We start from the raw sequence: 144,179 nt of genomic DNA on the forward strand, positions 1-144,179 counted from the left end.
GAGAATCCAGTTACCTCTGACTTTGTACAGTTGTAAGCGAAGATGAGTTTGTTTAAGGATTCTTTCCAATTTGTCTTCTCTTTATCAGTCAGTGTCTTTAACATTTGTAGTAATGTCCTGTTAAATCGCTCAACTTGCCCATTTCCTTGTGGGTGGTAAGGAGTTGTTCGTGATCCCAACACACCACAATTCTTTTTCAACTGAGAGAAAAGCCGGTTCTGAAATTCACCACCTTGATCATGATGAATTCTTGCGGGCAGCCCAAACTTCAGAGCAAAGTCATTAAATATTCGATCTGCAACTACTTTGGCAGACTTGGAGGTAGTTGGATATGCCTGGGCAAAACGAGTGAAATGGTCCACAACAACCAATATATATTCATACCCACCACTGCATTTGTCCAGATGCAGGAAATCGATTGACACTAGTTCAAATGGCTGTGTGGTAATGATATTGGTTAGAGGTGCACGCGTTTCTTTATGTGGCTTCTTCTGTTTAAGGCAGGTGCAAGTCCGTGCAACATAATGTTCAATCTCACGCTGCATATAAGGCCAATAGAATCTTTCCCGGATCAGTGTAGTTGTCCGATCAGTGCCTTGATGGCCCATCTCATCATGCAACTCTTTTAGCACTGTAGCTTTGTACACTTCAGGCAATACTAATTGCTTTTTGCTTGTTGTCTTTCTGGTAAGGACCCCATGTTCATCAATATGTAGCCTTTCCCACTCGCGCAACAAGCATTTGCTCTGAACACTTAGTGTTGACATGTCCTGCAATGATGGTTTAAGATCGTTTGCCTTGTACTGCATAATGGGACCAATGTCTTTGTCGTTTTTCTGTGCCTGGGATATTTCACCAGCTGACAGTTTTTTTTTCATCAATTCAGTTTCTGAATCCCATCCAGGAGATGTTAGCGCTGCACATAAGTGATATGAGATGGGATACTTGGCCTCAGTTTGTGTCACAGCAGCCACACTGTCAGATGTCAGTTCTTCTGTACATTGCTTCATCACTTCCTCAATGTTCACTGGCATTCTTGAAAGGCTATCTGCATCCACATTCTCTTTACCCGGACGATAGCGAATGGTGAAATGAAAATCTGCCAGTTCAGCCACCCATCTGGATCCAGTTGCATTTAATTTGGCACTCGTCAGGATGTAGGTCAGTGGGTTATTATCTGTAAACACAGTAAATGTTGGGGCATAATACAGATAATCTCTGAATTTCTCAGTTATGGCCCACTTCAGTGCCAGAAACTCTAATTTTCCTGAGTGAAGATGGTAATTCCTTTCAGAAGTAGTCAGAGTTCTGGAACCATAGGCTATTACACGCAGCTTACCATCTTGGTGTTGATATAAGACTGCGCCAAGGCCTTTATCAGATGCATCTGTGTGGAGAATGAATGGCTTTGCAAAATCTGGAAAACCAAGGACTGGGGGTTCAGCCAAACAGTCTATTAACCTCTCCAGTGTGCATTGATGTTCATCACTCCACTCAATTGGTTTGTGTGATGGGGCTCCTCTCTTTGTTACTTGTCTTTTATCTCCCCTACTCTGTGGCTGATTTACAGTTGAGTCCTTCAGCAGGTTGTATAATGGCACTGCTATCCGTGAGAAATCCTGTATGTACTGTCTGTAATAGCTTAGCAGTCCCATAATTGCACGTAACTCACCAACAGTTTTGGGTTTCTTGTCTTTCAATGTCCTCACAGCGATGGTGTCTGCTGGATCAATTTTGCTGCCCTCAACAGAAACTATCCTCCCCAAGTAGCGGACCTCCTGTTTGAAGAGTTCACATTTGGCAGGTTTTAATTTAATCCCATATCCTCTTAATAGCTGCAGTACTTTCCGCACATGAGCAAGGTGGTCATCAAATGACTGACTGAAGACCAACGTGTCATCCAAATAGGGAACACAAATGCTGTCTCTGACCTCCTGCAGACACTCTTCCATGCAGCGTTGGAAGGCGGCGGGAGCGTTCATGAGCCCGAAGGGAATCCTTATCCACTCATAAAGACCCCATGGAGTCACAAATGCAGTTAATGGCTGACTATTCTCATCCATGAATCCCTGGTGGTAAGCCTTCCCTTGGTCTAACAGGGAGAACCAAGAGTTACCACCAAGACTGTCAAGGATATCCTGCACTCGTGGAATGGGTTGTCTGTCTGGATTAGTTTTTTTATTCAGTTCTCTGTAGTCTATGCATAGTCGAAGACTCCCATCTTTCTTTCTTACACGGACAACTGGTGATGAATAAGTGAGTTGGACTTCTTCACCCATCCTTGTGCAATGAGGTTGTGAAGATAATCCTTCATCTCTTTATACAGAGGTTTTGGCACAGACAGATATGTGCGTGCAACCGGGGTCAGGTCCTTCAGTGAAATGCCTAACTTCAGTCTTTCAATACAGCCAATATCATCATCCGATTTAGAAAAAGATGCACATTCTTCTAGAAGCATTTTCTGTACTCTCTCTTTCTCAGATTTACTTAGATGGCTAAGGTCAACAGGTGGATCCCATGGACTTTCTTCTTTAACACTTTCTGTACACACCTGACTAGTCAAAGCTGTTGGAGCTTGATCCTTCTCCCCCAGAATGGTTTCTGGATACACAGCCTCAATCTGTTGTAAAGTACCTACTACAGTTCTTCCTGACAGTTCAATGTCATGCTCAGTGGGATTTTGGACACTGAGAGTGATATAAGGTGGCACATTTGCTCAAGGCCATCTGCCCACTGTGGGTTGATCTCTGGCTCAAACAATAGTATGATGTCCATGTTAACAGGTCTTATTTTCACTTTACAGTCAACCAGCACAGATGTGTGTTTTGGCACAATGACTTTTTCCCTGGCTGTTTCCACAATATAATCACATGACTTTTCAGCAGTTACTAAATCAACAAACGTGGTAACATTTTCTTCTTTTAAACTTGGAAAAGCTGTCATTAATGTCTCCTGCAACTTTTTATTTGTGTGTGTCCCACTCACTGGTTCTGTTGTGGTAGTTTTAACCATGTGTTCAATGACATTAAAGCCAAGGATGGGCTGTGGAAGTCCATTGCCTGTCATCACCAACATTGGTACTTTCATTTCACTGCCCCCTGCTGGCAGAGCAACAGTAACTTCAATGAAACCTTTGTAAGGCATGTTTTGCCCATTAGCAGCAGTGATTTTCAAGTCGTCAGGTGCATCAAGTAGCTCAGATATATTTTTAAGTGTCTCATCAGGCATATATTTCACTTTCCATTGTTCATCAATGATACTTACTTGAGAGCCTGTATCCCACAATGCTTGAACCTTCTTTCCTTGAATATAACACTCAACCATGCATCTCTTACCCACCAGAGAAACAAGTTGAGTTTGATTACTTCTTTTCTTTGTGTGGGTGCTCTTTGTTCTTTTCTCTGAATGTTGTTTACACAGTCTTTTATGTTTTGGCCAATGTCCACTTTGACAAACTTTAGAACAATAAGTATCTCTCCTGCAGGATTTACATATCCGAAGACTGTGCTCCATTCCAGAAACACCGCAAAAGGAGCAATGCTGATGGGACAAGTCTGTGTTAAAGGTTACTCCCTGTCCCTTGGGGGTAACCCTGTTCCATTTAAAGGATTGTCATTGCTATCTCCAATCTTCCTTCTGCAGCCGGCAATAAAGTGCTCAGTACTGCCACAGCGGTAACAGTGGTTGCAGTACTCACAACCATTTTGCTGACAAGGAAAACATTTCCTTGCACGAGCACGGTTCAGGTGTGGATATGACTGTTGAGATGGGAAGGGCTGCTGGTATGGTCGTGCATCTCCCCTCCACTCCTGTCCTCGGTGTTGCCATGTGTTTTGAGTAGGAAATTTGGATTGAGGAGTAATGCATTCCTGTATTGCATGTGGTGGATGGTACTGCGGTGCGTTTGGGCCCCGGATGGACTCTCTTATTTGTGCAACTTCAGCTCCCAGATGCCTCAATGCAGCGATATCAGAGCGCATCTCCTTTAGTTCATTCAGAACATCAGGCTGATTTTGGCAGGAATGCTCATGTTTTATGTTTTTGGTCTTCTTGTCTGTTGCTTTTTCCTCTGATTGGACAGTGTGAATCATGGCTGGTCTTTGTTGGGTAAGTAATTTCCTTTTATTTTGTCTCTCTGTCTCGTTTGCACAAGCTTTGTTGAGTTTCTCAAGTAGCAGTTCATCGCTTGGATTTGTCTGCTGCAGGTATGGCTGTAGGTCACTTCTTATGCTGTCATTTTGTAGCCCTGTCAAAACAGTGTGGAGAAACATACTTTGCACAAGGTTGGGATCATACCTCAGCCCAGATTCATCTTCCTGTGATGCAAAAAGTATTTTCTGTCTCAAATCAAGCGCACGGATAAGAAAGTTTTGTGGGGTTTCTCTGCTGCTCTGGACTTCTGATGTGAGTTGTTTATAAAGTTCTGTTGCTCCCTTCTCCTGGTAATGAGATCGTAAAATTCTCCTCAAAGTAGGCAGAGTCAGGTTTGTTTTGCCTTACAAATAACTCCGTAGTTGCAATCCAGGTGAGATTGCTCTTATTACTGCATCAATTATTTCTATTTCAGGGAAGCCTTTATTAATAGCTTGCTCGATCTGGTGTGCCAAGCTAGAAAAATAGAGTTTGTCCTTTTGGCCTGGTTCTCCAATCTGGCCAGAGATTTTGAACTCTTTGCTCCACTGTAGGGAAAGACGGGGTTGTTCATTGATATTATGGTCAAATTTTCTTGCTCCATCACTTTTGTTTTTATTCTCTTGTAATGATCGCTCTAATGCTAGCTGTAATGTAGCAATTTCTCTCCTCAGTTGCTCCTCCTCTGATTGCTGAACTGTCACCTCTGGTACACAGCTTGTCTGTTTGGCTGCTGTTATTTGTTTTGTTTCCTCAACAGGCTGTTGTAACTCTGTTACTTTGTCTTTCAAAGCTAACAGTTCAGCCATTCCTTGATCCTCAAGCTCACACAGTTCTTTTCTTTCAAGATGTTGTTGGATAAGTGTAATTAGAGTGAGACGACTTTTTCCAGACACATGTTCAAATTTGGGTCCAGCAATTGTTAGGAAATCGCAAACATCAATCAAAGCATCTTTTGTCAAAGTGTATAGTGCACCTCCCACCATTAGCTTTAAATCCTCCAGCTCTGATGAATCCATTCCAGTATCTGTCATGTTGATGTTATGATGCTCGATACTCTGTAGAGTAGATGATGTACCTCTCCAGGCTCCAGCGGATTACCTCAGATGATATAAAGATCACTCTGCACAGATGTTGGACGAGCACCCTTTACCATCTGCCTTGACAGCAACTGTGATGAGTTAAAAGATGAGTGATGATCCGGACGTCTATTCCAAATAGCCCATCCAGGACTCAATCATCTCGGTGGGACCTCCAAAATGTTGCGGCCTGCACACTGAAAACAGTTTGAAAGAATGAAAGAAGCTCAGACACGATGCTTCCATTCAGGCAGACACAGCAGGAATTTATTTACAACCCAAAAGTATTTTTCAAAACTTAAATTCAGCTTAAATTCTCTGTCAAAATAAATGTACAATAAAATAAACAAATATGAATGTCGGTATAAAACAGTTCCTTTTTTGCATTTCCATATTTCTTTGCTGTTTCTTATTTATTTCCATCACAACAACTGAAAATATAAAAGCCCAAATGCTAATTTTCAGTGGAATTTACTTTTACAATCAACTGTAGCAGACTCACAAAGTTTTTAACCTCTTCTTAACTTAGATAAATGTTCTGAATACACAAATAAAGGTTTTTTAACCTCTTCTTAACTTAAATGAATGCTCTGAACACACACACACACAGACTGTAAAGTGTCAACACTAATCTCTTAGTGCTACGTCATCACAGGCTAATCTAACTAGCTTAAAACAGTCCTAACTAGCTTAAAACAGTATCTCAAGTCACGTTCATCAATAGTAAATTATTTACTCAAAACCATTTAACTTCAAGATGGAAAACTGACCAAACACAACAGCAAACATTTTTAAAGGTAAACAAATAAGAATATTCAGTTATTACCTGAAAACAGTTTGAAAGAATGAAAGAAGCTCAGACACGATACTTCCATTCAGGCAGACACAGCAGGAATGAGACATCGTGGCTAATAGCTCCCCCTTCAGTTCTAAGAAGGCATGACTAATCAATCACAGGATCATCTCTCAGCGAGATTTAGCCCATAGAACACAGATCAGAAAAACATATTTATCAGATTCAATTGTTCAATGTGTCACATGAGCAAGGGGTGAGGATCTATGCAGAGATCCTCATGGATCAGGTCCAGATTGTTTCTCTCAAGCCAGTGGGGAGAGTGTGTCCAATGTTACCTTAGTGTTTCTGATTTCCTAGCCTTGTTCCTAGCCCCACACGATGCGGTGAGCTTAATGTTGGCATCCTACCTCGTTCTCTGGGCATTGACTGAACTGTTAAACCAGGTTAGTGACTCACGTTCATGTCAGATTATCGTGGTCACTAACCTGTGTTTCCTTTGTACAGATGTTCCTGCAGTAGGCGCCCTAGATGCTGCCACTGCAGATCTACTGTTCATTTTTCTAAAACTTGACGGTTGTGCAACTTTAATATATTATTGTCGACCCCAGTAGAGGTGGTAAATACGTTATTTAATGAGATATTATGTATGAACATATGCCCCACTGGCTCTCTGTTAGAAAAACAAATGTGTGAATTTAGCTCATATCATGGTCAAACAGACTTTTTCACGTATATGGAATAAATTCACCACAACTTCCATTCAAAATATGATAGTTTATTAAAACTATTTCAGGTCAAAGTCAAAAATATTTCAGTTGAAAACTCGTGAAACTCAACTTAAGTAAACTTCTATGTACATGGAGGAAAGGAACCCCAATCAATGAGATGATGCAATGAAATAACAGTTTAACACGGATTTTATCTTTTGGAATCAAAGTCTATCCTGAAGAATTTGGAATGTGATCAAATTAGTTTTGAACTAATTAAGAGGGAAGGGAATGTTTTCAAACGAATTAACAAAGTAAATCTGTGATGAGAATAAAACATTATTTAGCCATATAATTTGTCAAATGATTTACTTAAACTTAAATCATTTTTAGTTAATTGATTTTTCTTCTAGTGAGCTAGTAGTGAGCAGACATGAGGATTCCACTGAATGATTTTTGGTCATAGTTTAATAATGAAAATGTAATGAGCATATGTTCTTAAGGCTCCCACCTCAATTCATTATCTGAACATTCTGAAAACTAAGCGAAAAATGATGCAAAAGATCGAATTTGCAGAAAGTTGGTTTTGAAATGTCAACCGTCATGACTTAACCTTGAGCCTTGGCTTTCGAAGCCCTGGGCAGCTTCATGGAAAGAGAAAGATATCCTGTGGGTTGTGGGGTTGAGGCTCACCGCTGTCCTTTAGAGTGAGTTGGGGTGTGTGTGTGTTGGGGGGGGCGGCTAGCAGAGGCTATGAGAGAAGAGCAGCACTCTGCACCCTCTACTCCAGAGAACATTGAAATGAAGCATGAGCATTGGCCCTCAATGTCCCCGGAAAACATATTTTGATCAGGAAATAGCGATGCACTTCTCAGTTTTCAGATCAACACATAGCTCTATAAAGCCAGGAGATCTTGGGGGGTGAAGAGTCCGGTTCCTCTGGGCGAAAGAAAGTTCAGAGTTCCTCTTTTCTTAAGTTGTTGTCCATGGAAGACTTCAGGGAGGTCTGGCAGAATCTGATCCTAATCTATCTATAAAGAAGGTCATTTTCTCCAGAGGTTTGTGTCGTTGAGGCATATCTGGCAGGAAAGACTGACCCCGATGTACAAATATATGCATTACAAAATAAAATTTCTAATGATAATGATAGTGAGATGAAGCCTCATGAGGCATTGAACCATTTAGCTCCCCCATATCAAGACTCAATACTGAGGCTGTTTAAATGCCTGTCGAAGGTTTGCGGCGAGCTGAACCACTTCCTGAAGCAGCCATGTGGTATGGCAGTGGTGAAGCTTCAGATGTCATTGATTTTTGCCGCTCCACTAAATAAAGCAAGCCTCAATACGTGCTTCTTGGAAATGCCCCCTCCACCACTATTATATCCTACTATTATTTCTAAAAAAAAAATGAAAGTATAAAACAGATTTAAGTATAATAGAAATGATCTGTAATTATTATACTTTGGGATATGATAAGTCTTACTATAACCTTGGACTTTTAGTACTTTGACAGAGAAGCCAGTAACACAGTGTTAACTGATATGAAACTTGTTCTCATTTTCTTCTGTGATTATTTATTTGGATTGTTCTTCCCCTTCGGTTTTGCATTATCGTAAGATTTGAGAAGTTTTTCTGGAGTTTCTGGTTTCAAGTGTTTAATTGTTTTATCTTAGAGAAACACTGGGGAACTGAATCTGCATTTCTTTTCTGACCCGTTCTCTGTCCTGCAATGCAATGTTACATTATATTGTACACTTTCATGTAGATTTCATATTGTCAGGTTGAGTGGAGGTTTGTTTTTTCAAAAATAAAAATGCTTCAAGCATTGCTAACTCCTAACGTCTGTGAACCAAATATTCTTCTCTAAAGGTTTGATAAAGTGCTAAATAATTTTCCCTTATTTCACGGGAAGGAATTTAGGAAAACATGGAGGCTTTTAGCTGTTTTTTTGTTTTTTCAAATTAGCTTCAATTTCTCACAAGAAGTAGAAAATGGCAAATCAAGACAGTGCTCAACTTCTTGCAGATTGTCTGTTATTTTGGAGCATTTACTTACTGAGTCAGAGATTCTGTCTTTGGCCAAGAATTCATTTTGCTGATTCTATTCTCGTTTGATTGACCTGCCCAATCAGGATGTTAGTTTTACTTATGAAATGGTGGGGAACTTTGTGCCTTCCTTTTATGATCAACAGAGGACATCCGTCTCTCACAACTGCAATCATCCCACTGACTGAGTCCCACTGAAAGAACGAAGGAAACAGTAACATATTTTCTCTGACTCCTCCCCCCAGTGCTGGGCTCAGCCAATGAGATGGTTTGTGTTTGCTGCACTAAAAGCAGCTTGATGTTGAGGAGAAGGTCTGTGCACCAGAGAAGCTTCTTAGTCTTTATTCTGCTGCAGTGGAACAACTTTGTTCCTCTGCTGTCTGACTCTACCTGAAAACATGTTACTTTACTTCTTGCTGCTTTTCTCTCTCTGCATAGGTGAGTGTTAGAGCACAGAGAAAAGCTTTGCTCTGATTTTCTCTATGAACCTTATTGTGATCACATGTGGAACACAGAGTGAAGAACCTCTGCTGAGTCTCTTCATGTTTGAATCTCCTGCAGACTAACTGACATTAATGACTCCTTTTACAGCCATGGGCTCCATGAACACCATCAAACAGGAACAGAGGGAACAAGCTGTTTCAGAGGGAAGAAGCACCAGTTTGAGCTGTGAATATACTGGTTCTATCTACAATATCCAGTGGTACCGACAGCAGCAGGGATCCAGACCAGAGTTCCTGCTCTACATCACAGAAGCTGGAGGGATTCATCCAGTTAGGTCTGATTTATCTGCTAAAATCAACAAAATGTCGAAACAAGTGGACCTGCTGATCTCCTCTGCTGCAGTGACAGACTCTGCTGTGTACTACTGTGCTGTGAGGCCCACAGTGACAGGAAACACCAGAACTCTGTACAAGAACCTGCAATACTCCACAACATCCACTAGAGGGCCTCACACACTGTTCCTCCTCTATGGTTTGTTAGGATTCAGTCTGATTGTTTGTGCAGCTGAGAATAAAGCAGACTTCAGAGTGTTTGCTGCATCATTGAACTCTTTATGATGAGAAGGTTTGGATCATAAAGGAGGGATGATGGAGGCTCCAGGATGGATGTGCAGCCTCTGCAGGACATCAGCACAACGGACAGAGTTCCACCATCTAGATATGTTTCAATATAGTTCTGTCCTGATTTTCTACAAAGAGTTTTTTCTAATAGACTTTTCGACAGATAGCTCTAATTTGAAACTATTTTCTAAAAACTTTATCAAAATAATATTTTCATCTTTTTGATTCCTTTCCTTTGATTACTTTCCTGAAAATGTATGCTTTTTCTTTCTGTTATGTTCTTTAACTATGAGAGACAAAATGAGAAAAAAAAAATAAATAACATTATAGGATTTTAAAGATTTTATATGTAAATTATGGTGGAAAATAAGTGTTTGGTCAATAACTAAAGATTAACTCAATACGTTATGCCTGTGAAGATTCTCAGTCATCCATGTTCGAAAAAGTAAAAAAAAAAAAGAACAATCGACTGGACTTTGTTTCCAAGGTTTGAAGACGTTTTGCTTCCCCTCCAGGAAGCTTTCTCAATTCAAAATGTCTGCATTCGCATTGAGTTTGAGCCTTTATATAGTGGACCAAAAACAAGGCCTTGTTTTGCTTGGAAACGTGCAAATTGAACCTGACGAGCAGGTCGTTTACTTCAGTTGTTAGCTTGCAATACCTGAAACCTGTCTATGATTGTGAAAGGTCGGTCATTAAAGGGGGGATTGTTCACCTGGCTAAAGAGAGGAGGTACTCTGGTCCCCTGTAGTGGGGTGGGAGTTGTGGTGATATCTTGAAGGAATCAACACAATAACTGAATTGTACGTTTTCGGAGTCCACCGCCTCTATTTAAGGTTGGTTTTTCTTTCTTAACATAGATGGCTTTCTTCACACCCCTCTCAAACCAACTATTTTCATTATCCAAAATGTCCTTTGTCCATACGGTGTAGCTGTACTACAGAGTCTTGTCCAGAGGAGGGCGCTCTTCTGTGTTGGGCCATGCGCCTTTGGAGAGGTTGTTTGGTTTCTCCAATATAAAGATCAGAGCGTTCCTCGCTGCAGTAAACAGCATACAACACTCCGCTCATATTCGGTCTGGGGGTTTTATCTTTAGGATGCACTAGTCTCTATTTAAGGGTCTTGTTTGGTTTGAAATGTACTGGGATTCTGTGTTAGGAAAAAAATGCTCTTGAGTTTTTCAGAGACTCCAGCAACATATGGGATTGTGATGATTTTGCATTCAATTTTTTCACCACAATCTTCTGCTGCGTGTCTTTTGAATTCCCTTGCTGATTTGACAATCATCCAGTTTGGGTATCCACAGGTTTGGAGAGCAACTTTGATTTGTTTCTGTTCTTTGCGCTTCCCTTCTGTTTTAGTAGGGACATGTTCTGCCCGGTGTTGTAAGGTTCTGATGACTGAGAGTTTGTGTTCCAGTGGGTGGTGTGAGTCAAAAAGAAGATACTGGTCTGTGTGAGTAGGTTTCCTTTACACTTCAATGTTTAGGCTTCCATCTCCTTCCATGCTCACGAAACAGTCCAGAAGAGGTAGTTTGTTGTCCTCGGCATCCAACATCAAATTCACCAGAGAGGAGCATGGAAAGAGATGGAAACCAAAACATTGAAGTGCATAGGAAACTCTCCAGCCTTTAAACCTTGTTGGACAGATGGAACATTGGCTGTGGATTATTCTAGCTGCTCTTTTCTTTGGTAAGATAGAAAGCTCAACATGTTTCCTCTTCAAACACTTGAACACATTACTGAGCTCTACATGAAGAGCTTTAATGTTCATTCTACAGAAAATCAGAGCAGATCATTTCTGCTGCCATTTGTTACCATGTAGAAACACCTGATATGGTTCAAAGTGACAATGATCAGAGAAAATGACATCTATTCTACATGGAATAGAAGTCTTTAAAGCTGCTGATTGTTCTCCTTTAATCAATCATCTTTATTGATTCATCTCTTCCTCTGCATGTTCTGTTCTTCCTCAGAGTGTAAAGGAGACTCAGTGACGCAGACAGAAGGACATGTTGCTGCTGCTAAAGGAGAATCTGTGATGTACCTTTAAAGGCAGTGGTACACCAACATTGTTCTGGTATACTGTAAGCACGAAAGAAACAGCTTCCCAAAGTACATGCTGAAATGAGTTTCAGCAGAGGGAGATAACGATCCTGAATTTAATAAAAACAGATTTCTTGCAGTGAACGTTCCAGCAGGCTGTGGTTGGACCGGCCAACAGGGACCATCTGGTAGCTTCATGAGGAGATGGAGAACAGCTATGCTGAACCAGGGGCCCGGTTCTCTGAGCTAGAACCCATCCATCCAGAACCACCACAGATATCCTAGACCAACCAAATCCTCAACATGCCTGGACTTGGTTGGTTTAATGAGCGCTAAGCCAGGCTGAAAACAAGCAGGTCAATGAGGTCATGTTTAAAGACCGACTTCCCCCAAAATCAACAGTTTATTGCAGATAAACTGAAAAACTATGAAAATTTTCAAATCCCCGTTTGAATAATTTCAGAGAGAAAGAACAGCAGAAATCCAGGCCCCTGAGGCTGGTTCTGGTTCTTCATCATGTTATAAACTGATGAAGTTCCACATGTGAGAACATGAGGTCTGATTTCAGGACGCTGACGATGGATCAGGTTCTGAAGAGGTTCCTGATCCTCATCCTGAACCCACCTCCTATCTCTGAGCTTCATTTCTCTCCTCCCATTGGTCCATGACTCAGTCTGTGGAGCCCTCTAGTGGACGCTGCAGGTTTCTGTACAGAGTTCTGCTGCTTCCTGCCACTGTGGGCCTCTCAGCAGCTCTGGGTGGGACCAGAACCGGTCTGGTAGAACTCCTCCTCCTCTCTGTGGTGTTGATCCTTCAGACTGCTGGAGAACACTCTGAGCCTCGTTGGTTCTGATGAACCCTGAAACAACCTTCATCAGACGAGGTTCTCCCTCTGTGATGAAGAGGAGGGATGAGGAAGGCTCAGATGTTAGCTTTGAGCTGTTTACTATAAACAGGTCAGAACCTCCTTTAAATATTGAAACATCTCACTCTGTTCTCAGTCATGCAGAAGCTGGAATCAGTCTCATCCAAGTTCCTAAAATAAAGTCCATGTGATCTTTAGCCTCGGAGGAAGGAACGACTTTTCGTTTGTGTTCAAGCAGATAGGTATAGCAGCAGCAGAGAGTCCAAGAAGAACATCAGAATCTAAGGCTGCTGATATTCAGTGTGCAGCAAGTCTATAGATGAGTTGCTTTAACTGACAAACAATGATGTGTTTGACATAAGAATGAAAGCAGCAGACCTCATCAAATGTTCAGTTTAATTCAGTTCCTGTCCTCTTGAACCTGTCAGGAACCATTTAGAAGAGTGAAGAGGTGCAGGCGGTTCTAATGTTCTCTTATATGTCTGCTTCTGTCTCTTTAAAATGCACTCAGCCACAGTGGAGAGAAAAAGAGTGTTTTCTCTCCACTGTGGCTGTGTGCATTTTAGGCGTGAGGGATTGCTGAAGAGTCAATGTCAATATGCAGACAAATATTGATCATTGCCACATGCTTATGCATGAGGGGCCAATCATGCAAAGTCAGTGATTGGATGAAGTCAGCATGTTTTCCTCAGGGTGAACATTGTAACCAATCTGTAGGGATTATTTGATTAAATTATCTCTTAAAAGCGCCTTGAGATGAAATGTGTTGTGAATTAGTGCTATATAAATAAACTAAAATAAATTATTCAATCTTGTTCTGGTCTTTAAGAACATGAAAAACTTTATTTGGAAAATATATCTCACCTTTTTCTCTGTATTAATGAAAATAAAACCATTTATATAACAATCTCAAAGGACAAGAAGCTGATAGTCTGTTAAAAAAAAGCTTATAAAAAGTTTCTATATTGACATTCCAGACACGCTCCTCCTGCATTAGCATGTAGCATTGAACTATATTTTATTCTCTTTATAACCTGCTTTGCAATTTGTCTTTTTTGTCTCATTATTATATTATTATGATATCATTATTATAATCTCCTATATGGCAAAAATTGCATTTTCCAATATATAATGGAGTCTGGATTTTAATTGTTCATGTTTCAAGAATGGAAACTGTTTTTGCTGAGTTTTCTTGCAACAATATCACATTAAGGTCTGACATCCCTGAATCCAACTTGTAGCTTTGATTTATTTATTCAGATATATTAGTAAAAAGGCAGATCTTTGATCAGTGTGACCTGAAATTAAAGAGAAACAAACTCTAAAAAAGATATGACTCATTTGCTCTTGCCCTCACATAAACACTGAGAGGAACCATGGAGGTTCTGTCTGCAGAACAATAATCATGTCTGTTGTGACATGGACTCAACATTTGATTTGCTTTGACCAATGGCAGATTAATACCAGAACATTTCTTATCCAAGCTCAGAAAACTGAAAGGAAACCCAACAGAAAATCCATGTTCCAGACATGCAGCTACACCTGAAACATCTGGTTGTTCTTCTGATGAGTTGGAAGTTAAAAGTTGAGTCAGATTAAGGCAGCACCTCCTTTTCTATTTGCCAGATAATTTAATCATGGTTTCATTTAAAATGCATTATGAAGGTGAAGCAATGTAGGTGGAAATTCTTCAACCAGAAGAAGCTGTGAGTCTGTTAATCAGGAGGAAGAGGAGCTGAGAGCTTCAGGGAGGAGCTGAGCTGTTACTGAACTATAGAAGAGACACAAACTTCCACATTCAACACAGTTCAAACATTAACTCTGATCATCATGCTGTCTTTGCTCACATCTGGATTTACTCTGCTGGTTCTGCTAATAGGAACAGGTTAGTTGGAGTCTTTCAGAGAACTATTTGATCCTTGTTGCTCTTCACTTATGACTCTTTGTTTTTACCTTCAGGTGTAAACTGTCAAAAACTCACTGCAGCAAAGACTGAGGAGTACACTTTAGAGGGCGGCTCTGTTACTCTGTCCTGCAGTTATACCCAAAATTCAGCGACTTTTTTGTTTTGGTATCGACAATATCCTGGAAAACCTCCAGAGTTCCTGAAGTCCCACTTAACTTCAGGTGAAGTAGAACATCTGGACAGAATGAAATTTGAAGGAACCAAAGAAGAAATGAAGATGACCATCTCCTCTGCTGCAATGGCAGACTCTGCTGTTTACTACTGTGCTCTGCAGCCCACAGTGACAGGAAACACCAGAACTCTGTACAAGAACCTGCAATACTCCACAACTTCCACTAGAGGGCATCACATACTGCATTTTATCTATGAATACCATTAACCTGTTGTCTTCTGTGTTAAAATCTTTAACAAAAAAAATAAAGATAAACAGAAATAACAAACTCAAATACAGTAGTGAGGCAGGATTAAATAGAGAATGGTAATAATTATAAGCAATTTACCAAGTTGACTTTAAAGATCTTCACTCTACATTCACCTGATTATATCCTGATGGTGCTAAACTATATTTCAGCCAAAGACTAACAGAAGTGAGGCTGCCATGCTATCAGCTCCACCAGCCCTTCATTGATGTTCCTCAGGTTGCATTCCATCAGTCATGATGATGCACTGAAGTATGCCTAATGATGCATTCCAGAAGATCTAGATCTTTTGGAATACACCTAAAGATATTATAATGATAATATTTAATCCTACTTCAAACTCTCTGGGTTTCACTTGAAAAGTTCAGTTTAGGTAACAAGAGAATAAAAACCAGAGTAAGCTCTGATCCCTCCTACTGGATTAATCATGGAGTTCACCTGGGGGGTGTTAATGGTCATGAAGGGGTTCTGAGGGTCATTAACTTCCTTGTCAGAGTGGTTTTGATCACATGCCTCTTTGTGGCAGTGTGAGATGGTCAGAGCAGGTGAGAGGTGACTGGGTGTCATGTTTTTGCTGTATATCACTGTTTTTATTGAATAAAAAATCTTTAGTCACTTCTATTCTTTTCATAGTGGTGGAAGAAATCTTTTTACTCTCACATTCCTTCTCATGATAATTATGATTGCTGATCTTTATGACTTATATTTAAAAGTAGTCATTCGCACCTCATAGGTGGATGCAGGTCTCATCTTACTGATGCCTCAGTTTTATATGTTTTGGTAAGAGGCCAGAATACCTTAAAGTTATTTAAACAAACGGTTCTGTTTTTGAGAAACTATGTGTTTGTCTGTGAGAATCTCTCTGTGCTTCTAAAGTAGTTTGGCGAAACCTGTTTGATCAGAACATGCAGGATTATTGGTATCACTGCTCATGTCCTCCCTCACAAGGCACTTAATATAATGCTGACTCTATGAAAAGCAATGGATTTCACTTTCCTGGTTAATAAGACTTATTAATATTTTTTTTCCTGTCAACACAATTTTAAAAAATGCTGTAAAATATTAAGCATATAAGAAAGAATAATTTCAACATGTTTTGCTTAAAATACAAACTTAGTTTTACATTTATTTTTCTTACTGCACCGATGTCCAGGTTGAAGTTTGGGCTGAAAGGCTGCCTCTGTTCACTGTGTGTAGAAGGTCTTTATATGCTGAGGCACATTTACCCCGAAATAATGCGGCCTCCGTAAACACCCGCTCCCCTCTGCCCTGCTCCGCTCCAGACCACCTGCTCAAAGCAAAGCCTACAAACTCTGCTGTTCCTCCTGTCTTGCTCCGCCCTGACTTCCTCGGAGCTCGGGGAGAGCATGCAAAATATTATTATTAAATACATAGGAGCAAAACATGTGGAAATAAATGCTTAATTTAATATAACATATTATGAAAATTCCCACCAGCATCCCTCATAGGTGCAGTTTCTGGCCAAATATTTTTTTTAGTTGTGGATTTTTTTAACAGGGATAACTAGGATCATACATGGTTCATATGAACAATGTTCTCTACTTCCAAACTCAGTATCTCTCCATCCAGGCCTATGTTAAGAAGTTTATTTTGAAGTTGTCAGATTCGCTCTTGGGAATTATTATGAATGGATTTGTTTAAACATTTGAGCCTCTTGGTATAAAATACATATTTTGATTGAGATTAGAAAGCTAGTTCCTGGTATATTGAAATACCAATAGTATGCATCCAATAATTAATTAAACAGTCTTTGTATTTGGGAATATATAAGAATTATCCTCTAATGTTTAGTAACCGATCCATTGTTATTATATTTAATTTTGAGAAACTGGATCTTCTCAACATTTTTTTTCCTGTTTTGTTTGATTGCAGTTGCGGATCTTGACCTGGCCGGAGCAGAGCAGAAAATAGCTCGGGTCCATATTTTGATGGTTGAGGAAGGAGAAGATGTACGTGGACAGTGATGTGCGAAGGAGTAGCGGTGGACGTAGAACAGTTCTCACTGATTTACCTGACAGACAAGTACTCCACACAATATAAGTGAGCGGAGCACTGACGGAGTATGTGGAATCTGGGGTTAGTCTTTTTGGCAAATGAAGTCACCATTGAAAGATTAAAATTCCACACAGGAAATTATGTGATGCCCAACATAAAAAAACACCATATGTTCTTTCTGATTTAGTTTCTCTTCTTTCTTCCCACACAACCAACTAGTGAAGGGAGATGTTAATGACTCCTTAACAGATGATAAGCAGCAGTGAAGCTAAATGGCTTCCAAGTCTTGGGAAACAAAGGCCAACTCCGATTATCAATTCCATGTGACTGGTTAGTAAATCTGTCACTATAGCGCATCCCAGACCTTTCTAAATACAGGCTCTAGAAACTCCCAGCCTCTTTGTTGCTGCAGATATTCCGGATACATGCCTCCTCCTCCCCAGGAAGGCCTATGCCAGAGTTCTAGAGAGGAGAGTCATGCTTCAGGAGGAGCAGTCTGGTTTTTGTTTCAGCCATGGAACACTGGACCAGATCTAAAGACACTGCATGGTACTCTAGGGTTCATGGAGGTTTGTTCAAACAGTCCTTTGGTGTTTTGTGGATGGGTTGGAGGATTAGTTATTAGACCATGTCTCTCATGGTGTCCTATGGGGTCCTCCAGCAGTACGAGGTTGGTGACCTTTTCTTGGGGCCATTTGATCACTGTACAAGAAAAGTGGGAGTCTTATTTTCATTGCCAGCATTAAGTCAGACCTATTCTCAGTGCATGGTGGACTCCTGCAGGAATGCCCTCTATCAACGGTCCTGTTTTTGTCAGGAACCCACCTGGTGGTGCCCCATTCTCGTTGGCCTTCCTGCACACCTGTGGCTCGTTGGTTCATTACTGAAAAGTATTTGAGCGGCAGACTGTCCCTGCCAGAGTCTTTGCCAGTTTTGGGTACTCTAGCAAAGCTGAGTTTAGCAGAGTCTAATCTGAGGCTTTGTTTCTCTGAGTCTAACTTTGTTTTTGTCTTTGCTTTTCGGCAGGAAGCCTTCCTGTTTAACTGGATGTCTGGCCTTCTCCCCCTGGAAGGATTAACCAAGTTCACACTGAGCAGGGGAAAACATCCACATGTTCCGTTCAAGTCCCTTTCGGAAATCCAAGTGATAGTCCGCTCCATTGCTCCTCAGGGTCCAACGAACGTCTACCTGTCCACTCTCCAATGAGTTCACTCTTCTCTGGATAAACCCACACCAACTGGATCAAGGAAAAACAAAAACCCCCTTAAACCTGAGTCCCGCTGCTACTGAACTAAAGACTTAGTCTTTTTTTCCGATGGCCCATGAACTGATCACTGTGATCTCCTTTCCAGACTTTCCAGTTCTGGTTCACCAGTTCTGGTGGTGGTTCTAATGGCTTACTTCTGCCAAGATCTACAGTTTTCACTATGGGTCAGAACCACCTGTGAAACAGCTGGGATGATAATCAGCCAACAGAATAAGATGGCTTGAACTCCTAAGATCAGAGGAGAGTTCCTACCTCAAATGGAAGAATTTCATTGTCTTGTTCATGAATGAGCGAAGAATGGAACGATACATCAAGATATAAGCTGCATGAGGTGATCAATACCATGTTACCATGGCGGCACTCCAAGGCAGCGGCCAAGAACAGCTCCTATCAACAATTTCACAAAATATGCGCTTAAAACGATTCAAACTAGACATCAAACCCGCATCTATAATCGCCAAAGCCTGCTGGGGCTATGGTCACCAAATGTTTTCAATACTGACATTTTGACTATTTAAAAGCTGCAGAGACCTACGGACAGATATATATATAACAACAGCAGAAAAATAACAGAGGGAAGAAGAGATGTGCAAGACAGAGAAAGCGGTGCTGAAGAGGGGGGCTCACTACGAAGTTAAAGAGAGATCCCCACAGACCACTGCTTCCATCAATCCTGCTCTCCAACGTCCGCTCATTGGAAAACAAAATGGATAATCTCCGATTCAAACTTTCTTCAAAAAAGGAGATATGTAACTGCTGCACCACCAGTCCGAAGGAGTCTTGGTTGCATCCAGCAATACCAGACAATGCTATTAACCTGGGGGGCTAATGCTATACCACACCGGTAGAAACAAAGAGCTCTGTGTGAATGGAAACTCCTCTGAGACTGTTCCCAGGCTAACTTCAGCATCTAGAGGGGAAGCACGGCCCTCTGCAGGTGAAAATAAAGAGAGCACTCTAGATGCTTCCCGGCCAAATGCTGAAACATCCCCAACCCGCCCCGCCCGGCACCCTCCAGCTTCCACACCTTCTCCAGCAGCGTCTGTTGCTGCTAAACCTGCAGATGGCACCACTGCTGCTTCAATCATGTCAGCCTCTTCAACCCAGGGGGGGCTACCACTCTCACATCTTCCTCCCCTGAGCCAGGAGAAGCGAGTGCTTCAGGAGCTGGAGGCAGTAGTAGCAGCTAAACAACAACTGATGGTTGAAGCCCAGGCAACAGGCCCCTAATGCTCCAGCATCAGTTCCTCTTCCACAGGAGTAAAAATCCAATTAGGATGCTAAGATTCTATCCAGATCCATCTAACATCACTGCTGCCAAGCAAACATGAATGATGTGCATTCCATAACTAGATATAGAGACTTAATATCACAGTGTTTTGTTTTTTTAAATCACTGCTGCTTGCCTTGTCAAGGCTGCACTATGAAGAATGATACTGCCTAGAGAGCTGTTATGAACAATTTTTTTTTTTAAACTTAATGTATACAAAATGACAAGATAAATCTGTCTAAGTCTAAGTCAATATAATGACAACAAACTAAATAGAAAGTAAGTGATCTTGGTTGGTTCCTGGGAGGTTAAAACATATGTTGGTGGTGGATACCCACTCTCTGCCATGGTGTTGTTTGCTTATGACCTGATAAGCTTAGCAGAACAAAAACATTTAACCAACAGAGCCTTCCCAGTGCTGTTAGAATGGTATCACGTCTTACCGTGAACACAATTACTTCAAAACATCCACCATAAACATATTTTATGAAAACTGTTTGCCTATTAAAATATCATAAATGTCTCAAGAGACATGGTTGAGACAAGGCTGATCTTTATTTCATTACTAAAGGAATCCATTAAGATTACTTATCTCTTTAACAAGACTGTCCTGTCTAAGAACTACGTGGAATGTGCAGACAAGTCATTACATTTGCTAACACCAACAATATTTAAAAAAAGACGAAACAATAAAACACAGAAAAAAAGCTATGAGATCGTTTTGTCACTGTCTACACTTAAGTATCAGTGCAGGATGTATCTGTCATGGTTTGGTGAAGGTTTTTGAGAACCCAAATGCAGTGGTCAGGATGTCGAGGTGGGTCTTGAAGATGTAATAAGGCAACTGAGGCAACAATCCAAAATCCACAGTACAAAAATACAAGAACCAGAAGACATCAGGAGATAATTCATGTAGGGAGCCAGAGATGAGGAAGCAGCACAGCAACAACAAGGAACCAGCACTGAGCGACTGCAGAGGTGGAGTATATAAGGGGAACAGAACAAAGGATGGGCTAATGAGCTGGATATGGAGCCGGTGTGAGTGGAACTAACTAGAAGGAAGCCAAGGGGAAACAAGCACAAGGGGGCAACAGAGAGTAACTAAAGACTGCTGGAATATAGTGAAAATAAACTATAGAACAACAAAACAGAATAACTGATAGCTGAAGACTAAAAACTATGAGTCTGAAAGGGGGAAAACCGTAACAGTATCTAAAACCTCTGGATATTTTTGTTTAAAATGGGCTCATAGAGTTAACGATAATAACCCTGTATTGTCCTAGAAATAAACAAACACGAGTTACTGTTCTGCAGAAGAGGAGAGTGGAAACAGACAGAGAATGACACTCCCTGAATGTCTGTGTTCAACTCTGCTGGTGTTGGGATCCTCAGGCTTGCCCTCCAGAGGGCGCCGAGGATCCTCTTCTGCTCTGTGTTTTTCCCTTAGGGTTGAGTTACTGTGGGGATCTGGAGATTACCCTCTGCCTCCAGCAGAGTGCGCCGTGGGTCTTCTGGAGCTGGAACCTTCCTGCACACCTGTTGCTAATCCTCTCATCAGAAGACCTCTCCTATATAAGCTGACTTCAGATCTTGCCTCAACGCTGCAGTGTTGATCTTAGTTGGTTAGCTTCCTGAGCCTCTTTGATAGAAGAATCTTGGTTATCTCTAGTGTGAGATCAGCTTCTAACTCTTCCTTGTTTCTGCCTCACAGGAATCCTGTCTCCTCGTGAAGCTCTGGATGAGCTTAACCTCCTGTCTCCTCGTGAAGCTCTGGATGAGCTTAACCTCCCGTCTCTTCGTGAAACTCTGGATGAGCTTAACCTCCCGTCTCTTCGTGAAACTCTGGATGAGCTTAACCTCCCGTCTCTTCGTGAAACTCTGGATGAGCTTAACCTCCCGTCTCTTCGTGAAACTCTGGAAGAACTGTCTCTCTGGCAACCTGTCTCTGGCCTGCAGCTCTGGGAGAGCTGCACCACAGGAAACCAGTCACAAGCCTGAAGCTCAAGGAGAGCTAAACCTGCTAAACTGCCCTGGTGAGCCAACCTGAAGATTCCTACGTGGTTGTAACCTGACGACTTCTATGTGGAGTTTCCCTAGAGGTTCCCATGTGGATTTTCCCCTGATGTTCCCTGCTGATAGCTGGATGCTCAGCCTGAAGAATCCTCTGAGTTAATCCCCTGTTGTTCCCTGCTAGAGCTGGAAGCTCAGCCTGAGAAATCCTTCGTGTTTCCCCTGATGTTCTCTGCTGTGAGCTGGAAGCTCAAACCCAGGACTGCCAGGCTAAGCCTGAAGCTAAATGCTTAGCTTCACATGGACTCTGCTGCCAGCCATCTCTCTTTCCCTGCACAGACCCCAGTGAACAAGCCCCCTGCCTGTATTGTTCCAGTATTATCCATGTGCTTTTGTCTTTAAATAAACTCTTTGGACTTTTACCAGTGCCTCCGTGTGTGTTCTGCATCTTGGGCTTGACTCTATGAAACCCCATCATGACAGCTGGGACCTCTCTTTCTGCTGCCTTTATTATCGGACTTCTAAAGCGTAACAGGAGGGGTCAGAAGTTTACACACAGAAAAAGGGGTGTGTAGGTTTATTGCCGGTGGTGATCAGACACCTGCAACAGCATCGCTGGATAAGACCAAGCCTTTCCTGGGAGAAACATTTGCTCTTCCTGTTTGAATTAAAAATATACAACATTACTAGCAGGGCAAATGCCTGTAACTTAGTATAAATAAAATGATAACATTTACATTTTTCTAACTCTAATCTAACACTAAGAAATTAGAGACAATAACCTGAGCTGCAGACCATTCCATTCCATAGGTCAAAATAAGACAGATTACTCTTTCCTAACTCTGCGCACAAAAGACACCTTAAAGGGGTCATAGAATGCAAAACCGAGTTTCCATTATCATAGATGGATAATGATCCTTCAGTGGGTGAAATGGACATGGACAAGTTGAAATCCCATCAACACCTCCTTTCTCTGCAAACTTCCACCATAAAACGATTCGGTGCCTTCATTCATTTCATTCACCGAACTTTCCAAACTACTTGTTATTAATTTCTTTTTTATGGTAAAGTGAACAAAGACTACACTCATAAGAATCCAGAGTGGAATAAAGGTTCCAACCACAGGGAGCAGGAACAAATCAAAGCAAATGTAATGATAGAAACCTTAGTCAGTTAAATAACCTGCTGCTGTCATTCTGCACATCTCTGATGTTGCTGCTATTTTCAAATATCCATTACTGGGAAAATGTCCATAGCTGCATATTGGTTATTTATTCTCCAATTTGATATTGTTAAACAACTTTACAGTATTTTATTATTTATTTTTTAACTCTTCACTATTATGTTATTATTAGACATTTTTTCTAAGGTCCACATTTGTGTGACCTTATTTTTCTTTAATCTTTTTTGCTGCTGTAAACACCAGAATTTCCCCATTTTTGGACAATAAAGGGATTTTCTATTCTATTCTATTCTATTCTATTCTATTCTATTCTATTCTATTCTATTCTATTCTATTCTATTCTATTCTATTCTATTCTATTCTATAAAATGAGTAGAAAGATCTAAGTAATTTTAAACAATGTATGTATAAAAAATATATGCAAATTAATCTCAGATGGAACTATTCACAGACTGGATTATATTAAACTGAACTTCCAATATTCACCACTGTTCGGCACCAAGTACCATTTTCCTCTGACCACGGAGCAGCCGGCTTGCTTGGTCTCTCAATGAATCCTGGGTAAACCAGGGATAGAGAGGATACATCGGACCCGTCCTTCAAATCACGCAAAAAGAAGGAAGCATTTGTAGGCTGCATAACGAGGAGTGAATCCGACCAGACCTCGGCGCCGCGCTATGACGTCTTTAAATCTGGCCTTCTGAGGACGCAGCCCATAAATTGGAACACAGTGTATGTCGTTCAGTGTTTGGTTTTATTATTTCATTAGAGATCAACTTAATTTATTTTATTTGTACAAGAGTTTAACAACTGTTATCTAGAGACACTTAACAAAAACATCTCATTAATATTAAAGAAATCAAGACAGATTTAATGTCCATTAATAAAAATTCTGCTTGATCCATGCAGCATTTATCTATAGTTTATTCTCTTTATGACCTGCTTTGCAATTTTTCTTTCTCCTGAAACTGTTTATAGTCATTATAAATTGTGCCATACAGGAGATAAAAGAATATTTCACTAATCTGCTGTTGAGGCAGCAGTTCCCTTGCTATGTGGAGTTAAACCATGTTAGTTTAAACATTATTGCAGTAAAAAGGTAAAGAAAATGAAAATTTTAGAGTCAGTTAAATCCTTTAGATGATCTTTTCTTAAACCAGAAGACGCTGTGAGTCTGTTAATCAGGAGGAAGAGGAGCTGAGAGCTTCAGGGAGGAGCTGAGCTGTTACTGAACTATAGAAGAGACACAAACTTCCACATTCAACACAGTTCAAACATTAACTCTGATCATCATGCTGTCTTTGCTCACATCTGGATTTACTCTGCTGGTTCTGCTTATAGGAACAGGTTAGTTGGAGTCTTTCAGAGAACTATTCGATACTTGTTATTCTTCATTTATTTTATTTTCCTCCTTCAGGTGTAAACTGTCAGCAACTCACTGCAGCAAAGACTGAAGAGTTCAGTCTAGAAGGCAGCTCTGTTACTCTGTCCTACAGTTACTCCAATAAGATAGCTAGTGATGATTATTTCTTCTGGTATCGACAATATCCAGGAAAACCTCCAGAGTTCATCATGTACATCTCAGGGCTCAACAATCCAAGATCAGCAGATAATCTGAAATCAGCATCAAGATTCTCCACTAAACTGAGAGAAGAGAAACACCTGGACCTGCTGATCTCCTCTGCTGCAGTGACTGACTCTGCTGTGTACTACTGTGCTGTGAGGCCCACAGTGACAGGAAACACCAGAACTCTGTACAAGAACCTGCAATACTCACTACATCCACTAGAGGGCCTCACACACTGTTCCTCCTCTATGGTTTGTTAGGATTCAGTCTGATTGTTTGTGCAGCTGAGAATAAAGCAGACATCAGAGTGTTTGCTGCATCATTGAACTCTTTATGATGAGAAGGTTTGAATCATAAAGGAGGGATGATGGAGGCTCCAGGATGGAAGTGCAGCCTCTGCAGGACATCAGCACCATGGACAGAGTTCTGTTCCACCATCTAGATTAAGGGTGTGCAAAATAATCATCAAATCGATGAATCGTGATTCTAATTTTTGTGATCTACTGAATCGATTCTTGAAGGCAAGAATCGATTATAAAAAAAAAAAAAAATGAACAAATAAAATACATTAATGGTTGGCGCACATCAATCAAACCAAGTGGAATACAACTTCCAGTCCAGCAGATGTCGCTGCGGATGTGTTGACGCCTGCTGCTTTGTGTCATAAGCATGTCCGGACTGATTATCCTCATTTTGTTATTTTAAGTTTGATGAATCCTAAGATCTTTTTGTTGGTGTGTCCATGCCAGTAATAGTAATATTTCTGTCCAGTATTTGTTTTCATTGCAACACCTCCAAAAGTAATTTCAATAAATACAGCTATGTATGAATTCAGTTGCTTTCAGTTATGTATCAATTGAAGACACTATCCAGATCACACCCAGCCAGTCAGCCACTGGTAAGGGCTGTATCTTTTTCTTACAGTGTTCAGTGAAAATATCACAATGCATCGCAATATTTCAAGTATCGTGATGCATCGTGATAGAATCGCATCGTGGCATGTGAATCGTGATTCGAATCGAATCGTGACTTCTTTGCCAATACCCACCCCTAATCTAGATGCGTTTCAGGACAGAACTAAACTTCAACTCTTTTTATTCTAAGCCAAGCAGAGAAAAAGTTACAGAAATCAGCACAGAGGTTACTTCCAGATAACAACACATTAGCATCATGAACAAATAACATTGAATCATGAACATTTATCTTACAGTATTATAGTATGAGCAGAAGAAAATTATTATAAACTGAAAAGTATCTGATATATTTAACAAACTAGATATTGTCATTTAAAAAAGTTATTTTTTCATTATAAATAATAAGAATGATCCCTCATAGATCTGAGATCAGAGCAGAGAAAGACCCCCACTGTCAGAGGAATTCAAGAACCAAAGCAGACAGAACAGATGTTGTGAGGAAGATGATGTCACTGCATCTCTGTGACACGTTTCCTCTGTTTGTCATCACTCTAAAATGGAGCTGAAAGCAGGAAGAAGGAAGGACTTTGAAAAATGTGTTTGATCCACTAACAAGCTGCTGGAAGCCTTTTGCTCTATTGTTCATTGGCACCTTTTAGCTCCACCAGAGGGCGCCATCATCCAGTAGGCGGAGCTCTCCTTGTGCTCTGTGTTCCAGCATTGTGTCAATAATAAGTGTTGCTGTGAAGAGAACAATAGTCAGACTGAATGTTGAACATCAGCTAGTTTCTCCTGCTGATTTAAACCTTGTTGGACAGATGGAACATTGGCTGTGGATTATTCTAGCTGCTCTTTTCTTTGGTAAGATAGAAAGCTCAACATGTTTCCTCTTCAAACACTTGAACACATTACTGAGCTCTACATGAAGAGCTTTAATGTTCATTCTACAGAAAATCAGAGCAGATCATTTCTGCTGCCATTTGTTACCTTGTAGAAACACCTGATATGGTTCAAAGTGACAATGATCAGAGAAAATGACATCTATTCTACATGGAATAGAAGTCTTTAAAGCTGCTGATTGTTCTCCTTTAATCAATCATCTTTATTGATTCATCTCTTCCTCTGCATGTTCTGTTCTTCCTCAGAGTGTAAAGGAGACTCACAGAAGGACATGTCGCAGAACTTTGCACGAGAACATGCAGACGAATAATGACAATACTCCACAACATCCACCAGAGGGCCTCAGACACGAACCTTAAATAAAGTTACGCTCTAAGGGAGAATTTAGTGACTTGTAAACAATAAAATCAATCAATCAATGAGATAAAAGGAATAGAATATCCCCCTCTAATATCCTTTTATTTTAAACCAATATTTGCACAATCCACAGTAGGTACAATTATTTATTATAAAATGGAGCAGTTATGTTTATTTAAAGAGTTTATATAAAAACATTAATAATTAGAGATATGCCTGAAATGAATAACAATACTGAAGGTGTATTCTGGATTTACCCTCAGAGTCTTACATTGATGTTCCAGTGACCTAAAAAGTCTTGTATGATTTATTCAGCATGTTTGTTAAAGCGTCTGATTGCAGAGGGAAACAAGAAACTTTGAAAAATGCAAAGTCCTGTAATGTGGGAGTTATAGCCCGCTGGTAAAGGAGCTTCTCAGAGCTCCAGCAGTGTCATGGAAGGGATGGGAAATGTTCTCCATCAAGAATGTCAATTTTACCAACATCCTCTTTAATGAGGTCCATAGGAAGGTCCAGAATAGAGCATGATGTCCTTATCAGCTTATTCGGTCTCTTTCCTTTCCCACTTGGTGTTTCCACACCCCAGCAGACCACTGCATGCAACCCCACAGAAACCAGCAGAGTGTCACAGAAGCTGAGTCCTGCAAACTCCAAAGAACTTCATTTTCCTCAGTGGATGAAGTCGACTTTGACCCTATTTTTGTAGAGTGTTGCTGATTTGTCCGTACAAAGTCATCATTTAAAGGTGCTTAGAAGAAATACAGAATAAAAACTGAATTTCTGTAAAACTAATGAAAAGACAGTAACTGGTCAGTGGACTGCCAAAGGTCTGACAGTAAACCTGAAGCAGCCGCAGGAACATCCAACAGGTTCTGGTTGGGTTCTAGTTGACATCAGTCTGCTGTCTCCTCCTCATGTCTGGACTAAGGTGTAGAGTTGGAAGATAGAAGTGTTTCCAATAAAATAAACATCAAGGTCTGCCTAAAGTCTCTCAGAATATTGGAGCAGAATCGTTTCTGGTTGGAAAGAACCAAACTAGATCTGTTGGACAAAATTCTAAAAATGTGTTTTTGACAGAAAGAACAGCAAAGTAAGAGTTAAACATGGTGGTGACAGCATGATGCTAAGAGCATTCTTTGGATTGGGCTAGATTTTGTTTTAAAAAATCATGAATGGCTCCAAGGTCCTGCCAATTTGGACCCCTGAAGGGGATTGAAGGGGATACATCAAATTCACTTTGATGAATTTTTGACTTTAAGGGAAAACAAACAACATTTTAGTCAAAGGTTGAGTCAGAATCCAAGACATTATTAGACAGAAAGACTGTGGGCTCACAATAATGGCTGTCGACACTTTTGGAGATTATTTTTCAGGCAAAGTTAACAAGTCAACCTATGAGGTGTTGATGGACTTGAACCAAAGAGACCTGAAAGCAGGAGATCAATAAAACGTTCTCAAATAAAGTATTTTATTATATTACATCCATTTTTACTTTTTAGGACAATATCTAACCCTACAGACAGACTCATTGGAACAAACATTAATTTGTTATTTCCAGGTATATCAGTCTCACTGACTTCTCTTTTTGTACTAAATTTCCAACTTAAATAAAGTTCCACTTTGTTCTTTATTTACCAGAGAAGAAGAAAGATGCAGAATGACTGAGGGAGGAGCTGAGCTGTTGCTGAACTAGAAGAAACACAGACTTCCACATCCAGCACATTTCAGCACAAACATTAACTGATTAACATAGAATATTATGGACTTCCTCTCCTCATTGCCTCCTTTCTAACAGGTCAGATTTATCTTTCTGTGTAGAAAATATTAATCACAAACATTTCAAGTGGTGATTACCTTCTAACGTTTTGTAAGTAAATAATTTCCCATTTTCTCTTCCTTCAGGAATCAGCTGTCAAAAAGTTAATCCGGTCAAAAATAGAGAGTCCAGTTCAGAAGGCAGCTCTGTTACTCTGTCCTGCAATTACACAGCAGCAGATTATTTCTTCTGGTATCGACAATATCCAGGAAAACATCCGGAGTTCCTCACCTTCAATACGGGTTTAGAAGAAATGCAGAAGGATCCTGTTCCTAGACTCTCTGGTAGAGTAAGAAAAACTGAAGCCCACATGGACCTGCTGATCTCCTCTGCTGCAGTGACAGACTCTGCTGTGTACTACTGTGCTGTGAGGCCCACAGTGACAGGAAACACCAGAACTCTGTACAAGAACCTGCAATACTCCATACATCCACTAGAGGGCCTCACACACTGTTCCTCCTCTATGGTTTGTTAGGATTCAGTCTGATTGTTTGTGCAGCTGAGAATAAAGCAGACATCAGAGTGTTTGCTGCATCACTGAACTCTTTATGATGAGAAGGTTTGGATCATAAAGGAGGGATGATGGAGGCTCCAGGATGGAAGTTCAGCCTCTGCAGGACATCAGCACCATGGACAGAGTTCTGTTCAGGGGCGTTGCTAGGCACAAAGCTTTACTGGGGCACTGCCCCCCTACCGCATATGCCCCTCCTGCCATACACAAATACAGACAAGCACACTGCCACACCCTGATAAATTCCTACCAAAATTACCAGTTGAGATATTAATGAGTGTAAGAGCATGTTTGTTTTAACAGACATGAACATTTTCAACATTGCAGCTATAAAAAATAAGACATCAACAACTTTAAAAAATCAAAAGTTTCCTTATACACATTCTGAAGTAATCATTAATTCCTAGGTTTCAGAGTTTTAGTTCAGGGGAAAGTTTAACTCAACCCGAACTAAGTTTTTCTCTTATTTATTGAGCATTAAAGTGTACCTCCTATTTTTCATTTTTGCAAAGCGGTCAATCACTAGACTGTGACTCAGCTTAGAAAGTTCTTCCTTCTCAACACACTGAATGACCTTTCACACCTCCAGCTGTAGACTGGGATGGTGAGGAGATCTGGATGACCTGCGTTAGTGTGGGGAATATGATGTTATCAAGCAAGTTGAAAACACACTGCATATCCTTGATGACAAGGCTTTATTTTTCAATCATAAAAAGCTTTCAAACTATTTTGAATTAAATGAACGTTTTTTTACTCCAAATTTGTGCTGTGGATGGTGGGACAACTTCACCTGTCTAGGACCATCATGTTTTCCCCCTAAGTCACTAATGTCCCCTTCTTGTTTGTGGACGCTGGTTGTTGCTCCCTCATAACTTTAATGGTCCTGTCTCTCCTGTCTCTCACCTGTCTCTCCTGTCTCTCTCCTGTCTCTCTCCTGTCTCTCACCTGTCTCTCCTGTCTCTCCTGTCAGTCTCGCCTCCTCCTCCCTTTCCTACTCCAGCACCTTCATTCTCATTCTCTACAGCAAACATTAAAAAACGCAAATTTATAATTATGTAAATATCTATCATATTACTTATAACGTTCCTAATGTAACTGGTTACATTAAATCACTAATTCATCACAGGACCTTACCTCCCTCTCTCTCATCTTGTTTTACTGCTTCCCTGTCTCTGCTTCATGTGAGGAATTTCCTGATATCCATCTACAAACCAATGCAGTCATTTTCAGTTAGTAGCCTATAAATCATGTGGTTTCACTGGGAAAATAATAAAATTGACAGGTAAGAAACGTTACCAGAACTAAAAATGTGTCGTGGCCGCACAGTGTCCCATCCAACTCAGTTGAGAGCAGCGTGTTAATTTACCTGCAGTTCATGCAGTGACCTGCGCTGATGTGGGGGCGCTAATACATCCTCAATTTGGAGTTACCAACACACTTGCTGCGCATTTGAGTAGAAATATATGTCTCCTTCCGTTGGAATTATCTAAATTGATGCATTAAAAAATGTATCACTGTTGCAAATATTCATGAGATTTATACTGGGGCACAGCTCATTTATACTGGGGCACAGCTCATTTATACTGGGGCACGTGCCCCAGTAAATGGGGTCTGGCGACGCCGATGGTTCTGTTCCACCATCTAGATGTGTTTCAGTCCAGTTCTGTGCTGCTGTCAGACCACTGATCTTCTACACCAGTGGTCTCCAACTCTGGTCCTCAAGATCTACTGTCCTGCATGTTTTAGATGCATACCTGCTCCAACACAGCTTAACCAAATGAATGGTTTGTTAGCAGGTCTTTACAAACTTGATGACATTCTGAAAAGTTAATTCAGTCATTTGATTCAGCTGTGTTGGAAAAGGGATGCATCTAAAAGCTACAGTCAAAGCTGGGTTGAGTTAGCTAGTTTATAACCAGCTTGGTGGTACCGCTGATCCTGCCATTGATGTGGATTGGTTAAACTGGATAGGATGGGAGTAATCCAGCTATGTTCTCTCAATTCATTGTAACGTTTTCATTAATGTGCAGGTGAGTTAAGTCAGGTGACCAGACCTTAGGGAAGAAGCTGTGAAACAGAATTATAAAAAATGGAACAATTTACCACAGATGTTGACATCTGGTATGAAAGACATTCCATATATGGTCATGGTTTTACACAATGAGCAGTAATGGAGGTACTAACAATATTTCTCACAAATAATGACTTCGAAAAAAAATAATAGAAATTAGAATCACTGCAGGGGAAAAATATTTTTCTTATTTGAAAACTTATGATGTTTTGGATTTTGACAACACTGCAATGATTTATAAGCAGGAATCTATAACTGACTTTAGATGTAAGAAACTATAACTGAAGAGTGAATTCGAAGTAGAAATTTGTATTAAATATCTAACATTTAATCTAAATCATATTTTAAAGCAGAGGTTACAGATTAGCGAACCGTGGTCCAGATCTGGACCCAGCTGCTGACAAATTGGTACCAACCGGATTTAAAACATTTATTAATTATTGCATGTTGTTCCTACAACAGTGTCTAACTTCACTTGCTCCTCTTCTCCTGTTAATACGGTAAAGCCCTGGGGAGCGTCCGGCTCCAGGCTGCACGTGATCCAAATGAGCCAATGAGCTGTCAGTCTGGGTTGCTGCTGCTGCTGCTACTTTTAGACACCTGTGGCAAGCCGGGCGATGGGAAAGAAGGAGAAGACCATGAGAAAAAGAGAGCAGAGAAAGTGTGGACTGCTGGAAGAACTGCGGTGAACTGGTGAAAGAAAAGTGAAATGGCGTGCTCAAAGATGACCCTGCACATTTAGAGGATGTTTGGCTCAACCTGCTGCTGTGAAGCAGGATTCTCCACCATGAACAGAATCAACAATAAATCTGGATCCAGGCTCAAAATGAGCTCCTTGATATGTGCTTGAGAATGGCTTAGTCTCCGGTTAAACCCAGGTTTAAAGCCTTGCAGGGCAGCCTAAAGCTCACTGCTCTCAGTTCAGGTGTTTATAAAACATGTGAACCAGGAAATCGTCTACATACCAAACTAAAAGAATGTTGTTCTCTACTTCAAAAAACACTTTAGCTTTTAAAATGGAAAAAAAAATCTATTTGGTTTTTAAACTTTTTTCATTAAAAAATTCTATGTATAACATGTATGCTTAAAAACCTCATTTTATTTCAGCGTTAAATTCTCTTTAAAGTAACAGATCATTAAAAATGTCTCCAGACCTTTACTGGTTGATGATATTCTTTATTCAGATCCCTCTGATTTTTAATTGGTTCCCCTGGTTTAATGTTTCTAAATGTTTATTTCCCGTCATGTGCTCCATTCAATGCAGATCATTGGCTCCACCCACATCTAGTGAAAACTAGTGTGATTGGATGAGTCATAGAACGCAAACACTCATTGGTTAGCTAAAGGAAATCATCAGAAGCAAGCAGGTGTTCTTCAAACTGCTAACGTGAATTGTCTATGCCATGCTACAATGTGGGATTCAGAAAAAGATGCTGAAATGTCTGAAAGGTCGGACACAGGCGAGAGCGTATCGGGAGACGGAGACCAACAAGACCTCCCTCATCCTTGGCCCTATCTCAGAGAATTTATAGAAATAGTCTAAATTTGAGCTTTCAATTCATATAGTGGCATCTGGCTGCTTTTTTTTAGGTTTCTTTATACAAACACATACTTTTTCACTGTTACTTAAGTAAAGAGGTCAAGTTGATACTTTAACTTTTACCAGAGTGTTTTTAAGCTGCAGTATCTACATGTAACCGGCCTCTGCGTTGTGTAATAATGCTCCGTTCAATCACTCCAAGTCAGCCAATAAATGGCGTGTTTATTCTGAAAAGAGTGAAACAAAACTGTTTAGCAGCAAATAAAAACATCCAGCCGACATCAAGCCGCCTTCCTCCATTGCAGTAATGAACAGAGTGGGCATCATTACATATTTAACGTCAGATATTATTAGAAATAACCTCATTAAATACTTTAAATTAGGACCAAAGAGATCAAAAAAATTACAAAACACATTCTGAACAAACCTCCACAATGAACATCTAACATGGATAAAAATGTGTTCATTGTGAAAACAAAAATAAATATATATATAAAATCTCCAGAACAGACCAAGAAAGTTAAGTCAATAATAATAAAAAAAGAAATAAGAAAATACCAGAAAAGAGTGAAACAAAACAGTTTAGCAGCAAATAAAAACATCCAGCCGACATCAAGCCAGCTGCCCATGACAAAGGGAGCACATAAAAAAATAGCATTGCGTGAGGAAAACAGTAAAAACCCTTTCACTGGATAAAAATCATTCCATGTTTAACTAAACAACTCACCAACATGTTAGCTTAAACACAGCTAAACATTTTTCCTTTTACATCAATTAAAAAAAATAAATAAATAAAAAATAAAAACTCCCCTTCCTCCATTGCAGTAATGAACAGTGTGGGGAAGGAGGAAGTGATGTCACAGGTTACGCCCCGAAAAGTAAACACTGCATGAAAAGTGAGATTTTCGTCCCCGTAAACCCCCGTAAACTCCCGCAGATCTGCCTGATTTTCGTCAGTTTCCGACAATTTGCAACCCGTGCTTGTCCGCGTTTGTCGTGCCACAAATTGTCGGAAACGTACCATGACGTATGTGGAGAGCGATCAGCTGTACTAATGGCCTAATTAGCATATGAATGCAGCAAACCCGCGCGGCTGGCCAGGTCTGGCTTGAATAACCTTCTCAGTATTGGCTGAAACCACTATTCTCAAACAAATGAAATCGCTCGTGATTGGCAGCAAAACCACACGTGGCCACGCCAGGCTTTAATTTTCTTACTGAGTATTGGACGGAACCACTTCTTTTTAAACAAGTAAAGTTGCTCGTGGTTGGTTGGCATATATATATATTTACATATAAATTTACATATATATATTTATTCATATATATATATATATTTATTCATTCATATATTTATTCATTCATATGGTGTGTATTTATGTTATCCTACACTACTACACAATTATTATGCTACCATCAAGGACATGAATGAATTTATACAGGAAATGAACATTTGCCAGGAAGCTGTTTATGCAAAGAAAGAGCTTTATTAAAACACACACAACTATATACAACGCGTATCCAAACACATGCGTTTCTAAAAATTAAAAGTCTGTGAACGGTCCGTTTGCTTCCTCGGGGTTGGAGGTAACAGGCAGCATTCCCTCCGAGGCAGCTCCGATGTGCAGACGCCTACTGTGCGTGGCCCTGTACTTCGGCATCGCTTCTAACCGGGACTGCAGTTATTTCTGATAGCAAGAAGTAGCTAGCCTAGGCTAGCGCTAGCTTAGCATTGCTATGGCTTCTCTCTCTCCCTCCCTTGACTCTTTTCCAACTCTTCCTTCTTCCTCTCCTCTCTCCTGCTCTCTGTGTCAGATGTTCAGTTATTCCTCTGCCTCCTTTAGTGATAATGGGATGTGTAATAAGTGTAGTATTTTTGTAGCTTTGGAGGCGAGGGTGTCAGAGTTAGAATCCAGGCTTCAGGCTGTTGAAGTAGGCCCCCCACGTAGCTGTCCTCCAAAAGTGCCTGAGCAGCCAGGCGATTGGGTAACTGTACGCAGAAAGCGTAGTCGTGGATCTCTGCCCACTGGTCACCACCAACCCGTTCACGTTTCTAACCGGTTTTCCCCACTCAGTGACACACCCACTGAGAAGCCCACTCTGGTGATTGGCAGCTCCATAGTCAGAAACGTGGCATTAGAGACACCAGGGACCATAGTCAAATGTTTGCCGGGGGCCAGAACGGGCGACATCAAATCCTACCTGAAACTACTGGCTAAGGATAAGGTTAAATACAGTAAGATTGTTATTCACGCTGGTGGTAATGACACCCGGTTACGCCGATCGGAGGTCACTAAAATTAGTGTTGCTTCGGTGTGTAAGTTTGCCAAAAAAATGTCGGACTCCGTAATTTTCTCTGGTCCCCTCCCTGATCTGACCAGTGATGACATGTTTAGCCGCATGTCGTCATTCAACCGCTGGTTGTCTAGGTGGTGCCCTGAAAACAACGTGGGCTACATTAATAATTGGCAATCCTTTTGGGGAAAGCCTGGTCTGATTCGGAGAGACGGCATCCATCCCACTTTGGATGGTGCAGCTCTTCTTTCTAGGAATCTGGCCACATTTATTAGTCCTCCAAAACCCTGACCACCCAGGGTGCAGACCAGGAAGCAGAGTTGTAGTTTAACACACATCTCTGCAGCTTCTCTACTGTTACCCACTCTTTACTCCATCCAGACAGTGTCTTGCCCACGACCAAAATCTAATAAATTAGCAAAGATTCCCAAAGGAGTAAATCATGATAATCTAATTAAAATCAAAATAACTCCAATTGGGGAAAAAGTTAAAACAATTAAATGCGGTCTGTTTAACATAAGATCGCTTTCCTCTAAAAGTCTACTAGTTAATGACTTGATTTGTGATAATCACATTGTATTGTTTTGCCTTACAGAAACCTGGCTGCAGCAAGAGGATTATGTGAGCATAAATGAGGCAACTCCTTCAAGCTATTTAAATTTTCACATCCCCAGAAGTTCTGGGCGAGGAGGAGGAGTAGCAACAATCTTCCAGTCTGACTTACTGATTACTCCCAAAACAATTAATACCTACAACTCTTTTGAACATTTAACCCTTAATTTCCCTGATCCAAATTTCAAGGCAAGAAAACCTCTTCTTTTTGTAACTTTGTATCGTCCACCAGGTCCTTACTCTGAATTTTTAGATGAGTTTTCAGAGTTCCTTTCTGATTTGGTATTAAATACTGACAGGGTCATCATAGTGGGAGATTTTAACATCCATGCTGACATTGAAGGCGATAGCTTAAGAGCAGCCTTTAATGCTATCTTAGACACTATTGGCTTTGTTCAAAATGTGAATAGTCCCACGCATTCTCATCTTCATACTTTGGATCTTGTGCTGACATACGGCATAGAATGTGAAGAAATAACAGTATTTCCTCACAACCCTGTCCTCTCTGACCACTTTCTAATAACCTTCAGGATTACTTTAACAGAGTTCTCCTCCCCCAAAAGAAGGTTCAATTTTAGTAGATCTTTATCAGATAGTGCAGTTATAAATTTTAAAGAATCTGCTTCACTTTCTCTCTGCTCTGTGTCACTGAGCAGTGCTGCAGAGTGCAAAAGCTTAGCTTATTCCCCTTCACAGGTTGATGATTTTGTTGATGGGGTTGCTAGTTCTCTGCGTATTGCCTTAGACAACGCAGCTCCTTTGAAAATGAAAACCGTTAAAAATAGAAAGCTTGCTCCTTGGTTTAATGCAGAGCTGCGTACTTTGAAGCAAAATGCTAGGAAACTGGAGAGAAAATATCGCTCCACAGGCCTGCGAGAGTCCTTCCTAGTCTGGAAAAATGGTTTACTGCTGTATAAGAGGACCCTTTGTAAAGCAAGAGCAGCATACTTCTCCTCATTAATAGAGGAGAATAAGAATAATCCTAGATTTCTTTTTAATACAGTTGCCAAACTCACCCAGAGCCATAGCTCTGTTGAACCGTCCATTCCACCTGCTCTTAGCAGCAATGATTTTATGGGATTCTTTATAAATAAGATTGATCTTATTAAAAATAAGATCATAAGCACTCCTCTATCCGCGATTGTACCTGAGGTAGTCATGGAATCTGAACCGGGTTTAGACTGCTTTGATCCAGTTGAACTCTCTGAATTAGCAAAATTATTGTCTTCATCTAAGCCTTCAACTTGTATGTTAGATCCAGTTCCAACCAGGTTATTTAAGGAGGTATTCCCTTTGATCTCCTCCTCCATTTTAGATGTGATTAATCTATCTCTGTTACAGGGATATGTACCTAAAGCTTTTAAGATTGCTGTAATTAAACCTCTGCTTAAGAAACCGTCTCTTGACCCAGATGACTTGGTCAATTATAGACCTATATCCAATCTTCCTTTCTTATCCAAAATTCTTGAGAAAGTAGTTGCCAAACAAGTTTGCGATCACTTCCACCATAATGAACTTTTTGAAGAGTTTCAGTCTGGCTTTAGAGCTCATCATAGCACTGAAACAGCTCTGGTGAAAGTCACTAATGATATTCTCATGGCCTCAGATAATGGACTTGTATCTGTGCTCGTCCTGTTGGATCTTAGTGCTGCATTTGATACAGTTGACCATAATATTCTTTTAGAAAGACTTGAATATTTTGTTGGAATTAAAGGAACAGCACTAGACTGGTTTAAATCTTATCTATCTGATCGAATTCAGTTTGTTCATGTTAATGATAGATCTTCAACACGCTCAAAGGTTACCTGTGGAGTACCACAGGGATCAGTGCTAGGACCAATTCTCTTTACTTTATACATGCTCCCAATTGGTAGAATTATTAGACAGCATGGGATTAATTTCCACTGTTATGCTGATGATACCCAGCTATATCTGTCTATAAATCCAGATGAAGCTAACCCATTACATAGATTACAGGCATGTCTTGAAGACATAAAAACCTGGATGACTCTTAACTTTCTGCTTCTGAATGCAGACAAAACAGAAGTTATAGTCTTTGGACCAGAGTCTCTGAAAAAGAAACTGATTAGCCAGTCACTTCATTTGGATGGGATTAAACTGATTTCAGATAATAAAGTAAAAAATCTTGGTGTTATTTTTGATCAGGACCTGTCATTTAAATCCCATATCAAAGAGGTTTCTAGAATTTCCTTCTTTCATCTGAGGAACATTGCAAAAATTAGAAATATCCTGTCCAGGGGTGATGCTGAGAAACTAGTCCATGCATTTGTTACTTCAAGGCTGGACTATTGTAATTCTTTACTATCAGGAAGTCCACAAACTGTAGTTAAAAGCCTTCAGCTGATCCAAAATGCTGCAGCCAGAGTTCTAATGAAAATAAAAAAGAGAGATCATATCTCTCCTATCCTGGCTTCTCTTCATTGGCTTCCTGTTAAATCAAGAATAGAATTTAAAATCCTTCTTCTCACATATAAAGCCTTAAATGGCCAAGCTCCATCTTATATCAGAGATCTGATTGTTCCTTATGTTCCTAACAGAGCACTTCGCTCTCAATCTGCAGGTTTACTAGTGGTTCCTAGAATTTCTAAAAGTAGAATGGGAGGCAGATCTTTTAGTTATCAGGCTCCTCTCCTGTGGAACCAACTACCAGTTTTAGTCCGTGAGGCAGACACCCTGTCTACTTTTAAGGCTAGGCTTAAAACTTTCATTTTTGATAAAGCTTATAGTTAGGGTGGCTCAGGTTATCCTGAGCTATCTCTATAGTTATGCTGCTATAGGCTTAGACTTTTGGAGGACATAGGGACCCCCATTTCATCATTCTGCTTCATTCTCTCTCTGTTCTCCTATTCTGCAGAATCTGTTAGTTCAATCTCTAACCTTCTGCTCTCTCTGCTTTTCCTCAGAGTAGCTTTGCCTCGTCTGTTCCTGTTTGGCTGTGACGTCATCCTGGAAAAAAAACATCAGCTGTGCTGCTTCTATCAACACCCTTGTTAATAGATGTTGGAGATCGGCCTGTTTTCCAGTGTGGTCCTGTTTCTCTGACCGTGACTGAGTGGATGTGCTCTCTTTGTCCTCTGGCATGGGAGCTGCCTTGGAGCTCGTCTGCCTGGCTGTGTGTTTCCTGGACGGGGCCGCCTTTTACAGCTGCTTTTTGTATCTCTGCTTCTGTCTCCTTGAACCCCAGTCGGCCTCAGCAGATGGCCGCTCACACTGAGCCTGGTTCTGCTGGAGGTTTCTTCCTGTTAAAAGGGAGTTTTTCCTCTCCACTGTCGCTACAAGCATGCTTAGTGTGGGGGATTGTATTTGAGTCAATGAGTCAATGCAATCAACTGGTTTTCCTTAGATAGAAAACTTTGTATCAATTTGACTGTATGATCTGGTTGAACTGTAAAGTGCCTTGAGATGACATGTGTTGTGAATTTGGCGCTATATAAATAAACTGAATTGAATTGAACACAGAGTTCAGTGAGATCCGGCCTACGAAATGACGGCAACCGTACAATCCATCCAGAGACACCGCCGAGGAAGGCGGACTTCCAGAGTTCCACTTCCTCATCTGCTAGCACACTCTGCCTCGCTTTCAGCAGCTGAAAAAAAAAAAACAATGAATCAGCGCACTGCGTATGGACACAACACATCTATTAATGCACCTGAGAAATAGTCACCAAATAAAGTCTTACCCTCTTTCTTCTGGCCCGACTCCGAGCAGATAGCCTCCGCACGCAGCGTGTTGGCTGGCTGCGTATATCTGAAGCTCCTGCGTACCGTCTGAAAATACGTCTTACAGGCAGCTGGAAAACAATTAAATGAGAGTGGCATGAATAAAAAACAAACGCAAGTCACAGTAACAAGGAAGGAGAAAACATTAAAACAAGTCACTTACACACAATGTCGTCTTTATCAACATCGTGCAAATCTGGACTTGCCGAGATGGGAGGTCTGTGAAAACAAAATGTAAAAGCTATGATCGGTATCTATCCGTATCCATTGCCTTTTACCGCAGAATGAAAGCATATTCTTTAAATCTTACCCTTGCTCCGGTTCATAGCGCCTGCGATTAGTCTCCGAGTTGTGAAGACGGCGTACTGCTTCCTGTTAATCACAAAAAATACACTTTAATAAAGCTTGTTCTTGCAAGGCTACTATTAGCCGCTATTAGCCGTAGCTTAGGCTAGGCTGCTTTTAGCTTAGCAGGCAGTAATCGAACATATATTTACCGCTAGCATCTCTTCTTTGAGTTCGTCTTGTTCGATGCAGAGTCGCCATCGCGTCGAAGAGGAGTTTTACCCCGAAATCCCCCATTCTCCGCTCCAGACCGCCTGCACAAAGCAAAGCATCCATCCTCCACTGTGGCTGCACACCGCGCCGCTCTGAGTTTCTTGGAGATCGTACAGAGCATGCGCGAGATGAACCAGAGTTTCCGCGGATCAATAAAAATAATTAAAAAATCATTCTTTTTTTTTTTTTTTTAAATCAAGGCCTTAATTGGCACTAAAATTATTTAAATATGTTTATCGAAGTATTTATAATTCTTTAATAAAAAATGCTTATAAAAACAATTTCGTCAGATATATTACCGTATTTTCACGACCATAAGGCGCACCGGACTAAAAGGCGCACTCTCAGTTATGTGTCCCATTTCTGTATTTAACACACACATAAGGCGCACCGGACTATAAGGCGCGTTTTTTATATACAGGTACAAGTCCTCTACTACCTTTAAATACCTCTACTGCGTATTTAAAAATACAGCGGGGGCAAAACTGAGTATGACTGTGCTTTATTCATGTATTTATTACAAAGTATTAATCAAACCTGGCAGCTGGCCGTGAGACAGATGACACAGCGCTGTGATCACTCCTAAATTAACTTAAAATCCTGAAACCTGCTGACGGAATATGGTCGCTTTTATTGCCGGTATCCTGGTGCCTGCAGCTAAAATTATTTAGATGAAAAACACCTGCCAGCAGCCGCGGTGAACCCCAGGCTGCCCAGCCTAGAGGCTGCTGATGAAGAGATTTCTGCTGTCAGCGCACCGCTGGTATGTGGGGGTCTGAGCGCCTCCGACAGAAATAGATAATCTGGATGAACTGACTGCAATTATGAAGTTTTCAGGTGGACTTTCTCACTTAAAAACATATTAAAACTACTTTATTCCCACTGATCACAGCAAATATAGCTGCAAGATTTAGATTATTTAGATGAAAAACACCTGCCAGCAGCCGCGGTGAACGAAAGGATTTCTCCTGTCGGCGCACCGCTGGTATGTGGGGGTCTGAGCGCCTCCGACAGAAATAGATAATCTGGATGAACTGACTGCAATTATTAAGTTTTCAGGTGGCCTTTCTCACTTAAAAACATATTTATACTTATTTATTCCCACTGATCACAGCAAATATAGCTGCAAGATTTAGATTATTTAGATGAAAAAACACCTGCCAGCCACCGCGCTGAAGAGGAGGAGACGCGCCCAGAGGCTGCCATTGAATTAAGCTTTCAGGGAGAAAAATAGAGCGGGAGCAAACCTGAGTATGATTGTGCTTTATTCATGTATTTATTACAAAGTATTAATCAAACCCATCAAAGTCATCATCCTCTGTTATCCTCAGCATTCCTCTGAATAAAACAGCTGCGCTATATCAGACATGCCAGTTTCCCCTTCTTCGCTGTCAGAGTCACTTTCCGTGCAGCGCAGCTCCTCAGAAATAATGCCGGCTTTTGCGAAAGCTTGAACAACAGAGCCAGCAGACACAGTCCATCTACAATCCATCCGCAATCGGTGGCGTAACTTGCCCGGCGCTGCCTTCCATTTATCCTGAAACTGTGGTCTCAGTCTGTCATCCATCGCTCCCACGCAGCCTTACTGTGAACGGCCGCTTCAAACCGATGTCGAGCGGTGGAAGTTCCTTTGTCAGACCCCCGGGATAACGGCGAGCACAGCGTTCACCCAGCCTTTTCATTTGCGTTAATATCATATGTCATCAGAGCGCTGTCTGTCTCGCTGTCAGCTCCCAGATCAGCTTCTCTGATTGGTTGATGCGGCGCGTCCAGCAGCAAAACTTCAATTTTTCCATCTGAGCAGCAGCAGCGCGTTGGCGGTGCATCAGATGCTTAAACGCTCCCGACGTGCTGCACCAAAACGCGCTGCGGGACCTTTTGCTGCACCTATACGCGCGTCAACCATTGACTTTGCATGTAAACTCGCTGCTTCTGCTGCACCTGCTGGGTCCGGTTCACACCGATGTCGAGCGGTTGAACAGCGAGCACAGCGTTAATTTGTTTCCCCATGTTTTTCACATCAGCTGTGAGATGGGCACGCATGGAGTTACAGATTAATGGTGATGAGTGGAAAAAAACACCTGGTCTCCTTACATTCAGCCACTCTTTCATCATCTCCTCAATGAGGTGGTCTCAAAAGTCGCAGTTACAACACACATAGGGCGCACCGCACCATAGGGCGCACCGCACATTTTGAGGGAAAAAAAAGACGTTTAAGTGCGCCTTATAGTCGTGAAAATACGGTATATCGCTGCTGGCGGAGAAAAAGCTAGAGGATATATATATACGTATATATGTGTGTGTGTGTGTTTACATACATACAGGAGTCATGGAACTCTGCTTGCAGCTCCTTCATATTTCATGTACACTAATAACTTGTGTACATGGTTCTTGTTGATGGCATTAAAATAATTTCTAATTGCATTAAAATAGCATTAAATTAGAGTCACTCATTCCTGTATGAACCCTGTGAGCGCTTAATTTAATATGACATATTAAAAAAATCCCACCATCATCCAGCATATGTTCAGTTTCTGCCCAAATATATATATATATTTTTGTAGATTTTTGTAACGGGGATAAGGATAATTCAAAACTGCTTTTTTTTTAATGAACTTGTTCACTACTTCCAAACTCAGCATCTCTTTTCATTCCTGTAATAAGAAGTTTCTTTTGAATGGATTTGATTAAAGTTTAAGTCCCTCGGTATAAAATAAATATTTTGATGGAGATGAGAAATCTGCTTCCTCGTTGGTGAATAACCAATAGTTTGGATCCAATCATTTAAATAAACGGTGTTAGTTTTTTTTTTTTTTATATATATATATAAGAATTGTGCTATAATTTCTAGTCACCGATCTGTTGCTGCTATATTTTAATTTGACAAACCGGAATTTGTCGATGTTCTTTTTCCTGTTTGGTGCGATTGCAATCGCGGATCTTGACCTGGCTGGACCTTATGACCACAGTGTACCAATCTTCTGATGGCTACTTCCAACAGGATAATGCGCCATGTTATAAAGTGAATCATCTCAGACTCATTTCTTGAATCTTTTCCACTTAAGTAATTGTGAATTTAGAATATTGACAGAAAACATTTTATTTTTCATCTTAAATGCAATTTTTTTTTTTTTTATAATTACTGCTCTAAATGTATTGCTCTGTCAGCTAAAGATCTGTTTTGGTCTCTATACTTTAAATAAATAAATCAATTCAAGCTAAAATGTAAGAGGCTATACTAAGCCTGATCTCTTTGTATCAGAGATTTTCTTACCCAGATGTCACTTGGGGTAAAACCCCCCCCTGCAACCCTGGTTTGCATTTGTATAGCTCACAGCATGTTCATTTACATGTTAAAGCCTCCCCTAGAATTCCATGGGGGGGAGGCATGGGGGGAACACTGCCTAAGAGAGTCCACGTCAATTTCTGACAATTTACGGGAGTTTTCGGCGAAGCCTGCAAATTGTCGTAAACTGCCGCTAACCTGAAGTTCCACGACAATCTACAGTGCCGCATATTGACGAAAATCCAACTTTTCATGCAGTGAAAACTAAACTTTCCCAAAACTATTTTTGATTACAGATTATTGTTCTTTAAAGTAATAATTTCAAGGTAAAACTAAAAGAGAATACATTAATAAAAATATAAGATGAAGGAATTTTGGTGGAATAAATTGTTTTCTTCCATGTTACATATACTTCTACTTAAGTAACAAATGTATGTACTTTTGATAACACTGGCAAAAAGTCTTCAGATGCTGAAGCACATTTAGCCTTTTTGGTACATTAAGTAACTTCCATATCCTAACAAAATAATCCTGTGCCCAAAATAAAAAGAAAGCACCACATAACATCAGATATTGTGTTTGATTCAGTTTTTTCTTCTGTGAATTCACAGGTTCTTTCTGGGACAGGTAATGTCAACTTATGCCTTCAATCTGTGCAGGTTCCCTACTTGAAAGGAGTGGGAGCGATTATGCAGTTTTAAACAGCTGGATTCCACTCAAAGACCAACAAGATTCCTACTTTTCTTCTCTTTATTTTCAAATATTTTTGTGAAGACAGGTGACCATAATTGTCTCACTGCAGGTAAAAACATTAAAGAAAACCAAAAAATAATGTACTAAACTAAACAAAGAATTTCTCATAGTTCAATAATATTTACACACAGAAACAACCGATAATCAACTAAACTCAAAATCCCCAAATTAGAGTGAATATCAGTTTCTCTACCACCAACCACTTTAAAGTGCATCATCAAAAATGATTGAATACCATACACCATAACATCCACTAGAGGGCCTCGTACATGAACCACAAATAAAGTTCAGCTTTTGAAGGAGAATCTGTGACTCTGGGATGTAAACCAGTAATTCATATGCATATCTTTGCTGGTACCAGCAAAAGGAAGAGAGTTCTCCAACCTACATGCTGAAGCGTTACCAAGGATCTATAGAGAATAATCCAAAGTTCAGCACAGACAGATTTAATGCTGATATCAACACAGAGACACAAAAGAATTCAGTAAATCTGATGATCCAGGATCTCCGTCTGTCAGACTCAGCTGTGTAATATTGTGCTCTGCAGCCCATAGTGACAGGAAACACCAGAACTCTGCACAACAATATACAGAGAAATAATGACAATATTCCACAACTTCCACTAGAAGGCCTCACGCACTGTTCCTCCTCTGTGGCACTCTTTGAGTTTTTGGGCTGCATCTTCCAAGGAGCGGTCTACCTGGACTGCATCCTTTGAAATCTGTGAAAATAAGGAGACCAGAAGAGTTTGGGCTGTGGATTCAAACAGGTTCAGCCATCAGCGGCTTTCAATGCCGTACGCTCTGTCGCTTAGCAAATGTGACAGTTGACATAGAAAGCAGGAAAAGAATGAATACCGAACTTTCCAAACTATTTGTTATTCATTTATTTTTTATTGTAAAGTGAACAAAGACTACACTCACAAGAATCCAGAATGGAATAAAGGTTCCAACCACCGGGAGCAGGAACAAATCAAATCAAATGTAATGATAGAAACCTTAGTCAGTTAAATAACCTGCTGCTGTCATTCTGCACATCTCTGATGTTGCTGCTATTTTCAAATATCCATTACTGTAAAAATGTCCATAGCTGCATATTGGTTATTTATTCTCCAGTTTGATATTGTTAAAACACTTTACAGTATTTTATTCTTTATCTTTTAACTCTTCACTATTATGTTATTATTAGACATATTTTCTAAGGTCCACATTTGTGTGACCTTATTCTTCTTTAATCTTTTTTGCTGCTGTAAACACCAGAATTTCCCCATTTTTGGACAATAAAGGGATTTTCTATTCTATTCTATTCTATTCTATTCTATTCTATTCTATTCTATTCTATTCTATTCTATTCTATTCTATTCTATTCTATTCTATTCTATTCTATTCTATTCTATTCTATTCTATTCTATAAAATGAGTAGAAAGATATAAGTAATTTTTAACAATGTGTGTATAAGAAATATCTGCAAAATCTCTGATATTCAACAGCAAAAAATATTGAAACAGATTTAGCAAAATAACAATTGAAAAAATTAAATCCTATCAGATTTATAGTCCCCACCCTGCAGATCTATTAGAATCTGTCCTTAAATTCCAGCCAAACCCATTTACACAGTAACAGATAAAAACCTTTAGATAAACCAAACATTACCGCCACATATCTGACTCTATAACCATTAAAACAACTATTTTCATTTATTTCAGACGGAACTATTCACAGACTGGATTATAATAAACTGAACTTCCAATATTCACCACTGTTCGGCACCAAGTACCATTTTCCTCTGACCACGGAGCAGCCGGCTTGCTTGGTCTCTCAATGAATCCTGGGTAAACCAGGGATAGAGAGGATACATCGGACCCGTCCTTCAAATCACGCAAAAAGAAGGAAGCATTTGTAGGCTGCATAACGAGGAGTCTTTGAATCCGACCAGACCTCGGCGCCGCGCTATGACGTCTTTAAATCTGGCCTTCTGAGGACGCAGCCCATAAATTGGAACACAGTGTATGTCGTTCAGTGTTTGGTTTTATTATTTCATTATCGATCAACTTAATGTATTTTATTTGTACAAGAGTTCAACAACTGTTATCTAGAGCCACTTAACAAAAACATCTCATTAATATTAAAGAAATCAAGACAGATTTAATGTCCATTATTAAAAATTCTGCTATGATCCATGCAGCATTTAACTATAGTTTATTCTCTTTATGACCTGCTTTGCAATTTTTCTTTCTCCTGAAACTGTTTATAGTCACTATAAATTGTGCCATACAGGAGATAAAAGAATATTTCACTAATCTGCTGTTGAGGCAGCAGTTCCCTTGCTATTTGGAGTTAAACCAAGTTAGTTGAAACATTCTTTCATATAGAAATGCAGTAAAAAGGTAAAGAAAATGAGGCTGAACACATTTTAGAGTCAGTAAAATCCTTTAGATGATCTTTTCTTAAACCAGAAGAAGCTGTGAGTCTGTTCAGCAGGAGGAAGAGGAGCTGAGAGCTTCAGGGAGGAGCTGAGCTGTTACTGAACTATAGAAGAGACACAAACTTCCACATTCAACACAGTTCAAACATTAACTCTGATCATCATGCTGTCTTTGCTCACATCTGGATTTACTCTGCTGGTTCTGCTTATAGGAACAGGTTAGTTGGAGTCTTTCAGAGAACTATTTGATCCTTGTTGTTCTTCATTTATTTTATTTTCTTCCTTCAGGTGTAAACTGTCAGCAACTCACTGCAGCAAAGACTGAAGAGTTCAGTCTAGAAGGCAGCTCTGTTACTCTGTCCTACACTTACTCCAAGAAAGCAGATGGGGGTGATTATTTCTTCTGGTATCGACAATATCCTGGACAACCTCCAGAGTTCCTGATCTCTCACTTAGGAACAGGACAAGAAACCTCTCAGAAGGTTCCTGGTTTTTCCTTCAAAGTGAGTGATGATAAAACCCAGATGGACCTGCTGATCTCCTCTGCTGAGCTGACAGACTCTGCTGTGTACTACTGTGCTGTGAAGCCCACAGTGACAGGAAACACCAGAACTCTGTACAAGAACCTGCAATACTCCACAGCATCCACTAGAGGGCCTCACACACTTCATTATACTGAATTATGTCTCCACTTGAGCCTTAGAGCTTTTCTAAGAGCAGAAATGATGTCATTGTGAGGATCTAAACTAGATTGGATCCATGGAGAAACTCATGATTGGACTTTAAAGCAGTGGTCCTCAGCCTGAGACATCAGGACATTGTTTCCCCCAAGTTTAGAGGAAACCCTTTGTCCAACAGGTTTCAGTGTAAAGAATGATTTCCTTCAGCAATTTGTTTTGACTCTGACAACTTTCCATCATTGTAAGTAAGGGGGATGAACAGTGCCCAGGAAGAACAGGGCTGATTACCATGCAATATGAGCCGTTTACTGTGAACTGCTGTGAAAGTGCTGACTGAGTGAAATCCATCAGTCTCTCTTTATTTAACTGGGGTGAAGTTCAGGTTGAATACTTTTTCCCACTAAAAGCTCCAACATCTGCAGAGCTTCCTGCAGATGTTGGACTGAAATTCTGTCCTTCTCAGAGCCTCTGAGTTTGGACAAGTTCTGCTGGGACAATCGGTCCTGCATCGGCTCCCAGGAATTATAGCAGAGAACATTTTTAGAGGTTTTTCCTCAAAAATGCCTGAGAACATTTGAAAGCTGTGAAATTATATTTATTATATAAAATTGAGATGATATAATTAAAATGTGAAGTAGATACAGCTGAAAATTAGACTATTTAACTAAAACATTTGTTCCATTTAGCTAATTAATGTTTTTTTTCATGTACTTCATAGTGGACTATTAAATATCAGGATAAATTTGTTATATTTTATTATTTCTATAATCTGTTTTGCCACAGACCATTAAGAATAAGTTTCAGTGGAATTGTCTAATGGTCTGTAGGGACGCCGCCATGATTATGGCTGTTTGAATTAATTCTGGTTATAAGTTTACAGACATCCCAAGTTCAAAAAACTCATTTCAGGGAGATGCTCATACAATAATTAATTAAATTCAAATCCCAGCAACACAGATTTACTTCCATACTCCATCCTCAGAGTGTCTGTAGGTAAAGTCCTGCTGGTGGAGAGGTGAGCTTGGAAAGGTCCGTAGCAGGAAGTTGCCAGTTCAGTTTATTCTATTGCTTCTGTGGTTCTTAAAGGGTTGGTGGTATTCAGACTGGTCTCTACTGGTCTGATTTTGCTGTGATATGATTAATCTGGTTAATTCTGGTTCCACCAATCAGAGAAATATTTAACTTCCTTTGATCTTCACCTGCAGACAAACATCCCAAAAACAACAAACTGAAAAAAAAAACTCAAAAGCAAAAGAAGTGAGGAAAACTGCATGAAGGCATCTAACAAAAACAATGTTATTGTTGCTGAATCTAATCTTTTGAAATATTTAAAATGTTTAAAAAATATACATACATTTTTGACATCTATTTTAGCATCTTTTACATCTCTGTTGGATATATAAACCTATATAATAGAGGCTGTAATGCTCCCTTCCATGCTGTCAATCACTGTAATAAACAAACCTGAAAAATGCTGTTTTATTTGTTTCAAGAAATAAAGATTAAAAGATTGATAATGAAAAATATATTTCTCTCTAATCTCCTTCTGATCCCCCATGTATCTTTTTACCCTTAATGGAGAGAAAGTCTTGTTGTCTTAGAAAGTAATTTAAGATAATTTAATGAGCATTTAGTTAGTTACTGGGTTGAGTTTATGTTTTAAGGGGCACAATTTTAGATTAAAACTACTGACATGGAGAATATATCTGTGATAAATCAACATTTTAAAAAATCTGAAAAGAAGTTTTATCAACAAAATACCAAAACATCTGATTTTAGACTCAACTTTCATATTTGATATGTAACTTGGTCATCATGAGGGAGGATTGAAAACTAAGAGTTTTTTTTTAGTGGGGGTCAAGATCTATTCCTAATATCTTCTAAATTACCAAATAGATCTTGAGCCTCCATGTGCGTCATTATATACAGTAAACGTTCCTGTTAGTAACAAAAAATGTCCCCAGTCCTTGACATGGTGCTTAACCAGACTCTTAAGGAAGCGACAACTGCGGAAACAGAGGCCGATTTAACGGTTTATTTTCTGGTAAAATTAAGAAGAGCTCAGTCAACTTAGACAGTAACAGGGAGAGAGAGAGTCCGAGTTTGGATGCTGTTGGATGGTTGTTGGATTGAGAGTGGACAGGCAGGCTGATTGTTCCTGTAAGGAGTCACCAGAGAGGAGACAGTTCCAGAGCAGCGAGGAGATGAAGGAAACGGACCTGATCCTGGTGAGTGTTGTGCCATATGCCATGAACATACTTTTTTGACATTGGGAAGCAGTGTCCATATTTCATCCTGATAGGATGACCAGAGAAGAAAACACAGCTTTGGTGAATAACAGCTGGGGGACTTCAGCAGCCCCCCCTTTTTCAGCCAAAGCAGCCACATGGAAGTCACAGAGGTGTGACCAACCACCACCCCCCCTCTGTGAGGGCAGAACAAAACCACAGAGCATACAGGACTCTGTCTCTCTCTTCTTCACTTTTTCTCCCTCGTCTGATCCAGCCTGCTTCTGCTCCTGCGCTCAAAGCTGGGGCCCACTGTGGCCCACAGTGGAGATGCGGGCCCCAGGGGAACCAGATCCCCAGAACCATCAAGGATGAGTCAGAAATCTTCAGAACCTAACTGCTGCAAACAGAACTTTTGCAACACATTTCTCTTGAGTTTCAGAACTTACAGAGCCAAACTGGATGAAGACCATGCCCTGGGTTTGAGACTGAGGGGACCCCTGCTGTGAGACTGAGACAAAGAACCCCTGACTGCAGAGCTGCAAAACTGGATGAAACTCAAGCTTTCCAAACGGACATGCAAAAAGGTTTGCAGGTCTGGCATGATTAGGGACAGAACAAGCAATATGTCTTTTGATGATGCTAATCATATCGTGTGTTTACTGCTGAGTAAAGACAACGTTAATTGATGCTAAAGAATGGACTGCATGCTACGCTATGCTACAGGAATATGTGTTGAGCTGTTGCTAAAGCTTAGACAAGCTTTATTCACTAAGGATTTAAACACTGATATAACATTAGTGTTCATGTGTTCCTCAAATGCTCTTTACATTTCCATTACCAAGTATGACCAAGAGTCATTTAGTGGAAGCCTGATGTCTATTCGCTGCTAGCTATTTCAAGGAGGTAAAAGAATCATTTAACTAAAGGTTTTTGGTTCTTGATTAAGCAAATCCTTTAATAAAACATTATTTGGCCAAATAATGTTTTATTCACCTCATGGATTTGCATTGTGAATTGGTCTGAAAACATTCCAATTTCTTTAAAATTAGTTAAAAGCTAATTTGATCATATCCCAAATTCTTCCAGATAAACTTTGGTTTCAAACACAGAATCCATCTTAAACTGTAATATGTTTTTCAACCGTTTTCCCCTTCCTCTTTTTACATAGTAGTTAGTTTAGTTTAGTTGGGTTTCACTAGTCTTAGTTGAGAGTGTTAAACTGAAATATGTTTGACGTGGAGCTGAATGAATTTTGTTAATAAAATCTTATATTTTGAACAGAAGTTGTGGTGAATTTATTCCATGTATGTGCAGAAATAACTGTTTGACCATGATTAGTGCTCGAATCACTCTTTCATCTATTGTTCTAACACACAGTTAGTAGGACTGTGTGTCATAAACAGTATATAACAGCTGAAATAATATCTGATTAAATAAGATATTTTACCACCCCTACAGGGGAGGTCAATAAACATCTTAAAGTATCAGAAACATAAATTCCCAGCGGGCTGGGAATAGAATTTAACTATAGAATCACAACATAAATATGGCGTCCCTGGGTGGGCCCATTAATTGTAACATTTATTTAGCGTCCCATGCGACTGGACTCATTGAATGTAACATTTAATTGGTGTCTCAGTTTGGTGGTCATCGAATATAACAGTCATTTTGCACATATATGAGAATAAACCATTATTGAAAACCGTGTGAAAGCATTAACATCAGCTCTCACCACTCAATAATGAAATCTTAAACTCACAACTTAACAATCCAATACTAAATGTCTTAGCTTATATGAGAAGAAAATATAACCTTTGACATTCTTGGAGAATCAAAATATAGAAATTTAACTAAATCTAATAACTCCAAAATATCTCTTCAGCTAGTGATAACCAACTTTACTTCAAAGCAAAACTCAGATGATTCAAATGAATCTGATCACTTTGGTCCAACTAAAACTAAAAGATTTAACTCCCAAGTTAGTCTTATCGTTCGACCAAAATTTAAGCACATCTATACCTTGATGCTGCCATTTGTGGTTTCTATAACCACATCCCAAAAATGAAAACTCCCAAGTTATGCTATTTCAAAGTCACCTCCAGTCCAAAATAGGTTAGATGCCTCGAAATTTAACCTTAATCCCTTTGTCTATTAGTCTAATAAGACTCCTAAACACTTATTTTATATTGTGTAGAACAAGATTTGTTGCCAGATTTAACGTAAGTTAATCTGTGATCCTACCCAACCAAAAGGGGGTGGATTCAAATTAAATTGCTTAAAATCCCTTAAAGAAAGGTGAATCATAAGCTAATTTGCTAGTAAATCCTTAAAAAGGTAAGCTTTGCGCCAAACTGCTTATAAATCCTCCAAGACAGGTAAAGCATGCGCTAAAATAGCTAATAAATCCTAAAACAAGGTGTAGCATTTTTAACACTGAAAGAAAAGTGTTTCTTTGATATCACAGAAAAGGGTGAAGCATAAGCAAAATTGCTTGTAAGTCCTTAAAAGGTAAGCTTTGCCCCAAACTGCTTATAAATCCTCAGAGACAGGTAAAGCATGCGCTAAAATAGCTGGTAAATCCTAAACAAGGTGTAGCATTTTTAACACTGAAAGAAAAGTGTTTCTTTGATATCACAGGTTTAAAGATAACCCGTGACCCGTTTCTACACACATAAAAATAAGTCCTTACAATATGTATATGTAAATATACAAATATAGTGGGTACTGACTGGATTGTGTTCTTTTGAAATTTCTTCATAACTTGTGTTTTTGTGCCATCAGCTGAAAATGGATCCAAGCATCCTCTATTCTGGGCACACCATTGACTCCATAGGCATAGAGAAACAGAAACAAATTGTTGCAAAGCTTATCCACTTATCTTCAGAAAAGCAGGATAACCTAAACAATTTTAACCTCAGCCTATGTGAAGAAAGATTCAAGAATTAATTAACTTAATTCAAAACCCAAATGGAAACTTTCTGATAACAGATGTACTCTGTGAGCTCACGCTTCTTTATCAGCTTAAATCCCAAATAAAAGCTAAACAGTACTCTGAGTTAGAAGCCAAATATCAGATGATCTGCCACAGAGTAAGTGCTGCAAACATTTTATTGTCAGGAGCTGACGAGATCAAAGACCCATGTGGCCAGACTGACCATGCCTCAGAACAAATGGTGACCCCCTCTCTGAGGACCTATGCAATAAACAAAGCAAGCAGACTTTGAATCAGCAGGAGGTCACCCCAGTCAAAAGGAGAACAGTTCCTGAAGCAGATACAAAGTCTCTAAACTCTGAGTTAACACTAAATAGATCTGAAGGTGTTCAAAGTGAAAGTAGTGTCGCAGACAGAGAGAAACAAGTAGATCACTTGGTAAACTCAAGCAGTTTAAAATTTTGCAAAGGACAGCCATGCAAACCAATCTCTGTCTCACACTCCGCTGACCGAGCATCAAGTGCCACAGTTCACAGCTTGAAAACTCTGAGGAGAACCAGTCTCCCTTGTGTCATCAAAGGTTAGCTCAAAACCCCCCACCACTTAATGAGCAGAACCAGCTTCCTGACGGGCCAGGTCCACCGAGCGACCATAGAATTCAACAAATTGAATCCTTGGCCAAAGACATTGATATTTTTGACCCAGAAAGTCAACACTCAAACATAATGGATTATCTGCAAGAAGTTGAGCACTGTCTAAAAGACTTGCCATTTCCTTCTTCTCGTGAGAAATTGAAGCTGATTTGGAAAACAACAGCTAGAAGCGTCCATGTTTTCATAAAATCTCTTCCTCCAAAAATCAGAGAAAGTTATTCAGCTCTTTGTCAAACCTTAAGAGAAGAATATTCTGGTTACAGAGATCCGGCGTTAGCAACGCTTGAGGCATCTTTAGTTCTCCAAGGAGAACATGAAACACCCAGAGAATATTACTTTCGCTTGAAACAGGCTTAGTTTGAGGGCTGCAGTTCTCCAGATATTGACGAAGAAGATCACACCTTTAAAGCATTGTTCATCCAAAATCTACATGAAAGTGTACGATATGACATAGCAATGCATTGCAGGATAGAAAACCTTTCTATGCAGGAAACTCGCAGATATGCTCAGCTTGTTTGGGAAATACGTCTCAAATCAGATAGATTTCAAAGCAAGCTTAGAGTCTTTAACCTTCAAACAAAGAACAGGACCAGAAACAGACACAGATTCAGTTCCCAAGTGGTTCACCAAGATGAAGGAATTAATTACTTGAGAGAACGAAAACCAGAACCCCCAGATAAAGGTCATAAGCCTTCAGATCACAACGCAAAACCAAACGTTTACACTGGTAAAGGGGGGCATCAACAAGCTACAGAAACAACCACAAAAGAAAACTTAGAACAGATCTACAAAACAGTTCTTACAGAGCTACTGGCTTCTCTGACCAATCACAAAGTACTACAATTCCAAGCTAATGGTAAAACTTATCATATCCAAGAATATGATAGTTCCTGATCATTTCTAACATACTTTAACCTGTTTTATCCTTTCTTTCTTTTGTTTCACAACTTGAGAAATGATGAAGGTTGAACAACAGCATCATGAGTGTGTTAGGAAATTTTGTTTGGAATGTATATATTTGTGTATCAGGGTCAGACTTTCCTGCCAGACCTGCTTCAACCAGACGCAAAACCTCTGGAGAAAATGAGCTGTTTTATGATAAGATAGGTTCAGCTTCTGTCAGACCTGCAACAAATCCTCCAGGGACAAAAACTTGAGAAGATATGAACCCTAAATGAACTTTCTTCCTGCCAACAGGAACCTGACTCATCACCGCTCCAGATATCATGGCTTTATGGACCTATTTGTGATCTGAAAACAAAGAACTGCATCTTTTATTTCCAGATCAAAAGGGGGATATGTTGTGCCATATGCCATGAACATACTTTTTGGACATTGGGAAGCAGTGTCCATATTTCATCCTGATAGGATGACCAGAGAAGAAAACACAGCTTTGGTGAATAACAGCTGGGGGACTTCAGCAGCCCCCCCTTTTTCAGCCAAAGCAGCCACATGGAAGTCACAGAGGTGTGACCAACCACCACCCCCCCTCTGTGAGGGCAGAACAAAACCACAGAGCATACAGGACTCTGTCTCTCTCTTCTTCACTTTTTCTCCCTCGTCTGATCCAGCCTGCTTCTGCTCCTGCGCTCAAAGCTGGGGCCCACTGTGGCCCACAGTGGAGATGCGGGCCCCAGGGGAACCAGATCCCCAGAACCATCAAGGATGAGTCAGAAATCTTCAGAACCTAACTGCTGCAAACAGAACTTTTGCAACACATTTCTCTTGAGTTTCAGAACTTACAGAGCCAAACTGGATGAAGACCATGCCCTGGGTTTGAGACTGAGGGGACCCCTGCTGTGAGACTGAGACAAAGAACCCCTGACTGCAGAGCTGCAAAACTGGATGAAACTCAAGCTTTCCAAACGGACATGCAAAAAGGTTTGCAGGTCTGGTATGATTAGGGACAGAACAAGCAATATGTCTTTTGATGATGCTAATCATATCGTGTGTTTACTGCTGAGTAAAGACAACGCTAATTGATGCTAAAGAATGGACTGCATGCTACGCTATGCTACAGGAATATGTGTTGAGCTGTTGCTAAAGCTTAGACAAGCTTTATTCACTAAGGATTTAAACACTGATATAACATTAGTGTTCATGTGTTCCTCAAATGCTCTTTACATTTCCATTACCAAGTATGACCAAGAGTCATTTAGTGGAAGCCTGATGTCTATTCGCTGCTAGCTATTTCAAGGAGGTAAAAGAATAATTTAACTAAAGGTTTTTGGTTCTTGATTAAGCAAATCCTTTAATAAAACATTATTTGGCCAAATAATGTTTTATTCACCTCATGGATTTGCATTGTGAATTGGTCTGAAAACATTCCAATTTCTTTAAAATTAGTTAAAAGCTAATTTGATCATATCCCAAATTCTTCCAGATAAACTTTGGTTTCAAACACAGAATCCATCTTAAACAGTAATATGTTTTTCAACCGTTTTCCCCTTCCTCTTTGTACATAGTAGTTAGTTTAGTTTAGTTGGGTTTCACTAGTCTTAGTTGAGAGTGTTAAACTGAAATATGTTTGACGTGGAGCTGAATGAATTTTGTTAATAAAATCTTATATTTTGAACAGAAGTTGTGGTGAATTTATTCCATGTATGTGCAGAAATAACTGTTTGACCATGATTAGTGCTCGAATCACTCTTTCATCTATTGTTCTAACACACAGTTAGTAGGACTGTGTGTCATAAACAGTATATAACAGCTGAAATAATATCTGATTAAATAAGATATTTTACCACCCCTATAGGGGAGGGCAATAAACATCTTAAAGTATCAGAAACATAAATTCCCAGCGGGCTGGGAATAGAATTTAACTATAGAATCACAACATGAGCGTCTGGTCTGGTTCTGTGGAGGACAAGAGCAAGGAGAGGTTAGAGGAGACTCTGAGAGCTTTGATCACCAACAGAGCTTGACCTGTTTTACCACTGAGAGAGCGGAACCAACTGGCAGCTTGCTCCAGGAAACTGCTCCAATATAAAGTCCCCCACAGATTGTCATCAAGGAGTAACAACTGGAACCCATCAAGCCTGCCACCCTGTAAGTCAACAGAAACACAAAGACCTAACAGTCCTTAAATGACCCCAATACTGATAACGGGATAAATGATGAATGTCCATTAAAGGTCCAGGAGGAAGATGGTGGGAATTTCTTCTCTAAATCATTGGTGCTCAGCAGATGATGTCCAGCAGGGCAAACCTTTCAGAGGCCCTGAAGGGGGTGAGGGAAATTTACAGCAGGAACTTTTCACATTAAAGTACTTTCAGGATTAGTAAAGGCTTTATTTTCTACACAAGCTTTGCTGTTTTAATGTTTCTTCTGTCTGCTGAGCTTTTGATGACACATGGAGGTCTGTGTTGAACCGAGGAAAGTTTGCAATGGAGCCTGTTGAGTGTCAAGCAGTGATTCGCTTTTTCTTTTGGAAAGGACTCACACCACAGGAGACCTTTGATGAAATTAAAGTTACTTATGATAATGATGCCCATTATATGACCTTGCAAAATGCTTTACAAGGTAACATTATGGGACATTATCACTATAAGCTACTTTTATTTGATCAAAGTGTCCCCTTGTATGCTTCCCTTCAAATGCGAGAGAGACTTGACTCAGTTTGATCATATGTAAATCAGAAACCACAGTTAGTTCAGAGCTGTAACTTGCTATTTAATCTATAAAGATTTAAATAATTTCACATGCAAAATTTCAGGTCGATCAAACATCTGGAAGTGGGTCAGGAGCATTATTTATTGAACACCCCTCATAAAAGGTTAAAGGTCGACATCACTACTGCAGGTAATCACCCTGTTATTGTTACATTATCGAACGTAAAGGTTGGTTTGAAACATTTGAAACTTTTAGTCTTTGAAATCGTAGGGAATATGCTGGTGAAGATCCTCATTCATCCAGGTCATAGTCATCCCATACAAGTTTAAAGAACAATCCACTGGACTTGGTTTCCAAAGTTTAAAGACGTTTCACTTCCCCTCCAGGAAGCTTTCTCAGTTCAAAATGTCTGGATTGCATTGAGTTTGAGGCTTTATATAGACAAGGCCTTGTATTGCTTGGGAACATGCAAACCGAAACTGTCGTTTGGTTCCATTGTTAGCCTGTAATATCTGACAGCTATCTATGATTGTGAAAGATCGGTCATAAAACGACAATCCCCCCTTGAATAGTTCCAGTGAGAAAGAACAGCAGAAATCCAGGCCCCTGAGGCTGGTTCTGGTTCTTCATCATGTTATAAACTGATGAAGTTCCACATGTGAGAACATGAGGTCTGATTTCAGGACGCTGATGATGGATCAGGTTCTGAAGAGGTTCCTGATCCTCATCCTGAACCCACCTCCTATCTCTGAGCTTCATTTCTCTCCTCCCATTGGTCCAGGACTCAGTCTGTGGAGCCCTCTAGTGGACGCTGCAGGTTCCTGTATAGAGTTCTGCTGCTTCCTGCCACTGTGGGCCTCTTAGCAGCTCTGGGTGGGACCAGAACCGGTCTGGTAGAACTCCTCCTCCTCTCTGTGGTGTTGATCCTTCAGACTGCTGGAGAACACTCTGAGCCTCGTTGGTTCTGATGAACCCTGAAACAACCTTCATCAGACGAGGTTCTCCCTCTGTGATGAAGAGGAGGGATGAGGAAGTCTCCTGTAGGTCAGAACCTCCTTCAAACATGGAAACTTCTCACTCTGTTCTCAGTCATGCAGAAGCTGGAATCAGTCCCATCCAAGTTCTAAAATAAAGTCCATGTGATCTTCAGCCTCTGAGGAAGGAACAACTTTTTGTTTGTGGTCCAGCAGATTGAAGAGCAGCAGCAGCATCCAGGTGGACATCAGAATCTAAGGCTGCTGATATTCAGTGTGCATCCAATCTATAGATGAGTCCATTTAACTGAGACATTATGTGTAATTTAACAGAAGAATAAAAGAAGCAGACCTCATCAAATTCAGTTTAATTTAGTTCCTCTCCTCTGGACCCTGTCAGGAACCATTTAGAAGAGTGAAGAGGTGCAGACAGTTCTAATGTTCTGTTATATGTCTGCTTCTGTCTCTTTAAAGCCACACAGTGCCTGTTCGTGCTGGAAGGTTTCCTCAAACAGGAAAAGGCTCAGTTAAAAGAGTGTTTTCTCTCCAATGTTGCTGCATGCATTTTAGGTGTGAGGAATTGCTAAAGAATCAATGTCAATATGCAGACAAATATTGATCATTGCGACATGCTTATGCACGAGGGGCTAATCATGCAAAGTCAGTGATTGGATGAAATCAGCTGGTTTTCCGTAATTGACATTTATTCATTCTTTGCTATATATATATATATATATATATATATATATATATATATATATATATATATATATATATATATATATATATATATATATATATATATATATATATATATATATATATATATATATATATATATATATGTTTGTATACCTGGAGCTTGTAACAAACTACAATAAATTATTCAATCTGGTTTTGGTCTTTTAGAACATGAAATACGGAAAATATATCGCAACTTTTTCTCTGTAATAAAGGAAATTAAAACAGTTTATATGTCGACCTCGAAGGACAAAAAGTTTTGAGTCTTTTCAGCAGGAGGAAGAGGAGCTGAGAGCTTCAGGGAGGAGCTGAGCTGTTACTGAACTATAGAAGAGACACAAACTTCCACATTCAACACAGTTCAAACATTAACTCTGATCATCATGGACTATTATGGACTTTCTCTGCTGGTTGCCTCACTGCTAACAGGTCAGATTCTAGATGTTTCAAATGTTTTTGTTCTGAAATATCAGAAATGTTTCTGAATCAAAAACTAAAACTCATTTTTCTTCAGGAATCCGCTGTGAAGGACTGACTGCGGTTAAAACAGAGATCTCCAGCTTAGAGGGCAGCTCTGTCACTCTGTCCTATAATTATCCCAACCTGAAAACAATGGATTTTTTCTTCTGGTACCGTCAGTATCCAGGAGAACCTCCAGAGCTTCTGATCTCTCACTCTGCTTCAGGAGTTGAAAGTATTATAAATGTTCCTGAAATGAAGATTATAGTGAACAAAACTCAGATGGACCTGCTGATCTCCTCTGCTGCAGTGACAGACTCTGCTGTGTACTACTGTGCTGTGAGGCCCACAGTGACAGGAAACACCAGAACTCTGTACTAGAACCTGCAATACTCCACAACATCCACTAGAGGGCCTCACGCACTGTTCCTCCTCTATGGTTTGTTAGGATTCAGTCTGATTGTTTGTGCAGCTGAGAATAAAGCAGACATCAGAGTGTTTGCTGCATCATTGAACTCTTTATGATGAGAAGGTTTGGATCATAAAGGAGGGATGATGGAGGCTCCAGGATGGAGGTGCAGCCTCTGCAGGATATCAGCACCATGGACAGAGTGCTGTTCTATCAACAGGATGTGTTTCAATATAGTTCTGTCCTGATGTTTATTGTTTCTGTTATCTGATAAAATCTTCAGTCTTTTCCAGTGTTGAGAATTTAACTATAATAATAGCTACTTCCATGTTATTTTTAAATGTATCTTTAAGTTAGTTTAAAAATATTACATATTTACTAACGGATATATGATAACTTATTTAAATGGAATGAATATTTGAAGGAATTTTCCAGTAATTAAATCCAAAAACTATTGTACAGTATGTGGTCAGTTGTGATGTATTTCACTCACCATTTCAGTCAACAGCAGGTAGAATGTATTTACAGTATTTCCATGTTTAGAGCAATGCTCAATAACAGCAAACTGTGGTAGGGATTTCAGTCCAGCACTGAAGAACTAAAGTGTGCAATAGGGAAAAAGTATTCAACTATTTAATCCAGTTAAACAAAGGAGATTGATTGTAATTCACTCAGTCGGCACTTTATTATCTTTGCAAAAATTAGAGCAAAGACAGGTTTTAACATACAGCTTGATGTTCTGCCCTGCCCTGACTAGCCAAAGGTTCTTTAGCTAACTTAATACCTGCAGAAAAACCTAAAGGTCGCCACATACAGTTAATCAAAACAATTACAGACAGTAGGTTAAAACAGTAAAATGTTCTGAATAAACCCTGAGAAGGAGTCCAGCTTTATATGAAAGGATTATTTTCAATGTCAAAACACCCCCTAATAGATAAACACCACCTCCTCTCAGCCAGACACAGTGTAGTCTTGCAGCTGTGAGGCCTGAGTGAATACTTTTAAAGAACTGTTAAACATAACAAACCTTGTATTTAAAAAGTGATCAAGTCTCAATGTAAAAGGTTAAAACCATAACATAAAGATGTGTTGAAATCTGCCAAATCTGTGTGGCGTTTGGCTCAGATCTACTGCTAGGCTCTCCAAATAAATGGCAGAGAGTGCACCAGAACAGTTAGCATAATCCGCCCTGGTGCACTCCGCCCATAATCCAATCTCCCAAGTACACCTTTGGAGCTCAGTCAGGAGCAGATCAAAGTGGAAACGCCTGGCAGGGAGATAGCTAAGTCAGGGCAGAGTTGGCAGACCATACCCCCTCTGGAGCAAACAGAGCTAAAATTAACAGACTGGAGTACTTGATCATTTTCTCCCTAACTGATGCATTGTTTGACAGTTCATATTTATTGGTTGTCCTGCAATTTGATTGGATGGCTGGTGTTACATCAAAACAATGCAGATCTAATTTAATTGGATGTTGTGGCAAAAGCACTTCTTATATAAACAAAAGGTTTACTTTCTGCTCTTAATACTGTGATATTTGAAGGAGATAAAATAAAATATTAAAACTTATATCTTATAGCATTATGGTAGGAAAAACTATCTATAACTAATGAAGAAGTGTTTATGTCTATTATACAGTGGGGCCGAAAAGTATTCAGTCAGCCACTGATTGGGCCAGTTCTTCTACTTGAAATAATGAGAGACGTCTGTAATTTTCATCATAGGTACACTTTAACTATCAGAGACGAAATAAGAAAAAAAGAAGCTAATCACATTGTAGGACTTTTACAGAATTTTGGCCCATTCCTCCGTGCACTCCTCTAGTCCAGTGATGTTTTGGGGCGTTGCTGGGCAACACAGACACGGATTGAGGTCTGGAGACTGGCAAGGCCACTCCAGGACCTTGAAATGCTTTTCACAGAGCCACCCCTTTATTTCCACGTTTCCAGCCACATTTCCATCTTCAAGGCTTACACTGATGGAAGGAGGTTTTGACTTAAAATCTCACAAAACATGGCTCCATTCATTCTTCCCTCAACACAGATGAGTTTTCCTGTCCCCTTTGCAGAAAAAAAGCCCCAAAGCATGATGTTTCCTCCCCCATGTTTCACAGTAGGTATGGTGTTCTGGGGATGCAACTCTGCATTCTTCTTCCTCCAAACATGACCAGTTGTTTTTTACCAAAATGTTATATATCTTGGTGTCATCTGACCGCGTGGTATTCTCCCAATCCCCTTCTGGATCATCCATCTGCTCTCTGGGAAACTTAAGGCGGGTCTGGACATGTACTAGCTTGAGCAGGGGGACACGTCCAGTACTGCAGGAAATGAGTCCCTCTTGGTGTAGGGTGATACTAATGGTAGCCTTTGTTACTTTGTTGCCAGCTCTCTGCACCATTAATCAGGTCCCTCCATGTAGTTCTGGGATTGTTGCTCACCGTCAACATTTGATCATTTCGACCCCACAGGATGAGATCTTACTTGGAGCCTCAGATCGAGGGAGATTATCACTGGTCTTGTATGTCTTCCAGTTGATTTTGTCACACCAAGCCGTTTGCGTATTGTAGACTAATTCTTCCCAGCCTGGTGCAGGTCTACAATTTTCTTCATGTGTCCTTTGACAGCTCTTTGGTTATGGTCATGGTTAAATTTGTACTGTGTCAGATTGAGGCTGTGGACATGTGTCTTTTATACAGATAACAGGTTCAAACAGGTGCCAATAATAAAGGTAATGAGTGGAGAACAGAAGAACGGTGTGTAAGAACCAGAAATCTTGCTGGTTTGTGGGTAACCAAATACTTATTTTTCTACCATAATCTGTGAACTCAAACTGGTCTAGCCTTCGGCGGCTTTTACCTCCATAGGCTCTGTCGCTTAGCAACTGTGACAGTTGACACAGAAAGAAGGAAAAAAATGAATACTGAACTTTTCAAAATTTTTTTATTTTATTTTATTATATTTTTTTATTGTAAAGTGAACAAAGACTACACTCATGACAATATAGAGGCGAATAAGGGTGAAAATGTAATGATAGAAACCTTAGTCAGTTAAATAACCTGCTGCTGTCATTCTGCACATCTCTGATGTTGCTGCTATTTTCAAATATCCATTACTGTAAAAATGTCCATAGTCGTATATTGGTTATTTATTCTCCAGGTGAACAATTTTATATTGTTAGAACACTTTACAGTACAGTATTTTATCTTTTATCTTTTTACTCTTCACTATTATGTCACTCTAATATATTTCTCTAAGGTACACATTTGTGTGACCATTTTTTTCTAACATTTTTTGCTGTTGTAAACAACAGAATTTCCCTATTGTGGAACAATAAAGGGATTTTCTATTCTATTTTATTCTATTCTATAAAATGGATAGAAAGGTATAGGTAAATCTAAACAACATATATCTGCAAAATCACTTATATTGAAAAAATAAAAAATACTTAGTTAAGCAAATTTTGCAAAATAATAATTAAAATCCTTTCAGATTTATAGTCCCCACACTGCGGATATATTAGAATCTGTCCTTAAATTCCAGCCAAACCCATTTACACAGTAACAGATAAAAACCTTTAGATAAACCAAACATTACCGTCACAAATTATTATTTTTGGAAAATTTGCTTAACTAAGTATTTTGTGTTGTTGAATAAAATAGATTTTCCACATATATTTTGTTTAGAGTTACGTACACCTTTCTATCCATTTTATAGAATAGAATAGAATAGAATAGAATAGAATAGAATAGAATAGAATAGAAAATCCCTTTATTGTTCCACAACAGGGAAGTGATGGTGTTTACAAAAGCAAAAAAAAATGTAGAAAAAGAATGGTCAAACAAATGTGTTGTGCCATATGCCATGATCATGGTTTTTGGACATTGGGAACCAGTGTCCATATTTCTTCTTGACATGATGAACAGAGAAGAGGACGCAGCTTTGGTGAATAACAGCTGGACGACCTCAGGTACATCACATGGCAAGTTAAATAGTGGGACCAACCACCCCCCTCTGCGTGAGGACAGAAAAAACTACAGAGGACAAAAGATCTTTTTCTCTTTGCCTCCTCTCCCTTGCCCATGAAGCTGGGGTCCATCTCTGGCAAGAGGGAGATCCTGCCGGGGCGGAAAGACCCAGATCTCCAGAATCCTCAAGGATAAGTCAGAACCTTTCAGAACCAAAGTGCTGAAAAACAGACCTTTTGCAACTCATTTTTCTTGAGTGTCAAAACTTATAGAGCCAGACTGGATGAGAATCCTACCCTGGGTGTGAGCCTGAGACAAAGAGGACCCCTGCTGTGAGCCACTGGGACAGAGAGTGAGCCTGCCTTGCTGTGGCCTGCCTGTTAAACTCCAGCAGGATGGAAGCTCAACCTTTCCACATGGACATGGAAAAACGGTTTGCAGGTCTGGCATGAATAGAGACAGAAGAAACAATATTTTTTGATGATGATGAGTAGGAACAAGGCTAACTGGATGGACTGCATGCTATTCTATGCTATACAGAAACTTGTGTTGAGCTGTTGTTGTTGAAGCTTGGACAAGCTTTATTTCAAAAAGGGTCTAAACACTGATATAACATTAGTGTTCATGTTTTCCTCATATGCTCATTACATTTCAATTACCAAGAATGAACAAGAGTCCTTTAGTGGAATCCTGATTTCTATTCGCTGCTAGCTATTTCGAATAGGCTAAAGAATCATTAACTCCAATTTCTCTAAATTAGTGAAAGCTACTTTGATCATATCCTAAATTCTCCAAGATATATTACTTTGGTTTTCAAACTCAAAATCCATCTTAAACTGTAATATGGCTTTCAACCATGTTCCCCCTTCCTCTTTGTACATAGTAGTTTAGTTTAGTTTAGTTGAGTTTCACTAGTTTTAGTTAAAAGTGTTAAACCAAATTACCTAACCAAATTACCTAACCACGCTACACTGCTCATTACCAGCTCAGCTGTAGAGGTGGTCAATAGCACCAATTTCCTGGGGGTGCACATCATAGACACCCTCACCTGGACTGGAAACACCACCTCACTGGTAAAAAGGGCACAAAAGCGCATGGACTTCCTGCGGAGGATGAGGAGAGCCCTCCAGCCCCCACCCATCCTCCCCACCTTCTCCAGAAGCACCATAGAGAGCGTTCTGAGCAGCTGTCTCACTGTGTGATGTGGAGGCTGCAGCGCCTCAGACTGGAAGAAGGTGAGAACAGCAGAGAGGATCATGGGGGCTCCTCTTCCCTCCATTAAAGAAATTTCATCCCAGCGCTGTGTGTCCTGAGCCCGTGACATCATCAATGACCGCCCACCCCCCCACCATGGACTGTTCTCCCTGCTGCCCTCTGGGAAGAGGCTTCACAGCATTCAATGCAGGACCAGCAGATTCCACAACAGTTTCTTCCCTACTCCCATTAGACTGCTGAATGTTTTGTAAAATGGGTTATTGTATTGTATTTTATTATATTTATTGTATTTTGTCATTATATATCTATAAACTTAGAACTGTAAATTTACAGTCATATGTTTATATTACTGTTTTTATATATGTATATATTTTTTTACTATTTTTCAAGAATGTACTTTTAAAAAGATGAAATTGTCCAGAGAGCTGTTCCAAATGAAATTTATTTTTGTTTTACACTTGTGTAAACAAAATTACAAATAAATCTAAGTCTAAGTCTCCAGAGCAAGTAGTAAGGAAGTAAATCTGTGTGATTTGAATTAAAAATGCCAATGAAATGTAAATGTTGTATGTTTGTTCTTACTGTTTCAGTGTTAAAATATATTCAGAACACATTTTTGACCTAAAAAAAATTAATTGTCATTATTTCTACACAGTTGAAATGTCATTTTTTATTTTCTCTTCAAGCTAAAAATTCACATTACTATTTCAAAGTGATTACATTTTCAATACTTATTTTTCAGTTTAATTTTTCAGTGTTAAAAAAATCTGCATAAAAAAATTTCAAACTTAATATTTTCAGCCTCCTGAGATTCAACTGGCTCTATTTCACCGTCTTAAATTTGGCGTCTAAATTCAGTGTAAAAAGGGAAGGGTTACTTCAGGTCACAGACATTAGCAATGGATTGTGGCGTCCAACACCCAGCCAATCCCGTTATGGTTTCACGTGACGTGACGCTTATGGCGCTCATACTGAAGTAAAACCAGCATCACGGAGCCGGTCATGCAAGCTAACGCTAACTCAACTACAGAATGATGAAAGTAATAAACTCAACGTTGAGTGAGCGTTAGCTAACTCGTGACCGGCTATCACTGTTAAATTCACTAGTTTTCACCGTGTGTTGCAGTGATTCCTCTATTCTCTGACCAAAAGCTTGATTTTTAGTTTCTCCTCTAAGCTCAGAGTTTAGAACCGATCCTCTTTGTCCATCTTTTATCTTCCAGGATCCAGTTAAGGAAAAAAAGAAAAGCAGCCACTTCTCTCTGTTGATCTTTCTTATTCAATCTGGAATCATTTTAAAATATGAATACATAAAAAGTATTTTAATTAGAATTATTAAAAGACTTTTTCTCTTTCTTCTCCATGTTAAACAAAAATCCACCAGAAGCAGAGAAGCTGTGAGTCTGTTCAGCAGGAGGAAGAGGAGCTGAGAGCTTCAGGGAGGAGCTGAGCTGTTACTGAACTATAGAAGAGACACAAACTTCCACATTCAACACAGTTCAAACATTAACTCTGATCATCATGGACTATTATGGACTTTCTCTGCTGGTCGCCTCTCTGCTAACAGGTCAGATTCTACATGTTTCAATGGTGAATATTCTGAAATGTCAGATATATTTTTGAATCAAAAACTAAAACTCCTTTTTCTTCAGGAATCCGCTGTGAAGGACTGACTGCGGTAAAAACAGAGATCTCCAGCTTAGAGGGCAGCTCTGTCACTCTGTCCTATAATTATCCCAACCTGCAAACTGGAGATTATTTCTTCTGGTACCGTCAGTATCCAGGAGAACCTCCAGAGTTTCTGATCTCTCACTCTGCTTCAGGAGTTGAAGGAGTTAAAAATGTTCCTGAACTGAAGATTGAAGTGAACAAACCCCAGATCGACCTGCTGATCTCCTCTGCTGCAGTGACAGACTCTGCTGTGTACTACTGTGCTGTGAAGCCCACAGTGACAGGAAACATCAGAACTCTGTACAAGAACCTGCAATACTCCACAACATCCACTAGAGGGCCTCACACACTATTCCTCCTCTATGGTTTGTTAGGATTCAGTCTGATTGTTTGTGCAGCTGAGAATAAAGCAGACATCAGAGTGTTTGCTGCATCATTGAACTCTATGATGAGAAGGTTTGGATCATAAAGGAGGGATGATGGAGGCTCCAGGATGGAAGTGCAGCCTCTGCAGGACATCAGCACCATGGACAGAGTTCTGTTCCACCATCTAGATGTGTTTCAGTATAGTTCTGCTCTGATTTTCTTCATAGAGTTTTATGTACATCTTGTGGACACATAGCTCTACTTTGAAACTATTTTCTAAAAACTTTATAAAAATAATTTAATCTTTTTAACCCCTTTCCTTAAAACTTATGTTTATTGTTTCTGTTACTGGATCAAATCTTCAGTCTTTTCCAGTGTTGAGAATGTAATTATAATAATAACTACTTTCCTGTTATTTCTAAGTTTATCTTTGAGTCAATTTTCAAATATTAAATGTTTACTAACAGATATATGAAAAGTATTTATTCAGCCACTGATTGTGCCAGCTCTCCTACTTGAAATAATGAGAGACGTCTGTAATTTCCTTCACAGGTACACTTTAACTACGAGAGACGAAATGAAAGAAAAAAAGAAATAACATTGTAGGATTTTTAAATAATTTATTAGTAAATTATGGTGGAAAATAAGTGTTTGATCAATAACTAAAGTTCAACTCAATACTTTGTAACATAACCTTTGTTGGCAATGACAGGTCAAACTTTCCCTGTACGTCTTTACCAGGATTGCGCTCACTGTAACTGGTATTTTGGCCCATTCCTCCATGCACTCCTCTAGTCCAGTGATGTTTTGGGGCTGTTGCTGGGCAACACAGACACTCATTGAGGTCTGGAGACTGGCTAGGCCACTCCAGGACCTGGAAATGGTTTTAAAGGAGCCACCCCTTTGTTGCCACGTTTCCATCTTCAAGGCTGATGGAAGGAGGTTTTGACTTAAAAATCTTACGAAACATGGCCTTGTCCATTCTTCCCTCAAAACGAATTGGTTTTCCTGTCCCCTTTTCAGAAATACAGCCCCAAAGCATGATGTTTCCTCCCCCATGCTTCACAGTAGGTCAAAGCAAAAATCAGCCCCACTGTCAGACGAATTCAAGAAGACAGAACAGACGTTGTAAGGATGATAATGACTATTATCTCTCTGAAATTGAACTTAAAGGTGGAAAAACAGATGCCTTTGAAGAATCAGTTGTGTGACCCATTAACAAGCTGCTGGACGCCTTTTCTTGCACTGCTCAACTCCACCTTCTAGCTCCACCAGAGGGCGCCATCATCCAGTGGGCGGAGCTCTCCTTGTGCTCTGTGTTTCAGCATTGTGTCAATAATAAGTGTTGCTGTGAAGAGAACAATAGTCAGACTGAATGTTGAACATCAGCTAGTTTCTCCTGCTGATTTAAACCTTGTTGGACAGATGGAACATTGGCTGTGGATTATTCTAGCTGCTCTTTTCTTTGGTAAGATAGAAAGCTCAACATGTTTCCTCTTCAAACACTTGAACACATTACTGAGCTCTACATGAAGAGCTTTAATGTTCATTCTACAGAAAATCAGAGCAGATCATTTCTGCTGCCATTTGTTACCTTGTAGAAACACCTGATATGGTTCAAAGTGACAATGATCAGAGAAAATGACATCTATTCTACATGGAATAGAAGTCTTTAAAGCTGCTGATTGTTCTCCTTTAATCAATCATCTTTATTGATTCATCTCTTCCTCTGCATGTTCTGTTCTTCCTCAGAGTGTAAAGGAGACTCAGTGACGCAGACAGAAGGACATGTTGCTGCTGCTGAAGGAGAATCTGTGACTCTGGGATGTTCTTTCAAAGCCAGTGGTTCAGATGATACTGTGTTCTGGTACAAACAAGAACAAAACAGCTTCCCAAAGTACATGCTGAAAGAATACTATCAGAATATTGAAAAAGCTCCAGAGTTCAATAAAGACAGATTTAGAGCAAAGGTGGAGGACTCAACATTCAATCTGACGATCCAGGATCTCCGTCTGTCAGACTCTGCTGTGTACTACTGTGCTCTGAGGCCCACAGTGACAGGAAACACCAGAACTCTGCACAAGAACCTGCAGAGTACATTAAAACATTTTGATGCTGTGTGAAAATTTTATGCTGCTAAATTTAATCATCGTGACACAGGTTTCTTAATCCTGTTTCAATTTAAGATCATTGAATTTCCCTGTATTTGTTTCAGGAAGGGGATTTTTCTTTTTTTTGTATGTAACTCTTAGAAGACCTATGAGGTTAAAGACGCCTCCTAAGATCAATTTTTCTGTCTCCTTCCTCCTCAGAATTTCTTTTAGCAGCATAATTACTTAAAACTCCTAAAAGGCAGCCTTAGGCTAAAGCTTGTTATATACTCCATGAAAAAAAAAAAAAAAAAAAAAAAAAAAAAAAAAACATATATATATATATATATATATATATATATATATATATATATATATATATATATATATATATATTTTTTTTTTTTTGGGCAGCATGTCTGAGAACAGTGGTCCGATTGATCCGTATTTTAGCAGACGGGATTTTTTTCCCTATTGGAAATTCCCCTCAATATAAAATAGAAACCTGTGCAACATGTAAAAACATCCCACAGTCACGGTTAGAACCAAGCAAAAAACAGTTTATCCAGACCAGAGGCCTGTACAATGATGCAGGATTACTGGGTTAGCGAGGCAACTTCAGGTGTAACCCTGACTTTCCTGGTAGCAGGAAGCTGGATCCATACTTAGCGAGGCTAGTCACCATGGTAGTGTCCTCTGACAGGTTAACCTGCTCTGGGTCAGGCTAGCTTTCTGGATTCATCTGAATCCTTTAAAAAATGTCCACCCATCATCCACTAAGCTGCTGAAGAAACAATGACTTGACTTTTATTGAAGACCTGATTTAATTCAGAGGAAAAAAATACCTTTAAACTAAAATGGATCAAGAACTCTTTTAAAAACCCCAAACTCAATCAGGACCTTTAATTTACATGGTTTGTCTCACCTTGGCAGCCTAGAGTTTCTTCTTCTCTGTAACTATAGTAATCCAAATATACCCACTAAACTCTCCAACTTCCACCAACAGCTACTTTTATCATGGTCCCTTTTTTAAAAACAGAACTTTTCTCTGCAAAGGGAATTTGGAACAATTCCAAAACATATTGTTCAACAACAGGTCAATATTCTTTCACAAATGGTTTGACTATGGTACTGTCCAGTTAATTAACTATTTATTTAAAAATGCCTTGAGATGACATATGTTGTGAATTGGTGCTATATAAATAAAGTGAATTGAATTATTAAATAACAGATGTCATCCTTGTAGTTGTAATAACTGAAGATGTCCCGTGCTACTGTGAGTTATAAAATTAACCCCCTTCCAAATCGCCTCTTAATATTGCATCGGATTGATCCTCTCTTTGAGTTGCTGTTAGACCAATTGACTGGACTGAAGACGGGTCTGTAGAAACCAGACCGAGCTGAAGGCCTCCACTCCACTGAACCAAAACAGTAACCTCCTCTTCACCCCTCCTTTCCATCTGATGCTTAATAAGTGCTCTGCTTGGGAAAACTAGGTAGAATAGATAGTCGTTTGGTTGGTTCAGTTGGACCTGACTGGAACCAGAACCCCTGGGGGTCAGCTAAGCTAACGGGTCTTTCAGTCTCATCATAGTTTAATGCATTCCTGAGTCATTATTAATTTTTCACCATAAACTGAATAAAACTTTACTGTTTTGACCGCAGTTAACATTTCTAGGTTGGGTTTTTCCACATTTATCTGCTGCTATTATAATGGACACTTTTAAAAGCATTAAGCCTTAAACTTCCAACATCCCTCAGACTTTGAACAGACGTTTAAACCCCTCTTCTCCTTTTATTTCTTTAATTTTGCTTATTTTCAGTAGTGTTCATTGTTTTGCTTGGTTATTAGATATAATACGGTGTGATTATTTGTTAATAAAGGTACTGTGGTCTTTTGTGTTTGTTTTACACAGTGAACGATTTATCTCTCAGGCTGGATTCTGTCATGATGGGTACTCTGAAAGTGACCCAATTATGCAGAACACCACTGATGGACACAGGAATAAAAGTTCAACAAGTTTATTTTGACATAAGCACACAGAATGTACTGGTTCTGGCTCGGGCCTGGACACTGGTTCACCGGAGTCTGCGTGAGAGACAGTTCAGTTAGCGTTGCACGTTGGAGCTTGATTTCCAGATTAGAACAGATTGTACCTTGAGGGTTCTTGAGGTTAGCTTTGGGAGAGTCACTGTTGGATCTGGAGAGGAGTTGATCAGCAGAGTCCGCTTGCTGCTTTAGCGTCTCACGTCTACTAAAGAACAGACCTTGGCTTTGGTTTTCCCAGCTCTTAGTCCTGAGCTGCATGGAGGTTCTCTATGGTTCTTCGGGTTTGGCTCTGAGGGTCGGCTCGGCAGGTTAGCTCTTCCAGAGCTTCACAGAGGAGACACTGGTTTCCTGGAAGATAGAGACAACGGTTAGAATCCTGGCTGGATTCAAAGTCACAAAGATACACTGAGAGTCTAGGCTTAGGCGCTGACCAACTGGATCAACACTGCAGCGTTGAGGCAAGGTCTGAAGACAGCTTATATAGTGGATCCTCTGATGATCTTGATGGGCTGCAGCTGTGCAGGAGGCTCACTCAGAAGGATCCACGGCGGACTCTGCTGGAGAAAGGTGGAACTTCTCCAGCTCCCAACAGTACCCCCCCCTCAACGACCGCCCCTTGGCGGTCCGGAAGAGGTCGAAGGGAAGGAACGCTCGTACTCCTCGATTAGGGCAGGGTCGAGGATGTACGAGCCCGGAACCCACTGGCGATCCTCCGGTCCGTAGCCCTCCCAGTCGACGAGGAACTGCCAGCCGCGACCTCGTCGACGGGAGTCCACGATGCGTCGAACGGTGAAGGCAGGATGACCATCGACCTCCAGGGCGGGTGGTGGGGAGTCGGAAGGCGGGCACAGAGAACTCGAGACGTCAGGTTTGACTTGGGACACGTGGAAGGTTGGGTGAATCCGGAGAGACTGAGGCAGTTGGAGACGGACCACCGATGGACTGATGACTCGGGAGATCTTGTAGGGACCTATGAATCTGGGCGAGAGTTTTCGAGACATCCCCTTGAGGGGAATGTCTCGAGTGGACAGCCATACCTCTTGGCCTTCAGTGTACTCGGGGGCGGGACGTCTCCTGGAGTCAGCGAAGCGTTTGTTGGATTCTGAAGATCGGTTGAGGGTGGTGATGGTTTCTCTCCAGATCTTCTGACAATGTCGGATGTGTTGGTTCACTGACTGGACCGAAATCTCTCTCTCGTCTGCGGGGAAAAGCGGAGGTTGATAACCGAGACTAACCTGAAAGGGAGATTGTCCAGTGGAAGCAGATTTGAGGGAGTTGTGTGCGTATTCGATCCATGTAAGATATTGACTCCAGTCAACGGGGTTGTTGGAGGTGAGGCAACAAAGGGTTGATTCAAGCTGTTGATTCATCCTCTCTGTTTGTCCGTTGGATTGAGGATGGTAACCAGAGGTCAGAGAGGGTTTACAGCCGAGTGCAGAACAGAATGCCTTCCAAACCTGGGATATGAATTGAGGGCCCCGGTCCGAGAGGATCTCCTGGGGGATGCTGTGTAAGCGGAAGACGTGTTTAACGAGGAGCTGGGCTGTGTGGAAGGCCGTGGGGAGTTTCCTAAGGGGAATGAGATGGCAGGCCTTCGAAAAACGGTCAACAATGGTGAAAATGGTGGACATACCTCGAGAAACGGGGATGCCGGTGACAAAGTCAATGGCAATATGAGACCAAGGGCGCGAGGGAACCGGAAGTGGCTGAAGCAGGCCTGAAGGAGGTTGATGTGAGGCTTTATTACGGGCACATGTGGAGCAAGCCAACACATACTCCTTAACATCACGATGGAGGGTCGGCCACCAGAAGCGTCTAGAGATCAAAGCAATGGTTCTACTGACTCCCGGATGAGCAGAAAACTTGGCGGCATGCATCCACTGGATGAGACGGGACCTGACAGAAGATGGCACATAGGTTCGGTTAGTGGGACCGTTACCTGGGTCAGGTTCAGTAGCCAGGGCGGAGTTGATTAGGTCAGTGATTTCCCAGTTAACCACTCCAACAGTGCAGGAAGCCGGAAGGACTGGTTCAGGTGTCTCGGGATGATCGGTGGAGTAAAGACGAGAGAGAGAATCGGGTTTGACATTCTTGGATCCGGGTCTGTAGGAAATGATGAGATTAAACCGTGAGAAGAAGATGGACCACCTGGATTGACGAGGATTGGCTTGCTTGGTTGACTGGATGTAAGCCAGGTTCTTGTGGTCAGTCCATACTAGAACCGGATGCTCAGCTCCCTCCACCAAATGTCTCCATTCCTCCAGCGCCAGTTTGATGGCCAACAGCTCACGGTCTCCCACATCGTAGTTCTGCTCTGCGGAAGAAAGTTTACGGGAGAAGAATGCACACGGATGGATCTTTTGATCCGTGTCAAGTCTCTGGGATAGGACCGCTCCAACTCCAGAGTCAGAAGCGTCCACCTCGAGAATAAACTGTTTAGCAGGGTCAGGCTGTATTAACACTGGTGCTCTGGAAAATAAGGATTTCAATTTATCAAACGCAGCTTGCGCCTCAGGAGTCCACTGAAAGGTGCGTTTGATAGAAGTCAGAGAAGTTAATGGCAGGGCGGTCTGGCTATACAGTACTTCCTGATGAACCGACGATAAAAGTTTGCAAAGCCCAGGAATCTCTGTAGTTGTTTGCGGTTCTCTGGAACTGGCCAATCTAACACGGCCTTAATTTTATCCTCAGATGGTTTTACCTGGCCGCCCTCGAGCACAAACCCCAAAAAGGTGACTGAAGACTGATGAAATTCGCACTTCTCTGCTTTAACGAACAGCTTGTTCTCCAGTAGTCTCTGTAACACAAGGCGGACATGTCTTTTATGTTCAGAAAGGTTCCTTGAGTAAATGAGTATGTCATCAATATAGACGAAGACAAACACATTTAAAAAGTCTCTGAGAACATCGTTCACGAGGGCTTGGAAGCAGGCTGGAGCGTTAGTTAGACCAAAAGGCATTACCAAGTATTCAAATTGGCCCAAGGGAGTTTTGAAGGCTGTTTTCCATTCATCACCTTCTCGGATCCTAAGAAGATGATAAGCGTTCCTTAAATCCAGTTTAGTGAAAACTGTAGCTCCTTGTACAGGTTCGAATGCTGAGGCGAGTAGAGGAAGTGGGTATTTGTTCTTTATAGTGATTTGATTTAAACCTCGGTAATCAATACATGGTCTCAGGGAGCCGTCTTTCTTTCCAACGAAGAAGAACCCGGCGCCCAAAGGAGAGGAAGATGGGCGGATAATTCCTGCAGCTAAAGATTCATTAATGTATTTTTCCATGGTCTCTCTTTCAGGCTTAGAAATATTATACAACCTGCTGCTCGGTAGTGGTGCTCCAGGTAAAAGTTCAATGGTGCAGTCATATGGTCTGTGTGGAGGTAGGGACGTCGCACTGACCTTACTGAAGACAGGAGCTAGGTCATGGTACTCGGAAGGAACGGAAGAAAGGTCAGGAGCGTCCATCTCCCCCCCACCTCTAGGAGACCCCACCAAGGGGGCAGCCGAACGGAGGCATGTTCCATGGCATGAAGTGGACCATGATTCCAGGTGACGATCAGTCCAATTTATGTGAGGATTATGCTTCTCCAACCATTCGAAACCAAGCACCAGGGGAGAGCATGCAGAAGGAAAAACAAAAAATGTTATTGTCTCTTGGTGGTTACCTGACAGAAGTAGCTCGAGGGGTTGAGTTTGATGGGTAACTTGGTGGAGTCTTTTTCCGTCAATAGCAGAGACACTAAGAGGTTGAGTCAGAGGAATGGTTTCAATTTGGAGTTGTTGGACGAGATTCGAATCAATTAAGTTCCGTTCACAGCCTGAATCGATGAATGCAGAAAAGGAGAGGCTTTGATTAGAACAAAACAACGTGGCAGGAAGCAACAGTCGAGGAGATTTCTTAGTGTTAATTTGGCCCGCCAGACTCCTCAGATCCTCTGGCGGGCCCAGGCTTTTGATTTAGCCGGGCAGGAAGCGATGAAATGTCCACTCTCACCACAGTAAATGCATAATTTGCTTAGAAAACGTCTTTGTCTCTCCTCAGGAGTGAGCCTGGTGTGTCCCACCTGCATGGGTTCGACATCTCTTTCACCAGAATGAGAGGCCTGAATAGGCAGAGGGAGAGACTGGGCCTTAGGTCTCTGTATGGGCAGCTGCTCTGTGGGGGAAGAACAAACAGTCACGTTATGTGAGGCAGAAGAAAGTGTCCCCTGCTTCTTAGAACTGTTTCTGGCACGGATTCTATTATCCAATCTGATCGTAAGACGAATTAAGTCTTCGAGGGTAGCTGGTTCGTCAAGAGTTGCGAGCTCATCCTTAATATGCTCATTTAAAGCCATGAAATAGGCTCCCTTCAGAGCGCTTTGGTTCCATCCGGAAGCTGCCGCTTTAACCCGGAAAATTCGGCCACAGAAGAATTTCCCGAGAGTCAATTGTTTGATCAGTTTCTTGGTTGAAAACTTGAGTAAATTCAGAGATGAAATCAGAGTAATAGCAGTTGAGGCTATCGTCGGTGGCAAATCTTGCCTGAGCCCACTCCAAAGCTCTTCCTGTTAGCTGAGAAAGGATGAAGGTTATCTTTTTGTAATCCGTGGAAAAACTGCCTGGAGAGTTCTGGAAAATCAAACGGCACTGAAATAAAAATCCTTTGCAATCTTTCATGTTACCAGAAAATCTCTCTGGAAGACTTGGGCGGAACTCGGATGACGTCACTGCTGGTGACCTCGGAGGTGGAACTGGACCCGGAAATGGTTGAGGCGTCGGTGTAGCATTAGCGCTGTTCAAGTAGTTAGCATAGCTTTGAAGCATATGATTATGAGTGTCAACCAGGCGATATAACTCACGGAGCGTTTGGGTTTGTCCTTGAATTTGGGCATCCTGCTCCTCCAATCGACGGGTGAGGTGATCTGCTGGGCCTTGAGTTTGGCCGCAGTGTTCTGTCATGATGGGTACTCTGAAAGTGACCCAATTATGCAGAACACCACTGATGGACACAGGAATAAAAGTTCAACAAGTTTATTTTGACATAAGCGCACAGAATGTACTGGTTCTGGCTCGGGCCTGGACACTGGTTCACCGGAGTCTGCGTGAGAGACAGTTCAGTTAGCGTTGCACGTTGGAGCTTGCTTTCCAGATTAGAACAGATTGTACCTTGAGGGTTCTTGAGGTTAGCTTTGGGAGAGTCACTGTTGGATCTGGAGAGGAGTTGATCAGCAGAGTCCGCTTGCTGCTTCAGCGTCTCACGTCTACTAAAGAACAGACCTTGGCTTTGGGTTTCCCAGCTCTTAGTCCTGAGCTGCATGGAGGTTCTCTATGGTTCTTCGGGTTTGGCTCTGCGGGTCGGCTCGGCAGGTTAGCTCTTCCAGAGCTTCACAGAGGAGACACTGGTTTCCTGGAAGATAGAGACAACGGTTAGAATCCTGGCTGGATTCAAAGTCACAAAGATACACTGAGAGTCTAGGCTTAGGCGCTGACCAACTGGATCAACACTGCAGCGTTGAGGCAAGGTCTGAAGACAGCTTATATAGTGGATCCTCTGATGATCTTGATGGGCTGCAGCTGTGCAGGAGGCTCACTCAGAAGGATCCACGGCAGACTCTGCTGGAGAAAGGTGGAACTTCTCCAGCTCCCAACAGATTCACTCTTCTTTCAGTAGCAACCGAATGAATAGAGACACATTTATTTGTTTGGTGATTAATAATGTTGTTGACAGCCATAGTCTAAATTACTAAATTGGTGAAAGACAACTACATTTTTTACAGCCAGATTCAGGAGTCCAACCTTTCAGATAAGAGGCTAAAACCCTGGTCAGTAGGAAAATATAGTTATAATCATTCAACTGATTATAAATAACTAGTTTTCCCCTTGATTTGAATTACCAATTAACTATAACTATGCCTATTAACTATAACTTCCAGTTCTAGTTATTTAATATATTCATAATTGTTAGGTTTATTCAACGATGATTATAAAATTAATGTGTGTTTATATGAAACATTGTAGAAATAAGATGCTCCACTCTGTCTTGTGATTCAGTCAAGAGGAGAGCATTCTGTCTTATAACCTGATCAACTTTCCTGTCAGAACAATACTCTCTTTTGCAACCATGTGTTATGTTCTGTTAATAAATAAGGCATTGCAATGAGGGGGGGTCAGAGAGAGAGTGTTGGAGTGTTGGGTGCTGCTCCTTCTCCCCTCCTGCAGGAAGCTGTTGGTGTAAATCCCTTACTGTGTACTCAGTCCTTCTTGTACGAACCTACAATAATCTTCTGGTAAACTCACAACAACGGCTATGTTATATCATGCAATGAGCTAATTCATGTCCATTGTCGGGGATGCTGAGTGGCTCAGGAATTGTGCAGTCTGTTGAGATGTCCATCCAGTTAATTGATGTAGTTGATGCTGTGAATGAGTTCATAATCTTCAGGTCATTTTCCTGTATACAGTATAATAGAAGGATTTTATGCCATTGCAGAGGAGTCAGTAGCTGGATATCTGTGAAATGTTCTTTTCATCACTTTATGAAAGTTTTTTGCTTTATTTTGATCTTTTCCCAAGTCCTCTTCACTCCAATGGGTTACATCTGGGGGATGATGTTGGGATCTGGAGGTCTGTCCACCTTTCTCCAGCAGAGGGCGCCCTAGGTCTCCTGGAGCCGAAGCTGACTACCACACCTGCGGCTCGTTTGCTCATCAGGAGACCAGCATTTAAGGAGGGGCAGAGCTACACTCCAGCGCCAAAGTGTTAAGCCAGTTACGGTTAGCAAGCCTGAGCCAACCAACCTGTCTGATTCTCTGACTCCCCTGAAACCTGAATCCGAATCTAACCTGTTTTTGTCCTCTCTGCTTTCTAGGAAGAACCTGACTGAACCCTGGAACTCTGGAAGAGTTTCTCAGCTGAGACCAGCAGTCTGATCTCAGAGGAACCTTGGAAAGTCCAACTGCCTGAACCTGCCTGCCCGCTCTCAGGAAGAGAACTGGAAAGTAACTCGGATCTGAACACTGCAAAGTCTGAATTCAAGCCCTGACTCTGCCTAGCCCTCTGCCTACCTTCTGCCTTTGGACCCTCCTGGTTCCCTCCCTCTGCCGCTCAGCCTAACTCACTGAACAGGTACAGACCTGCATTACTCAACAAGCAACAGTATTTGGATCTCACCTAACCGAACTGTCCCTCTCTGCAGAGAACCCAGTTGTGACCAGTCCTGGATCTGTTTCCCAAGAATCAGTTCTTTAATATCATTGTGTTTCAATAAACTGTTGAACTTTTCCCTCTGAGTCCATGTGTGGGTTAGAAACCTTGGTCCCAACATGACAGATGAGATGTGTTAATATGCAGTACAGTGATATATATATTTATATATATATGTATATATATATATATATATATATATATATATATATATATATATATATATATATATACACTATATTGCCAAAAGTATTTGCTCACCCATCCAAATTATTGGAATCAGGTGTTCCAATCACTTCCATGGCCACAGGTGTATAAATTCAAGCACCTAGGCATGCAGACTGTTTTTACAAACATTTGTGAAAGAATGGGTCGCTCTCAGGAGCTCAGTGAATTCCAGCGTGGAACTGTGATAGGATGCCACCTGTGCAACAAATCCAGTCGTGAAATTTCCTCGCTCCTAAATATTCCACAGTCAACTGTCAGCTGTATTATAAGAAAATGGAAGTGTTTGGGAACGACAGCAACTCAGCCACGAAGTGGTAGGCCACGTAAACTGACGGAGCGGGGTCAGCGGATGCTGACGCGCATAGTGCGAAGAGGTCGCCAACTTTCTGCAGAGTCAATCACTACAGACCTCCAAACTTCATGTGGCCTTCAGATTAGCTCAAGAACAGTGCGCAGAGAGCTTCATGGAATGGGTTTCCATGGTCGAGCAGCTGCATCCAAGCCATACATCACCAAGTGCAATGCAAAGCGTCGGATGCGGTGGTGTAAAGCACGCCGCCACTGGACTCTAGAGCAGTGGAGACGCGTTCTCTGGAGTGACGAATCGCGCTTCTCCATCTGGCAATCTGATAGACGGGTCTGGGTTTGGCGGTTGCCAGGAGAACGGTACTTGTCTGACTGCATTGTGCCAAGTGTAAAGTTTGTTGGAGGGGGGATTATGGTGTGGGGTTGTTTTTCAGGAGCTGGGCTTGGCCCCTTAGTTCCAGTGAAAGGAACTCTGAATGCTTCAGCATACCAAGACATTTTGGACAATTCCATGCTCCCAACTTTGTGGGAACAGTTTGGAGCTGGCCCCTTCCTCTTCCAACATGACTGTGCACCAGTGCACAAAGCAAGGTCCATAAAGACATGGATGACAGAGTCTGGTGTGGATGAACTTGACTGGCCTGCACAGAGTCCTGACCTCAACCCGATAGAACACCTTTGGGATGAATTAGAGCGGAGACTGAGAGCCAGGCCTTCTCGTCCAACATCAGTGTGCGACCTCACAAATGCGCTTCTGGAAGAATGGTCAAAAATTCCCATAAACACACTCCTAAACCTTGTGGACAGCCTTCCCAGAAGAGTTGAAGCTGTTCTAGCTGCAAAGGGTGGACCGACGTCATATTGAACCCTATGGATTAGGAACGGGATGTCACTTAAGCTCATATGTGAGTCAAGGCAGGTGAGCAAATACTTTTGGCAATATAGTGTATATATATATATATATATATATATATATATATATATATATATATATATATATATATATATATATATATATATATATATATATAATTTACACAGTAAACAATCCATTACCATGCTTTATGGTGTTTTTTGATTCCAGCATGAGTTTGAAATTTCATTGAGATTCGTTGTTTCCTCTTTGTATTTCTGAAAGGTGAGTTTTTGTTCCTTACAGGTGAAATATGGCGCTCTCCTTTCTGTGCTCATGATTGTGATTGGTCTGCTGTCTTCAACCCGCCCCTTTATACATGCGCATTCACAAATTAATGATTAGTCAAAGCTGGGATGAGTTAGCTTGTTTACAGTAGCAGCCGTTCAAAATAGCCCTTCCCAGTTAAAAGCCGGTTGAATGGCAGCCAACTTCCAGCTACTGGAGTGACCTCCTCCTTCTCCTGAGCGTGAATATTATTTTACTCTGACTCCACCCTTTAGTGAATTACAGGATCTGACCTGGAGATGACACTTCTCTTTAGATCTTAATGTCCACATATCATGACAGAAAGACTATTTCTAATTCCTTTTTCCTGTTTTAAAAGGAATTGTAGGGCTACTACAGTATAAGCAGGTTGGTGGTACCGCTGATCCTGTCATTGTTGCTGACTGGTCAAACTGGATTGGCTGGGAGTAATCCCATTAAATTGAACTTGCTTGATGGTATGGTTCTCTGTTCTAATAACATTAGTTTACAGGTGAGTTAAGTCAGGTGATCAGACCTTAGACCCCTGATGCTGACATCTGGTATAAAACATATTCCATATTTGGTCATGCTTTTACACAATGAGCAGCAACCGAGGTCCTACAGTAACTCTGTTAATATATTTCTCACTAATAATAACCCCGAACAATAAATATGAAAAATTAGAATCACTGCAGGGGAAAATTGTCTTTCTTTAATTTGAAAATGTATCATGTTGTAGATTTTGCAATGATCCATAATTTAGAATTTATAACTGACCTTAGATTTAATAAACCTGATGAGTGAATTTGAATTTGAAATTTAAATTAAATACGTGACATTTGACATAAATCATAGTTTAAAACAACAGAAACAAAAATAGTGAAAAATCTAAAAAATTAAGGATAGTTTTAAATTTTAATGAAAAAATAGCCATCGTCCAAGGAGAGCCCTGGAGAACTCCACGTGCCTCAAACAAGCATCACTCAGATCTACAGGGGCCCCGTAAAAATACAAAACAAAAAACAAAATAAAAACTAAACCTTGTGGCCAAAATCAAAAGAAGCTGTGAGTCTGTTCAGCAGGAGGAAGAGGAGCTGAGAGCTTCAGGGAGGAGCTGAGCTGTTACTGAACTATAGAAGAGACACAAACTTCCACATTCAACACAGTTCAAACATTAACTCTGATCATCATGCTGTCTTTGCTCACATCTGGATTTACTCTGCTGGTTCTGCTTATAGGAACAGGTTAGTTGGAGTCTTTCACAGAACTATTTGATCCTTGCTGTTTTCCATTATAATTGTTTTTCTTCCTTCAGGTGTAAACTGTCAACAACTCACTGCAGCAAAGACTGAGGAGTTCATTTTAGAGGGCGGCTCTGTTACTCTGTCCTGCAGTTACAAGAAAGAATCAGCTTTTAATTTGTTCTGGTATCGACAATATCCTGGAAAACCTCCAGAGTTCCTGAAGTCCCACTCACCTTCAGGTGAAGTACAACATCTGGACAGAATGAAATTTGAAGGAACCAAAGAAGAAATGAAGATGACCATCTCCTCTGCTGCAATGGCAGACTCTGCTGTTTACTACTGTGCTGTGAGGCCCACAGTGACAGGAAACACCAGAACTCTGTACAAGAACCTGCAATACTCCACAACATCCACTAGAGGGCCTCACACACTGTTAACCCACTGGATGCTGATTCAGTGGTCTGATGACAAAGACAAAAGAGACAAGAAACAGTAAAGATCAGAGACAGAGCTGCTGTGGAAGCAGAAAACTCTCTGATTGGTTGGGTTTAGGCCACGCCCACTGAACTTTAGCTCAATCAATGCCATTATCTGTTCCTCCTTCTGCTGCAGGGGGAGAACATTGTTCATCTGCTGTGTGGCTTCAAGGACTCCAAAGACATGTTGCTTTACCTCAGTTTTCGTCTCTCTCACTTTCGATGTGAGTTGTAGAGCAGAGATTCTAGTTTTGGTTCCAGCTGCTCCATTAACCAAAGATACAGACTGTATTTTAAATGTTTCTGCATCATTTGCTCTGATAACATAAAATAATCAGTTATTCATCATCTTGGAAACTGAACTGACAGAGTTTTACAGTAGATTTAGTTCTAAAAGTCCAAAAAGAAACAGGGAAAACCTGTCTAATGAATTCTTTCTCTCCTGTCTTTTCAGGACTAACAGCTGAAGAAGAAATCTATCCTGTGACCAGCGGGGGATTTACCATTAGGCAATGCTATGCAGCTGCCTAGGGCCTCAACTTCCTGGTGGCCCAATAATACTTTGTTTACATGTATGGTTAATACAAGTATTACGTATTTTTGCACATTAATTATAATTATGATAAACCTGGAGGTTTTTTCCTGTTAAAAGGGAGTTTTTCCTCTCCACTGTCGCTACAAGCATGCTTAGTGTGAGGGATTGCATTGGAGTCAATGAGTCGATGCAATCAGCTGGTTTTCCTTAGATAGAAAACTTTGAATCAATTTGACTGGATAATCTGGAGAACTGTAAAGTGTCTTGAGATGACATGTTGTGAATTGGCGCTTTAGAAATAAACTGAATTGAATAAAAATCATTTTGCTAAAATGCCATCAGAATGCTAATAATATTAAGTGTTTCTCAGCCCATTTGCTGCACATGTTCAGAAAGGTCCAAACAGACAGCAGCAAACCATTTTAGAACGATGCAAAGAGCAGTGTTGCTAACTTAGCGCTTTAGACGCTATATTTAGCCACTTTTCAGACCCCTCTAGCACTTTGATTTCTAAAAAGCTCCTAGCGCCAAATCTAGAGACTTTTTTCTGCTACTGGAGACTTTGGAGACAACATCTAAAAGCAGCGAACTCTGCTCTCCAGAGCGAGTAGATTGGTAACCCCGCCTCCTGCTCTCCTCTATCTTGTCTGCTGTCATGATTCATGCAGCTATTATTTCATCCAAATGAAAAATGGAGAACAGATAAGCAGATCATGGCTTGTCTACAGTGAAAAGAAGGACTGGGTTATTTACTTTGGCCTTTTTGGAAACACAGGAAGGAGCAATCAGCTAAGTGAGCTTAGTGCTTGGAAAAAATCTTTCATTCCTTTAGAGACAGCATGAAAAGTCAGCTGAGTACAAAACATAGAGAGGAAAACAAGAAGAAAAGGGACAAGAAGAGAGGGACACAACCTAGAACAGATAATGGATGTCTATTCTATTAACATTTCTATATCTGTAGAATGGGTCTGTTTTATCTGTTGTCTTTTCAGTTCAGAGGCTCCCTGCCTGTCTTTGCCTTGGGCCCCACATTTCCTTAATCCGCCCTGCCTGCGACAAATAACGTTAGAGAGAAAGAAGGACAACGTGTCTCACTCAGCTGCAGCTGTGAGACAACTGCAGACATAGCAGACCTTCACTGGTTCAGACATCACTCTGACCTTCAGGCTCCTCAGTTTATCCTCTGGAAAAGAGGCAAGGGACTTCTTGCTGAGTTTAATCTTGACAACAGATATGCTTCAGAAACAACCTCTTCAACAACTAAGCTGACCATCAGAGAGCTAACCCTAGCAGACACAGCTCTCTACTACTGTGCTCTGCAAACACAGTGATACAAAGTGTAGAAGAGGCTGTACAAAAAGCTGAACACTGATATCTGACTCCTCTTCAAAGAGGAGGGAAGTGGTATTCAAAGCTCAGCTTCATATCAGATGGATTCTGCTAATTCCTGTTTGATCAGAGTCACTGTGGTTACAGCTGCTAATCAGACACTGTGGGAGGAGCCACAGGAGCAGAGTCTCAGCAAATCTACCACACTGACAGGAACAGAGAGAGGAAACCTAATAAATAAATAATTATTATAAATAAATAATTATTTATTAGTTAAGAGGCAATAACCTCTGTATCAATATGAAGAACAGGAAGAAGATGGTGGTGGATTTCAGAAGGATGAGGATCCTCTTCATCCCCTGTACCTCAGAGGAGCAGCTGTGGAGGTGGTTCAGCTAAACAGTAGCTGGGTTTGCATCAGCATCTTTACACCCTCAGAGAGCTGGACTAGGGAGCTCAGTCCTGAGGATCTTTTATTGCTGTGCAGTGGAGAGCGTTCTCTGCAGATGCATCAGCGTGTGGCGCTGCAGATCCACTGCTAATGAGAGGATGGCTCTGCCTGCTTAAAGCTGTACAGAGGACTGTAGGGAGCAGCCTGTCCTCCACCTCTGCACATCTAGAGGCAGGGGAGGGCGCTCCGCCTCATGAAGCTCTCCACACATCCTGCACACAGACTGTTCCAGCCTCTCTCCTCAGGTGGGAGGCTGAGGAGCATCCAGAGCGAGACCAAAAGACTTAGAAAACCTTTCTACTCTGCTGCTGTTTCACTGATGAACTCAAGCTGCAGTTGATTCATCTATTTCTCTTTCTTGTCTTTAATATTAAGGAGATAAACCTGGGACCTGAGTCCAAATTTAGTACCAAAAACATGCCAATGTGGGATGGTAAGACACGAAAGAATCCTGGAATAAAGACAGATAGAAAACCTGTAATATCTTTAGTCTGACTTATTTCTAACAGATTTCATGAAACATGAAAACTCTGCTGCAAGGTTGACAATGAAACTCTAAAGATGTTCTAAACATTCTGATGTTAGTCAGTTTAAGACTTTGTTTTTGATTTTCTGTTCACAGTAGATTTTCATGAGAAATGATAAAGTTTCATAATAAAAAAAGTAATTAATAATTCATGTAAATGTCTGATAAATGGCATTTATATTCTCTTTCACAGTGTTATTTATGTGTTCACAAGACATTGTGGTTTCTACAGTGATTTTGGTTTTGGTGCTTTTATTTTGAAGCGCACTGTCTTCTTCTTCTTCTATTGTTTTTGTGACGTTAAACTTCCTGCCATTGTCGTTACTATGACGCGCCCACACATGATGAGAGAAACGGTAAAACTTTAAAAGTATATTATATTTATCGTGTTCATCTGTTTGAATCCTGTAAAGTAATATTTGCATTGTGATTTCATGTATTATTTTTGTATTGTTCGTACCTTTTATTCGTAAGAGCTTTGAGCTGTGAGAGCGTTACTAGCTAGAGAGCATGCTAGCGGATGGAAGCTACATTGATTAGCGCCCTTGGAGAGCGGAATGAGGTATGAAAAGATTGAACATGATTTATGTGTGTTATTTGTGAAACTACAGAGAAGCATTTTGTATTTCTTCTGTTTTTTCTGTAGCATTTTGTATTTCTTCTGTTTTTTCTCTAGTTTTCACGGTGTTCAAGGTGTAATGCATGGTGCTCGTTGAGGAAAAAACGAAATAAACCAACACCCGTTTGAAACTCTCTGCGTCTTATCAAAAAATCCGAGGGGCCGCTACAGTGAAAACTCATCGCTGCACCAGCCTCGCCATCCCTGCCATCGTCAGTGAGAAGCTGACGGCATCACATCAGAGGTCCAACCAACCTGATACCAGCCTTTTTACTTCGCTTGCATCCAACTCCCGCATCCAGGCAAGACTTAAAATGGACAGCATGTTTAAGGTACGACTACACATGCAAAACGAGACACTGGACACCAAGGAGCAAAAAGACTGAAAAAAAAGAAAAGAAAGGGAAATACACACGTAAGCTCACAACATAACTGAAGCGACTTATGGTATTGTATGGACAAATAATTTGTGAGCTAATTCTTTGTTCCTAACACTTCTAAAATAGTGACCATTAAAAAAAAAAAAAACTGGTTCTGTCATGTCATGTCTGCTTATGAAAAGGTTTGAAAGAGAAGTGCTTTAGATATTAATGCTTACGGCGCTTTTTCTGACATTTTGTTGTTACTGTGTTATGCAAAAAAAAAAAAAATCCTTTTACGTCCGTAATCTGTTAATGCTTGACATAATTATTACTCTGTGGTGAAAGATAACTACAGCTTATAAGTGTAAATTCAGGCATAGGACAATCAAAGGCTACACTCGACTTAAAGCAGCAACACAAACAAACAAGATGTCACTCCCGACAGAGAAGACAGACGATCCTAAAGACACACCATTCAGGTCTAGTTCATGTGAAAGAAAGTTTACAGAGAAAGGCCAAGAGATGCATGACCAAGACATCAAAAAACGTGAGAAAGCATTTAACAAGACCTATGACTCTTGGAAGCAGGTAGCAAGGAAGACGAGGACAAAACTAAAAACCCTCTGTTCATTGGAAGACCTTAATGGATTACAGCTAGACATTCAAGCAAAGCTTGAAGATGTAAGCCAGCAGTATGAACCTATCCTACGTAACAGTAACACCACACCAGAAATTGTACAAAAAATGGATGCCTGTGTTACTCTAACAAAGGAAATTTGCAACCTCATATCTAACCGTCTGGAGACTATTAATCAAGATTATAATAATCAACTTGAGAAGGAAAGGGTAAGAGAAATATTAAACAAAGAGGAATATGGATCTGTTTTTGTCTACACCAAAACTGAAACGGTAAGATCATCAGAGTCTCTGGACAGATTGAGCAATCACTCTAGTACCCACAGCAGTAAAGTAGATGCACAAGCAGAGCTTGCAGCTAAGCTAGAACATTCAAAAGCCATGAAAGAAATCCAGGCCCAAAGAGCACATCTGCAAAGGTTAGAAGGTGAATGGAAACTTAAAGAGGCAAAAATGTTGTCAGAAATGAAACAAAAGGAGGTGGAAATGCAAAAACAGTTGGAACAAGAGAGAGCAAAACTGCTGCAGTTACAAGCAACAAAAGACGTTGCTATAGCAGCAGCTCGTGTGAGAGCATATGATAATTTTGAAAGGTTTGAGACAGGGGCGTCTCTAGGTTTAAGAGACAAGGGTGGCTCAGCCCCCAGAAGATAATGCGCGCGCCGAATTTTTTCAGTGCACCTGCTAAGGCGTTGTCTAAGACAAGCGTGTAACTTTGTGTTGAAAGTTGTTGGGGACGGCTCATAAGGAAAGGGAGCTACCTGCGCGACGCCTTTTTTTTTTTGTTGGAAAGGATAAAGCCAAAAAAATGCGAATAACATTTATCAATTTAATGCTTATAGTTGAAAACATAACTGTTACAATATTCACTTATATATTTTGTGCAAAAAATATCACATAAATCTAAACAGACAGTACAAATCAAAGAAATCAAATAAATATATCAATTTTGTAGAACATTTATTGATGGTCAATTTTGGGTCACTTTTTAAAATTAATTTACTTTTAAACCAGGACTCGGACAAGATCTTATGGGACCTTAAGCAGAATATGATTAAGCAACTCCATCTTTCTGTCAAGAACATCCACTAGCAGGGTATCCAGGGGGGGATTTACCATTAGGCAATACTAGGCAGTTGCCCAGGGCCCCAAGTTCTGGGGGCCCCATAAAACTCTGTTTCCATGTATGGTTAATACAACTAATCCTTATTTGTGCACATTAATTATGTTTTTGATAAAAATCCTTTGGCTAAAATGCCATCAGAACGCTGATAAATAGAGAGGAAAAAGGGACAAGAAGAGAGGGACAAAACCTAGAACAAATAATGGATGTCTATTCTTTTAACATTTCTCTATCTGTAGAATGGGTCTGTTTTATGGGTTTACTTCTCAGGGGGCCCCCTGCCTGTCTTTGCCTAGGGCCCCAAATTTCCTAAATCCACCCCTGAAGGTATCAATACTGATTTGATAGAATCTGGGAGAGCGGACTATGTTCAACCATCCATTTTCTTTAACCTTATCCCTCAGTGGGATCAGGAGGTGCTGGTGCATATCTCTAGCCACGTTCTGGGTGAGAGGTGGGATCACCCTGGACAGGTCACCAGTCTGTCGCAGTATGTTCAACCAGCTTAAAAGTAATCGGTAATCAGATTTATTATTTGCACTTTTACTAAGTGAACTTTCTAAATCCCTTAAATCTGAAATTCCAATGCCAAAATTGTTTAAATCTTTTATCTTTGGACCCCCTGCAGAGTGACGTCACACCTGCAAGATCCTATCCTTACCTTCCTGCTAGATTGCAAAAAGCAGCTTGCTCATGAGTTGTCAACTTAACACGCTAAATCTTAAATGTACGTGTACATATAAAAGAAAAAGGGGCGCAGTGCTTGCTACTGAATGGCAACACTATCAAAGTCAGGAAAAAGTTTTAAGTAAAGCCGGGATTAAAACAGTAGCTACAAGAAGCTTCAAATAAAAGGTGTTCTTTATGTTCAACCTAAACACCAACTCCGATAGACCATCAGTAGAGCAGGTGTTTAAATTAATCAATCACTGCTGCGAAAGCTTATAGCAGTGAAAGCTAATATACCACAGCCATCACTTAATAAACGCAAAATAAACAACCCTCTAAAAACGGAAAACTGTAATGGACTGAAAGTCCTGTTTTTTATGTGGGAAATTATTTGAGTGTGTTTTAGTATAATTCTGATATATTGGCGCTGTTGTCTGTTTCTATGGCAACGATACTGAACGTAGTGTAGCTTAGAGACCTGCATGGGTCGAGTTTTACCAACCCGCACCCGCCCGAACCCGTTAGGATGACTACCGAACCCGACCCGTCACCCGCGGATATCTTCAATTCAAATGTTATGGGGAGAGGGCGGAGGGGGGTGATGGGGAGAAAGCGAGAGGCAACAGATTCTTTTTTCTGAGTTTTTTGTCGGGGTTTGTGAACGGTGAGCAGCGGGGAGAACTTTTTTATTTTCTTTCTGAGGAGCGGCATGAATGGGGTTTTAATCAGATATACACAGCACCGAAAGCAAAATACGTGTACAAAATATTGGTGGGGACATGTCCACACCAGCCCTTAAGGAAGTTACGCCTATGATTGTTCAGATTAACTTGTCTTCTTTATGGCTTTTATTCGGTGCTTTACTGCATTTGTTTTGGGAAAATATGAGGAAAAAATAAATACAGAAAAAAAAAAATATTTTTTAAAATCGCAAAATAATTATAGGGTGGCTAATGCCAAAGAAAGGGTGGCTGAAGTCACCCTTAAATAGGTCTAACGACGCTTATGGTTTGAGAACCATGATGAGGAGATTAATGATGAAAATAGCTCATCTTACTATAGAATGGAAACTAAACCTCCATCAAACCCCAATGCTGCATCATTCCAAACACACCAATCTGCTCCCGAGGTGGCAATGACTCAAGAGTCTGTCAGTCTTGCACAAGCAATTGCCAGCTCATTAAGCATGAACCGCCTTCCTGTCCCTGAACCAACCACGTTCTGCGGCGACCCTTTAACGTACACTGATTGGAAGATGTCCTTCATAGCTCTGATTGACAGAAAACCTCTCCCACCAAGTGAGAAAATGTTTTATCTAAAAAATTATCTTGCGGGAGAGGCACGCAAAGCAGTAGAAAGTTTCTTTTATAGAGATTCAGAGAGCGCATACAATGGAGCATGGAAAGTCTTACAGGACAGATATGGGAACCCTTTCATCATTCAAAAGGCTTTCAGAGATAAGCTCATGAAATGGCCAAGGATCAGCACAAACGACCCACTAGCACTACAACAGTTCGCTGACTTCCTCCAGGGCTGCACTGAGGCGATCCCACACGTCAAAGGACTAGCTATCCTTAATGATTGTGAGGAAAACCACAAGTTGCTCAAAAAGCTGCCAGAATGGATTGTGCGCAAGTGGAGTCGGATTGTTATAGAGGAACTTGACACATCTGGAAACTATCCAGATCTTGCATGTTTCACAAGGTTCCTGAGCAAAGAGGCACGGATAGCTTGCAATCCTATTGCTTCTCCATTGCTGCTAAATTACGAGGCCATAGATGAAAGATCACCAAAGAGAGCCAAAGCTCTCAACACAAATATAGAACCAAAGACTTTTGCTCAAGGGAAACAAGAAACAAACGGCAGTAATTTAAAATTATCTTGCTCCGTTTGTAAAAGCGAAGCTCATAACATCACCAAGTGCCCGACCTTCACAGCGAAGAGCGTTGAGGACAAAAAAGCATTCATCCATGAAAATCGGCTCTGCTTTGGGTGCTTGAGAAAGGGTCACATGACCAAAGATTGTAAGAGGCGACACACATGCAACATATGCAGCCGTCGTCATCCAACCTGCTTGCACGAAGACAGGAAGCAAAGACCTGTGGAAGCTACAACGCATACTTCCACTTCCACAGATAAACATGAGAGCTTGGAAACGCACACAGTTGTATCCCATACATCAACACGACGTGCTTCTGCCACTTCGAGTATCGTCCCAGTCCTTGTGTCTTCAATACAAGAGCCACACAGAGAAATACTGACATATGCAATACTGGACACACAGAGTGACTCAACGTTTGTCTTAGAAGATATACTTGACAAACTGAATGTCTGTGCCCAACCAGTAAAACTGAAACTTAGTACAATGACGGCTATTGACACAATCATATCTAGCAAGAACGTCCATGGTCTACAAGTTCGAGGACTACACTCCAAGAACCACATCCAACTACAGCAGGCCTACAGCCGTGACTTTATCCCAGTGGACAAGTCTTATGTCCCAACGAAGGAAACAGCATTACTGTGGCCACACCTCAGACACCTGGCAGATAATCTACCACCACTTCAAGACTGTGATGTAGGTCTCCTAATTGGATATGACTGTCCATCAGCACTAGCTCCTCTTGAAGTTATCATTGGTGACAGAAACGAACCGTTTGCACAGAGATCAGAACTAGGATGGAGTATCATAGACTCATCAAACCCCCACCTAGATAGACAGGGAAGTCAGAGATTTGTGCATCGGCTCACAGTAAAAGAACTGCCAATTCCAGCAGCGACAGATGTTCTAAAAGCCCTAGAAGCAGACTTCACTGAGCGAACTTATGAAGATAAATATGTGTCCCAGAATGATGTTCATTTCATACAGTTCCTCAGCAACAACATCACGCAGAAGAAAGACAGACATTATGAGATGCCCCTCCCATTCAAGGGCAACAGCCCACCAAACCTACCAAACAACAAAAGGCTAGCCACAGTTCGCCTGCAGTGTCTTAAGAAGAAATTAAAGACCAATAAACAATATTATGATCAATACAAAACATTCATGGAAGAAACTATTAACAAAGGTGATGCAGAGCCTGCCCCTACAACAGCTGAGGGAGAAACAGAGTGGTACCTTCCGCATCATGGCATCTATCATCCCAGAAAACCAGGCAAGCTGAGAGTTGTATTCGACTGTTCAGCCAAATTCCATGGTGTTTCTCTAAACGACACTCTACTAACTGGGCCTGATCTTATCAATCCTCTGGTAGGAGTTCTTTGCCGCTTCAGGAAGGAAGCTGTAGCGATCATCTGTGACATCGAAAGAATGTTTTATCAGTTCTCCGTCACTCCTTTATCCCGGAATTATCTGAAATTCCTCTGGTGGAAAGATGGAGATTTGGAGAAGGAACCACAGGAATACAGGATGGCAGTTCATCTCTTCGGAGCCGCCTCATCTCCAGGATGTGCCAATTTTGGCTTGAAACATTTGGCACGACAACACAAATCTACCTATCCACTGGCATCAACATTTGTGGAGAAAAACTTTTATGTTGATGATGGGCTAGTTAGCGTCCCATCAGTCAAAGAGGCCAAGAAGCTGATCATTGAGTCACAGGAGTTGTGCAAAAGAGGAGGTCTTCGCCTTCATAAATTCAACTCAAATGAGGAAGCAGCCCTCGCCTGCTTAGATCCCTCAGAAAGAGCAGCAAACATCGAACCTCTAGGACTAGATCCAACCCTATCTGAGCGTGCGCTCGGTATTCAATGGTCAATTAAGACTGACACCTTCAACTTTAACATCAGCGTGAAAGATCAGCCTTCAACCCGACGTGGCTGCCTGTCTGTCATCGCTTCTGTTTATGATCCATTAGGATTCATCGCTCCATTCAACCTAACCGGAAAGCGTATCCTTCAAGAGCTGTGTCACAGAGGCATTGGATGGGATGATCCACTCCCAGAAGATATGAGGCCACGGTGGGAGGAGTGGATAAATGGTCTTCACAAGTTGAAAGAAGTTTCAATTCCGAGATGCTACCACCCATATGACTTCCATAACATTGTCAGGGTAGAGTTGCACCATTTTTCAGATGCCAGCTGCGTGGGATACGGTGCCTGTTCTTACCTCAGGTATAAAAATGATCAGGATGAAGTCTATTGCAGTCTCGTGTTGGCGAAAGCAAGGGTTGCACCCTCAAAGGTCACAAGTATCCCGAGACTAGAACTCGCGGCAGCTGTGGTTTCTACAAAGGTCAGTGTCATGTTAAAGAGTGAACTTGACATAAAGATTGATGAAGAGGTTTTTTGGACAGATTCACAAGTTGTGCTTGGATATATCAACAATGATGCTCGTAGATTCCACATATTTGTTGCAAACCGAGTTCAGCTGATAAGGGATAACAGTGATCCCAGTCAGTGGCACTATGTGGACACCGCGGAAAACCCGGCTGATCACGCATCTCGAGGTCTTCGTGCTTCAGACATCCATTCAACAAACTGGCTGCGAGGACCGAAGTTTCTCTGGGAGCGTGAATTACATCTAACACCCAGCTCTCCAACAGAATTACTTGTTGGTGACCCTGAAGTGAAGACAATTCAGGTGCTTGTAACGGAAGCCAAAAGCTGTAGCGACATCCTCGGGCGTCTGAGTCAGTTTTCTTCCTGGACAACAATTCTTAAGGTGGTTGCAAGAATCAAGAGGTTGGGTTCTAAACAGAAACAACACAGTGAGCATGTTACTGTTAAGGAGCGTGAGAAGGCTGCCGACGAAGTGATTAAGATGGTACAGCAGCAAGCCTTCCCCCGTGAGATAAAGATGCTTCAGGGAGAAAAACACCTTCCAAACTCAAGTTCTCTTTTCCGTCTCGACCCCATCTGGTCTGAAGGAGTCCTCCGTGTTGGTGGGAGATTGAAACAGTCAACACTATGTCACAAAGTCAAGCATCCGGTCATCTTACCAAACAACAGCCACATCACCAAGCTTATTGTGTCTCATTTCCACGCTAAAATATGCCATCAGGGTCGAAGCCAGACTTTAATGGAGCTTCGGGCCAATGGATTTTGGGTAATTGGTGGGAGCAAGTTGGTTGCTAAGCCGATACACACTTGTGTGTTTTGTAGAAAACTTCGAAGACCGACAGAAAGGCAGCAAATGGGCGAGCTTCCCAAGGAACGTGTCGAAGCCTCAGCACCTTTCACTTATAGCGGCATGGACTGTTTCGGCCCTTTCATTGTAAAGAAAACCCCCAAAGAATACAAAAGATATGGCTTAATCTTCACTTGTCTATGCTCTAGAGCTGTTCACATTGAAATGCTCGAAGATTTGTCAACATACTCATTCATCAACTCATTGAGATGCTTCATCAGCCTGAGAGGAGCTGTTCAACAACTACATTGTGACCAAGGCTCCAATTTTGTTGGCGCCAGAAATGAGCTCAAGGAAGCACTTAAACAATGTGACACCAAGCTATTGGAAATCTTCCTGACTGAGCAGCAATGTGAGTTTGTCTTCAATGCCCCCTCTGACAGTCTCGCAGGCGGCGTCTGGGAACGCCAGATCAGAACCGTTAGAAATGTGCTGAACGCCACCTTGGCACAGTGCCCAGGTCGACTTGATGATGCCTCTCTCAGGACACTGCTATATGAGGCCATGGCTATTGTCAACAGCCGCCCATTAGCAGTAGATGGTATCAATGATCCTCATGCACTGGAGCCTATAACACCAAATCATCTCATTATGATGAAATCTAAAGTTTCTCTTCCTCCCCCTGGAGTATTTGTCAAAGAGGACCTGTATGCAACAAAGAGATGGAGAAGAGTTCAGTATCTTATTGAACAGTTTTGGAGCCGCTGGAAAAGGGAGTATCTGTTGAACATATCCATGAGACAGAAATGGCACTTACCTCAGCGCAACCTCAAAGTGAATGACATTGTCATTATTAAAGACGAAAACCTTCCTAGAAGTCAGTGGCAACTTGGACGAGTGATTGAGACTGTTCAAAGTAGCGACGGCCTAGTTCGTCGAGTCAAAGTGCAAGTTGGGGAGAGGAAATCTCATAAAAAGAAACAAGATCCTCCCTCTAAGCCCACAGTTATTGAGAGACCGATCAAAAAACTGGTGCTGCTTCTTGAAAACTGAATAGAACGCAGCGATTGACAACACTGCACACTGCTTTATTAAGCATGATACTATAAGAAATCCTGTACAATCAATTTAACCTTTGCTTATTGTTCATTCATTGTACTAGGATTTGGTGGGAGTGTAAATGTCTGATAAATGGCATTTATATTCTCTTTCACAGTGTTATTTATGTGTTCACAAGACATTGTGGTTTCTACAGTGATTTTGGTTTTGGTGCTTTTATTTTGAAGCGCACTGTCTTCTTCTTCTTCTATTGTTTTTGTGACGTTAAACTTCCTGCCATTGTCGTTACTATGCCGCGCCCACACATGATGAGAGAAACGGTAAAACTTTAAAAGTATATTATATTTATCGTGTTCATCTGTTTGAATCCTGTAAAGTAATATTTGCATTGTGATTTCATGTATTATTTTTGTATTGTTCGTACCTTTTATTCGTAAGAGCTTTGAGCTGTGAGAGCGTTACTAGCTAGAGAGCATGCTAGCAGATGGAAGCTACATTGATTAGCGCCCTTGGAGAGCGGAATGAGGTATGAAAAGATTGAACATGATTTATGTGTGTTATTTGTGAAACTACAGAGAAGCATTTTGTATTTCTTCTGTTTTTTCTGTAGCATTTTGTATTTCTTCTGTTTTTTCTCTAGTTTTCACGGTGTTCAAGGTGTAATGCATGGTGCTCGTTGAGGAAAAAACGAAATAAACCGACACCCGTTTGAAACTCTCTGCGTCTTATCAAAAAATCAGAGGGGCCGCTACAATTCATTAAATGCTATTTATGTTCAACTCATAAACTAAAAGGTATTTTATTCTGGGGTGCCGTTTGTAAAGTTAAGCCAAAAATTAGGAGAAATATCTATGGTTATTTTGTGTGTTTATAGAGAAAATAAGGGGGTTAGTTTTTCAGTCATTCATTCATTTATAAAAATCTTACTTTATATAATAAATATTTAGTTTGGAGCTAAGTATTTAGTTTGCAAATTAAATATTTTGTTTGCTAAATAAATATTTAGCTCCAAACTAAATATTTAGTTTCTTGAATAAATTTCACTCCAGATTAAATATTTGTTTAACAAACTAAATATTTAACTAATATGCAAATTCACTTGCCGAAAAGCAGAAGTGAGCTACTAAAAAAAAGAAAAAAAAAAGCCTGGGAATCTATCTACAACTCCTAGGGCATTTTTCTCACACTGACAGAAAATGATAAGTTAGAAGATGAAAAAAATGTCATTATTCCAAAATGAATGGTCCTCTTTGAAATAATAATTTTTGACCATATACATCTGTTTTAAGAAATGGGCAAATGTTGAACGTTGTGTTAACTTGTGCCACAGAACTACAGCCATGCACATGGGGTGTCACTGTGTTGCCATAGCAAGGACTACTTTCCTTTCTGCCAGGCTGGAGGGAAGAAGCCGTGCCATTCCCGTTAATTACCCCCCACCTTCAATCAAGGTGCCTTCCACAGCTGAGAGTGAGACTTAATTAGTAGTGACACTCGATAGTTAAGGGTTAGTGCTTAGGGGGCGGTTTGGGATTCAGCTGATGACAAAGTGACTAAATAGAAACCAGTCTTTCATCTTGAGCTGTAGGAGATGTAAGATTTCCAGGCTTTAGCTTTGGTAGTTCACTTCTGCTTTTTAGCAAGTGAATTTGCATAATCGCTGAATATTTTGCTAGCACCAACTAGACAAATATTTAGCTAGCTTGGTGCTAGCTTTTCCATCCATACAGTCCAGAAACAAGCTCCATCTTCTTTTAATAGCAGGTAGAATCCAGGAAAGCCCTTTTCTCCTGTCAGCTAACAGTTAGCCATGTCTTCTTGGTGAATCTATCACTGTTAAATTCATTAGTTTTTACCGTATGTTGCAGTGATTCCTCTATTCTCTGACCAAAAGCTTGATTTTTAGTTTCTCCTCTAACCGATCCGTTAGCAAGAAGTCCTCTTAGTCCATCTTTTATCTTCCAGGATCCAGTTTGGAAAAAAAGAAAAGCAGCCACTTCTCCCTGTTGATCTTTCTAATTCAATCTGGATTCATTGTAAAATACGAATAGAAAAAAAGCATTTTAATTAAAACTATTAAAAGTCTTTTTCAATTTCTTCTTCATGTGAAACAAAAATCTACCAGAAGCAGAGAAGCTGTGAGTCTGTTCAGCAGGAGGAAGAGGAGCTGAGAGCTTCAGGGAGGAGCTGAGCTGTTACTGAACTATAGAAGAGACACAAACTTCCACATTCAACACAGTTCAAACATTAACTCTGATCATCATGGACTATTATGGACTTTCTCTGCTGGTCGCCTCACTGCTAACAGGTCAGATTCTAGATGTTTTAAATATGTTTGTTCTGAAATGTCAGCAATGTTTCTGAATCAAAAACTAAAACTCCTTTTTCTTCAGGAATCCGCTGTGAAGGACTGACTGCGGTTAAAACAGAGATCTCCAGCTTAGAGGGCAGCTCTGTCACTCTGTCCTATAATTATCCCAACCTGCAACCAGGAGATTATTTCTTCTGGTACCGTCAGTATCCAGGAGAACCTCCAGAGCTTCTGATCTCTCATGGTGATAAAGGATCAGTTCTAGCAAAGGTGATTTCCAAACTTCAGATTCACATAGAAAACAAACGCCTGGACCTGCTGATCTCCTCTGCTGCAGTGACAGACTCTGCTGTGTACTACTGTGCTGTGAAGCCCACAGTGACAGGAAACACCAGAACTCTGTGCAAGAACCTGCAATACTCCACAGCATCCACTAGAGGGCCTCACACACTGTTAAACCACTGATTCACAGGGCTGATGAAAGAGGCCCTCTCACTACAGTCATGAGTTTTGAGAATGACACAAATATTATATTTCCAGATGATCTGCTGCCCTCTGGTTTTCATGTGTGTTTGTCAGATGTTGTCATCACATACAAAAATACAATTGCAACCATTTTATGAGTAACAAAAGCTTTTAATGACAGTTACAATAAGTTATTGCAGCAAGTCAATATTTGCAGTGTTGACCTCTTTTCTTCAGGACCTCTGCTAGTCTCCCTGGCTGCTCTCAATCAACTTCTGGACCAAATCCTGACTGATAGCGTCCATTCTGCACAATCAATGCTTGCATTTGGTCAGGTTTTCGTTTTCCTAGGTTTTCTTTTGTCCATCCGTCTCTTGATGAATGACCACAAGTTTTCAATGGGATTAAGATCAGGGGAGTTTCCAGGCCATGGACCCAAAATCTCTCTGTTTTGTTCCCTGAGCCAGTTAGATATCACCTTTGCCTTATGGAAGGTGCTCCATCATGCTGGAAAAGGCATCGTTCATCACCAAACTGCTCTTGGACGGTTGTGAGAAGTTGCTCTCTGAGGACATTCTGGTTCCATTCTTTATTCATGGCTGTGTTTTTAGGTCAGACTGGGAGAGAGCCGACTCCCTTGGCTGAGAAGCAACCCCACACATGAATGGTTTCAGGATGCTTTACAGTTGGCATGAGACCAGACTGGTGGTAGCGCTCACCTCGTCTTCTCCCAACAAGCTGTTTTCCAGATGTCCCAAACAATGGGAAAGGGGATTGATCAGAGAAAATGACTTTCCCCCAGTCCTCAGCAGTCCACTCCCTGTACCTTTAGCAGAATATCAGTCTGTCCCTGATGGTTTTCCTGGAGAGAAGTGGTTTCTTTGATGCTGAGAAACTAGTCCATGCATTTGTTACTTCAAGGCTGGACTATTGTAATTCTTTACTATCAGGAAGTCCACAAACTGTAGTTAAAAGCCTTCAGCTGATCCAAAATGCTGCAGCCAGAGTTCTAATGAAAATGAAAATGGTTATTTTGTGTGTTAAGACATCAGGACACAGTGTCAATCAAAGTTCAGGGAAAATCATTTGGTCTAAAATGTGTTGTTAAGATCTTGGTGTTGTTGACTTGCTTGGTAAATCATTTCATTCACCTCTCTAATTCTGCCCGCTTTCTCAACAAGATTCCCTTCGCATCTTGTTGGCATCCTACCTCGTTCTCTGGGCATGGACTGAACTTTTAAACCAGGTTAGTGAATCATGTTCACGTCAGATTATCATGGTCACTAACCTGTATCCTTTCTACCGATGTTCCTGCAATAGGCGCCCTAGATGCTGCCACTGCAGATCTACTGTTCACATTTAAATAAAATATCTTCACACATTTAAGGATATTTTATTATTAACGTTTTCTGATTTTACACCCAAACATAGAAATCCCACATATGCACAACTCCCCCTATATTTTTCATGGTCTCTCTCTGGACCCCGAGGGAAGCATTTGGACGGTGGGCTTCTGGGCTCACGGAGGTGGTGCATGGTGCGTGTTTTAAAGCCGCTTGTGGAGAAATGTCCTGGGCCGTGAGTCGCGAGGAAACAGGAAGCAATTCTTGTGGGATGGAAGAGGGAAATAGTGAAAACAAAGAAAGTTGGAAGAGGGTAGCGTCAAAAAATGAGAAAAAGCTGAAAAAGCAGAGATCAATTGAAGGGGAGTCCAGTTCAGAACATGTGATGATCAATCCATATATTCCACAGGAACACAAAATGATTACAAAGTCATATTAAAACTAGTTAATCAGGCAGACTCTTTTATAGATTGGAATCCAGTTCAGTTAACAAAATCAATAAATAAACTAGTAGAAGTGCCAGAATCCTGTATGGTGGAGACCTGTTAATAAACTGCAGAGACAGCCACAACAAGACAAAGCCATACGGATTATCAAGATTGAGGGGAAGAGAGTTCAGTGCAGCTTGGTGGAGAACAAAAAGATTAGCAGGGGAGTCATTGGAGGAGTTCCTCTAAAAGTTTTTAAAAAAGAGCTTCTAGAAAACATAGATGGAGCAAAAGTAAAAGAAGTTAAAAGGTTTAAAACAACAAGAAACAGAGAAAGGTGTGACAGCTTATCTGTGTTAATTAAATTTGAAGAAGAGCAATTACCCAGCAAAGTTTTCATTAAATATATGAGCTACAATGTCAAAAGTTACAATCCTCCACCTTTGAGATGCTTCAAATGATGAAAATTCGGACATATAGCAGCAGTATGCAAAGGAAAACAGTGATGTTGAAGGCGTGTTGGAGAGCAAGAATACGGAAAATGTAAGAAAGAAGCTAAAATGTGACTAGGTATTTATTATGTTGGGTTAAGTTAAACAGTTTGAATATTACTAACATTTATTTATTTTTTCCTTTCTGGGTTGAGTCTTGTTTCCTGTTTCCTTGCTTAACTGCTTATCAGTTGGTGGCGGTAATGCACTTTTAACTAGTTTGCCAACCACCATAAAACTTCACAAGAGAAAGAAGAAGAGACCAACCAAACTACCTTTTTATAAAGTGCAAAGGCCCCTTTAAAGTGATACAAACTATTTACATAAAAATCAATTTCCATAAAAATAGTCCCAATAATGAAGACCTCTTCATTACAAATTAGTCAAATGATTTAGTTAAACATAAATCATTTTTAGTTAATTGATTCTTCTTTTTGTGAGCTAGTAGTGAGCAGTCATGAGGATTCCACTGAATAATTTTTGGTCATAGTTTGATAATCAGAATGTAATGAGCATATGTTCTTAAGGCTCCCACCTCCACTCAATATCTGAACATTCTCAAAACTACAAAAAATTATTAAAATGGTCTGATTTGCAGAAAGTTGGTTTTGAACTGTCAACCGTCATGACTGAACCTTGGTCATTCTGGAGATCTGGACCTTGAGCCTTACCTTTCCATGATGGCTTCCTCTTCTAATGTGAAGCCCCAGGCAGCTTCATGGAGAGAGAACGATATCCTGTGGGTTGTGAGGTGGACGCTCACCTTTGTCCTTTAGAGTGGGGGGGTTTCACCATGTACTGGTGGAGTCCATAACTTGTTGGTAAAATAATCTGTGATTTTTTTTAGATAGTTTTTTTGTGTGTTTTCTTTCCCATTTGAGTTCTGTTAGAATTTTTAATGATGTGTATAATAACATCTTTTGTAAGGGGTTTCTAGCGTAAAATGTCTAAGAAGAGAACAATATTTGAAGGTAGACAGTTTCTCTGTCCTTTTATTGAAAAATCATAGATTTTCCACAGTTTTTGGTTTTCATCTGGTTGGAAGTTGTGTCTAAGCAATCTGTTGGTTAAAGCCACCAATCTACTTTGGTCGTGTTTTTACTCAATCTATATTGGTGAAAGGGCAAAACAATACAAATGGGTCATATTGGTCAAAATGAGGGTTAAGTAGTGTAGCTTCTTTTAAAAGCATCAACCATTGGAATATAAGGCAAAGTCTTACAGCTGATGCCACTTGCAAAAGCAACTCTTATTCTGAAAACATTAGTACTAAGTACTAATATCACAAGAGTAACCAGCAGCTTCCTCAGATTCTTATAACTATTTTTTTCTACTAACCAAAATAGTTTTAACCAACTAGATTGGATGGCTTTACAACCAATCTATTCTTAGAATCTATCCAAACTCTATCCAACTGACAGCAAATATGCTACAAACTGGCCCACATCATGACTGAATACTGAGGCTGTTTAAATGTGTGGTAATGTGGCCTTTTTGTTTAGTTGTTGCATGTTTTCTAATTTTGGATTTTCTTTATTTTTGAACTTGTTTGCTTGTTTTTAATTTTGTGTGTTGCATGTTTTTTTGGGGGGATTCTGTTTGGAGAACACATTGCCACTCACACCTGGACAGAGACGCGCACCGGAGCGATGTGCAGAGACGCGCACCGGAGAGAGGTGCAGAGACGCGCACCGGAGCGAGGTGCAGAGACGCGCACCGGAGCGAGGTGCAGAGACGCGCACCGGAGAGAGGTGCAGAGACGCACGCCGGAGAGACGCGCACCGGGGCGAGGTGCAGAGACGCGCACCGGAGCGGGGTGCAGAGAGGCCAGTCATGGAGTGAGAGGCGCAGAGGCACGCTGGGAGAGGCGCGTGTTGGAGGTGACCTCGCAGGCCAGCTACGCTGGAGAGGCCCACATGCGCAGCGTGCCAGAACGAGGATCCAGCGCTGGGGTGGAGGCGCGTGTTGGAGGTGACCTCGCTAAGGCCAGCTATGCTGGAGAGGCCCACACGCGCAGCGTACCGGAACGAGGATCCAGCGCTGGGGTGGACGGTGCCCTCCATTATACCCGCCAAGAGTGCGTCTTTTAACAGACTGGGCCATTGACTCTGCTGCTCTTCACCATCCGTATTTTTATCTTTCTTTTTAACCCTTTTCCTTTTAACTTATCTTTTTATCTCTTTTTTATTGGATTTTAATCCATTAAACTTTTTAAGGCTCTGCTCACAATCGCCGCAGTCTGTTTGGTTTTATGTTTTTTTTTTAAGATGATCGCACCTCTCGGGTGCCACAGAATCTGGCGTTGCTGGTAGGACTGTGGGGTTGTGAGCAGTGTTTTAACGGATTTTATTTTATTTATTTTTTTAAAATCAGATGGGAATGTGCTCTCAGGACTATGGATCGGCCGGGACGGGCCTTATTAAAGTGTGGGGGGATGTGGTAATGTGGCCTTTTTGTTTAGTTGTTGCATGTTTTCTAATTTTGGATTTTCTTTATTTTTGAACTTGTTTGCTTGTTTTTAATTTTGTGTGTTGCATGTTTGTTTTTGGGATTCTTTGGAGGCCACATTGCCACTCACACCTGGACACGCCCACAGCAACGGCACAGGTGTTCCCAATCAACCAAGCAGCGTGCCGACTGGGACGCTGATTAAAAAGGCAGCTGTTTGGTTGGGGAGACACACCGGACATGGGAAGGTTTGGTTGGGGAGACACACCGGACATGGGAAGGCCGATCTTGGAGGGAGCCGGACGGAGCGGATGAAAGAGAAGCAGCGGGAGAGATTTGGGAACTGACGGCCGGAGGCCCGCTGGAGCGAGGTGCAGAGACGCGCACCGGAGCGAGGTGCAGAGACGCGCACCGGAGCGAGGTGCAGAGACGCGCACCGGAGCGAGGTGCAGAGACGCACACCGGAGCGAGGTGCAGAGACGCGCACCGGAGAGACGCGCACCGGAGCGAGGTGCAGAGACGCGCACCGGGGCGAGGTGCAGAGACGCGCACCGGAGCGGGGTGCAGAGAGGCCCGTCATGGAGTGAGAGGCGCAGAGGCACGCTGGGAGAGGCGCGTGTTGGAGGTGACCTCGCAGGCCAGCTACGCTGGAGAGGCCCACATGCGCAGCGTGCCAGAATGAGGATCCAGCGCTGGGGTGGAGGCGCGTGTTGGAGGTGACCTCGCTAAGGCCAGCTATGCTGGAGAGGCCCACACACGCAGCGTACCGGAACGAGGATCCAGTGCTGGGGTGGACGGTGCCCTCCATTATACCCGCCAAGAGTGCGTCTTTTAACAGACTGGGCCATTGACTCTGCTGCTCTTCACCATCCGTATTTTTATCTTTCTTTTTAACCCTTTTCCTTTTAACTTATCTTTTTATCTCTTTTTTATTGGATTTTAATCCATTAAACTTTTTAAGGCTCTGCTCACAATCGCCGCAGTCTGTTTGGTTTTATGTTTTTTTTTAAGATGATCGCACCTCTCGGGTGCCACAAATGCCTGTCTAAGTTTGCAGCAAGCTGAACGACTTCCTGAAGCGGCCATGTTGTATGGCGGTAGTGAAGCTTCGAACGTCATTGATTTTTGCAGCTTCACTAAATAAAGCAAGCCTCAATAGGTGCTTCTTAGAAACGCCCCCTCCACCACTCCACACACACCTCGAAGCCTTGGCTCATCTCATAACATCACTACTTTAAACCTTCATAATGCTGTTCTTCAACCTACTATTATATATCAAGTGGTAAAACAAAATAATGAAAGGATAAAACAGATTAAAGTATGTTAGAAATTATTGGTAATTATCATACTCTGGGATATGACACGTTTTACCATAAGATTTGACTTGTAGTACTTTGACAGAAGCCAGTAACATAGTGAGAACTGATGTGAAAATCTTTTCTAGCTTTCTTTTGTGATTATTTTTATGGATTGTTCTCCCCCTTTGGTTTTGTGCTGTCGTGAGATTTAAGATGCTTTTCTGGAGGCTCTGGTTCTGTCAAGTCATTCATTCTTTAATCTTGGAGAACCACTGGGAACCGAATTTGGATCTCCTTCCTGACCTGTTCTCTGTGCTGCAATGCATTGCTACATCATATTCTGCACTTTCATCTAGATTTCAAATTGTCATGTTGAGTGGAGTTTTGTAGAGGACCCAAAATGCAAAAACGGAAGCTGAGGTGGTTTCTAGGAGATTTAATGATGAAAAGGTGGCAACTGAAGCAAAAATCCAAAAATAACAAAATAGAGAATTACCAAAATACTGAGGGACATCAGGGAAAAAACACACAAGGAGAAATAGAAAGGAACTGTCAAACAGTAACTGAAAGGGAGGAGTATAAATGGGAAACTGAACAAAAACCAGCCTAGTTAGCAGATTGGGAGAAAACTTTTAGCTGTTGTTTTCCAAATTAGCTTCAATTTCTCATGAGAAGTAGAAAATGGCAAGTCAAGACAGTGCTCAACTTCTTGCAGATTATCGGTTATTTTTGGCCAAGAATTCATTTTGCTGATTCTATTCTCGTTTGATTGACCTGCCAATCAGGATGTTAGTTTTTCTTATAAAATGGTGGGGAACTTTGTGCCTTCCTTTTATGATCAACAGAGGACAGAAAGATCAATCTCTCTCTCTTCACAACTGCAATCATCCCACTGACTGAGTCCCAGCGTAAGAATGAAGGAAATCTTTTCTCTGACTCCTCCCACCACTGCTGGGTTCAGCCAATGAGATGGTTTGTGTTTGCTGCACTAAAAGCAGCTTGATGTTGAGGAGAAGGTCTGTGCACCAGAGAAGCTTCTTAGTCTTTATTCTGCTGCAGTGGAACAACTTTGTTCCTCTGCTGTCTGACTCTACCTGAAAACATGTTTCTTTACTTCTTGCTGCTTTTCTCTCTCTGCATAGGTGAGTGTTAGAGCACACAGAAAAGCTTTGCTCTGATTTTCTCTATGAACCTTATTGTGATCACATGTGGAACAGACTGAAGAACCTCTTGAATCTCTTCATGTTTGTATCTCCTGCAGACTAACTGACATTAATGACTCCTTTTACAGCCATGGGCTCCATGAACACCATCAAACAGGAACAGAGGGAACAAGCTGTTTCAGAGGGAAGAAGCACCAGTTTGAGCTGTGAATATACTGGTTCTATCTACAATATCCAGTGGTACCGACAGCAGCAGGGATCCAGACCAGAGTTCCTGCTCTACATCACAGAGGCAGGAGAGATTCATCCAGTTAGGTCTGATTTATCTGCTAAAATCAACAAAATGTCGAAACAAGTGGACCTGCTGATCTCCTCTGCTGCAGTGACAGACTCTGCTGTGTACTACTGTGCTGTGAGGCCCACAGTGACAGGAAACACCAGAACTCTGTACAAGAACCTGCAATACTCCACTACATCCACTAGAGGGCCTCACACACTGTTCCTCCTCTATGGTTTGTTAGGATTCAGTCTGATTGTTTGTGCAGCTGAGAATAAAGCAGACATCAGAGTGTTTGCTGCATCATTGAACTCTTTATGATGAGAAGGTTTGGATCATAAAGGAGGGATGATGGAGGCTCCAGGATGGAGGTTCAGCCTCTGCAGGACATCAGCACCATGGAGAGAGTTCTGTTCCACCATCTAGATGTGTTTCAGTATAGTTCTGCTCTGATTTTCTTCATAGAGTTTTATAATAATAATAATAATACATTTTATTTGAAAACGCCTTATCAAAACACCCAAGGACACTGTACAGGCAGATAAAACATTAAAAACAGGAAGCTAAAAAAGTACAAGCATAAAGATGCCACAGAAAACAAAACAGCAGGAAGTAAAATAAAGCCAAAGGAAGAAAAGGAAGAAAACAACATTGGAGTGATGCATATGAACTAGATGGGATAAGACTGTCTGAACAGGAAAGCTTTGAGTCTGGATTTGAAAAGAGGGAAGGAGTCCAGAGTACGGAGATCCGGAGGGAGGGAGTTCCATAGGTGGGGAGCAGAGCAGCTAAATGCCCGGTTCCCCATTGTCACCAGACGGACCGAGGGAACGGAGAGCTGGAAGGTGTGGGAGGATCGTAGGGAGCGGGTGGGGGTTTTAACGTGAAGGAGATCTGAGATGTAAGATGGAGCCAAGCTGTGGAGGGCCTTGAATGTAGTTAGGAGGAGTTTGAAGATGATTCTTTGTTTGATGGGGAGCCAGTGGAGTTGTTGCAGGATGGGAGTGATATGATGAGAAATGGGGGTCCGAGTGATCAGGCGTGCTGCAGAGTGATGAGACTGTGAACAAGAATGGCGTTAGTTTGGGGAGTGAGGGAGGGACGGAGACGAGAGATGTTACACAGATGGAAGTAGGCAGACCGGGTGATGTTGTTAATGTGGGACTGGAAGGAGAGGGTGCTGTCGAGGACGACACCCAGACTCTTAACCTGAGGGGAGGGGAGGACAGTTGAATCATTAATGGTAATTGAGAAGTTATTAGCTTTGGAGAGAGTGTGAGGTGTGCCTACTAGGAGGACTTCGGTTTTAGAGCTATTCAATTTGAGGAAGTTGGATGAGAACCAAGAATGGATTTCTTGGAGACAGAGGGTGAGGGAGATTGGTGGGAGTGAGGCAGATGGTTGAGTAGAAAGGTAGAGCTGGGTGTCGTCCGCATAGCAGTGGAATTTGATATGATGCTTACGGAGGATGTAGCCAAGAGGGAGGATGTAGATAATAAACAGGAGGGGCCCCAGGACAGAACCTTGGGGCACACCAGCAGAAACGGGGAAGTAGATGGATTTATGAGATTTGAGTTGTATGAACTGTGTCCTATCTGAGAGGTTTGAAGTGAACCAGGTTAGAGGGGTGCGGCTGATACCGATGGATGATAGTCGACTGAGGAGAGTGGCATGGGAGATGGTGTCGAAGGCTGCAGTAAGGTCCAGGAGAATGAGGATGGAAAGTAGTCCGAAGCCATAAGGAGGTCGTCAGAGATCTTGATGAGTGCGGTTTCAGTACTGTGCAGAGGACGGAAGCCAGATTGAAACTGTTCATAAATATTATTGGACATCAGGTGGTTGTGGAGTTGGGAGGCAACAGATTTTTCTAGAATTTTGGATATGAAGGGTAGATTGGATATGGGACGTAAGCTATTGAAGTCGGTGGGGTCCAGGCCAGGTTTTTTCAGAATTGGGGTGACTGTAGCGGTTTTGAGTGCAGAGGGGACTGAACCAGAGCTTAAGGAAAAGTGGATGATTTTGGTGATGAGAGGAGCAAGTAAAGAATAGCAGGATTTAACCAGAGTGGCCGGGAGAGGATCGATCTGACTTGTGGAAGGTTTGGATTTATGAATGAAGTTGGAAATGGCTTGAACAGATGGAAGGTCAAAACTGGAGAGGGTGGTTGCAAAAGATGGGTAGGGGGTAGCCGGGTCGCCTCCAGAAGCTGCAGCTCCAGATGAGGTCAGGTGTTTATGGATATCTGAGATTTTGGAGACAAAAAGGACATAAGGTTTTTGCAGAAGTCATCGGATTGCATATGATGGGGAAGGGAGTCAGGAGGTTGGTGATGGAAGTGAGAAGGGAAAAGAGAGTTTTGGAGTTGTGACGGTTGGAGTGGATTAAGTTAGAGTAATATGCAGATTTGGCAGAGGAGAGGGAAGTCTTGTACAGTGCAATGTGATCCTTGTAAAGGAGCATGGCTGTCCAGGAGAGTATGGAGATTTTGATTGTAGTGGGAAACCAATTCATCAGGTGAGCAGCAGGCAGATATACTGGGGATATTACATGTCAGAGGTGAAGGCGTCGATGTTGATGTCCTTTACATTCCGGAAGAAGATGATGCGAGGGAGGGTGATTTTAGACAGGGGGAGCTTAATGTTAAAGGTAATGAGCATGTGATCGAAAAGTAATGAGCATGTGATCGAAAAGTAATGAGCATGTGATCGAAAAGTAATGAGCATGTGATCGAAAAGTAATGAGCATGTGATCGGAAAAAGCGACGGTATGGGATTTACAGTCAGAGGGGGTGATGCCAGAACAACAGACTAAATCTAGAATATGATTTTTACAGTGAGTTGGGAAGTTGATGTATTGATGTAGACCCAAGCTTTCCAGGCAGGATGAGAAGTCTCTGGAGAGAGAAGCACTGATATTATCCATGTGAATGTTGAAATCTCCCAAAATAATCAGATTATGGGAGAGGGTTGAGAGATGTGTGAGGAGCTGAGAAAAGTCAGTCAAAAAATCCTTATTATATTTAGGAGGACGGTAGACGGTGGTGATAACTGTGGGAGAGGGTCCGGGCAGCAGTGAGGTGGAATATTCGAAAGAACAAAAAACAGGAGCAGCGGGAATTGGGACAACCTTCCAGCTCTCGCGATGAAACAATGCGAGACCTCCGCCGCGTCCAAGAGCACGAGGCAGGCAAACGTAAAAAAAGCCAGGTGGTGCTGATTCGTTTAGAGAGATAAAATCATTATGAAGCCGCCAGGTCTCTGTCAAACATAAAAAATCAAGATTATGATCCGCAATGATTAAAAGCCCCTTATTACTGAGTGAGCGGATGTTCAAGAGACCGAAGCTGACGGTGGCAGAGTTGAGTTTGGAGGCGGGGTTAGCCACCCCGGCGAGCGTGACGAGAGCGGCGGCGCGTGGTGAGCAGAGTCTGTATGGAGGGATGGGGGTTCCTGTAAAAGCGCTTACCACGCGATCCCCGGTGGATGTATCTCCGGTTTATGTACATCCTGTCAACAGATAGCTCTACTTTGAAACTATTTTCTAAAAACTTTATCAAAATAATTTAATCTTTTTGATTCCTTTCCTTAAAACTTATGTTTATTGTTTCTGTTATTGGATCAAATCTTCAATCTTTTCCAGTGTTGAGAATGTAATTATAATAATAACTACTTTCCTGTTATTTCTAAGTTTATCTTTGGGTCAATTTTCAAATATTAAATGTTTACTAACAGATATATGAATAGTATTTATTCAGCCACTGATTGTGCCAGCTCTCCTACTTGAAATAATGAGAGACGTCTGTAATTTCCATCACAGGTACACTTTAACTACGAGAGACAAAATGAAAGAAAAAAATAAATAACATTGTAGGATTTTTAAAGAATTTATTAGTAAATTATGGTGGAAAATAAGTGTTTGATCAATAACTAAAGTTCAACTTAATACTTTGTAACATAACCTTTGTTGGCAATGACAGAGGTCAAACTTTCCCTGTAAGTCTTTACCAGGAGTGTTCTCACTGTAACTGGTATTTTGGCCCATTCCTCCATGTACTCCTCTAGTCCAGTGATGTTTTGGGGCTGTTGCTGGGCAAAACAGACACTCATTGAGGACCCTGTTCCTGCTGCAGATATGGTCCACGTTGTGCCAATCAGTATGGTTCTACCTGGCGGTTGCTTAGCCTTTCCTCCCACCACGCCTGGCTGTTATGGCCTGTTTCTTCCTCTCCTGTAGTGAGTTCTTCAGCCTTTAAGTGTTCTGCCTGCTTCCTTTGGAAGGTCTGTGAAACAGCTGCTAGGCTGCTTCCAGGCACACCCACAGCTCCACAGGTGCCCATCATCAGGTAATTTGTCCTCTCAGAGTCCACAGTGGATCAAAACAACACAACAATAAAAGCATGCAATAAAACAAGAGAAATCATGCACACATTTACATAATCACACTATCAAAATAAAACTAATTTCCACTGTGTGACACATCCATCTGCTCTCTGGCAAACTTCAGGCGGGTCTGGACATGTACTGGCTAGAGCAGGGGGACACGTCCAGTACTGCAGGATGTGAGTCCCTCTCTGTGTTACTTATGGTAGCCTTTGTTACTTTGTTGCCAGCTCCCTGCAGGTCCTTCATCAGGTCCCTCTGTGTAGTTCTTGTATTGCTGCTCACCGTCATTTTGACCCCACAGGATGAGATCTGACGTGGAGCCTCAGGTCGAGGGAGATTATCACTGGTCCTGTATGTCTTCCATTTTCTTACAATTGTTCCCACAGTTGATTTTTTCACACCAAACTGCTTGCCTATTGTAGATTCATTCTTCCCACCCTGGTGCAGGTCTACAATTTTCTTCCTGGTGTTCTTCGACAACTCTTTGGTTTCGCCATGGTTGAATTTGTAATGTGTCTGCTTGAGGCGGTGGACAGGTGTCTTTTATACAGATAACGGGTTCAAATAGGTGCCAATAATACAGGTAACGAGTGAAAGACAGAAGATCTTCTTAAAGAAGAAGTTACAAGTGTGCGAGAGCCAGAAATCTTGCTGGTTTGTGGGTGACCAGATACTTATTTTCAACCATAATTTACAAACAAAGTCTTTAAAAATGTGATGACTTTTGACTTTTTTTTCTCGTTTTGTCTCTCATAGTTGAAGTGTACCTATGATGAAAATTACAGACCTATCTCATTATTGTAAGTAGAGAACTTGAACAATCAGTGGCTGACTAAATACTTTTTGTCCCTACTGTATACAACCAACTAAATATTTAAACTTTTTTATAATTTTTATGAATAACAAGAGTTATCCCTAACTAGTCTGAAAGTAAAAACAGTCCAAGATCAAAGCAAAAATCACCCGCACTGTCAGACGAATTGAAGAAGACAGAACAGATGCTGTGAGGAAGATGATGTCTATTATCTCTCTGAAATTGAGCTTAAAGCTGGAAAAACAGATGCCTTTGAAGGATCAGTTGTCTGACCCATTAACAAGCTGCTGGACGCCTTTTCTTGCACTGCTCAACTCCACCTTCTATCTCCACCAGAGGGCGCCATCATCCAGTAGGCGGAGCTCTCCTTGTGCTCTGTGTTCCAGCATTGTGTCAATAATAAGTGTTGCTGTGAAGAGAACAATAGTCAGACTGAATGTTGAACATCAGCTAGTTTCTCCTGCTGATTTAAACCTTGTTGGACAGATGGAACATTGGCTGTGGATTATTCTAGCTGCTCTTTTCTTTGGTAAGATAGAAAGCTCAACATGTTTCCTCTTCAAACACTTGAACACATTACTGATTCCAGCATTCCAAATCGCCTCTTAATATTGCATCGGATCGATCCAAATCTCTTTGAGTTGCTGTTAGACCGACGGACTGGACTGAAGACGGGTCTGTAGAAACCAGACCGAGCTGAAGGCCTCCACTCCACCGAACCAAAACAGTAACGTCCTCTTCCCCCTCCTTTCCATCTGATGATTAATAAGTGCTCTGCTTGGGAAAACTAGATAGAATAGATACTGTAGTCATTTGGTTGATTCAGTTGGATCCGACTGGAACCAGAACCCCTGGCCGTCGGCTAAGCTAACAGGTCTTTCAGTCTCATCATAGTTTAATGCATTCCTGAGTCATTATTCATTTTTCACCATAAACTGAATAAAACTTTACTGTTTTGACCACAGTTAACATTTCTAGGTCAGGGTTTTCCACATTTATCTGCTACTATTATAATGGACACTTTTAAAAGCATTAAGCCTTAAACTTCCAACATCCCTCAGACTTTGAACAGACGTTTAAACCCCTCTTCTCCTTTTATTTCTTTAATTTTGCTTATTTTCAGTAGTGTTCATTGTTTTGCTTGGTTATTAGATATAATACGGTGTGATTATTAGTTAATAAAGGTACTGTTGTATTTTAACCTGTGGTCTTTTGTGTTTGTTTTACACAGTGAACGATTTATCTCTCAGGCTGGATTCACTCTTCTTTCAGTAGCAACCGAATGAACAGAGACACATTTATATGGTTGGTGATTAATAATGTTGACAGCCATAGTCTAAATTACTAAATTGGTGAAAGACAACTAGATTTTTTACAGCCAGATTCAGGAGCTCAACCTTTCAGGTAAGAGGCTAAAACCCTGGTCAGTTAGTAAAATGTAGTTATACTCATTTAACTGATTATAAAAAACTAGTTTTTCCCTTGATTTGCATTATCCAAATAATTAAATATAACTTCCAGTTCTAGTTATTTAATATAATCTTCTGGTAAACTCACAACAACGGCTATGTTATATCATGCAATGAGCTAATTCATGTCCATTGTCGGGGATGCTGAGTGGCTCAGGAATCGTGCAGTCTGTTGAGCTGTCCATCCAGTTCCCAGATGTAGTTGATGCTGTGAATGAGATCATAATCTTCAGGTCATTTTCCTGTATTCAGTATAATAGAAGGATTTTATGCCATTGCAGAGGAGTCAGTAGCTGGATATCTGTGAAATGTCCTTTTCATCACTTTATGAAAGTTTTTTGCTTTATTTTTATCTTTTCCCAAGTCCTCTTCTCTCCAATGGGTGACATCTGGGGGATGAGATGTGTTAATATGCAGTAAAGTGATATAAGATGCATGGCTGTTTTAAATGTCACTAATACTGTATGTAACTTGCAGATTTACACAGTAAACAATCCTTTACCATGCTTTATGGTGTTTTTTGATTCCAGCATGTGTTTGAAATTTCATTCAGACTCGTTGTTTCCTCTTTGTATTTCTGAAAGGTGAGTTTCTGTTCCTTACAGGTGAAATATGGCGCTCTCCTTTCTGTGCTCAGGATTGTGATTGGTCTGCTGTCTTAAACCCGCCCCTTTATACATGCGCATTCACAAATTAATGATTAGTCAAAGCTGGGACGAGTTAGCTTGTTTACAGTAGCAGCCGTTCAAAATAGCCCTTCCCAGTTAAAAGCCGGTTGAATGGCAGCCAACTTCCAGCTACTGGAGTGACCTCCTCCTTCTCCTGAGCGTGAATATTATTTTACTCTGACTCCCCCCTTTACTGAATTACAGGATCTGACCTGGAGATGACGCTTCTCGTTAGATCTTAATGTCCACATATCACGACAGAAAGACTATTTCTAATTCCTTTTTCCTCTTTTAAAAGGAATTGTAGGGGACCAGCCAAGGGCCAGCAAAGGGCCCATCAAGGAAAGTGATGAAATTTTGAATGGCTACTATAACCAGCTTGGTGGTACCGCTGATCCTGTCATTGTTGCTGACTGGTCAAACTGGATTGGCTGGGAGTAATCCCATTAAATTGAACTTGCTTGATGGTATGGTTCTCTGTTCTAATAACATTAGTTTACAGGTGAGTTAAGTCAGGTGATCAGACCTTAGACCCCTGATGCTGACATCTGGTATAAAACATATTCCATATTTGGTCATGCTTTTACACAATGAGCAGCAACCGAGGTACTACAGTAACTCTATTAATATATTCTCACTAATAATAACCCCGAACAATAAATATGAGAAATTAGAATCACTGCAGGGGAAAATTGTCTTTCTTTAATTTGAAAATGTATCATGTTGTGGATTTTGCAATGATCCATAATTTAGAATTTATAACTGACCTTAGATCTAATAAACCTGATGGGTGAATTTGAATTTGAAATTTAAATTAAATACGTGACATTTGACATAAATCATAGTTTAAAACAACAGAAACAAAAATAGTGAAAAATCAAAAAGATTAAGGATAGTTTTAAATTAAATGAAAAAATAGAAATCGTCCAAGGGTAGAGCCCTGGAGAACTCCACGTGCCTCAAACAAGCATCACTCAGATCTACAGGGGCCCCGTAAAAATACAAAAACAAAAAACAAAATAAAAACTAAACCTTGTGGCCAAAATCAAAAGAAGCTGTGAGTCTGTTCAGCAGGAGGAAGAGGAGCTGAGAGCTTCAGGGAGGAGCTGAGCTGTTACTGAACTATAGAAGAGACACAAACTTCCACATTCAACACAGTTCAAACATTAACTCTGATCATCATGCTGTCTTTGCTCACATCTGGATTTACTCTGCTGGTTCTGCTTATAGGAACAGGTTAGTTGGAGTCTTTCACAGAACTATTTGATCCTTGTTGCTCTTCTCTTATGACTCTTTGTTTTTACCCTCAGGTGTAAACTGTCAACAGCTCACTGCAGCAAAGACTGAGGAGTTCGCTTTAGAGGGCGGCTCTGTTACTCTGTCCTGCACTTACAAGAAAGATTCAGCTCGTTTTTTGTTCTGGTATCGACAATATCCTGGAAAACCTCCAGAGTTCCTGAAGTCCCACTCACCTTCAGGTGGAGTACAACATCTGGACAGAATGAAATTTGAAGGAACCAAAGAAGAAATGAAGATGACCATCTCCTCTGCTGCAATGGCAGACTCTGCTGTTTACTACTGTGCTGTGGAGCCCACAGTGACAGGAAACACCAGAACTCTGTACAAGAACCTGCAATACTCCACAACATCCACTAGAGGGCATCACACACTGTTAACCCACTGGATGCTGATTCAGTGGACTGATGACAAAGACAACAGAGACAAGAAACAGTAAAGATCAGAGACAGAGCTGCTGTGGGAGCAGAAAACTCTCTGATTGGTTGGGTTTAGGCCACGCCCACTGAACTTTAGCTCAATCAATGCCATTATCTGTTCCTCCTTCTACTGCAGGAGGAGAACATTGTTCATCTGCTGTGTGGTTTGACTCCAAATACATGTTGCTTTGCCTCAGTTTTCTTTCTCTCACTTTCGATGTGAGTTGTAGAGCAGAGATTCTAGTTTTGGTTCCAGCTGCTCCATTAACCAAAGATACAGACTGTATTTTAAATATTTCTGCATCATTTGCTCTGATAACATAAAATAATCAGTTATTCATCATGTTGGAAACTGAACTGACAGAGTAACAAGGAAAACCTGTCTAATGAATTCTTTCTCTCCACTCTTTTCAGGACTAACAGCTGAAGAAGAAATCTATCCTGTGACCAGCGGGGGATTTACCATTAGGCAATGCTATGCAGCTGCCTAGGGCCTCAAGTTCCTGGGATCCAGTAATACTTTGTTTGTATGGTTAATACAACTGTTACTTATTTGTGCACATTAATTATGTTTATGATAAACCTGGAGTGTTTTTCCAGTTAAAAGGGAGGTTTTCCTCTCCACTGTCGCTACAAGCATGTTTAGTGTAAAGCAGGGGTTTTTAAAGTATGAAAGGGTGAGCCCCCCTCCAGGGAGCACTATGCCTGCTGCCCCCCCCCCTCTCCTGCTGAAAGTCCATCTTTGAGTGTCACAGGGAAGGAAAATGGGTTTCTCACCCACTGGTTTGCCATTGTCTCCTCTCCAAACTGCTCGCGCATCCCCTCCAAATGCTGTAAAAACTCCACCTTCAGCCCCGCTCTGGCCAAAACATCCTCTAAGGTGGGAAACATTTCCACTGATCCCCGCTCCACACGCGCACCCCACAGTTCCAACTTTGTCCTAAATACATATTTATTTTTTCCCTCACACTGCGCCTCCCCTAAAGTGCTCTGGCGCCCCCTAGGGGAGGCGCGCCTCACACTTTGAAAACCGCCGGTGTAAGGGATTGCTGAAGAGTTGATGCAATCAGCTGGTTTTCCTTAGATAGAAAACTTTGAATCAATCTGACTGGATGATCTGGTGAACTGTAAAGTGCCTTGACATGACATGTGTTATGAATTGGCGCTATATAAATAAACTGAATTGAATTGAATAAAAATCGTTTTGCTAAAATGCAATCAGAATGCTAGTAATATTAAGTGTGTCTCAGTCCATTTGCTGCACATGTTCAGAAAGGTCCAAACAGACAGCAGCAAACCATTTTAGAACAATGTAAAGAGCAGTGTTGCTAGCATAAACACGTACACACACACGGCTAACCCCACTGAAATATTAAGTGTGCACCCTCAATATGCCAGCAGGTAACCAGGAACAGCTTGTGTGTTTTAAGTTAATGGAGCTACTGGTCTCAGCGCGAGTGTATTGGTCCTCACAAGCACAGTATAACAGGAATGTGTGTGTGGCGCGCAAAGTTAGAGAGGTTGTTTTAAGTGACGAGGTGGATTCTTCACAGTCACAATAACCATGACATGAAATTTTCATATCCTACAACAGGGATGTTCTTCTGGCAAACGGGTAGATAAATAAGGATCTCACCGAATTTGGTGGAAGCTGCATCTCGCTCGTTACGTTCGCCATTGTCCCTCTAATTGTCTGCACCTGTGCATTGGGTGCAGAAAGCCTGTTAAAGCGCAGTATTTTCAGCGCCCCTAGACCATAAAGTTCTGAGACGCTGATTGGCCATTAAATGATTAAATTCACCTAGCAATAGTACATGATTGACAGATTCTCTGCACATGTGGGGCAGTCTGATCAGAGCCCCAAGACAGAGACGGTAGGAGTCTGTCTGTGGAAATCCACAAATGAATGACAGTAGATAGGGAAATGTAGTTTATATAATTGGTTTTGCTTATAGGTACACACTATAGAGAGTAAAACTGACAATTATGAGTTAATTACTAAAAATATATTTTACGTTTCTCTCTTCTTATCAGGGAGGGCGGTGCCCCAGCGCCCCCTATGGGCCGGCCGCTACTGGCAAACTCCTACATCCGACCCCACTGTCGTCCCAGAAGGACAACGTGTCTCACTCAGCTGCAGCTGTGAGACACGTTCCTCAGTTTATCCTCTGGAAAAGAGGCAAGGGACTTCTTGCTGAGTTTAATCTTGACAACAGATATGCTTCAGAAACAACCTCTTTAACAACTAAGCTGACCATCAGAGAGCTAACCCTGGCAGACACATGTAACCCCTGACTAACGTTAAGTAGATTATGGGAATGCAAACATCTGGACCAGTCAATAGGTTCGGCAGGAGTACAATGAAACTGAAGTGAGTGCAGAATGAAATAGCTGGAGACAGGAGATGCGCAACAATAATAATTGTTATTGGTAAGCAAAATAGAAAAATATAGAACATTTACAATTTCAATAACAATAAGCCGGCAACAGAAAACAAAACAAAACCCCAGTCCCTGAGCTCAGTGTTTGATTTTTTTTTTTTTAGTCAGTCAAGGCCTTTTATAGTTTAGTTCTTTTCCTCTCCGTCAGTGTGAGTTGTTACCACTTTGTTAACACGTGAGGATGAGGATCTTCAGAAGAGGGATCCTCAGATGAGAGTTCGGTTCAGTTCTGGGTACAGGCTCGCAATCCCCTTCCGGAGAACATCAGGTATACAGGAATCCGATTCGCAGCTTTCTTAACCATCAGAAAAAACCTAGCCAAGTTAAGGTTTCAGAACAAGCACGGCAAGGGACCTAGTCACACAGCCTCTCTAGCTCGTGTTCAAGAGTGCAAAAAGACCGCAACGTGTTCGTGAAAACAGGAAGTAAAGCGACGGAGTGAAAATGACATACGCTCCTTTCAAAATAAAAGCTTTTTTCAAATTAAAATTCTAAAATATTCTACAAATAGTAGGAAGAGAAAAGTCGTTTTCTCTAATTGGTTACACACAGCTCTCTACTACTGTGCTCTGCAAACACAGTGATACAAAGTGTAGAAGAGGCTGTACAAAAAGCTGAACACTGATATCTGACTCCTCTTCAAAGAGGAGGGAAGTGGTATTCAAAGCTCAGCTTCATATCAGATGGATTCTGCAAATTCCTGTTTGATCAGAGTCACTGTGGTTACAGCTGCTAATCAGACACTGTGGGAGGAGCCACAGGAGCAGAGTCTCAGCAGATCTACCACACTGACAGGAACAGGGAGAGGAAACGTAATAAACTCTCAGATCGAGACAAAGAATTATTTATTAGTTAAGAGGCAATAACCTCTGTATCAATATGAAGAACAGGAAGAAGATGGTGGTGGATTTAAGAAGGATGAGGATCCTCTTCATCCCCTGTACCTCAGAGGAGCAGCTGTGGAGGTGGTTCAGCTAAACAGTAGCTGGGTTTGCATCAGCATCTTTACACCCTCAGAGAGCTGGACTAGGGAGCTCAGTCCTGAGGATCTTTGCTGTGCAGTGGAGAACGTTCTCTGCAGCTGCATCAGCGTGTGGCGCTGCAGATCCACTGCTAATGAGAGGATGGCTCTGCCTGCTTAAAGCTGTACAGAGGACTGTAGGGAGCAGCCTGTCCTCCACCTCTGCACATCTAGAGGCAGGGGAGGGCGCTCCGCCTCATGAAGCTCTCCACACATCCTGCACACAGACTGTTCCAGCCTCTCTCCTCAGGTGGGAGGCTGAGGAGCATCCAGAGCAAGACCAAAAGACTTAGAAAACCTTTCTACTCTGCTGCTGTTTCACTGATGAACTCAAGCTGCAGTTGATTCATCTATTTCTCTTTCTTGTCTTTAATATTAAGGAGATAAACCTGGGACCTGAGTCCAAATTCAGTACCAAAAACATTCCAATGTGGGATGGTAAGACACGAAAGAATCCTGGAATAAAGACAGATAGAAAACCTGTAATATCTTTAGTCTGACTTATTTCTAACAGATTTCATGAAACATGGAAACTCTGCTGCAAGGTTGACAATGAAACTCTAAAGATGTTCTAAACATTCTGATGTTAGTCAGTTTAAGACTTTGTTTTTGTTTTTCTGTTCGCAGTAGATTTTCATGAGAAATGATAAAGTTTCATAATAAAAAAAGTAATTAATAATTCATTAAATGCTATTTATGTTCAACTCATAAACTAAAAGGTATTTTATTCTGGGGTGCCGTTTTTTGTAAAGTTAAGCCAAAAATTAGGAGAAATATCTATGGTTATTTTGTGTGTTTATAGAGAAAATAAGGGGGTTAGTTTTTCAGTCATTTATTCATTTATAAAAATCTTACTTTATATAATAAATATTTAGTTTGGAGCTAAGTATTTAGTTTCCAAATTAAATATTTCATTTGTTAAATAAATATTTAGCTCCAAACTAAATATTTAGTTTCTTGAATAAATTTCACTCCAGATTAAATATTTGTTTAACAAACTAAATATTTAACTAATATGCAAATTCACTTGCCGAAAAGCAGAAGTGAGCTACTAAAAAAAAAAAAAAGCCTGGGAATCTATCTACAACTCCTAGGGCATTTTTGTCACACTGACAGAAAATGACAAGTTAGAAAATGAAAAAAATGTCATTATTCCAAAATGAATGGTCCTCTTTGAAATAATAATTTTTGACCATATACATCTGTTTTAAGAAATGGGCAAATGTTGAACGTTGTGTTAACTTGTGCCACAGAACTACAGCCATGCACATAGGGCGTCACTGTGTTGCCATAGCAACGACTACTTTCCTTTCAACCAGGCTGGAGGGAAGAAGTAGTCCCATTTCCATTAATTACCCCCCACCTTCAATCAAGGTGCCTTCCACAGCAGCGAGTGAGACTTAATTAGTAGTGACACTCGATAGTTAAGGGTTAGTGCTTAGGGGGCGGTTTGGGATTCAGCTGATGACAAAGTGACTAAATAGAAACCAGTCTTTCATCTTGAGCTGTAGGAGATGTAAGATTTCCAGGCTTTAACTTTGGTAGTTCACTTCTGCTTTTTGGCAAGTGAATTTGCATAATCACTGAATATTTAGCTGGCACCAACTAGACAAATATTTAGCTAGCTTGGTGCTAGCTTAAGACTTAGTTTGTTAAATAAATATTTTATTTAAACTAAATATATATAATAGTAAAGAGTGGGTATCAGTAGAGAAGCTGCAGAGATGTGTGTTAACTTCCTGGTCTGCACCCTGGGTGGTCAGGGTTTTGGAGGACTAATAAATGTGGCCAGATTCCTAGAAAGAAGAGATGCACCATCCAAAGTGGGATGGATGCCGTCTCTCCGAATCAGACCAGGCTTTCCCCAAAAGGATTGCCAATTATTAATGTAGCCCACGTTGTTTTCAGGACACCACCTAGACAACCAGCGGTTGAATGACGACATGCGGCTAAACATGTCATCACTGGTCAGATCAGGGAGGGGACCAGAGAAAATTACGGAGTCACACATTGTTTTGGCAAACTTACACACCGAAGCAACACTAATTTTAGTGACCTCCGTAACCGGGTGTCATTCCTGCTCTACTGCTTCATAATCTGCTCCTAGAGATGTTTTCCATCCATACAGTCCAGAAACAAGCTCCATCTTCTTTTAATAGCAGGTAGAAAACCCAGGAAAGCCTTTTTCTCCTGTCAGCTAACAGTTACAATTAAAAATTTATTAAATTCACTAGTTTTTACCGTATGTTGCAGTGATTCCTCTATTCTCTGACCAAAAGCTTGATTTTTAGTTTCTTCTCTAACCGATCCGTCAGCAAGAAATCCTCTTAGTCCATCTTTTATCTTCCAGGATCCAGTTTGGAAAAAAAGAAAAGCAACCACTTCTCCCTGTTGATCTTTCTAATTCAATCTGGATTCATTGTAAAATACAAATAGATAAAAAGCATTTTAATTAAAACTATTAAAAGTCTTTTTCAATTTTTTCTTCATGTGAAACAAAAATCCACCAGAAGCAGAGAAGCTGTGAGTCTGTTCATCAGGAGGAAGAGGAGGTGAGAGCTTCAGGGAGGAGCTGAGCTGTTACTGAACTATAGAAGAGACACAAACTTCCACATTCAACACAGTTCAAACATTAACTCTGATCATCATGGACTATTATGGACTTTCTCTGCTGGTCGCCTCACTGCTAACAGGTCAGATTCTACATGTTTCAAATGTTTTTGTTCTGAAATGTCAGAAATGTTTCTGAATCAAAAACTAAAACTCCTTTTTCTTCAGGAATCCGCTGTGAAGGACTGACTGCGGTTAAAACAGAGATCTCCAGCTTAGAGGGCAGCTCTGTCACTCTGTCCTATAATTATCCCAACCTGCGATCTGGAGATTATTTCTTCTGGTACCGTCAGTATCCAGGAGAACCTCCAGAGCTTCTGATCTCTCATGGTGATAAAGGAAATGTTATAGCAGAGGTGATTTCCAAACTTCAGATTCACATAGAAAACAAACGCCTGGACCTGCTGATCTCCTCTGCTGCAGTGACAGACTCTGCTGTGTACTACTGTGCTGTGAGGCCCACAGTGACAGGAAACACCAGAACTCTGTACAAGAACCTGCAATACTCCACAGCATCCACCAGAGGGCCTCACACACTGTTAAACCACTGATTCACAGGGCTGATGAAAGAGGCCCTCTCACTACAGTCATGAGTTTTGAGAATGACACAAATATTATATTTCCAGATGATCTGCTGCCCTCTTGTTTTCATGTGTGTTTGTCAGATGTTGTCATCACATACACTAATAAAATAGCAACCATTTTATGAGTAACTAAAGCTTTTAATGACAGTTACAATAAGTTATTGCAGCAAGTCAGTATTTGCAGTGTTGACCTCTTTTCTTCAGGACCACTGCAATTCTCCCTGGCTGCTCTCAATCAACTTCTGGACCAAATCCTGAATGATAGCGTCCATTCTGCACAATCAATGCTTGCATTTTGTCCGAATTCCTAGGTTTTCTTTTGTCCATCCGTCTCTTGATGATTGACCAAAAGTTTTCAATGGGATTAAGATCAGGGGAGTTTCCAGGCCATGGACCCAAAATCTCTCTGTTTTGTTCCCTGATCCAGTTAGATATCACCTTTGCTTCATGGCGAGGTGCTCCATCATGCTGGAAAAGGCATCGTTCATCACCAAACTGCTCTTGGACGGTTGGGAGAAGTTGCTCTCTGAGGACATTCTGGTTCCATTCTTTATTCATGGCTGTGTTTTTAGGTCAGACTGGGAGAGAGCCGACTCCCTTGGCTGAGAAGCAACCCCACACATGAATGGTTTCAGGATGCTTTACAGTTGGCATGAGACCAGACTGGTGGTAGCGCTCACCTCGTCTTCTCCCAACAAGCTGTTTTCCAGATGTCCCAAACAATGGGAAAGAGGATTGATCAGAGGAAATGACTTTCCCCCAGTCCTCAGCAGTCCACTCCCTGTACCTTTAGCAGAATATCAGTCTGTCCCTGATGGTTTTCCTGGAGAGAAGTGGTTTCTTTGATGCTGAGAAACTAGTCCATGCATTTGTTACTTCAAGGCTGGACTATTGTAATTCTTTACTATCAGGAAGTCCACAAACTGTAGTTAAAAGCCTTCAGCTGATCCAAAATGCTGCAGCCAGAGTTCTGATGAAAATGAAAATGATTATTTTGTGTGTTGAGACATCAGGACACAGTGTCATTCAAAGTTCAGGGGAAATCTTTTGGTCTAAAATGTGTTGTTAAGATCTTGGTGTTGTTGACTTGCTTGGTAACTAATTTCATTCACCTCTCTAATTCTGCCCGCTTTCTCAACAAGATTCCCTTTGCATCTTGTTGGCATCCTACCTCGTTCTCTGGGCATGGACTGAACTTTTAAACCAGGTTAGTGAATCATGTTCACGTCAGATTATCATGGTCACTAACCTGTGTTTCCTTTCTACCGAGGTTCCTGCAATAGGCGCCCTAGATGCTGCCACTGCAGATCTACTGTTCACATTTAAATAAAATATCTACACACATTTAAGGATATTTTATTATTAACGTTTTCTGATTTTACACCCAAACATAGAAATCCCACATATGCACAACTCCCCCTATATTTTTCATGGTCTCTCTCTGGACCCCGAGGGAAGCATTTGGACGCTGGGCTTCTGGGCTCATGGAGGTGGTGCATGGTGCGTGTTTTAAAGCCGCTTGTGGAGAAATGTCCTGGGCCGTGAGTCGCGAGGAAACAGGAAGCAATTCTTGTGGGATGGAAGAGGGAAATAGTGAAAACGAAGAAGATTGGAAGAGAGTAGCGTCAAAAAATGAGAAAAAACGGAAAAAGCAGAGATCACTTGAAGGGGAGTCCAGTTCAGAACATGTGATGATCAATCCATATATTCCACAGGAACACAAAATGATTACAAAGTCATATTAAAACTAGTTAATCAGGCAGACTCTTTTATAGATTGGAATCCAGTTCAGTTAACAAAATCAATAAATAAACTAGTAGAAGTGCCAGAATCCTGTATGGTGGAGACCTGTTAATAAACTGCAGAGACAGCCACAACAAGACAAAGCCATACAGATTATCAAGATTGAGGGGAAGAGAGTTCAGTGCAGCTTGGTGGAGAACAAAAAGATTAGCAGGGGAGTCATTGGAGGAGTTCCTCTAAAAGTTTCGTAAAAAGAGCTTCTAGAAAATATAGATGGAGCAAAAGTAAAAGAAGTTAAAAGGTTTAAAACAACAAGAAACAGAGAAAGGTGTGACAGCTTATCTGTGTTAATTAAATTTGAAGAAGAGCAATTACCCAGCAAAGTTTTAATTAAATATATGAGCTACAATGTCAAAAGTTACAATCCTCCTCCTTTGAGATGCTTCAAATGATGAAAATTCGGACATATAGCAGCAGTATGCAAAGGAAAACAGTGATGTTGAAGGCGTGTTGGAGAGCAAGAATACGGAAAATGTAAGAAAGAAGCTAAAATGTGACTAGGTATTTATTATGTTGGGTTAAGTTAAACAGTTTGAATATTACTATCATTTATTTATTTTTTCCTTTCTGGGGGTGAGTCTTGTTTCCTGTTTCCTTGCTTCACTCCATATCAGTTGGTGGCGGTAATGCACTTTTAACTAGTTTGCCAACCACCATAAAACTTCACAAGAGAAAGAAGAAGAGAAGCATCTGTCCAAACTAGGGCTGCAACTAACGAGTATTTTAAAAATCGATGAATCGGCCGATTATTTTTTCGATTAATCGATGAATCGGAAAAAAAATATTTTTTATATTAACCTCTTTATTCCAAAATAAACATTTTAGACAGAACAAACAAGCACACAAGTACAGGTTGCTCATTAACTGTACTGGTGCAATATGAAAAATAAATGTTTGTGTTAAAACTACGCTTACATGAGAAATGTAGCTGTACATCCACAAAATATAGGCTACTTTGTTTAATAAAGTGCAAAAAAATAAAAAAATTTTTAAAAAGCCCCTAAGGGGTTCAAACAACAGGCCCCCCCCCATTTCAACAAATGAGGTTTTTTTTAGACTGATTTAGACTAGTTTTTTCTGCCTTTTAAGACAGGAAAGTATAGCAGTTAAAGTTGCTACTTGAGAAAATACTGAACCATAGAGATAAAAATAGCCCTGTGATTCAAATTATAAATTGTATTTGGAATAAAAATGAGAGAACTAGGGGTGGTAAAAAAACACATCCTCCAAAGACAGATATTTACATGGGAATGTGGCAGATAATTAATTGACATATTACTGATCTTGCTGGATTTTATTCTGCTTTACTTCCATAAATTGCAGGATCTTCTTTACTTTATCTTTGCCAGAAGATTTAAACTTTAAAAGCCTTGCCCTCATAATTTGCAAGTTAATTTATTTATAAAGTAAATATAAACGCTGCTTAAGCTAATTCAAATGAAATTAAAAGTAAAATAAGTAGCCAACCTTATCACTGTCTGTAACCTACTCACTGCATGAAAAGTGGGATTTTCGTCAATATACGGCACTGTAGATTGTCGTGGAACTTCAGGTTAGCGGCAGTTTACGGCAATTTGCAACCTTCGCCGAAAACTCCCGTAAATTGTCAGAAATTGACGTGGAATTTCTTAGGCAGTGTTCCCCCCATGCCTCCCCCCCATGGAATTCTAGGGGAGGCTTTAACATGTAAATGAACATGCTGTGAGCTATACAAATGCAAACCAGGGTTGCAGGAGGGGGTTTTACCCCCCCCCTGCAACCCTGGGTAAGAAAATCTCTGATACAAAGAGATCAGGTATAGCCTCTTACATTTTAGCTTGAATTGATTTATTTAATTAAAGTATAGAGACCAAAACAGATCTTTAGCTGACAGAGCAATGCATTTAGAGCAGTAATTTTTTTTTTTAAATTTGCATTTAAGATAAAAAATAAAATGTTGTCTGTCAATATGCTCAATTCACAATTACTTAAGTGGAAAAGTTTCAAGAAATGATTCTGAGATGATTCACTTTATAACATGGCGCATTATCCTGTTGGAAGTAGCCATCAGAAGATTGGTACACTGTGGTCATAAGGACATAGGTCAGCATGCTAAATTGGTTTTAAGTGGCCCAAAGTGTGGCAATAAATATCCCCCAAATAGATGGTAGAAATAGATCAGGCTCAGTATAGCCTAATTATAGACTCTTACATTTTAGCTTGAATTGATTTATTTAATTAAAGTACGCTAGATTACTGTGTATGCAAATGTTATGTAAAAAAAAAATACACAAAATAATTTACTTCAAAAATTAGTTTTAATCAGAATCAGTTGGCTGTAATGGTTAATTTTTTTTTTTAGATTTCCACTTTTTTTTTTTTTTTTTTTGTTATTGAATATATAAGAAAACAATAACAATCTCAAATAACAAGTCAATAACAAATATTTCAATACAAGAAGAAATATCACAACTCCTGCTTCTGAAAAATACTATTAAATGCACAGGCTGGAACAAAGTATAAAATAAAATAAATAAAAATAAATAAAATAATAATAGTAGTTAAAGTAAATTAATCCGTGGGGACTACCAACTGAAATTCTTCAATTAACTCAAACAATTTAATTGCATTTAAATTCTGCATCTTTCTCAGACATCTTTTGAAAAGGGAAAGTTCATTTTTGAGAGCAGAGATTGAGAGGGAGCATTTTGCATAGCGACATTTATGGATATAATACTTTGTTACAATTATTAGAATATTGATTAAAAATTCCATTTTTTTTTCTTTAATGGATAAACCGAATTGAATGTTTTGCCAGGAAATAAAATCTAAATTTATTGTTTTAGAAGACAGAAAGGTTCGATGTTGATCCCATAAGTTTAATACTTCTTTACATTCATAAAAAAGATGTTTAGTTGTTTCCAATTGAGTTGTACAAAAGCCACAATTCTCAACATTAAACTTAAATCTCTCTCTTAAAAACTCATTTGAAGGATATATGTTATTTATTATTTTAAATTGTAATTCTTTATATTTAGGAGGAATTGGGAATTTCAAATAATTTGTCCTAATTTTGACTATCATAGATTTCTTAAAATTTTGTAAGAGAGCTGTGCTTTTTGTGCTTCCTGGGTACATATTATTTATAGAATATTGATTCAAAAACTTGTTGTTGCATTTATTATCTCTAATGTCCACCTGCTCAAATTCAATCTTATGGAGACAAACAATTGCAATTGCAAACAATTTATAGGAGCGACGCGAGCTCTTCTCGCGAGTCCTTCCGTATAACAATGACGTCGTATGTGATTGGAGGAGCCTGATGAGCCTTCGGCCCCATCGTCCAATCACGTGTGAGCTTTTGTGCACTACGACTTCTCGCGAGACCAGCATATTAGCAGACATGTTTGTGTTACTACACTTAGAAGAACTTAATCTCCAGTTACCGTGTTTGTATTTTGTTGTTACGTGAACAATGGCTGCACGACGTCTCGCGTTCAACTCGCCTCCAACTGCTCTTAGTCCACAACTTTCGGCCAGCCCGCAGACTGACGAGAAGAAACTGCTGATTGCTATCAGCGGACTGTCTCGTCAGCTTGCTCAACATACTGCCGACATGAATGAGCGCTGGAGAATTCGATGCACTCCAGGTTTTAGTCCTTAGAGGACAAGATGGCGGCTCTGCAGTCGACCAACTTTGCGGGATATACAACTCGAGGAAGAGAAGACGGGTGCACAACGCCACGCTAGTGGTAAATATAAGTTCGATTACTGGTAGCTATGCTAAAAGCAGCCTAGCTTAGCTAGGCAAGCTAAAGACAACCTAGCCTAGCTAGGTAAGCTAAAAGCAGCCTAGCCTAAAGCTTTATTAAAGTGTATTTTTTGTGATTCACAGGATGCAGTATGCCGTCTTAACAACTCGGAGACTAATTGCAGGCGCTATGAACCGGAGCAGGGGTAAGGTTTAAAGAATATGCTTTCATTCTGCGGTAAAAGGACATGGATACGGATAAATACCGACCATAGCTGTACTTTTTTTTTTCACAGACTACAGTCGCCTCACAATGAGGCGGTGACCTCCTATTTGCTCGGATTTGCACGATGTTGATAAAGACGACATTGTGTGTAAGTGACTTGTTTTAATGTTTTCTCCTTCCTTGTTACTGTGACTTGCGTTTGATTTTTTTTTTTTTAATTCATACCTCTCTCATTTAATTGTTTTCCAGCTGCCTGTAAGACGTATTATGAGACGGTATGCAGGAGCTTCAGATACACGCTGCTAGCCAGCACGCTGCGTTCGGAGGCTGCCAGGCTATCTGCTCGGAGTCGGGCCAGAAGAAAGAGGGTAAGACTTTATTTGGTGACTATTTTTCAGGTGCATTGATAGATGTGTTGTGTCCATATGCAGTGCGCTGATTCATAGTTTTTTTTTTTTTTTCAGCTGCTGAAGGCGAGGCAGAGTGTGCTGGCAGATGAGGAAGTGGAACTCTGTAAGTCCGCCACTGTCGACCTCATGTCCGACGAAGAAGATGGCGGCGTCGTCGGCGGTGTCTCTGGATGGATTGTACGGTCGCCGCCATTTCGTAGGCCGGATCTCACTGAACTCTGTGTTAAGCTGCAGTCCCGGTTAGAAGCGATGCCGAAGTACAGGGCCACGCACAGTATGCGTCTGCACATCGGACCTGCCTCGGAGGGAATGCTGCCAGTTACCTCCAACCCAGATGAAGCAAACGGACCGTTCACGGAGTTTTAATTTTTAGAAACGCATGTGTTTGGATACGCGTTGTATATATTGTGTGTGTTTCAATAAAGCTCTTTCTTTGCATAAACAGCTTCCTGGCAAATGTTCATTTCCTGTATAAATTCATTCATGTCCTTGATGGTAGCATAATAATTGTGTAGTAGTGTAGGATAACATAAATACACAGCATATGAATGAATGAATAAATATATGAATATATATATATATATATATATATATATATATATATATATATATATATATATATATATATATATATATATATATATATATATATATATGAATAAATATATATATGTAAATATATATATATGCCAACCAATCACGAGCGACTTTACTTGTTTAAAAAGAAGTGGTTTCGTCCAATACTCAGTAAGAAAATTAAAGCCTGGCGTGGCCACGTGTGGTTTTGCTGCAAATCACGAGCGATTTCATTTGTTTGAGAATAGTGGTTTCAGCCAATACTGAGAAGGTTATTCAAGCCAGACCTGGCCAGCCGCGCGGGTTTGCTGCATTCATATGCTAATTAGGGCCATTAGTACAGCTGATCGCTCTCCACATACGTCACGGTACGTTTTCGACAATTTGTGGCACGACAAACGCGGACAAGCACGGGTTGCAAATTGTCGGAAACTGACGAAAATCAGGCAGATCTGCGGGAGTTTACGGGGGTTTACGGGGACGAAAATCTCACTTTTCATGCAGTGACTAACACGGTAAGGAAAGCATCAGATGAGCTACCTGAGAAACTAACGTAACGTTTCCCCACTTTAAAACCAAACAAACATGGTGGTTCTGTGCCATGTTCATTTGTTTTGACAAAAGTTGCATGTTACGACTTTTTTCACTGTACAAAGCGCAGGCTATTTTAATTATTGTGATCAATTTGCGCCGTCAATCCCGGTGCATGCGCGCTTCATTTGCAGTCTGGACGCTGAGGCTCTGACTGCAGCGCTGAGAGGGACTCCTGCGGGAGCGGGGGGAGGCGCCCCGCGGGAGAGTAGGAATGATACATGCGTTCACATAAGAGTCTCCAAAAGCCGCCAGTGACACCGTAAAAAGTCGCCAGATTTGTCGCTAGTCGCTTTTTTGAAAAATAGTCGCTGGAGGGGTCTGAAAAGTTGCTGAGTTGGCAACACTGCACCTGCGGCGCTGACTCGCTCTGCCTTTTTTCTTCTCCCCCCCGTTTCAGTCAAGTGGATGTGATGACGGCGGCGGCGGATGACGGATTAATCGCGCGACACAACTAATCGATGATGAAATTCGTTGCCAACGCTTTTAAAAGTCGATTTTTATCGATTTTAACGATTTGTTGTTGCAGCCCTAGTCCAAACCCCCTGGAGAAAACAAAGAATCAACAGGTAAGTCACTTTCTTAGTACCAAAGTTATTTTGCACTCACTTCCAACAGACCAACATTTGCTAAAGTTTCTAAACAGTTAACCTTGCTTGCTCTTAATATCAATTCTCTATTCCACAGAAAACTAGCCCAGTTGTTAATGGAGAGCAGCTGTGGAGAGCCCGGAACAAAAGGCAACATGCTAATTACTTAAATGCACAATAAATATTCAATAAATATTTTAAAAACCATGTGTGCAAACTGTTCTTTGTGTGCAAATCTATGCTTAAAGTGCAGTGCAAGATAAAGCGTCCTAGTGCTAACCAAACTAGCTTTTAATAAAGTGCAAAGGTCCCTTTAAAGTGCTACAAGCTATTTACAGAAAAATCAATTTCCATAAAAATAGTCCCAATAATGAAGACCTCTTCATTACAAATTTGTCAAATGATTGACTTAAACATAAATAATTTTTAGTTAATTGATTCTTCTTTTAGTGAGCTAGTAGTGAGCAGTCATGAGGATTCCACTAAGTAATTTTTGGTCATAGTTTGATAATCAGAATGTAATGAGCATATGAGCATATGTTCTTAAGGCTCCCACCTCCACTCAATATCTGAACATTCTGAAAACTACTAAAAATTATTAAAATGGTCTGATTTGCAGAAAGTTGGTTTTGAACTGTCAACCGTCATGACTGAACCTTGGTCATTCTGGAGATCTGGACCTTGAGCCTTACCTTTCCATGATGGCTTCCTCTTCTAATGTGAAGCCCCAGGCAGCTTCATGGAGAGAGAACGATATCCTGTGGGTTGTGAGGTGGACGCTCACCTTTGTCCTTTAGAGTGTGTGTGGGGGGGTCACCATGTACTGGTGGAGTCCATAACTTGTTAGTAAAATAATCTGATTTTTTTAGATTGTTTTTTTTGTGTGTTTTCTTTCCCATTTGAGTTCCGTTAGAATTTTTAATGATGTGTATAATAACATCTTTTGTAAGGGCTTTCTAGCGTAAAATGTCTTAGAAGAGAACAATAATTGAAGGTAAACAGTTCCTCTGTCCTTTTATTGAAAAATCATACATTTTCCACAGTTTTTGTTTTTTCATCTGGTTGGAAGTTGTGTCTAAGCAATCTTTTGGTTAAAGCCACCAATCTACTTTGGTCGTGTTTTTACTCAATCTATATTGGTGAAAGGGCAAAACAATACAAATTGGTCATATTGGTCAAAATGAGGGTTAAGTAGTGTAGCTTCTTTTAAAAGCATCAACCATTGGAATATAAGGCAAAGTCTTACAGCTGATGCCACTTGCAAAAGCAACTGTTATTCTGAAAGCATTAGTACTAAGTACTAATATCACAAGAGTAACCAGCAGCTTGCTCAGATTCTTATAACTAAATTTTTCTACTAACCAAAATAGTTTTAACCAACTAGATTGGATGGCTTTACAACCAATCTATTCTTAGAATCTATCCAAACTCTATCCAACTGACAGCAAATCTGCTACAAACTCGCCCACATCATGACTGAACACTGAGGCTGTTTAAATGCCTGTCTAAGTTTGCAGCAAGCTGAAAGACTTCCTGAAGCGGCCATGTTGTATGGCGGTAGTGAAGCTTTGAACGTCATTGATTTTTGCAGCTTCACTAAATAAAGCAAGCCTCAATAGGCGCTTCTTAGAAACGCCCCCTCCACCACTCCACACACACCTCGAAGCCTTGGCTCATCTCATAACATCACTACTTTAAACCTTCATAATGCTGTTCTTCAACCTACTATCATATCTCAAGTCTTAAAACAAAAGAATGAAAGGATAAAACAGATGAAAGTATGTTAGAAATTATTGGTAATTATCATACTCTGGGATATGACACGTTTTACCATAAGATTTGACTTGTAGTACTTTGACAGAAGCCAGTAACATAGTGAGAACTGATGTGAAAATCTTTTCTAACTTTCTTTTGTGATTATTTTTATGGATTGTTCTCCCCCTTTGGTTTTGTGCTGTCGTGAGATTTAAGATGCTTTTCTGGAGGTTCTGGTTCTGTCAAGTCATTCATTCTTTAATCTTGGAAAACCACTGGGAACCGAATTTGCATCTCTTTCCTGACCTGTTCTCTGTGCTGCAATGCATTGCTACATCATATTCTGCACTTTCATCTAGATTTCAAATTGTCAGGTTGAGTGGAGGTTTGAAGAGGACCCAAATGCAAAAACGCAAGCTGAGGTGGTTTCTAGCAGATTTAATGATGAAAAGGTGGCAACTGAAGCAAAAATCCAAAAATAACAAAATAGAGAATTACCTAAATACTGAGAGACATCAGGGGAAAAACACACAAGGAGAAATAGAAAGGAACTGTCAAAGAGTAACTGAAGGGGAGTATAAATGGGAAACTGAACAAAAACCAGCCTAGTTAGCAGATTGGGAGCAGGTGTGGACAGAAGAATCTAGAAGGGAGCTAGGAGAAAGAAGACTGCCACAAGAGGGCGACACAGGGTAAACAAGAAATACAAAAGAACTCAAAAACAACCACAAAACACCACAAAATGGGAATGACACCAATTAAACTAGAAAACACAGATTAACATGAATCAGAGTGAAACTGAAAACCCCAAAATAAAACTTATACAGAACCAAAAAGATTTGAATCTTGACAGAAGTGAAAACTGTGTGATCTTGTTCTTCCAAACCTGGAGAACTGCAGCCCTCTAAAATAAACCTCTCTCAAGTGAAAGTAATATTCTATGGGTGTTTGATGTTCTTTTTTTGAAAAATAAAAATGCCTCAAGCATTGCTAAATCCTAACGTCTGGGAACCATATATTCTTCTCTAAAGGTGTGACAAAGTACTAAATAATGTTCTCTTATTTTCACAGGAAGGAATTTAGGAAAACTTTTACCTGTTGTTTTCCAAATTAGCTTAAATTTCTCATGAGAAGCAGAAAATGGCAAGTCAAGACAGTTCTCAACTTCTTGCAGATTATCTGTTATTTTTGGCCAAGAATTCATTTTGCTGATTCTATTCTCGTTTGATTGACCTGCCAATCAGGATGTTAGTTTTACTTATAAAATGGTGGGGAACTTTGTGCCTTCCTTTTATGATCAACAGAGGACAGAAAGATCAATCTCTCTCTCTTCACAACTGCAATCATCCCACTGACTGAGTCCCAGCGTAAGAATGAAGGAAACAGTAAAATATTTTCTCTGACTCCTCCCACCACTGCTGGGTTCAGCCAATGAGATGGTTTGTGTTTGCTGCACTAAAAGCAGCTTGATGTTGAGGAGAAGGTCTGTGCACCAGAGAAGCTTCTTAGTCTTTATTCTGCTGCAGTGGAACAACATTGTTCCTCTGCTGTCTGACTCTACCTGAAAACATGTTACTTTACTTCTTGCTGCTTTTCTCTCTCTGCATAGGTGAGTGTTAGAGCACAGAGAAAAGCTTTGCTCTGATTTTCTCTATGAACCTTATCTTGATCACATGTGGAACTCAGAGTGAAGAACCTCTGCTGAATCTCTTCATGTTTGAATCTCCTGCAGACTAACTGACATTAATGACTCCTTTTACAGCCATGGGCTCCATGAACACCATCAAACAGGAACAGAGGGAACAAGCTGTTTCAGAGGGAAGAAGCACCAGTTTGAGCTGTGAATATACTGGTTCTATCTACAATATCCAGTGGTACCGACAGCAGCAGAGATCCAGACCAGAGTTCCTGCTCTACATCACAGAGGCTGGAGAGATTCATCCAGTTAGGTCTGATTTCTCTGCTAAAATCAACAAAATGACGAAACAAGTGGACCTGCTGATCTCCTCTGCTGCAGCGACAGACTCTGCTGTGTACTACTGTGCTGTGAGGCCCACAGTGACAGGAAACACCAGAACTCTGTACAAGAACCTGCAATACTCCACAACATCCACTAGAGGGCATCACACACTGTTCCTCCTCTATGGTTTGTTAGGATTCAGTCTGATTGTTTGTGCAGCTGAGAATAAAGCAGACATCAGAGTGTTTGCTGCATCATTGAACTCTATGATGAGAAGGTTTGGATCATAAAGGAGGGATGATGGAGGCTCCAGGATGGAGGTGCAGCCTCTGCAGGACATCAGCACCATGGACAGAGTTCTGTTCCACCATCTAGATGTGTTTCAGTCCAGTTCTGCTTTGATATTCTTCATAGAGTTTTATAATAATAATAATAATACATTTTATTTGAAAGCGCCTTATCAAAACATCCAAGGACACTGTACAGGCAGATAAAACATTAAAAACAGGAAGCTAAAAAAGTACAAGCATAAAGATGCCACAGAAAACAAAACAGCAGGAAGTAAAATAAAGCCAAAGGAAGAAAAGGAAGAAAACAACATTGGAGTGATGCATATGAACTAGATGGGATAAGACTGTCTGAACAGGAAAGCTTTGAGTCTGGATTTGAAAAGAGGGAAGGAGTCCAGAGTACGGAGATCCGGAGGGAGGGAGTTCTAGAGGTGGGGAGCAGAGCGACTAAATGCCCGGTTCCCCATTGTGACCAGACGGGCCGAGGGAACGGAGAGCTGGAAGGAGTGGGAGGATCTTAGGGAGCGGGTGGGGGTTTTAACGTGAAGGAGATCTGAGATGTAAGATGGAGCCAAGCTGTGGAGGGCCTTGAATGTAGTTAGGAGGAGTTTGAAGATGATTCTTTGTTTGATGGGGAGCCAGTGGAGTTGTTGCAGGATGGGAGTGATATGATGAGAAATGGGGGTCCGAGTGATCAGGCGTGCTGCAGTGTTTTGGAGGAGCTGTTGTTTCTGGAGGGACTTGTTTGGAAGGCCAAAAAGAAGTGAGTTACAGTAATCGATGCGTGAAGTGATGAGACTGTGAACAAGGATGGCGTTAGTTTGGGGAGTGAGGGAGGGACGGAGACGAGAGATGTTACACAGATGGAAGTAGGCAGACCGGGTGATGTTGTTAATGTGGGACTGGAAGGAGAGGGTGCTGTCGAGGACGACACCCAGACTCTTAACCTGAGGGGAGGGGAGGACAGTTGAATCATTGATGTAATCGAGAAGTTATTAGCTTTGGAGAGAGTGTGAGGTGTGCCTACTAGGAGGACTTCGGTTTTAGAGCTATTCAGTTTGAGGAAGTTGGATGAGAACCAAGAATGGATTTCTTGGAGACAGAGGGTGAGGGAGATTGGTGGGAGTGAGGCAGATGGTTGAGTAGAAAGGTAGAGCTGGGTGTCGTCCGCGTAGCAGTGGAATTTGATATGATGCTTACGGAGGATGTAGCCAAGAGGGAGGATGTAGATAATAAACAGGAGGGGCCCCAGGACAGAACCTTGGGGCACACCAGCAGAAACGGGGAAGTAGATGGATTTATGAGATTTGAGTTGTATGAACTGTGTCCTATCTGAGAGGTATGAAGTGAACCAGGTTAGAGGGGTGCGGCTGATACCAATGGATGATAGTCGACTGAGGAGAGTGGCATGGGAGATGGTGTCGAAGGCTGCTGTAAGGTCCAGGAGAATGAGGATGGAAAGTAGTCCGAAGCCATAAGGAGGTCGTCAGAGATCTTGATGAGTGCGGTTTCAGTACTGTGCAGAGGACGGAAGCCAGATTGAAACTGTTCGTTAATATTATTGGACATCAGGTGGTTGTGGAGTTGGGAGGCAACAGATTTTTCCAGAATTTTGGATATGAAGGGTAGATTGGATATGGGACGTATGTTATTGAAGTCGGTGGGGTCCAGGCCAGGTTTTTTCAGAATTGGGGTGACTGTAGCGGTTTTGAGTGCAGAGGGGACTGAACCAGAGCTTAAGGAAGAGTGGATGATTTTGGTGATGAGAGGAGCAAGTGAAGAACAGCAGGATTTAACCAGAGTGGCCGGGAGAGGATCGATCTGACATGTGGAAGGTTTGGATTTATGAATGAAGTCGGAAATGGCTTGAACAGATGGAAGGTCAAAACTGGAGAGGGTGGTTGCAAAAGATGGGTAGGGGGTAGCCGGGTCGCCTCCAGAAGCTGCAGCTCCAGATGCGGTCAGGTGTTTATGGATATCTGTGATTTTGGAGACAAAAAGGACATAAGTTTATTGCAGAAGTCATTGGATTGCATATGATGGGGAAGGGAGTCTGGAGGTTTGGTGATGGAAGTGAGAAGGAAAAAGAAAGTTTTGGAGTTGTGGCTGTTGGAGTGGATTAAGTTAGAGTAATATGCAGATTTGGCAGAGGAGAGGGAAGTCTTGTACAGTGCAATGTGATCCTTGTACATATTTTTATGAATGGTGAGTCCAGTTTTATTGGCAAGGCGTTCCAGCTGACGACCGCGAGATTTGAGGTGACGGAGGGCTGGAGTGAACCAGGGAGCTGAGTGAGTGAAGGAGACTGATCTAGATTTCAGAGGAGCATGGATGTCCAGGAGAGTATGGAGATTTTGATTGTAGTGGGAAACCAGTACATCAGGTGAGCAGCAGGCAGATATACTGGGGATATTACTGATGTCAGAGGTGAAGGCCTCAATGTTGATGTCCTTTACATTCTAGAAGGAGATGATGCGAGGGAGGGTGATTTTAGACAGGGGGAGCTTAATGTTAAAGGTAATGAGCATGTGATCGAAAAGTAATGAGCATGTGATCGGAAAAAGCGACGGTATGGGATTTACAGTCAGAGGGGGTGATGCCAGAACAACAGACTAAATCTAGAATATGATTTTTACAGTGAGTTGGGAAGTTGATGTATTGATGTAGACCGAAGCTTTCCAGGCAGGATGAGAAGTCTCTGGAGAGAGAAGCACTGATATTATCCATGTGAATGTTGAAATCTCCCAAAATATTCAGATTATGGGAGAGGGTTGAGAGATGTGTGAGGAGCTGAGAAAAGTCAGTCAAAAAATCCTTATTATATTTAGGAGGACGGTAGACGGTGGTGATAACTGTGGGAGAGGGTCCGGGCAGCAGTGAGGTGGAATATTAGAAAGAACAAAAAACAGGAGCAGCAGGAATTGGAACAACCTTCCAACTCTCACGATGAAACAATGCAAGACCTCCGCCGCGTCCAGACGCACGAGGCAGACAAACGTAAACAAAGCCAGGTGGTGCAGATTCGTTAAGAGAGATAAAATCATTAGGAAGCTGCCAGGTCTCTGTCAAACATAAAAAATCAAGATTATGATCCGCAATGGCGTCTCTGATTAAAAATCACCCGCACTGTCGGACGAATTCTAGAAGACAGAACAGATGTTGTGAGGAAGATGATGTCTATTATCTCTCTGAAATTGAGCTTAAAGCTGGAAAAACAGATGCCTTTGAAGAATCAGTTGTCTGACCCATTAACAAGCTGCTGGACGCCTTTTCTTGCACTGTTCAACTCCATCTTCTAGCTCCACCAGAGGGCGCCATCATCCAGTAAGCTCTCCTTGTGCTCTGTGTTCCAGCATTGTGTCAATAATAAGTGTTGCTGTGAAGAGAACAATAGTCAGACTGAATGTTGAACATCAGCTAGTTTCTCCTGCTGATTTAAACCTTGTTGGACAGATGGAACATTGGCTGTGGATTATTCTAGCTGCTCTTTTCTTTGGTAAGATAGAAAGCTCAACATGTTTCCTCTTCAAACACTTGAACACATTACTGAGCTCTACATGAAGAGCTTTAATGTTCATTCTACAGAAAATCAGAGCAGATCATTTCTGCTGCCATTTGTTACCTTGTAGAAACACCTGATATGGTTCAAAGTGACAATGATCAGAGAAAATGACATCTATTCTACATGGAATAGAAGTCTTTAAAGCTGCTGATTGTTCTCCTTTAATCAATCATCTTTATTGATTCATCTCTTCCTCTGCATGTTCTGTTCTTCCTCAGAGTGTAAAGGAGACTCAGTGACGCAGACAGAAGGACATGTTGCTGCTGCTCAAGGAGAATCTGTGACTCTGGGATGTATTTTCAAAGCCAGTGGTTCAGATGATGCTGTGTTCTGGTACAAACAAGAAGAAAACAGCTTCCCAAAGTACATGCTGAAAGAATACTATCAGAATATTGAAAAAGCTCCAGAGTTCAATAAAGACAGATTTAGAGCAAAGGTGGAGGACTCAACATTCAATCTGACGATCCAGGATCTTCGTCTGTCAGACTCTGCTGTGTACTACTGTGCTCTGAGGCCCACAGTGACAGGAAACACCAGAACTCTGTACATGAACTGGCAGAGTACATTAAATCATTCTGATGCTGTGTGAAAATGTAATGCAGCTAAATTTAATCATCGTGACACAAGTTTCTTAATCCTGTTTCATTTTAAGATCATTTCATTTCCCTGCATTTGTTACAGCAAGGGGATTTGACCCCATAGATCAAAGACGCCTCCTAAGATCAATTATTATATACACATATAGCTCTATATATATATATATATATATATATATATATATATATATATATATATATATATATATATATATAGAGAGAGAGAGAGAGAGAGAGAGAGCTATATACATATATATATATATATATATGCATATATAAAACTAAATCCAAGTAAAGTAATAAATCCAAGTAAAGTGATATGTGGCGTGCAAAATAAGTGTATAAATGTCAATTACAGAGGGGGAGGGGGTCTGAATCACTTGAGGGAGGCGTTATAGAGATTCAATTTTTTTCAGTTCAGTTTATTTATATAGCGCCAAATTCACAACACATGTCATCTCAAGGCACTTTACAGTTCAACCAGATCATACAGTCAAATTGATTCAAAGTGTTCTATCTAAGGAAAACCAGCTGATTGCATCGACTCATTGACTCAAATACAATCCCTCACACTAAGCATGCTTGTAGCGACAGTGGAGAGGAAAAACTCCCTTTTAACAGGAAGAAACCTCCAGCAGAACCAGGCTCAGTGTGAGCGGCCATCTGCTGAGGCCCACTGGGGTTCAAGGAGACAGAAGCAGACATAGAAAAAGAAGCATAGATACAAAAGGCAACTGTCAACCAGCTCCACAGGCGGCCCCGTCCAGGAAACACACAGCCAGGCAGACGAGCTCCGAGCCAGCTCCCATGTCAGAGGATGAAGAGAGCACATCCAGTTAGTCACAGTCAGAGAAACAGGACTACACTGGAAAACAGGCCAAGCTCCAACATCTAGAAACAAAGGTGTTGATGGCAGCAGCACAGCTGATATTTCTCTCCAGGATGGAGTCACAGCCAAACAGGAACAGACCAGATGAAGCTACTATGAGAAAAAGCAGAGAGAGCAGAACGTTAGAGATTGATCTAACAGATTCTGCAGAGTGGGAGAATAGAGATAGAATGAAGCAGAATGATAAAAAAGGGGTCCCTATGTCCTCCAGCAGTCTAAGTCTATAGCAGCATAACTATAGAGATAGCTCAGGATAACCTGAGCCACTCTAACTAGAAGCTTTTAAAAAAGGAAAGTTTTAAGCCTAGCCTTAAAAGTAGACAGGGTGTCTGCCTCACGGACTAAAACTGGTAGTTGGTTCCACAGGAGAGGAGCCTGAGAACTAAAAGATCTGCCTCCCATTCTACTTTTAGAAATTCTAGGAACCACTAGTAAACCTGCAGATTGAGAGCGAAGTGCTCTGTTAGGAACATAAGGAACAATCAGATCTCTGATATCAGATGGAGCTTGGCCATTTAAGGCTTTATATGTGAGAAGGAGGATTTTAAATTCTATTCTGGATTTAACAGGAAGCCAATGAAGAGAAGCCAGGATAGGAGAGATATGATCTCTCTTTTTCATTTTCATCAGAACTCTGGCTGCAGCATTTTGGATCAGCTGAAGGCTTTTAACTACAGTTTGTGGACTTCCTGATAGTAAAGAATCACAATAGTCCAGCCTTGAAGTAACAAATGCATGGACTAGTTTCTCAGCATCACCCCTGGACAGGAGATTTCTCATTTTTGCAATATTCCTCAGATGAAAGAAGGAAATTCTAGAAACCTCTTTGATATGGGATTTAAATGACAGGTCCTGATCAAAAATAACACCAAGATTTTTGACTTTATTATCTGAAATCAGTTTAATCCCATCCAAATGAAGTGACTGACTAATCAGCTTCTTTTTCAGAGACTCTGGTCCAAAGACTATAACTTCTGTTTTGTCTGCATTCAGAAGCAGAAAGTTAAGAGTCATCCAGGTTTTTCTGTCTTCAGACATGCCTGTAATCTATGTAATGGGTTAGCTTCACCTGGATTATAGACAGATATAGCTGGGTATCATCAGCATAACAGTGGAAAATAATCCCATGCTGTCTAATAATTCTACCGATTGGGAGCATGTATAAAGTAAAGAGAATTGGTCCTAGCACTGATCCCTGTGGTACTCCACAGGTAACCTTTGAGCATGTTGAAGAGATTGATGACCACAGGTTGGAATGATTTCCTGTTCCTTATTTGTTTGGTGATTAATAATGTTGCTGACAGCCATAGTCTAAATTACTAAATTGGTGAAAGACAACAAGATTTTTAACAACCAGATTCAGGAGTCCAACCTTTTAGGTAAGAGGCTAAAACCCTGGTCAGTTAGCAAAATATAGTTATAATCATTCAACTGAATATAAATAACTAGTTTTTCCCTTGATTTGCATTATCCAATGAATTAAATATAACTTCCAGTTCTAGTAATTTAATATAATCTTCTGTTAAACTCACAACAACGGCTATGTTATATCATGCAATGAGCTAATTTAGGGTGACCATATTTTCATTTGGGAAAACCAGGACACCTTGGAGCGGGGGGGCGGGGGGGGGGTTGATTGAAAGAACAAATGTCTCTTGCTCCGTGATCAAAGGAAATGTTACTTGGCGCAGAACAGTGGTGAAAATTGGAAGTTCAGTTTAATATAATACAACTCTGTGAATAGTTACGTCTGAAATGAATGAAAATAGTTGTTTTAATGGTTATTGAGTCAGATATTTGGCGGTAATGTTGAGTTTGGCTGTAATTTAAGGAAAGATTCTAATAGATCTGCAGAGTGGGAACTATAAATCTGATAGGAGTTAAATTTTTTTATTGTTGTTTTGCACAATATGCTTAAATACGTATTTTTTGTTGTTGAATATTAGAGATTTTGCAGATATTTTTTTATACATACATTGTTTAGATTTACTTATATATTTCTACCCCTTTTATAGAATAGAATAGAAAATCCCCCAAATTTACAGCAGCAGAAAGATTATTGAAAATGGTCACACAAATGAGGACCTTAGAAAATTTATAAAAATAACATAATAGGGAAGAGTTAAAATATAAAAAATAAAACTCTGTAAAGTGATTTAACAATATAAAACTGGAGAATAAATAACCAATATGCAGCTATGGACATTTTTACAGTAATGGATATTTGAAAATAGCAGCAACATCAGAGATGTGCAGAATGACAGCAGCAGGTTATTTAAATGACTAAAATTTTTCTATTGTTACATTTGATTTTATTTGTTCCTGCTACTGGTGGTTGGAACCTTTATTCCACTCTGGATTCTTGTGAGTGTAGTCTTTGTTCACTTTAACTTTTAAAAAAATAAATAAATAAACAGTTTTGAAAACCTCGGTATTCATTCTTTTCCTGCTTTGTATGTCAACTTTCACGGTTGCTTAGCAACAGAGCATACGCCGGTAAAACCCGCCGAAGGGTGGACCTGTTCAAATTCACAGCCTAAACTCTTCCGGTCTCCTTATTTTCAAGGACTTCGAAGGATCCAATCTAGGCAGACCGCGTCCTTGGAGGATGCAGCCCAGGATTTCGAACAGAGCCTCTGATTAAGAACAGGGCTGCCCGCACTGACGCAGCTCAGGGATTACGTCACACGGAGCGTCGTGCGCAGTGAAATCAGGACATTTCCTCACTTTCTAAAAAAAACCCGGGACGCCCGGGACAGTACGTGAAATACGGATATGTCCCGGGAAATACGGACGTTTGGTCACCCTAAGCTAATTCATGTCCATTGTCGGGGATGCTGAGTGGCTGTTGAGCTGTCCATCCAGTTCCCAGATGTAGTTGATGCTGTGAATGAGATCATAATCTTCAGGTCATTTTCCTGTATACAGTATAATAGAAGGATTTTATGCCATTGCAGAGGAGTCATTAGCTGGATATCTGTGAAATGTCCTTTTCATCACTTTATGAAAGTTTTTTGCTTTAATTTGATCTTTTCCCAAGTCCTCTTCACTCCAATGGGTGACATCTGGGGGATGAGATGTGTTAATATGCAGTACAGTGATATAAGATGTAAGGCTGTTTTAAATGTCACTGATGTAACAGTGACTTGCAGAATTACACAGTAAACGATCCATTACCATGCTTTATATTGTTTTTTATTCCAGCATGAGTTTGAAATTTCATTGAGACTCGTTGTTTCCTCTTTGTATTTCTGAAAGGTGAGTTTTTGTTCCTCACAGGTGAAATATGGCGCTCTCCTTTCTGTGCTCAGGATTGTGATTGGTCTGCTGTCTTAAACCCGCCCCTTTATACATGTGCATTCACAAATTAATGATTAGTCAAAGCTGGGACGAGTTAGCTTGTTTACAGTAGCAGCCGTTCAAAATAGCCCTTCCCAGTTAAAAGCCGGTTGAATGGCAGCCAACTTTCAGCTACTGGAGTGACCTCCTCCTTCTCCTGAGCGTGAATATTATTTTACTCTGACTCCCCCCTTTACTGAATTACAGAGTCTGACCTGGAGATGACGCTTCTCTTTAGTGCAAAAGAACTGTGTGACACACTTAGAAACTTTGGTTTAACTCAACATGTTAAACAACCAACGCACAAACAGGGACATATTTTAGACTTGATCATCACTAAAGGACTGAAGATTTCTAAAGTCAGTGTTACTGATGTTGCCCTATCCGATCATTTTTCTGTTACCTTTGAGGGCATCATTTCCAGTGACTCATTTAGCCAAAGGGACATCATAAGAAAAGGCACCTCTAAGGAAAATGCCACAGAAACTTTTATTCAAGCTTACTCTGCTACTTCAACCTTGGGGTGCAACTCAGTAGATGAGCTAGTAGATAACTTTCAGTCTAAAGTCTCAGACATCATTAGCTGCATTGCTCCAATTAAAGTGAAAGTCTTTTCCGGAAAGAAAAAATCTCCTTGGAGAAGTGCTCCAGCAGTTAGAAGTGAAAAAAAGTGTCAAAAAGCTGAAGGTGGAGAAAAACGAGACTCCAGGTTCACTATGACATCTATAAAGAGAGACTTTACAGATACAGCTTACAACTGAAAAATGCAAGAGAATCTTTCTTCTCTGAAATCATTAACAAGAACATTAATAATACTCGTGCGTTATTTGCCACTGTCGACAAGCTAACAAATCCTCCTGTGTCCGTGGCTCCTGGACTCCACTCCACCAGGGCCTGCAATGAATCTGCTAATTTCCTTACTGAGAAAATCCTAAAGATCAGAGGATCAGTTTATACATCCATATCAAGTTCAGTACCAAAGTTGTCTCCAACTGGGATTGATCTTGACCAAATGTCCCAATTCAGCCAAATAAACTATAAAAGCTAAGAGGAAATCATTCAGCAGCTAAGTTCCTCCTCCTGCTGCCTTGATCTTCTACCCACAGCTTATTTTAAGAAAGTTTTGCCTGTCATAGCGTCTGATTTGACTCAGATAATAAACACGTCCCTTCTGTCAGGTGTTTTCCCGCAGTCCCTAAAAACAGCAAATATCAAACCACTGCTGAAAAAGAACAGTTTAGACAAACTACTACTCCAGAACTACAGGCCCATATCAAACCTCCCCTTTATCAGTAAGATTATAGAAAAAGCAGTGTTTCAACAGTTAAACACTTTGTTAGATATGACCAGCCGCTTTGACGTGTTCCAGTCAGGTTTCCGTGCTCACCACAGTACAGAGACCGCCCTTATCAAGGTGTTTAATGACATCCGTATAAATACAGACTGCGGAAGAACCACAGTGCTGGTACTATTGGACCTCAGTGCAGCATTCGATACTGTCAATCACTCCATCCTGTTAGAGCAACTGGAAAACTGGGTCGGCCTCTCTGGTACAGCTCTCAACTGGTTTAAATCATACTTAAAGGACAGGGACTTGTTTGTGTCAGTAGGCAACTTTACATCAGAGATGACAAAAATCACATGTGGGGTTCCCCAAGGGTCCATTCTGGGTCCCCTCCTATTCAATATCTACATGCTCCCTCTCGCTCAGTTAAAAAAAAACAACAACATCAGCTACCATAACTATGCAGACGACACACAGCTTTACATCACCATGTCACCAGGTGACTATGAACCAATTCAAGCACTGAGGATATGCTTAGAAGAAATCAATGCCTGGATGTGCCATAATTTTCTTCAACTGAATAAAAACAAAACTGAAGTAATAATCTTTGGACCAATAGAGGAGAGATCTAAAGTTAGCACACAGCTTCAGTCGCTTCAGCTAGTAACCACTGATCAGGCCCGAAGTCTAGGTGTAGTGCTGGATTCAGACTTGAACCTCCAAAAGCATTTAAAGACAATTACAAGGTCGGCTTTCTATCACCTGAAGAACATTTCCAGGATTAAAGGGCTAATGTCTCAGCATGATCTGGAAAAACTAATTCATGCATTTATTTGTAGTCGAATTGATTACTGCAACAGTGTTTTCACAGGTCTGCCTAAAAAGTGGATCAGACAGCTGCAGCTGATCCAGAACGCTGCTGCCCGTGTCCTCACTAAGACTAAGAAAGTAGAGCACATCACCCCAGTTCTAAAGTCCTTCCACTGGCTCCCTGTATCTCAGAGAATAGACTTTAAAATACTTCTGTTAGTCTATAAATCTCTGAATAGCTTAGCACCTAAATACATCACAGACTTGCTATCAGTGTATCAACCCTCCAGACCACTCAGGTCTTCTGGCTCCAGCCTGCTCTGCAGACCTAGAACCAGAACTAAACATGGAGAAGCAGCATTTAGTTCCTATGCTCCACTTATCTGGAACAAACTTCCAGAAAACTGTAAAAGTGCGGAAAGCCTGAGTTCCTTTAAATCAAGACTAAAAACACATTTGTTTAGGATTGCCTTCCACTGTTCTAGTTAAACAGCTCAACAAAAACATATTTTGTTTAATCCAACTGTTTTTAATATTCTTTTTTTTTGTTTCTGCATTTTTTATTTAATTTTATTTATTTTTTATTTGTATTTATTATTTTTTTTCCTACTTGCTTTGATTCTGTTTTATCCTCCTGTATTTTAATCATGTAAAGCACTTTGCATTGTCTTTGTACTGAATTGTGCTATACAAATAAATTTGCCTTGCCTTGCCTTTAGATCTTAATGTCCACATATCATGACAGAAAGACTATTTCTAATTCCTTTTTCCTGTTTTAAAAGGAATTGTAGGGGACCAGCCAAGGGCCAGCAAAGGGCCCATCAAGGAAAGCAGGGAAAGTTTGAATAGCTACTACAGTATAAGCAGGTTGGTGGTACCGCTGATCCTGTCATTGTTGCTGACTGGTCAAACTGGATTGGCTGGGAGTAATCCCATTAAATTGAACTTGCTTGATGGTACGGTTCTCTGTTCTAATAACATTAGTTTACAGGTGAGTTAAGTCAGGTGATCAGACCTTAGACCCCTGATGCTGACATCTGGTATAAAACATATTCCATATTTGGTCATGCTTTTACACAATGAGCAGCAACCGAGGTCCTACAGTAACTCTGTTAATATATTTCTCACTAATAATAACCCCGAACAATAAATATGAAAAATTAGAATCACTGCAGGGGAAAATTGTCTTTCTTTAATTAGAAAATGTATCATGTTGTGGATTTTGCAATGATACATCATTTAGAATTTATAACTGACCTTAGATCTAATAAACCTGATGAGTGAATTTGAATTTGAAATTTAAATTAAATACCTGACATTTGACATAAATCATAGTTTAAAACAACAGAAACAAAAATAGTGAAAAATCAAAAAGATTAAGGATAGTTTTAAATTAAATGAAAAAATAGCCATCGTCCAAGGGTAGAGCCCTGGAGAACTCCACGTGCCTCAAACAAGCATCACTCAGTTCTACAGGGGCCCCGTAAAAATACAAAACAAAAAACAAAATAAAAACTAAACCTTGTGGCCAAAATCAAAAGAAGCTGTGAGTCTGTTCAGCAGGAGGAAGAGGAGCTGAGAGCTTCAGGGAGGAGCTGAGCTGTTACTGAACTATAGAAGAGACACAAACTTCCACATTCAACACAGTTCAAACATTAACTCTGATCATCATGCTGTCTTTGCTCACATCTGGATTTACTCTGCTGGTTCTGCTTATAGGAACAGGTTAGTTGGAGTCTTTCAGAGAACAATTTCATCCTTGTTTTTTTCCATTATAATTGTATTTCTTCCTTCAGGTGTAAACTGTCAACAACTCACTGCAGCAAAGACTGAGGAGTTCACTTTAGAAGGCGGCTCTGTTACTCTGTCCTGCAGTTACAAGAAAGATTCAGCTCGTTTTTTGTTCTGGTATCGACAATATCCTGGAAAACCTCCAGAGTTCCTGAAGTCCCACTCACCTTCAGGTGAAGTACAACATCTGGACAGAATGAAATTTGAAGGAACCAAAGAAGAAATGAAGATGACCATCTCCTCTGCTGCAATGGCAGACTCTGCTGTGTACTACTGTGCTCTGCAGCCCACAGTGACAGGAAACACCAGAACTCTGTACAAGAACCTGCAATACTCCACAAAATCCACTAGAGGGCCCCACACACTGTTAACCCACTGGATGCTGATTCAGTAGACTGATGACAAAGACAACAGAGACAAGAAACAGTAAAGATCAGAGACAGAGCTGCTGTGGAAGCAGAAAACTCTCTGATTGGTTGGGTTTAGGCCACGCCCACTGAACTTTAGCTCAATCAATGCCATTATCTGTTCCTCTTTCTACTGCAGGAGGAGAACATTGTTCATCTGCTGTGTGGTTTGACTCCAGATACATGTTGCTTTACCTCAGTTTTCTTCTCTCTCACTTTCGATGTGAGTTTCAAAGGAGAGATTCTAGTTTTGGTTCCAGCTGCTCCATTAACCAAAGATACAGACTGTATTTAAAATATTTCTGCATCATTTACTCTGATAACATAAAATAATAAATTTTAAATCATATTGGAAACTGAACTGACAGAGTTTTACATTTGATTTAGTTCTAAAAGTCCAAAAAGTAAAAAGGAA

The 144,179-nt window shown here is 40.8% G+C and overlaps 11 gene segments (V, D, J or C); all 11 read left to right on the top strand.

Moving 5' to 3' along the window:
• Positions 1-9,054: 9,054 nt before the first annotated feature.
• Positions 9,055-9,818, top strand: LOC119775166. The segment is given in 2 exon segments: positions 9,055-9,195; positions 9,349-9,818. Coding segments are annotated over 2 exon segments (510 nt in total).
• A 36,419-nt stretch (positions 9,819-46,237) lies between these two features.
• LOC119775167 lies at positions 46,238-46,943 on the top strand. The segment is given in 2 exon segments: positions 46,238-46,424; positions 46,495-46,943. Coding segments are annotated over 2 exon segments (504 nt in total).
• Positions 46,944-58,308: 11,365 nt separating this feature from the next.
• On the top strand, positions 58,309-58,902 carry LOC119775160. The segment is given in 2 exon segments: positions 58,309-58,458; positions 58,544-58,902. Coding segments are annotated over 2 exon segments (372 nt in total).
• A 6,560-nt stretch (positions 58,903-65,462) lies between these two features.
• Positions 65,463-66,391, top strand: LOC119775156. The segment is given in 2 exon segments: positions 65,463-65,643; positions 65,729-66,391. Coding segments are annotated over 2 exon segments (534 nt in total).
• Positions 66,392-67,447: 1,056 nt separating this feature from the next.
• On the top strand, positions 67,448-68,263 carry LOC119775159. The segment is given in 2 exon segments: positions 67,448-67,581; positions 67,866-68,263. Coding segments are annotated over 2 exon segments (414 nt in total).
• An 11,967-nt stretch (positions 68,264-80,230) lies between these two features.
• Positions 80,231-80,869, top strand: LOC119775168. The segment is given in 2 exon segments: positions 80,231-80,373; positions 80,445-80,869. Coding segments are annotated over 2 exon segments (480 nt in total).
• A 14,501-nt stretch (positions 80,870-95,370) lies between these two features.
• On the top strand, positions 95,371-112,989 carry LOC119775161. The segment is given in 4 exon segments: positions 95,371-95,472; positions 111,949-112,019; positions 112,094-112,261; positions 112,913-112,989. Coding segments are annotated over 3 exon segments (300 nt in total).
• Positions 102,995-103,894, top strand: LOC119775157. The segment is given in 2 exon segments: positions 102,995-103,152; positions 103,302-103,894. Coding segments are annotated over 2 exon segments (510 nt in total).
• A 5,530-nt stretch (positions 112,990-118,519) lies between the features above and the next one.
• LOC119775158 lies at positions 118,520-119,137 on the top strand. The segment is given in 2 exon segments: positions 118,520-118,653; positions 118,739-119,137. Coding segments are annotated over 2 exon segments (429 nt in total).
• Positions 119,138-130,379: 11,242 nt separating this feature from the next.
• On the top strand, positions 130,380-131,104 carry LOC119775170. The segment is given in 2 exon segments: positions 130,380-130,444; positions 130,598-131,104. Coding segments are annotated over 2 exon segments (528 nt in total).
• A 3,333-nt stretch (positions 131,105-134,437) lies between these two features.
• LOC119775169 lies at positions 134,438-135,236 on the top strand. The segment is given in 2 exon segments: positions 134,438-134,581; positions 134,866-135,236. Coding segments are annotated over 2 exon segments (414 nt in total).
• The last annotated feature ends 8,943 nt before the right edge of the window (positions 135,237-144,179 follow it).

Source organism: Cyprinodon tularosa, unplaced genomic scaffold (assembly GCF_016077235.1).
Source record: "Cyprinodon tularosa strain WSP-4 unplaced genomic scaffold, ASM1607723v1 ctg853, whole genome shotgun sequence".
NCBI classification, from domain to species: Eukaryota; Metazoa; Chordata; class Actinopteri; order Cyprinodontiformes; family Cyprinodontidae; genus Cyprinodon; species Cyprinodon tularosa.